We start from the raw sequence: 139,667 nt of genomic DNA on the forward strand, positions 1-139,667 counted from the left end.
TTGAGTCCTCTCTTGGAGAATTTTGAGCATTACTTTGCTAGCATGTGAGATGCGTATAATTGAGTGGTAGTTTGAACATTCTTTGGCATTGCCCTTCTTTGGGATTGGGATGAAAACTGACTTTTTCCAGTCCTATGGCCACTGCTAAGTTTTCCAAATTTGCTGGCATATTGAGTGCAGCACTTTCACAGCATCATTTTTTAGGATTTGAAATAGCTTAACTGGAATTCCATCACCTCCACTAGCTTTGTTTGTAATGATGCTTCCTAAGGCCCACTTGACTTCACATTCCAGGATGTCTGGCTCTAGGTGAGTGATCACACCATCGTGGTTTTCTGGGTTGTGAAGATCTTTTTTGTATAGTTCTTCTGTGTATTGTTGCCACCTCTTCTTTACATTGTCTGCTTCTGTTAGGTCCATACCAGTTCTGTCCTTTATTATGCCCATCTTTGCATGAAATGTTCCCTTGGTATCTCTAATTTTCTTGAAGAGATCTCTAGTCTTTCCCATTCCATTGTTTTCCTCTATTTCTTTGCACTGATCACTGAGGAAGGTTTTCTTATCTCTCCTTGCTATTCTTTGGAACTCTGCATTCAAATAGGTATATCTTTCCTTTTCTCCTTTGCCTTTAGCTTCTCTTCTTTTCTCAGCTATTTGTAAGGCCTCCTCAGACAACCATTTTGCCTTTTTGCATTTCTTTTTCTTGGGGATGGTCTTGATCACTGCTTCCTGTACAATGTTACGAACCTCCGTCCATAGTTCTTCAGGTACTCTATCAGATCTAATCCCTTGAATCTATTTGTCACTTCCACTATATAATCATGGGATAATTCTTCCATTATTAGGCCCATAATACCAAAAAAAAATTGCATTTGATTATTTTTATTATGAACTTTGTAGAAAATTTCGTGGAAATTTATTTTCTCTCTGATTATGTAAGCACTTACATGATATTTTCCACTCGCCTCTTGGCTAGCAACACTAAAACATTTAGCATTTGGTCATTTACAGAAAAAGTTAACTCACTTTTGCTTTTAAGCATCAAAATATACACATCTCCCTAGAAATTTTTCAAGTTTTTATCTTTTTGTAAAAATGATACATGCTCATTGTAAAAATATGTAGGAGGAATAGAACAAAGAAGCTACCCTCACACCCCCTGACCCAGAGATAAGTGTTAGAGATTTTGGGAGTACCTTCTAGAAGTGATTTGTGCCAATATTTCCAAAAACGTGCCCTTTGGAACACCAGTTGCTCAAGATAACCCTCAAAAAAGAATGTGTATGATCTTTCTGGATAATATTTTAACAACTTGTAAGTGCAAAGCATGATAATTTTGAAAAGGTTGGAAAATATAGAAAAGTTTTAAAAGATCAGTTTAAAAAAAAATCCTGACAAGATGGGCCTGATAATCTATGTGAGCCTACTTCTGCTGACTCCAAAAATCCTGAGTCTGCCGTTTGATCCTCAAGACAATGCCTTCCTGTCCTGGGCTCACTCCTATGCTGCATTCCACAATTGGTCTAACTGCTGGGTCTGCAGAGCACTCCCCTCTTCATCTGTGGAAGGCGTCCCGTGGTGGACATCTCCACTTCAAGGAAAGGACTTTCTCCAAGTCTGTAAATACCTTCAACAATCGCATGTGATGCCTCTTCTTAAACTGATGACATCTAACAACCTTAAGATGGACTGATGTAACTATGGACATAATGTGACTTTTCATTTTGATTTTAACTTGGTTTAATGACTATTTTGCCTTACACCTGTAACTGTATAATGGGGTTTTCTAACCGTCTAAAAGCTTTTAATTTACAAATAGTTGTCCGCGCTCCTATGAATGCCACAGCCTCCTTCAACTATTACTTGGAGCCCCTGGATCAGACATCCTCACTATGAGGATTAGGAGAATATGTTGCCTCACCAATTTAGGGACAACGCCCCTTGTCAGCTCGAAAGCAGTTTTGGAATGAGAACAACGCCCCTTTTCCCTAGGCAACATAATTCTCCTAAAAGAAAAGGGGGGAATGAGAGAGTCATTTCCTAGGCAGGTTGATAAGAAGTCTAGGGGTCCCCAAGGGGAGAGAGGTCTGGGATATTCAAGAAGGAAGAAAGGACAAACATTTTTACTTTTTTTCCTCTACATTCCTTAGGATTATATAACAATAATGTATCCTGCCTGAGGACAGTCTTTGGATTAAACCCTCTGGCTAATTCTGTTATCTTAAAATGTAAATTATGGGAGTAGGTCTGGTCTTTACAAGGATGTATCCTGCCTGAGGACAATCTTTGGATTAAACCTTCTAGCCAACTCTGTTATCTTAAAATGTAAATTATGGGAGTGGGTCTGGTGAGGTCTTTGCAACCTCCAGACATTCTTTGGATTCATTGGAGAGTATATAACTCCATTGCTAACACTAGCAAAGGGGTATTCTTTTGCCCCCTTCTGATGCCTATGTCAGAAGCTTTCTCTATCTCCTTTATACTTTAATAAAACTTTATTACACACACACACACACAAAGTCCTGAAACTGTGGTATCAGGGTTCCCAGCAGGATTTGATGGCATCCTCATGCTGGGTAATTGAGGAGAATTTAATAAAGGAACAAAAAGGGAGGGGATTTGGGGAAAGCTGCAAGGGATGATGGAGAAGGCAATGGCACCCCACTCCAGTATCCTTGCCTGGAAAATCCCATGGGCAGAGGAGCCTGGTGGGCTGCAGTCCATGGGGTCGCGAAGAGTCGGATACGACTGAGAGACTTCACTTTCACTTTTCACTTTCATGCATTGGAGAAGGAAATGGCAACCCACTCCAGTGTTATTGCCTGGAGAATTCCAGGGATGGGGGAGCCTGGTGGGCTGCCGTCTAAGGGGTTGCACAGAGCCAGACACGACTGAAGCGATTTAGCAGCAGCAGCAACAGCAAGAGATAACGGGCTTCCCAGGTGGCGCCTAGTGGTAAAGAACCTGCCTGCCAATACAGGAAACCTAAGAGACTTGGATTCGATGCCTGGGTCGGGAAGATCCCCTGGAGGAGGGCATGCCAACACACTCAGGTATTCTTGCCTGGAGAATCCCATGGACAGAAGAGCCTGGAAGGCTACAGTTCATAGGGTCGAACACAGTCATGCACAACTAAAGTGACTTAGCATGCATGCATGTAAGGGATGGCTATTGTTCCTGAAGCCAGCCCAGTTCTGGGTAAGGGTTAGGAGGGTGGAGTGATTTGTTCCTAGAACTTGAGAAGAGTAGTTACTTGGAGAAAATCTGATTTAAAAAAAAAAAATGTGACCTTCAGTTGAGAGGATGAAACTGCACCTCTTCGACCCCATAGGAAAAGAGCTGAGTTCTCTCAAGACTGATTTCTGACTGATGCTTCCTACTGGCCAAAACCAACTGGAAGCCGGTGGACAAAGGAGTCCCTGATTTAATCCTTCAGGGTCAGTTCCCCAGGGCACACAGCAGGGAGAGAAAGGTGAGAGAGGATAGGCAGGGGCAGAGAAGATGCATGTCACTGCCAAAGGTACCCAAGTTTGTCCCAAACAAGTGCCAGTCTGAATTCACACTGCAACCAGCTCAGCTACACACAGGCAAATGAAACCACACCCTACACCCTGTAGCTTAAGGTAGAAACAGGATAGAAACAAAATGATGCACCAAGAGCACCAAGCTTATTTTGCAGAGTATCAGCTTCCCAGGTGGTGCTAGTGATAAAGAACCCACCTGCCAAATTCAGGAAGATGTAAGAGACCTGGGTTCAATACCTGGGTTGGGAAGATCCCCTGGAGAAGGGCATGGCCGCCCATTTCAGTATCCTTGCCTAGAGAATCCCATGGACAGAGTTGCCTGGTGTGCTACGATCCATAGGGTCACAAAGAATTGGACACGACTGAAGTGACTTAGCACACAGAGAAAGCTAAGTGAACAACTTGCTGACAGCTCCTCCTGACTGAGCATTGTGCAGATGAGTTGAAGGACTAGAATGACTGATAGTGAACTTTGGCTGTCTCAGGCCAAAAATCCACCGTGTGTTACATAGGAACTGCTCCCCCCAAGCTACACATGCAATCCGTGAAGAGGCTTAAAGGACAATCACACCTGCATAGAGAACTTTTTTTTAAAGATTTTTAAAAATATGGACCATTTTAAAAGTCTGTCTTGAACTTATTACAATATTGTTTCTGTTTTTTATGTTTTGGCTTTTCAGCTATGAGACATGTGGGATCTGAGCTCCCCAACAAGGGATCCAACCGTACCCCCTGCATTGGAAGGTGAAGTCTTAACCACTGGACCACCAGGGATGTCCCCATAGAGAACTCTTGAAGTTTCCATAGAAACTTCCACCAATCATTTCCCAGCCCTCTCCCTTTATAAGTCACCACTTTTAGAATAAACATTCCAGTCACAGGCTGTGGGAGAGACAGATCTGAACTTGGCCTCCTGTCTTCCTTCTTCTTGTTGTTCAGTCACTGAGTGTGTTCAACACTTTGCGACCCAGTAGACTACAGAATGCCATGCTTCCCGTCCTTCACTGTCTCCCAGTTTGCTGAAACTCATGTCCATTGAGTTGACGATACCATCTAACCATCTCATCCTCTGCCGCCCTCTTCTTTTGCTTTCAATATTTCTCAGCATTAGGGGCTTTCCCAGTGAGTCCGTCTTCCCATCAGGTGGCCAAAGTATTGGAGCTTCAGCTTCAACATCAGTCCTTCCAATGAATATTCAAGATTGATTTCCTTTAGGATGGACTGATTTCACTCCCTGCTTGGCTGCTGTGCAATAAAGCCTTTTTCTTTCAGCAAAAAAATATTGCCAGAAATGGTATTTGGGCTTTCGTGTGCAGTGGGCAACAAGCCCACCTGCTCTGTTACACAAACACATTTGAATACATGATTTTTTTTTTGGCCATGCCATGAAGCATGTGGGATTTTAGTTCCCTGACCAGGAATTGAACCCACAGCCCCTAGATTGGAAACACAGGGACCTAACTACTGGACCACCAAGGAAGTCCCTGAATCCATATGCTTAAGACCAGATTTGGGTCCACCGTCCTGCTGCTGCTGCTTAGTCACTTCAGGACTGCCAGGGTCCTCTGTCTACAGGATTCTCTAGGCAAGAATACTAGAGTGGGTTGCCATGCCCTCCTCCAGGGGACCTTCCTGACCCAGGGAACAAACCTGGGTCTCGTACATTGCAGGCAAATTCTTTACCGCTGAGCCACCAGGGAAGCCCACTGTGCTGCTATTCTTCTCTAAAAAGAGTCAGAATTCCTTGGAGGCTGACAGCAAAATTTGTCAGGATATTCAAAAAGATCTTGCTGATCTTTAAAAGTGAGGGAGCCATTAGTAGGCTGTCTCAGATGACGTTAGAGAAAATGCCAAGAGGCAACAAAAAGACTCCCACAGCTGGAGTGAACGGCAGATTATGCATAAAAAGATAATTATGATCACTGGGATAAGTGCAGCCACAGACCTGTGAAGATTTTTTTAAAGTGATAATTTTTTTTAAAAGGGTCTTGTCGTGAACCCATGTACCTGCAATATGTTTACCAAAATTAATTCACTACATAAATCTTATGCTTTGATCATCACACAATACACCTATTAAAAACATAGAAATATACTGTATATGTAAAAAATAGAATGTAAAATATTCTATATACTGTATTGTATAAAATATTCTATAATTATAATATGTAATTACATATATCACTATTGTATATATAATACATTTAAAAAATATATTTATACATATATACATATTTATAAATATTATGTAAACATAATATAATGCAAATATTATATTATATTTTATATATAATATAATACATATTATATATTATTGATATATAATTATTTTATATAATTATATGATAATATAATTATATAAAATACTATAATATATAATATTATTATATAATATATATTATATAGTTATATATATAACTATAGTTATATATATAATATATATAATTATAATGTGTATTATATTATTATATTTATATATGTATAAATAATATATTATTATAATATATTATATATATTTATATTACATATAACTATATGTATAATATATATTATAATATGTATTATCATTATATATTATATATATTTTATTATATACAATATATAATTATAATTATACAATGTATAAATATAAATATAGATATAGATAACATATAACTATGTATTATATATATTATATATTAATATATATAATTATACATAATTACATATAATATTATATATGCTGCTGCTCCTGCTGCTGCTGCGTCTCTTCAGTCGTGTCCGGCTCTGTGCAACCCCATAGACGGCAGCCCACCAGGCTCCCCAATCCCTGGGATTCTCCAGGCAAGAACACTGGAGTGGGTTTCCATTTCCTTCTCCAATGCATGAAAGTGAAAAATGAAAGTGAAGTCGCTCAGTCACTCTTCGCGACCCCATGGACTACAGCCCACCAGGCTCCTCTGTCCATAGGATTTCCCAAGCAAGAGTACTGGAGTGCGGTGCCATGGCCTTCTCTGAATATTACATACAATTATAATATGATATATAATATATATTGTATTATTATGTATTATCATTATATATAATATATTATATAATTATATATAATATATTATATATATAATATTTATTTATATAATATATAATTATATAATAATTATATACCAATAATATATAATATAATATATTATATAAATATATCATAATATAGTAAATATTTTATATTTTATTTAATATTTACCATTTATATTTTATTAAATATATTTATATTTAAATATGTAATAATTATATGATACATATTATAATATATAATAATAATCAATATAATGTATAACATATATAATATACTATACAATATATAGAACATAAATATTATATAAAATTATATATAATAAATGTATAATATATAATATGTTATATAATATATATTATATATATAATAATTCCTTGGAGGGTGACAGCAAAATTTGTCAGATTATCCAAATATATCATTTGTCAGGATATCCAGAATATATATATTATATATACATTATATTATATTTTATATTATCTATTATATATAACATATAGAATTATGTATTAATATATATAACATATATTAATATATAATTAAATACATTATAATCTTTAATATATACTGTGTATTATATATTACATTATATATTATTATATGATAATATATAATATATTACATTATATATTATTATATGATAATATATAATATAATACATTATATATTAATATAGATATAATGACATAATATATAATATAATATATAATATAATATATATTATTATATTATGTTAGTATATTATATATTATATTTATATAAATATATTATATTTATATAATTTCTATTGTAATATTACAGTATAATATAAATATTATAATATATAACTATTATATAATATATAATAATATATAAAAGAGTCTATAAAATATTTTATAGACCATATATATAAAAATATAATAACATGGAAAATAATTAAACATTCAGTGGGGGTTTACAGAAGCATGCTATTATTGGATATCACTGTGTTACATGTTGTGTGTATCTAATATCAATACTTAGGAAATATACCTAAGAAAAATGTTTCAAAGGGTGTATTCACAAATATTTACAGTGATCTGAGAATGGAGGGATAGATTACAAGGGACCTTTTTCTATTCTTTTTTTTTTTAACTGCTTAACAATGAGCAGGTACAAATAACATTCAGACAACACCAAATAAAACAAGTACAAAATCCAAAAGGACAAAAAATAAATAAAAAATAAAAGAGAAAAAAAATGACAATGCCTAGATTATGAATGAATGGGGCTGAGTGCCCAGACTCTGGTCTGGGTTGGATGGTGCTCAAAACCTGATGCAAAGAACTGACTCATTTGTAAAGATGATGCTGGGAAAGATGAAGGCGGGAGGAGAAGGGGACGACAGAGGACGAGACGGCTGGATGGCATCACCGACAGGATGGAATTGGGTTTGAGTAAAGTCCGGGAGTTGGTGATGGACAGGGAGGCCTGGTGTGCTGCGGTCCTTGGGGTCGCGAAGAGTCGGACACGACTGAGGGACTGAACTGAACTGAACTGAAGGAAACAGGTGCGCCCACGCTGGTCTGTGCAACCCCGGGCTTGATTTGTCCGCTTAGTTCCGGAGACTCAGGAAGGGTCTTCCTCCTCCGGGTCAGTTTTGGGGGCTCCATGAGCACTCTCCCTTCAGCCCCTCACCGCTGACGGTGCCCCCGGCGGCTCCTGCACCCTCCCGGGAGCCATCCCCCCACCTCTGCGCTCTCTCAGCGGAGTCTGCTCATCAGGACATCGAGGTCACCTGGGGAGAGTATAGGGGCGCACAGTGACTGGGGCGCGTGGTTGAGAGAAGCTCGCAACCCCACCCCCCATCCTCCCCGCCCCAAGGTGTAGAGCCTGTGAATGAATATCTGAGACAGTACTTCCCAGAGTTGCACATACGAGCAAAGTACTGTTGCAAGGGGAACGTTGGCATTTTCCCGGAATTCCAGCCCATCCTAGCCCCAGCCCACCCATCACCCCCAGCCCAGTATTCTTGCCTGGAGAATTCAGCAGACAGAGGAGCCTGGCGGGCTACAGTCTAAAAGGTCTCAAAAAGTCAGACAGGAGTGAGTGCCTAACACTTTGCAGGATCCATTCTTCCCCCATGGACGCAGATTGGTGTGGCAGGAGAAAGAGAACAGGGTACCAAGACTCAGAGCTGTATCTTGCTGCCTGTTGTCTGAGGCCTGAAGAGTTCTGAACCTCCCAGAGCCCCAGCTTCCTCACCTGGTAAACACGATGGTAAAAGTCCTTTTCTCTTAGAGTTAGTGTGAGTGAAGAAGGAAACAGAACAGGCTCTGTCTTGAAAGCAGGACTCCATCGTGGGCAGAACTGTGGACTCTGAGCTCTATGCCCAGCATCTATGGAAACGACATACCAACTGGAAAACCAGGCCCCGGCAAGGAAGAGCCCCAGGGTTCTCCGTCGACTCAAAGAATACCCTAATTATCTCTGTAACCAAATAGAGTCATGCTTTCTGTTATGCTTATTGGGCTATGACCACAAACCTATTGATAATTGTCCACTGTTCACTACCTAGGCTTAAGGCGTAGGAATCACGGGTTATCTTTGATTGTATCTTTCTTTTTCCTTGGCTCAGACTAGTTTCAGGGAATTTGGGGAGGTGGGTTTGGGCGCTTAAGCTTAGGGTATATAAGGTTTTCACAAAAACTAGTTGGGGTCCTTGGCTAAGAGGAGACTCCGCCTTGGGCCCGCTGGTGTAATAAACTGCACTCCACTATCTGCATTGTCCTTCTGAGTGAGTTTGTTTCCTGGAACGCATGGCTACGACAGGAGGATTAAATAACCCCATATATTTAAAGCACCTTGCTCAGGGAGTAGCCACCCACCCCTCCTGGGTGTTGGTATCTGTCATTCGTATTCACGTTACAAAATATGGTACTTAGCACAGAAATCTGCACCTTGCTTAGTTGTGTGTGTGTGTGTATGTCCTCAGTCCTGTCAGACTCTGTGACTCCACGGACGGCAGCCCGCCAGGCTCCTCTGTCTGTGGAATTTTCCAGGCAATAATACTTGAGTGGGTTGCTGTTTCCTTCAGGGGATCTTCCTGACCCTAGGATCAGACCTGGGTCTCTTGCGTCTCCTGCATTGGCAGATGGATACCTAGAGAAGACGCACTAAGTTGTTGGTGTCACTAATGAAATTCTGGGAGTCTCAAGGGCAAAGACTAAAATTAAACTTAGTTCTATGCTATTTTTGCAACAGCTGTGTCTTGGAATGAATGAATGGAATAAATGAATGACACATTCATTCATTATCCCAAGTGTTCCAGCTATGAAGAATAGGAGACTGTTTGGCTAGGTACCTTTTTGTTTTTATAGGCTTTTTGGAAGTTGGGGATAATTTACAGGAAACATGCCTAAGATTCACACAGAATCCTGACCAGGATGATGTAGAAATTGAGTCTATGGCCAAGAATTAGGTAAGCAAATAAACATTTAAAAAAAAATTATTTACTTATTTATTTGGCTGCGCTGGATCTTAGGTATGGCTTGTGGGGCATAGTTCCCTGACCAGGGGTTGAACCCAGGCCTCCAACATTGGGAGCAAGGAGTCTTAATCACTGAATCACCATGGAGGTGTCTAAATAAACATTTGGATCTTAAATAAAATACTTGGTTTGGGCTATGGGTGGTACAGCAAGGAAGCTAAGGCAAAATAATCATGATACAGTAAAAAAACATTTTTCTCAACCAGAAATTTCAAAAAAATCATTTTTTTCAACAACTGCAAGGTTTTCATTGGACTAACTTCTTGTTATCACAAGCTGGAAGAGTTAGCTTGCTCTGTTGACAAACATTTTTTGAAGCTTGCTGTGCAAAGCATGTGTGGACAGACTTGTACAATGCTGATGCTGCTGAACATGGAGGGAAAGTAAAAATTTGCTGCCTTGTTTCCAATCAGCCAGGAATGCCCTGTAAAGGAGAAGAATCATTAACAGAAGAGCTGCTACTTTTTTTTTTTTTTTAGAAGAGCTGCGACTTGTGCATAGAATGCAACTCCTGCTTCATCAGTCTGAATGGCATCTCATCGCACATTGAAAAGCAGGCTCTCTCCTCTCAGATGAAGCACTTGTACTACTTGGAGGACAGCAAATAGATGCTGATGATTAAATGGAGATTTCAAAAATATAAGCAGACTCTACTGATTTAAAGATGCTGAGCACATCTATTGAAATTCTATGCTTAATTTCAAGAAAAGCAAACTCAGAAACCATGCTGAATGAGTCATTTCCTGCCTCTCGCCCACCCATGTTCACGTGTCAACTAATAGACGTAGTTCTTATGTGACACCGGATGTCTGTTTGTTTTTTGGTTGAAATGATCAAATAAGTGAACCTTGGGAAGACACACTGTTACGCACTTTAGCCTGTCAATATTCAAGGGTTTGGCTGTGAGTGTGAGGAGAGATCAGGTGAGGGGGTGTCATGACTTAGAGAAGAGTAGTGTTGGGCCATGTTGAGAATATTTTATTTTTTTAACACATCAAGGATAACTTTTATTTAAAAACAGAAATATTTATATGTATGTATATGTTGCAGCCCTTAAGGAAAAATAACATAGTCCCTTTATTTGAAATTCAGTGTAAACAGGTATACAATTTCAAACTATAAATTCATAGTTTTTTTCTTTCTTATTTAAATGATGTAAAAGCTTTTGTTCTGTTCAAGGGCATCTGTGTCTTTGAATTACAGTAACTTCTCAGTAATTTCTTCACTAGTCTGTTTGTTGTTTAGTTCCTAAGTTGTATCTGACTCTTTTTCAACTTCATGGACTGCAGCCTGCCCGGCTCCTCTATCTGTGGGTTTTCCCAAGCAAGAATACTGGAGTGGGTTGCCATTTCCTTCTCCAGGAAATATTTTAAAATACTTTTTAAAGTTTTAGGTATACAAGCAAGAGATGTAATATACATTCATTGAAGAAATCTTAGAAAATGTTGTTGTTCAGTTGCCCAGTTGTTTCTGATTCTTATTCAGTGACACTGATTCTGATGCAGTGACCCCGTGGACTGCAGCAAGCCAGACCTCCCTGTCCCTCACTCCGTCCTGGAGTTTGCCCAAGTTCATGTCCGTTGCATCAGTGATGCCATCCAGCCATCTCATCCTCTGATGCCCTCTTCTCCTGCCCTCAATCTTTTCCAGTATTAGGGTCTTTTCCAGTGAGTCAGCTGTTCGCATCAGGTGACCAAAATATTGGAGCTTCAGCTTCAGCATCAGTCCTTCCAATGATTACTCAGGGATTAGAAAATACAGATAAGCAAAAGGAATAAAACAAAAGTCACCCACAACCCTACTGCCCAAGAGAACTGCTGTCAGCATTTTGAAGTTGACATAGGTCTGAAAGATGTTCACACAGAGGCTGATGTGTGGTTAACAGTGGGGACTGTGGGGCCCAAGCCCTACTCCTCAGTAATGAGGCATTGATTAAGCTATTTAGCTACTTTACATCTCAGGTTCTTTATCTGTAAAATGGAGAAAATAATACTACCTTGCTCAAAGTGTTGATATGAGTAGGTGAGTTCATATTTCTAAAGCACTTAGAACAAGTGCTGGCACATGCCAGTCATATGGGAAAACAACATGCATATTACATAATGTTCTTTTTCTCTTCTTTTTTAAAAACTGAAATAACAGGCAAAACTAACCTAAGGTAGAAAAAAATCAAAGCAGTGACTCCCCTGGGGACAGACATTGATTAAGAAGGGTATGAGGGAACTTTCTGGTGTAATGAATAATGTTTACACCTCAGGAGGCATTTGAGTTTACACAGATATATGAGTTTGTCTAACCTCTGAGAATTTTACACTTTTAAGGTTTATGTGTTTCATTACATGTAAATTTTATTTTAGATGAATAGGCACTGGAAGCTAATATTGAAATATTGTTAATGATGTTCATGCTACGGTATTTAGGGGAGAGTATACTGGTGTGGGGAAGGGGGCGGCAGAGGATGAGATGGTTGGATGGCATCACTGACTCAATGGAGATGAATCTGAGCAAACCCCGGGAGATAGTGAAGGACAGGGGAGCCTGGCGTGCTGCAGTCCATGGGTTTGCAAAGAGCTGGACCCGATTTAGTGACTGAACAACAACAACAGCAATACTGGCGTGTGTAATTTACTTTGAAATGCGTCAAAAAATGAGGTAGATTGATGGATGGATAGAGAGTTGGATAGATGAGTAGAAACACAATAAAGCAAGGATACTAAAATGTTAATGTTAGAACTGAGGTAGTGTTCATAAAATTCTTTCAACTTTTTGGTATTTTTCACAATAAAAAATTTTATAATAATATATAAAATGTGGGGAAAAGAATATAATACTGTGGTACTGTTTAACTTGCTCTTTTTGCTGTAAGATGTATCATGATTCCCCTATGTTATTAGTCTTTTCTGTAAATATAATCATTATAATCTATACTGTAGATTAACAAAATTAACCACTATTACATATTTCAATTAAGTCTGAATTCATTACAAAGCAGTGAGAAGAATGTTTCATGAATGAAACTATCATTAATATCCTCAAAGACTTTTGAGAAAACATTTAATCCATAAAACTAGAATAAGACACTCTTAAAAAAATTAGAGTCCTGGGGAGGGAGGGATAAATTAGGAGTTTGGGATTAACAGAGCCACACTAGTATATATAAAACAAATAAAAAGAACCTACTGTATAGCATAGGGAACTATATTCAATATCTTGTAATAACCTATAAAGAATACATATATATGTATATATACGGGGCTTCTCTGGTGGCTCAGTGATCTCGAAATATATTGATTAGAGATCATACATAAGTAGTAAATTTATAAAGAAAAGCAAAAGAATAGCACAGAAAATTCAGGGAAGTGGTTACTTTTGGTGGGGGGATGGTGGGAGGAACCACTGGAGCCCCCCAGAGGGTTTCTGAGGTACTAGGGTGATGGGCACATAGGCGTATGATCTCTTTTCCTGTTTCCTTGGCACATTGGTTTCAGGCAGCAATTTGTATTCCAAACCTCCTCGAAGCCTGCCCTCAGCTGTGTGTGTCTGCCTCTGAGAAGAGCTTGGTGATCCTCGTCTCACCTGGCACAATCACGCAGCTGTTGTGTCCATGCTTGTTGGCTTACTAAACAGTTGGTTGGGGACTTTCCTGGTGGTCCAGTGGTTAGGACTCTGAGCTTCTATTACAGGGCGTGCAGGCTCCACCCCTGGTCAGGGAACTAAGATGCTGCACAGCGAGGTTGAAATAATAACAATAAAAGGCCGGTTGGATACACAGTTGGGAAAACTATGGTGCCTGGGGAAAAAAATGATTAGAACTTGGTACTGCTCCCAACCAGCAGTCTGGGTTGGAGGGGGGATTAATAGGCAAGAATTGGAGCTGCTGAGTTGAAACCAAAATCAGACGCTAGAGAGAAAGGTGGGCAGGAGTGCAGTGCAGGTTTCTTTTTTTTTTTTTGGCCATAGAAATTGGAGGGGATGGCATGGTCCGAAGTGGGAAGCCTAACGGAGGATCTGCCCCAGTATAAGGAGGAGATAAGCTGGTCAAGAGGAGTCTCTCCTCCATCTGTGGCAGGAGCCAGTCCTCAAAATGGCAAGTCACCCCCTACCTGGCTTGGGATGGATCTGTCACAGAATCAATATTGTTCCAAATGCCAAGCCGTGCCTTGACACATGACTGCCTTTGCAGGAGTCTACATTTACACATAGTTACGATATTATCTCATTTTAAAATGAGCATATGGAAACCTGCAGACCAAAATGAATTCCCAGTCCCTACAAATCAGCCACCTGGTGAGGGAGTCAGCCTCACAATGCAGTCCCGCACAGCCGCCCAACCTACAGCCACGCTGCTAGACACACCAATGCTGACAACCTGTTATCTTTGAGAGAGCTAGAATGTGGGGAAGAGCCAACAGTCATTCAGAGCCAGGCGCACTGAGGCATTCCCCAACAAACCGGTGATTAGGAGTCAGTGTTCTCACTGCAGTGACCCAACCCCCGGTCAGGGAGCCAGGATGCCACAAACGGCCCAGTATGGCAAAAAAGATAAAAAACTGAGTGTGCTGTGTCGAAGGGCCATCAGCTTTCATAGGGCCATTTGGGATAAGAAAAGAAGGATATGACAAAGAATGAGACAGTCTTCCTGTGTTTATGTTACAAACTGCCTCCAAATACAGCGTTTCATAGATGCTTTTGAGAAACGTTACTTCCTGCATAGTTCTAGGCGCCCAGCAGGCCTATGGAGGATGTAAAACTACCCTGTTACACAGACAATGCACCTGAGGCCCAGAGTCACTAAGAACTTACCCAAGATTGCACAGCTAGTAAGGGGTGAAGTTTGGATTTGAACCCAGGCAGTCTGACACAAGACTCCATGCTTTATTTTTGGCTGCGCTGGTCTTTGCTGCTGTGTGTGGGCTTTCTCTAGTTGCAGTGAGCAGGGGGCTTCTCTTGTGTTGAACACAGGCTCTAGGCACCTGGGTCTTCAGTAGTTGCAGCACGTAGGCTCAGTAATTGTGATACATGCTCTGAGTTGCCTTCACACAAGGATGTGCGATCTTCCTGGACCAGGTATTGAACCTGCGTCCCCTGCATTGCAAGGTGGATTCTTAACCTCTGGGCCACCAGGGAAGCCCAAGACTCCATGCTTTTAATCACTACAAGTTGCCTCTTGGTTAAAACAAGGGCATTGCCTCTTAAGGTGAACACTCGGAAGAGAACAAATCTTTCTTAGAAACATACACCAGATGAAAGGGTTAGAAAATCAATTTTGCCTCTACATATCTAAATCATATACCCATATATAATATATATTTACATATACATTATATATAAATGTTATATATAATGTATATACATTATATAAAATATATTTATATATATAAAATCTGTCTGATTTACTGGTACAGCCCTGGAACCTAGTACAGTGACTGGCACATGGGAGACAATAAATTTTGCTAAATGAAGATGACAGTGAATGAATAAAGTAGTTCAAAGTGTGCATTAATGCATGAATGGGTGTTCTAGGCAGAGAGAGAGGTATCATTTATTGAGTCTCTTCTCCTTGTAGAAGGGAATCAATACATAATAAATGTCCTTGGGAATCAATAAAAGTCCTTGTAGGACATTGTGTTTTCTGGAGTCACTTGATTTAAACTCACTCTAACTCTATAAGGTGTATGTTCAATTCCAGGTCAGGACCCATTTCACCATCCAACATGCAAGTTACCAAAGGGCTTTCAGGTAACCCAGAATTCCTCTTTACCAGCCCCAAGAGTTCAGAGTTCCCTGGACGCACCAATCACCTAGTCCCCTGGTGTTTCAATCTCATTTCTAGCATTCCACAATTGCTGCCCACGGTCCCTCCATCAGACACCCCTAGTCTCCCGGTCCACCTCCTGCAATGGCCTCCTAGCCATACTCCCCGTCTCTGGTCCCCCCACCCCGACCCTTCCACTGTCCATCTAAGTATCACCTTCCCTATAACTAGCTCTGCGAGGAAACCCCTCTACAGAGCATGGAATGAGATGGCCTGGCTTTGAGGCAAGGGAAGCCAGGCAAGTCAGTTATCTTTTCTGGGCCTCAGATTCTTCCTTAGCATAATGGGGAAAAAATCAATATAGTTCATAGGACTTTGTGGGAATTAAATGAGATAATGTATGCTAAAGTGGTACTTTGCAAATGCTTCCCAAACGCATGATCAATAGTATGGTTTCATTGTTGCTTAATCTAACTGTTGATCCTTCTAATCAAACACCTGCTATAAAGTTCCTCCCAAACCAGAAATCTGCTCTGGCTTCCTATTGTCTTCTGTGTGCGCTTATGGCTCAGTCGTGTCCGACTCTGTGACTCTGGACTGTAGCCCGCCAGGGTCCTCTGCTCATGGAATCTTCTGGGTAAGAATACTGGAATGGGATGCCATTTCCTACTCCAAGGGATCCTCCTAACCCAGAGATCAAACCTGCATCTCTGGCATTGGCAGGTGGGTGCTATGCCACTGAGCCACCTGGGAAGCTCCAAGCATGCTGGAGAGGATTGCCATTTCCTTCTCCAGTGGATCTTCCCAACCCAGGGATTGAATCTATGTCTCTTATGTCTCCTGCATTGGCAAGTGGATTCTTTACCACTATTGCCACCTGGGAAGCCCCATTGTCTCCTAGGAAAAAGCAAAATCTCTTTACAATGGCATTATTTTTTCAACAGATTCTAAGTTGTAACAACAGCATAAGTCGCTCAGTCATGTCCAACCCCATGGACTATAGCCCGCCAGGCTCCTCTGTCCATGGGGATTCTCCCGGGAAGAATACTGGAGTGGGTAGCCTATCCCTTCTCCAGGGGATCTTCCTGACCCAGGAATCGAATTGGGGTCTCCTGCATTGCAGGGGATTCTTTACTAGCTGAGCTACCAGGGAAGCCCACCCAAATTATGTCACATTGTTCCATTCTTTACATTTGCCCTGCACTCAGCTGAATTCCTCAGTGGCTTAGCAGGTAAAGAATCTGCCTGCAATGCTGGGGACACAGGAGATGCCAGTTCGATCCCTGGGTCAGGAAAATCCCCTGGAGGAGGAAATGGCAACCCACTCCAGGATTCTTGCCTGGGAAATCCCAAGGATAAAGCCTGGTGAGCTACAGTCCACAGGGTCACAAAGAATCAGACACAACTGAACAGGCGCCCACACAGCTGAATCGAGCTCTTAACACTTCCTGGGACTTGCCTCTGTCTTTCTGCCTTTGTGCTGTTGCTTTCTCTGTGTCTCTCTGAAATTTTTCCCACTCCCTGCCTCTACTGAAAGGTGGGCATTTTTACATCACAATTACAAAGCCTCACTCTGACTCCTAAATCAGAAGTGAGCTCTGATTGTCCAGTGCCCCCTTGTGGCACTGACTGCATTCTGCTTTTTATTTGCAGTTCCTCATGTTTTATTTTTCCTGTAAGACTGTAACTTCTCAAGGTTTCTAATTGTGTCTCATTTTTCTCTGTGTAGCCATAAATGCTCATGGGGTTTAGTGCACATATACATATTTCAGAGGCAACTAAATGAGGTGACAGGTCTTAAGGTGCAGAAATACAGGGCCTAGAAGCCTAAGTAACCCTATGTCTGGTTTCAGGCTTAAGGAGTAAGTGAATCCTGAAGGTCATCTTTGGAGAGAGGCCAAACAATGGGGCCCACACAAACTGAAATGAGGCTAGAGCTGAGCCCAACTTGCTAACTAATGTCCCCTCAACAGTCTGTGCCTTTCAGAGTGCTTCCAGGTCCTTCAGCTTCCTGGGAGTAACACTGTTTTTAAATTTTTTCAAAAAATCCTTATGTTTAAAGTTTTTTTCAAATAAATTTAAATTTTATTTTAAATTTTTTCAAAAAAACTTTCAATCCCTGGTCAGGGAACTAAGATTCCACATGGCACATGGTGTGGCCAAAAAAAAAAAAAAAAGTTACATTAATCACCACAGTTGCATTTTAGAATATTTTCATCACAACAACAAGAAAATGTGTTCCCATTAGCAGTTACCCACCATCCATCCTCTCCTACACTCCACTTATCTCCCTCACTCTATTCCCACCCCATCGACAGCCACACATCTATTCGAGTGGCCAAAAAGTTCGTTCAGGAGCCACTCCATGATCGAATATGCAAGTTACCAAATGGTTGTCTTAGTTGCAGCATGTGGGATCTTTTTTTTAGTTGTGGCATTTGAACTCTTACTGATCTAGTTCCCTGTCCAGGGATCGAACCTGGCCCCACTGCATCAGGAGGGCAGAGTCTTAGCCATTGGACCACCAGGGAAGGCCCTTGCCTGAATTTTAAGGATGACAAAATGACACTCACCTAAAGAGACAAGGTAGCTACAAGTCACACAGCTGCTGAGGAGCAGAGCTGTCACAGGACTTGACTGTCCCTTGGAAGGCCCAGTTAGATAGATCAAAACACAGTCAGGGCTGCAAATTCCTTGCCTACAGGGGCCAGGCAGCTAACACCAAGGAGTGAGGGATTCAAGAGAAAGAAAACAAGTTTTGTGAGAGAAGCATGTGCACCCTCTAAAGGTGCAGCTGCTGGTTAGCACTGGGCAAGCAACCACGTAGGGATGTGTGTCTCATGTGGCTGGTATTCTGACTCTTCCCTAGATCCCAGAAATCCACATGGTGTGAACTATCCCAATTTTTAAATAAGGCACCAATAGTGAGTCAAAATATCTCCATAGGTCCAATTTTGGCCCAGCAGGTGGCCATTGAGGATGAATTCATTAAGCTTCCTTTAATTCATTTTTCAAAAGCAAACCGGCAATTCCTGTCTGGGTACAAGCTCCCTGCTGCCCTGCACACAGTGGGTTGGCATCAGGCCGGGGCAAGCTGAGCAGGTCTATGAAACTAAATGTGATAGCAGCACACTTGAGGCGAGAATTGGAAGGAGCAGGAGACAGTGGGGATAGGCCCAGAAAAATAACCAAGAGGGGCAAAAATCTCATCATGGCAAATATCCACCGGGGAAACGAAGACATGGAGCAGCCAGTGCAGAACGGAGAAGAAGGCCACCCTTTGGGAGGGGGTGAAGGCCACCAGCCAGAAAGAAATCATAGATGGGGACAGGCTTGCAGACTTGCCCCTAATTCCCAGTGTGTGAGCATACTAAGTCGTGTCTGACTCTTTGAGACCCTATGGACCATAGCCTGCCAGGCTCCTCTGTCCATAGGATTCTCCAGGCAAGAATACTAGAGTGGGTTGCCATGCTCTCCTCCAGGGGATCTTCCTGACCCAAGGATCAAACCCATGTCCCTATGTCTCCTGAATTGGCAGGAGGGTTCTTTACCACTAGTGCCACCCGGGAAGCCTGATGGGCCATATCCAATAGGCAGGTCAACAATGGGATGGATGGAGATGGAGAAGATATGGAAGTGTTCATGGAAGAGATGAGAGAAATCAGGAGAAAACTTTGGGAGCTGCAATTCAGGAACTGTCTACATATCCTTATGGGGGCGCTCTCTAATCACCATGACCATCATGATGAATTTTGCCTTATGCCCTGGCTCCTGTCATTTCCATGAGATTATTACTGCGATTCCCACTGTTGTTCTCTTTTTCTTTGCATTTTCCTGATAATGCCTTTACTGATCTGTTTTCTGTGACCCGTATGTAATTTCCATGTGTCAGGTGAGTTCTGTGATACAAGCTTCTAATTGGAGTTTGCCTTGGCATACAACCTAAGTTTCTGTCAACAGTAAAGTTTCACCCATTTGCATGGAAAAATGTAAAGTTCAGTTCAGTTCAGTCGCTCAGTCATGTCCGACTCTTTGCGACCCCATGAACCGCAGCATGCCAGGCCTCCCTGTTCATCAGCAACTCCTGGAGTTTACCCAAACTCATGTCCATTGAGTCAGTGATGCCATCCAACCATTTCATCCTCTGTCGTCCCCTTCTCCTCCTGCCCTCAATTTTTCCCAGCATCAGGGTCTTTTCAAATGAGTCTGCTCTTCACATCAGGTGGCCAAAGTATTGGAGTTTCAGCTTTAACATCAGTCCTTCCAATGAACACCCAGGATTGATCTCCTTTAGGACGGACTGGTTGAATCTCTTTGCAGTCCAAGGAACTCTCAAGAGTCTTCTCCAACACCATAGTTCAAAAACATCAATTCTTCCGTGAATGTAAAGTTAATAAAAAAAATTAAAAAAAAAAAAGCAAGCAGGCTCTAAGTAACCATTCAGCTCTTCATCACCATTCCACAGAATTGTTCTTGTTCAGTCGTGTTCGTGTCTGACTCTTTGCAATCCCATGGACAGCAGCGTGTCAGGCTCCCTCATCCTTCACTATGTCCCGGAGTTTGTGCAAACTCATGTCCATTGAGTTGGTGATGCCGTCCAACCATCTCATCCTCTGTAGCTAACCCTTCTCCTCCTGCCCTCAATCTTTCCCAGCATCAGGGTCTTCTTTACAGAGTAGAACTTGTTGACTAGTGGTAGGAGGGCAGGGGTGCCTCTTGCCCCTCTCCGTGGCACGGGGTGGGGGTGGGGGGGCGCTTCATTGTTGGAGAAGAAATTAAGTCACTGTCTTCAACGAGTTGGCCCTGGCAGGAGGGCAGCTACTTCCTTCACTGATGTTCCTGGGGCCTTGGCAAGGGCCCTGCTGCAGAATGTGACAAGCATTTGGGGGCAAAGGGGAGTCGCCTGGGTGCCCAGAACGAGGGTCGCAGAAGCATGGGTTCTAGGTGGGGGTAGTGAGGAACAGAGCTTTGTATGAATTGTTTCATACAGAGGAAAAACCAAAAGGAAGATAATAAACACGCACACGCACACGCACGGTTCAGTCTCTTGCAAGGTGCTAGAGTTTCCTCAGCTAGAAATCCAGCTCATTAGCCCCTCCCTGCCTGCATAGCTCATAGGACTGTTACCAGAGGAAGAAGGGGTTAGAAAAGCACTTGGGACAGGATAGGGTGCTAAGCAGGCCTAAGTTTCGCCCTGGTGTGGGAAGTCTTTGGGAGCCGAAGGCCAGAGCCCAGGAGAGTACGGGCCGTGGTTCCGGAACCATCATTCGAGGGTACCAGGATTCGCCGGTCCCAAACCGGGCGCACACGCCCGGTCTCTTTCCCGCCTGCACTTCCGGCGCCCGACCTGGAAGCGGAAGGGAGCCTATCGCTCTCTTTCGGCTGCAGTGCGTCTCTCCTGCGTCGTTCCGGCACGGTGGTAGCGGAGATCGGCGACCGTTTGTAGCGTGTGGTCCGGGGAGCGGAGCTCTGAGACTCTTGAGCAGCCGCGGCCATGGCGGATGTAACCGCCCGTAGCCTGCAGTACGAGTACAAAGCGGTGCGTATGGGCTCGGCGGAGGGCTCTGGGCGGGGGAGTCCGATAGGGAGAAGGAGGCTGAGGAAGGGAGTTTTCAGTCTAAAGGTCTCCGAGAGAACCGCGAAAGCAGAGGGGAAATCAGAACCCGGCGAAGGTGGGGGTACACGGCGATATGAATAACCCCACTGGTGATTGGGGCTTACCGGGATGGGCTAAGATCTCTGCTAGGAGTGTTTATCCCGGTCCTGTCAGCGCTCTTCCCGCCCCCTTCCATGTGTCCTCCCCAACGTGCCCGACGCTTTTCCCAGGTGGGAGTTATGAGCAGTGTTAGAAGCAGTGATTGATATATTTATTTGTTTGCCCTTTGCTCATGCGCGATTATACGACGCGCTTCTCAAGGAAAACATCTTTTTATTCCGACTAGTGATTATCGATGCTTAGTCGTTCCGATTCTTCCTTTGTTATCAGCTGGTATCCCTGTGATATAGGAATTGAGTCCTGCTTACCTCAGAGCTTCAATAATATTGTGGTCTTTGCAGAACTCGAATCTTGTCCTCCAAGCTGACCGCTCTCTCATTGACCGTACCCGCCGGGATGAACCCACAGGAGAAGTGCTATCCCTGGTTGGGAAGCTGGAGGGCACCCGGATGGGAGATAAGGCTCAACGAACCAAACCACAGATGCAAGAGGAAAGAAGAGCTAAGTGAGTAACAAAGGGAAAAAATGATTTTTCTTCAGATGCAGAATCCATTTTCCCTTGGTGTTTGAGCAGTGGTTTGTTCAATTGCTTGATGCCAGCTGAGCCATCAGTGACATTAAGACAACTCACTGAAGGTAAAAACATAAGAATTGAGATTCTTTGGCCTTAACAAGTGTACCTGAAGTGGAAAACAACTTTTAGACCCTTTTCCAGCATGTGTTTCTCATCCATAGAGAGATCTTAATTTTCTTCATGGTATTTTCAAGACTCTTGGTAAACTCTTGTCACAGTAACTCTTTTCTTCTGTTATTAACTTTCCGCTACTACTTTTGTTTGCTCTTGCCTGCCTTTTCTTTTGTTGTTATAAACTACCATTCGAGCATGAAAGGCTGGTGTTTTGTTTTGCTTTTTTTGAGTTAGGGTTAGGGTTTGTTTGGTTTTTTACTTTGGGAAAGGGTGATATTTTTCCAAACTTTAAAGAATCATTGAACTGTATCTCACAGTTACCCTTCGAACCTGATCATCATTTGTCCCATGATGAAGTCTCAAAAATTCGTAGGTCCAGTTTTGATTAAAGCAGTTATATTTGAGTGGTCTTCCACTTTGCAGAGTATGACTTCTTTTCCAGGAATCAATGGCAGTAGATTCCTTTGGAGCTTCAGTTCCCTGGCTGGGAAAGGAAGATGTGTCTGAGCGATGAAAACTAGTCCAATCCAATCTTATAATATTGTCATACAAAGTAGAAAGGGTTGTCTCTTTAAATGAATGGGGAGGATGTCTCATGTAGCAGGTAGTGTATCTACTGAGAGGATGACAGGGGATTCCCTTGCTCTTACTGGGTTCCCATAAAGAAATACTCCTGCATGTGATCAAGGCCAAATGGGAATCATTTGCTGGGGCACATGTTTGTGGTTTTAAATACTACCTGTAAATCATGAAGCTGAGAAGAGGAGGGTGGGCTTGCCTTAGTCTCACCATTAACCGGGAATGTTCTACCTGTTCAATGTCATACTATGTGCTTGTTAGGCGAAGAAAGCGTGATGAGGACCGGCACGACATCAACAAGATGAAGGGTTATACTCTGCTCTCAGAGGGCATCGACGAGATGGTGGGCATCATCTATAAGCCCAAGACCAAGGAGACCCGGGAGACTTATGAAGTGCTGCTCAGTTTCATCCAGGCTGCCCTTGGGGACCAGGTGAGGCAGCCAGAGGGTGAAGCCACGTTTCTTTGGAGAGGGAGGAAGTCACAGCCAGAAGGCCCCCAGAGGAACCTTATTTGTGGATTTTCCTGTGTGGGCTGTACCAATATGCAGAAGTGGCTGATGTTTACTTTACATGAGTAGCACTTTATGTGTGTTCTCTCTTTCAGTCTTGTTAGTTCTGTGACTAGGTGCTATTAATATTCATTTTTTATTTTTCAGGAGAGATGTGAGGCAAAGAATACTTAAGTAACTTTCCCCAAGTCATGGAAGTAGTGTTTGGCAGAGCTAGGGTATGAGCCCAGGTAGTCTGTATGTGGAATTTGCGCTCTTTAAGATTGTCCGTGATTAGATTAAGGCCCTCTGTGAGTCTCTGAGAGACCCTGGTTGAGGTGGTTGCTAGAGGAGGTGAGGAGAAAGAATTACCAAAAGCTTGGCGGGCCAGGCCAGGACTGCTGAGTGTCTCTGTCATCTAGAGGAATGTGGCAGACAGCTGTGCAAGCTGTGTCTTTTTTTTTTTTTTTTAATTTATTTTTGGCTACATTGTATGGCTTGTGGGATCTTAATTCCCCAGCCAGGGGTTGAACCCTTTCTCCCTGCAGTGGAAGTGTGGCGTCCCAACCACTTGACCACCAGGGAAGTCCCCCTTCTTTTTTTGAATGTAGTCTTGATTTGAAACAGGGGCCTCCCTTAGCAACATTTTAAGTTCACGTTAGTGAAAGTGCTCAGAGCCTGGTGTGCAGGCGTTAAGAAACACGCGGCTCCGTGTCCTGTTGTCGTGTGAAGCTCATCACTGATGTTCTTTGTCCTGGTCTCTTCTTTCTAAATAATTTTGTTTTTTGCCTCCAGCCACGTGATATCCTTTGTGGGGCAGCAGATGAAGTTCTCGCTGTTCTAAAGAATGAAAAGCTTCGGGACAAGGAAAGGAGAAAGGAGATTGATCTGCTGCTGGGTCAGACAGATGATACCAGATACCATGTGCTAGTAAACTTGGGCAAAAAGATCACAGACTATGGTGGAGACAAGGAGATCCAGAATATGGGTAAGGAGCTCTTGGTGTCCAGACCGTGTCACCTGGCTGCTTGTTGACCCTTCAACATGATCTTCTAGCCTCAGTCATGAAAGCAGCTGAAAGATGCTTTGAAAGGGTCCCATATCCTATTTGGTGTTTTTGGAGGAGTTATGATTGGTGGGTAGCATAATCCCTAGATTCCAGTCACCATTTCTTACCTTTTATTGTATGGAACGTGGGAGAAAACCTGGACAGCGCCTGGATGGGGGTGGGGTGCAAGTGGTTGAGGAGGCAGAGCGGAGCTGTGTCCGAAGCTGGCAGGTTGGAGCAAGCCTCGTGGTGGCAGCGCGGAGGCCCTCTGTTGTTGATCATTTGCCCGTCAGTCTTTAGACCTTAGGTCTGACCTGAGGAGAGGCATGTCAGGCAGTTAGGGAGGAAATTAGCTCCCAAGTGCCTCATTTTAGTAACTGTTCCTTGTCCTCTTTTTCTAATCCCTCACTGTTTCAGACGACAACATTGATGAGACATATGGTGTGAATGTACAGTTTGAGTCTGATGAGGAGGTAAGTGATAAACAAACCCAGACCGTGTTTTTTAAATTGTTATGGTGAGGGGACCACTTCTAGTGTAAAGAAGCTACCTCACTTAAGTCAGGTAAGTTTTATGGTGTTGTATGGATGTCAAACTTCGGCACAAATGGTATTTTATTGAGAAATTGTTGTGGTTATCTTTTGATATTGTAAAGCAATTTGAACTTGTATTAATTGTATGGTAACTGAGGGTAAACCCAGTGGATCAGCAAAAAGAAGAAAGATAAGTACAGTGTATATTTCACTGCGGAATTAGTGCTTTTTCACCTTATTGTGTTAGTTCTCTTCTCAGCACTCCTGCCAGTTTCACAAGAATGCGCCTTTGCCCAAAAATGCACCTGTATTTTGTGTGTGGTTGTTTCAGTAATAGTTGCAGCAGCAGATGAGGTTTACCATCTAATTAGGATTTCTTGAATATAAGTAAAAATAGGAACCAGTGGAACACTTGAAAAAAATGTGCAGAGTTGCATTCGAGTTCTGGTGGGTGTGTTTGGCTCCTGATCATTGATGCTGACTTTGCAGTATCATAAACTAGGACAGGAAGAAGAGATTGCACAGGAGAGTCAGAGGAGAGAGCACTGACCTGGGAGCCAAGAGGGCTGAGTTTTGGTGGTGCATCTCAGGTCATTTTGCTTCAGTGTCTCCATCTATCAGATGAGATGATTGAAACAGAAGACTGCTAAGCCTCCTTCTGCAATAGAGTTAGTAGGATTTTATGATTGCAAGTAGCAACAAATTGAAAGAATGCTTTGCTGACAGCATTTGTTCTTTGAATAAATGCTTATTATCCGGGACTTGCTTTTACCACGACCCTGTGCTCAGCACACAGTACAGTGCGAGTAAAGACAGTAGTGAGCAAGCGAAGTGTGCTGGTCACTGTGTGCTTTCCCGTGCGTGCTTCTGTATTACCCCCATTAAGTGTGCTCTGAAGTGAGGCCGACCCTGCTTCCGGTAAGCTGTTGGTTTCACCACAGACGCCTTTTCTCTGACCCTGGAGCGCGCTTTTAAGTGAGATGCCAGGGAGAGGTTCTGTGGGGATGCCGGGATCAGCTTCAGATCATGCGCTGGGGTTGGGGCTCTTCACACAGGAAGGTGATGAAGATGTGTACGGGGAGGTTCGTGAAGAGGCATCTGACGATGACATGGAAGGGGATGAGGCCGTGGTGCGCTGCACCCTCTCAGCTAACGTGAGTATAGATTATTCCTGTCTGTTGCCGCAGTGCAGGTTGATTCTGGGTGTAGCACTTTTCCCCGTATTTTGGTCCTCTTATGTAGTGATTATTGAGCTACGCTTTTATAGGGTGAGCTGTAATAAATGTGTAGTGTCTTGATTTTCGCAAGATTTCAGTCACTTTCCTCCCCTGCCATGTAAGTGGTTTATTTATTTTAATTGGAAGATAATCGCTTTACAATGTTGTATTCGTTTCTGCTCTACAGCAGCGTGAATCAGGTACATGTGTACATATGCCCCCTCCCTCTTGAGCCTTGCTCCCACCCCGCATCCTATCCTCCCCCCCCAGGTCATCACAGAGCAGAGCTGAGCTCCTGTCCTCGACAGCAATGTCCCACTAGCTGTCTGTGTTACCCATGTATAGTACATATGTCAATGCACCCTGCTTCTTAAAGGCATGTGTTGATGAAATCTTGGGTTGGTGTGCTTCTGAATTCGATACAGCAGAGTTCCCCCCGCCCTGTGCTTCCCATCAGAAAGCCCTCAGAAGAGGGTAAGCTGTGAGTAGGCTGCAGAGCTTTGTTGCAGGACCATGAGAGAACACTTGGGGCAGAGGGCAACAGGGTGAGCCCAGTGCCTGGTTCCTTCATAGCTTGTGGCCTCAGGGGAACTGATGAGTTCCAAGAAGAAGGATCTGCACCCTCGGGACATTGATGCCTTTTGGCTTCAGCGGCAGCTCAGTCGCTTCTACGATGATGCCATTGTGTCACAGAAGAAGGCAGATGAGGTGTTGGAGATTTTGAAGGTACGGCCAGGATACTGTTTTTGTGTCCTGTGTAGCTTAGGAGATGGGGCAGTGTAGGAAGCAGGTGGCTGTGGCCTTAATCGTGGTGTTACCTTCTCTTTGCAGACAGCCAGCGACGACCGGGAGTGTGAGAACCAGCTGGTTCTGCTCCTTGGTTTCAATACTTTTGATTTTATCAAGGTGTTGCGGCAACACAGGATGATGAGTGAGTAGATTGTGGACCCTTCTGTGTGTGTCTGTGGGTGTGTGTGAGAGAGAGAGAGATGGAGGTTGTGTTGCTCTCACAGCCTCACTTGGTTATTTCTGTCTCTACCCCGAGGCTGAAGGCTGTTTTTGTATCTCACCTCCCCTTTTCCCTTTGGTTGCTGGCAGTTTTGTACTGTACCTTGCTGGCCAGTGCACAGAGTGAAGCCGAGAAGGAGAGGATCATGGGAAAGATGGAGGCTGACCCAGAGCTGTCCAAGTTCCTCTACCAGCTGCACGAAACAGAGAAGGAGGATCTGATCCGGGTAAGGGCTGGGTTGTCTGCCTCTCCGATTGCTGAGCTAGAGTGTTTGCTTTGGAAAAGAGACACCAGTTAGAAGATTACGGCATAAAGCCAAATTCCTATTAAAGGAGGAAGGTGAAGAAGTGAAGTATTTCTCCAGATGCTCTGAGTGTGGTCATCGGTACAGAATGGAGTCAAGGCCTTCACGCTGGTGTGGTTGAGAGATCGCTGACCTGTCGCTGTCATCACCAGCACCTGGGCCTTCTGCCGTCTGTCCACACAATAAGTCGTGCCTGCTGACAGCACAGCAGGTGTTTGCTGAACACAGAACCCACACTCTACCCCTCAGGGGCAGCCCTTGGTGCTGGGTGTTGAATGTTGACTTTTGAGACCTCTAGACCGTGTATAGTCCCTTGTAAGTGATTTGATACCGTCATTCTGGTGGTCCCCATGGCAGGTGTCTGAACATAAAGGGCCATCTGTCTGTTTCAGGACTTGCTAGTGACTTGACCTGTGAGTCAAGTTCAGCTAAGGGACTGAAATGAATAAGAAGCTGGGGTGGTGGTGAACCGTTGCCATTGTTTCTGTCTTCCCCACCCCAGGAGGAACGGTCCCGCAGAGAGCGAGTGCGTCAGTCCCGGATGGACACGGACCTGGAAACCATGGATCTGGACCAGGGCGGAGAGGTAGGACCAGGGTCATGTCCAAAGCCATGGAGGGTGGAGACCCGTTTGTGCAGCTCGCTTAACTCCTGTGTGTTCTTGTCCTTGACATGCTCCCAGGCACTGGCTCCGCGGCAGGTTCTGGACTTGGAGGACCTTGTATTTACCCAGGGGAGCCACTTTATGGCCAACAAGCGGTGCCAGCTTCCTGACGGGTCCTTCCGGCGCCAGCGCAAGGGCTACGAAGAGGTGCACGTGCCTGCCCTGAAGCCCAAGCCCTTCGGCTCTGAAGAAGTGAGGGCATTGCTGTTCTCAGTTTTCTGCTCACTTTGCCTCCCTTCCAGTTTGTGTTGCAACCGTTTCCATGTGTCCTTGTCTTGTAGATTTTATTTGTCTTGTGGGTTTATTCCAGAAGTGGAAGCTGCTGCAGGGTTTTCCCATTTTGATTTTGAGCCCAGGGGACAGTGTTGATCTCTCTGGTCTGGCCTTCAGAGGAGAGTTACACATGGAGCTTTCCAGGAAATGTAATCTTGCAAAGCCACGGTCTGCTCAGGGATGTTGTTAATACGATGTGCACGGCATTTCTTTTTTCTAGCAACTTCTTCCAGTGGAGAAGCTGCCCAAGTATGCCCAGGCTGGCTTTGAGGGCTTCAAAACGCTGAATCGGATCCAGAGTAAGCTCTACCGTGCCGCCCTGGAGACGGATGAAAATCTGCTGCTCTGCGCTCCTACAGTAAGCACTGCCCTGCCTCCCTTTTTCTTGTGGAGCGCGGTGTGTATTTTAGGTGCCAAGATTGTTTCTCCCCATCCTTACTCCTTAATTCTATATCCTTTGGTGGAAGAGGTATTAAATGGTAAGATAAAATTCCCCGGACACACTTTGTTTTGGCGATAAGCCCTTAGAAGTTGGGGCCGTGAGTATACTAGGTACACAGGCCTTCTTGTCCCTGTCTCTAGGGTGCCGGGAAGACCAACGTGGCCCTGATGTGTATGCTCCGGGAGATAGGGAAGCACATTAACATGGACGGCACCATCAACGTGGATGACTTCAAGATCATCTACATCGCCCCCATGCGGTCTCTGGTGCAGGAGATGGTGGGCAGTTTTGGAAAAGTAAGAGGGTAGAACTTCCCTCCAGAAGGTGTTGGGTGCAGCTCTCAAAGTCCTGGGGACAGCTCTGGTGCTTCTCTGCTTCTCGCCTTACATTCTTGTTGCATCTCCAGAACTCCTCATGTGGTATTTCTTTCTTCCTTCAAAGGTGGAGCTTGACCCAAATAGAGTGTTTATGAAGAAAGAAATCCTGGGTCTGTTTTGGGTTTTAACAAGGGTTTACTATTTTTTTAATCTCTTCTTAGCCATTTTCTGCAGTTGGTATCATTTGCATTATTGGAATATTTATGAAACACTCACATGAGTGCTTGGTAACAGACCTGAAGTTACTCCAGGTCTGTTTTCTATAAGCTTTCATTTCCCCCTCTTGTGTGTAGAGCCCCCAGAGAATCTTTTTATTATTTTACTAATTTTTATTTTTTGACCATGCTGTGTGGCATGTGGGATCTTAGTTCCCCGACCAGGATCGAACCCAGCCCCCCTGCAGTGGGAGCACAGAGTCTAAACCACTGGAGCACTAGGGAAGTTCCAGATTTGTTTTAGAAATAAGCGTTCATATCACTGATCTCATACACTTGATATTCTCTGAAGGGCTGATGCCTGCCTCTAACCCCCGCACTCAGACTTCACGGAGTGTGGAGTCCAGCCCCCCACCCCACCCCACCCCACCCCGCCCCAACGTTCTTGCCCGATGTGCCTTTCCTTCCCAGCGCCTGGCCACATACGGCATCACTGTTGCGGAGCTGACTGGCGACCACCAGCTGTGTAAGGAGGAGATCAGTGCCACCCAGATCATCGTCTGCACCCCCGAGAAGTGGGACATCATTACCCGCAAGGGCGGGGAGCGCACCTACACCCAGCTCGTGCGGCTCATCATCCTGGTGAGCGGGGCGTCCTTGTGGGCACGTGGAGACCAGCCAGCCGGGGAGGGCTTGCCGGGCCCTTGCGCTCAGTGTTCCTGCGGTGCCTGTCCTCCAGTCCCTGGCCTTGGTGATGGCAGCTGTTGCAGCATTGCTCTTACTGCTGAGTGAGGATTTGCACTAAGGGGAAGCACTTCCCAGGAGGGGCATGGTGTCTGCCGTATCGTTTGTGGGTTTTTATGCCTGAAATACTTTGAAACAAATATAAGCAGACAATTTAAAAAGCTGCTTAGTATTCCCAGAACTGTAAGGGCTTTATAAGTAATCCCTTCTCAGAGGGAATGAGTAGGAGTCAGGATACAGTGTTCTGAATACTCAGAAGCCCCCAGGGAGGAGCGACAGCCTGAGGGTAGTTCCTTGAGGTTTTCTGGGAAAGCAGGAAGGAGACCTTGTGTGTTGACTCTCTGGCCTTCAGAGAGAAAGTTGGTCACCCCCTGCTTAGAGCCTGCCACTCAAAGTCTTGTTAGAAATAGAGTCCCTGGCCCCGCTCCCACCTACTGAAATACAGTCTGCATTTTGGTAAGGTTTCCATATGCTTTGCATGCCTGCTGAGATTTGGGATGCACTGCCTTAGGCTGTGTGAATTCTTTATTTGATACTCATATTGTTTGCTCTTGGTAAAGATAACTGCCCAGAGGTGAAACTTTATTTGATACAAATTTGGTCTCATCAGAAGCTTCATTTTTAGTAAAGAAATTTATCTTTGAGGTGAGCTAGGAATTCCTTTACCCAAAGTGTCAGATTTTCCTAACCATAAAGCATTCTTCCACTGAACTGGAGCAAAGCAGCTCATGCTCAGAGCGTGTTTGCTGGGATGTTTCATGGTGACTACTGTCTCATCCTTTGAGGTTCCCTGGCCTGGGATTCCTTTTTTTGTCTTCTTCATTTGCAGTAGTAGTTATGTACTTAAAAAACGGGATTACTCTCAGGAAAGGGGGCCTCTTTTCTCTGGTCCCAAAGGTAATTTGCTGCCCTCCCATTCCTTAGGATGAGATCCATCTTCTCCACGATGACAGAGGTCCTGTCCTGGAAGCGTTGGTGGCCAGGGCCATCCGGAACATTGAAATGACCCAGGAGGACGTCCGCCTCATTGGCCTTAGCGCCACCCTCCCCAACTACGAAGATGTGGCTACCTTTCTACGTGTAGATCCTGCCAAGGGCCTCTTCTACTTTGACAACAGGTAAAAGAAGAGACGGGAAGAAGTTTAAGCAGGGTGACCTTCCTGGTGTCTTCCTTCTTTGCCAGCTAGCTCTATTAGATTCGAGTTTTAGAATGACCCTTGGTTTTGATGTGGTAGAAATCCTAAAAGAGGCATATTGCTCCCTGGCAGTGAAAAGGACTTTTTATTCAGTGTTTTGTGCCAAAGCCTCATTGATTTGACTGTTGGACTTCTAGCTTCCGCCCAGTGCCTCTAGAACAGACGTATGTGGGCATCACGGAGAAGAAAGCCATCAAGCGTTTCCAAATCATGAATGAAATTGTTTATGAAAAAATCATGGAACACGCTGGAAAAAATCAGGTCTGTCGTGGTTTCTTGTCACTCCTGACCTCTTTGAATTTTTGACTTACTGATAACTGGGTAGCACTGATAGAGACAAAGAAAGAGGCAAAGCAAATCACCAGTACCAGAAACGAAACGGGATATTACTGCAGAATCTGTTACCTTTGAATTTGAAAGGCTGTTAAAGGAATACTGTGAACAGCCTTAGACGTACGTTTGGCGACCTTAAAGAAGTGAGCTAGTCTCTTAGAATTTACCAACTAGTAGAACAGCCTTGAAGAAATAGATAAAACATAAATCGTCTTATAACCGTTAAAGAAATTGAACCTGTAATTATAAAATGCCCAGAAAAGGCATCCCCATGCACAGATAAGCAGTCTGCTATCTAGGTTATCAGGGGTTCTTCCATGAAAGATCTGAGTGGCTTACACTAAAAATATTCTAAAAATAAAGATAAAAATGGAAACTTAGTGAAAGAGCATTTTGCTGGATAGTGTGGTGTAATTTTTTAATTGAACACTGTATTTTGTCTCATAAAAAGAAGTATAAGGATTTAGAGGAAGAGACAAATCTTCTGTGGCAAGAAAGACTTGGACGACTTTATTTCCTGCAAAATGGTGCTGGTTTTCTACTGGGACTTATTTCCTAAGTTCACTTATATAGGCCAGTGCCTGTTATATGTCTTAACTGTTTAGAATCTCATCAGATACCTGAACACAAATTTTTAATTGAGACTCCTGAATTTTCATCTATACTATATTTAAACTTGTTATTAAAGACAAAGTGTTAGGAGTTAGTTGGGTTTCCTAGTAACAGGACCCTTGTCACCATCCTTGGTAGGTTTGTTTGCTTAGGGTCTAGAGGGCTCCATTAGGCTTCCAAGCCGGTATGCCTTCCTACCATCTCCCCTCTTCGAGACTTCAGTTTCTGGCCTGCTAATGGTGCAGCCTCCGCTTCCTGCTGCCGATTCCCCGGGGCCAGGGGGGTGGCTGTTGGAGCGGTGTCTCTTGACTGTGGCCGACTGTGGCTTCTCTTCAGGTACTGGTGTTTGTGCACTCCCGGAAGGAGACCGGGAAGACAGCCAGGGCCATCCGGGACATGTGCCTGGAGAAGGACACGCTGGGTCTGTTTCTGAGAGAGGGCTCAGCCTCCACAGAGGTCCTCCGGACAGAAGCTGAGCAGTGCAAGGTGAGGGGGGACGGGCCCGGGTCCCTCGCTCCTCCCTGCTCACCGGCTCAGCCCCAGTCGGCTGGGCCGTCCTCTGGGGCTGCCTGGTGGCTGTGTCTCTGTGGGCTGGGCGAGGGGCAGCATCTTGGCTGAGGAGATTTGCTTCCTCTCTGGGAGAGTCCCCTCCGGCAGGCTCACCGCCTCACCTGTTCTTTGCCTGCTCCCCAGAACCTGGAGCTGAAGGACCTGCTGCCCTATGGCTTTGCTATTCATCACGCGGGCATGACCAGAGTTGACCGGACGCTTGTAGAGGACCTTTTCGCTGATAAACACATTCAGGTGAGGGGGCCAGAGCTCGGACGGGGGAGACTGGAAATGCTGGGGATGGCGCCATGGGCTTCTACCGGGTGCTTTGCTGTTTCTGGCCCAGGTATTCCCGGTCAGAGGGTCATGGTAGGTACAGTCAGTGTAACTTCTTACCACCTGTCCCAACTTTTCTCGTCATGCATGAGGGAAGCTGAGTAAGTTTAGGAAAGCGTCTGAGACGCACAGCAAAGCCAGGATGTGGGTGGCTCCAGATAATGTCACGCAAAGCCTCGTAAGGTCAGGACCTTGTTCATTCCTTCTCTCAGGAGAGTCTGTATTTTTAATTGTCTAGTAACCTTGATTCGGGCTTCCCTGGTGGCTCAGACAGTAAAGAATCCGCCCACAATGTGGGAGACCTGGGTTCAGTCCCTGGGTTGGGAAGATCCCCTGGTGGAGGGCATGGCAACCCACTCCAGTATTCTTGCCTGGGGAATCCCATGGACAGAGCCTGGCGGGCTGCAGTCCGTGGGGTCACAAAGAGCTGGACGCGACTGAGTGAGCACAACCTTGATTCACACAGGTCTGCATTACTGCCTCTTAAGTGTCTCTAGAGCCTTAAAATGATTCTTGAAGAGATGAGGAACCCAAAGACTCCTTTCCTCTTTATTCTGATGTTTCATTGCCAAGTACGGGACCCACCTCAGTCCTACTAGAAGCCCTGAGTCCGGGTGCCTAGAGAAGTTGAGGATATGTTGCAGATATGTTCCCTTGGTGGCAGGGTCTGTTTTTCTTATTGCCTTGCCTTTCCTCTGTAGGTTTTAGTTTCCACAGCAACCCTGGCTTGGGGTGTGAATCTCCCTGCCCACACTGTCATCATCAAAGGCACCCAGGTGTACAGTCCGGAGAAGGGGCGCTGGACTGAACTAGGAGCGCTGGACATCCTGCAAGTATGGAGCTTCTGAGTTTATTCTTGGTGGGGAAAAGCATGCTGTATATAAGATGCCAGCATACCCCAAAGATGGCAGGTGGAGGGTGAGGTTCTGTGATGTAGGAGTCCAGAGTCAAAAGCCGGAAGCTCTGTGGTCATGGCCCTCTGGATTGCTGTCTCTGACCAGATGCTGGGACGAGCGGGAAGACCTCAGTACGACACCAAGGGCGAAGGCATCCTCATCACCTCTCACGGAGAGCTGCAGTACTACCTGTCACTCCTCAACCAGCAGCTTCCCATTGAGAGCCAGATGGTGTCCAAGCTGCCCGACATGCTCAACGCGGAGATCGTGCTGGGGAACGTTCAGAATGCAAAGGTGGGGCGGCCTGTGATCTCTGCGCCTCTTGCCTTTTCCAGAGGGGCTGGGGCACCAGGAGTGAGGTGGTGTGGGCCATCGGCACCGGGGTCCTCCAGCCCTGGGCTCCACTTCTAGTGTGCTTTCAAGCTTCTTGGGTCTGTGACTGACTGTTGCCTCTTGTTGCCAAAATCTCAGTAAGGACTGTGTTCTTAAATAATGAAATATTATGAACATTCATGAGACTAAGATATATTTTCATAGTTGGGAATTAATTCTGAAGTCCTCCATGAGAGCTTTTCATGTGGACATCAGTTCTGCATGCAGAGACCCACGTTCTGTCTCTGATAGGATGCAGTGAACTGGCTGGGTTACGCCTACCTGTACATCCGAATGCTCCGGTCCCCGACCCTCTATGGCATCTCTCACGATGACCTCAAGGGAGACCCACTGCTAGACCAGCGCCGATTGGATCTGGTTCATACCGCTGCTTTGATGCTGGATAAGAACAACCTGGTCAAGTACGACAAGAAGACGGGCAACTTCCAGGTGAGTGGGCCAAGGGAGGGAGGCACAGATCCCCACAAAAGTTGTAGCCCCTGGAGACAGTCTTTCCAACGGCTTTCTTGATTGGAGGCCTGCCTGTCTACTTAACCCATTGCTTGGAAGAGCGGAAAAACAGACAGTATTGGACTGAGCCCTTTGAACTTAGGAGCTTCTAAAGTGGTGTACAACCTGATGGTGCCTCCTTTCTACGTCTTGAGCTGTGGTGGCTGATTGTGCTCTCTTTTCTGGGTTGGCATCAGGTCACTGTAGGTCATCTAATTGGGCCATCTTTCTTTAAAAATAAATGTGCTTGGCTGTGCCAGGTCTTAGTTGTAGCACACAGGATCTTGGCTCTTCGTTGCAACATGTAGCATCTTTTGAGTTGTGCCATGGGGGATCTTTTAGCTGGGGTGTGCAGGATCTAGTTCCCTGACCAGGGATTGAGCCCGGGCCCCCTGCATTGGGAGCTCAGGGTCTTAGCCACTGGACCACCAGGGAGATCCCTGTGCCGTCTTTCTTCCCGCACGTGAGCCAGGCACTTGTATTGCTGTGAGTCCATTCTGTAGGCATCTCTTGTCCACAGTGAGAGGTTATTGCTTGTTAACAATCGGCCTTGAATTGAGTCTTCCTTCTTCATAGGTGACAGAACTGGGCCGTATAGCCAGCCACTACTACATCACCAATGATACGGTGCAGACCTACAACCAGCTGCTGAAGCCGACCCTCAGTGAGATTGAGCTCTTCAGAGTCTTCTCGTTGTCCTCAGAGTTCAAGAACATCACCGTGAGAGAGGTGAGTCCACCCAGTATGTGGAAACCGGAAGCTGGTACTCACCACCATGTTGCCGGATGGTTCTCTCCTTGATCTCTGGGCTTTTCATTGACCTGCTTCCTGCTTGTGGCAGGAGGAGAAGCTGGAGCTGCAGAAGCTGCTGGAGAGGGTGCCCATCCCCGTTAAGGAGAGCATTGAGGAGCCCAGTGCAAAGGTGAGCCCAGCTCCTCTCTGCCCGGGACAGAGTCGGGTGGTTTTCCTTGTCTCTAAAAGGTGAGCCTCGGACTTGGGCTTGGGCTGGGCAACCTGTCCCCTTCTCCCAGTCCCTGCGTCTTTCTCACATCTTCGTTTTGCATGGAGTATCAATTATGTAGTGTCTGTAGATGAAGATCTTTAGATCTTACCTGGCACGAAGGCCTGGAGCAGAACTGTTACTCACCGTGAATGGTGCAGTGATCGCCCTTCCCTCTTGCCTTTTTGCAGATCAACGTGCTCCTGCAGGCTTTCATCTCGCAGCTGAAGCTGGAGGGCTTTGCGCTGATGGCTGACATGGTCTATGTGACCCAGGTGAGGGTGGGCTGTGCTGCCCTGGTCTGTCGGTCCCCTGTGCTGTGTGCGTCTGGGAGAAAGTAGGCTGATCCTAGCGAGGGGGAAGGATGCTGAGCTTGGCCTCAGCTGGCTTGCTGGCTGCTGTGTGAATGGTGTGGATTCTCTGTTTTGCCCATCTTGAGTTCTTGGGAAGGTGAGGTCATTAGAGAGACCCTGGAGGTCCACGTGTCTGCTTTTCTGCAGAGAAGCACTTCCCACTATAGTTGCTGGGCTCCTAAATAAACCTAGAAATGGCCAAAGGCTTTATTAGCTACTCTGTCTTTTCTTCAGGGCAAGTCACTAGCACCTTTACTCTTGCTAGGATCCTAAATGCTAAATGGGCCAAAAGTGGTAAAGTCACGCAGTGAACGGTATGTTCATTCACTGGGCAGTGAGCTCGAGCCCCATTTTTGTCATGTCCCCAAGCATCTCTGGGGGACTTGGTTTTTGAGTTGATGTGGCTGATTATATCACAGCTCGAGGTGATTAAACTGTGTGTAGAGTGGCTTCATTAGGTCTGGGGACAGTGGGCACCTAACAGAGGAGATGCTTCCTTTTTCCCCAGTCGGCTGGCCGCTTGATGCGGGCCATCTTTGAAATTGTCCTGAACCGAGGCTGGGCGCAGCTTACAGACAAGACCCTGAACCTCTGCAAGATGATCGACAAACGCATGTCAGTCCCAGCGAGCTGGAATCTGGTCCTGGGTTGGGGGTGCTCGGGCTGAGGACCTGGTGGGAAAGCCTTAGAGCACACTCTGATGTGTGATGTGTGCACCTGGGGAGAAGCTGAGACCAGGAAGGTCCCGTTTCCCTCCTGGATAGGTGGCAGTCCATGTGTCCTCTGCGCCAGTTCCGGAAGCTCCCTGAGGAGGTTGTGAAGAAGATCGAGAAGAAAAACTTCCCCTTTGAGCGTCTGTACGACCTGAACCACAATGAGATAGGTGTGTGGGAAGCCATCTTTCCCTCCTCATCTGTACAGCTCAGGTGTCTCCCTGCACCCGCCTGCTTCCCCATTCCTGGCCCCAAGCCCTGCACGCACATGTCTTATCCCATTACTGCTGGGCTCCGTGCACTTGGTGTCAGAGCTTTGAATCCCCTGGGCCCCTGAGTTGGGGGGACAGCCCATGCCTGGAGTGGAACCCGCCAGTTTCTCTCAGGGCCGGGTCCGCCAGACTGGCCATCAGGCTGGGCTGCAGCCGCGCGCACCCTTGTGTCCTCACAGGCGAGCTCATCCGCATGCCCAAGATGGGGAAGACCATCCACAAGTACGTCCACCTCTTCCCTAAGCTGGAGCTGTCGGTGCACCTACAGCCAATCACGCGCTCCACCCTGAAGGTGGAGCTGACCATCACGCCCGACTTCCAGTGGGACGAGAAGGTCCGGCTGGGCGCCCCGGGGGGCAGGTCTCAGGGGCCTGGAGGCTAGTGGGGCAGGAGGGCTGAGCCCCCCTTGCCCACCCCTCGGCTCATGTCCCCATCCCTCGCGCTGGGGGGGCAGGTCTCGGGCCTGGCGGCGAGTGGGGTGGGAGGGCTGAGCCCCCTTGCCCACCCCTCGGTTCACGTCCCCATCCCTCGTGCTCGGGTGGGCAGGTCTCAGGCCTGGCGACGAGTGGGGCGGGAGAGCTGAGCCCCCCTTGCCCACCCCTCGGCTCACGTCCCCATCCCTCGCGCCGGGGGGCAGGTCCACGGCTCGTCGGAGGCCTTCTGGATTCTCGTGGAGGACGTGGACAGTGAGGTGATCCTGCACCACGAGTACTTCCTGCTCAAGGCCAAGTATGCCCAGGACGAGCACCTCATCACGTTCTTCGTGCCCGTCTTTGAGCCACTGCCCCCTCAGTACTTTATCCGTGTGGTGTCCGACCGCTGGCTTTGTGAGTGCACCTCCTCCACGGGGCCCCTGGGGCTCTTAGACGAGATCTGGCCCCTTGTGCTGGGCTGGCCTTAGCTGGGGAGACTGACACGCGACCTGCCTTGGGATTCCCAGTGCGCTCACAGCCCTTCCTGTTTCTCTCCTGGCAGCTTGTGAGACCCAGCTGCCCGTCTCTTTCCGGCACCTGATCCTGCCAGAGAAGTACCCGCCCCCAACCGAGCTGCTAGACCTTCAGCCCTTGCCTGTGTCTGCCCTGAGAAACAGTGCCTTTGAGAGCCTCTACCAGGATAAGTTTCCTTTCTTCAACCCCATCCAGACCCAGGGTAGGTGTTTGCGTTTCCAGGTGGGCAGTTCCTTTAGGGACATTTAAAGGTCCCCTGGAGACAGAGCTTGGAGGGGTAGAGAAGGGGAGCCGGTCCCGTTCAGTTTGGCCTCCTGATCACTGAGAAGAGCGGCGGAGAGGCGAGGAGGGAGCCCCGGCCTGTTTTGCCTCTGCGTCCTCCGGCAGACCTCCAGGGGACCTGGGCTCCTTACCTGGGTCTCTTTGCTCCTCGCGTTGGGAGGGGCAGGCGAGGGGGACGGAAGGCGCAGGCCCGCGTTTCCTCGCCCCTGCTGGTTGCCTCTCTGGACTGATGGGCGGGGTTTTCCCACATGGCCTCCGTTGAGCCTCCCTGGGGGTCACACTGCCTCTCTGTCGGTTCTCAGTGTTCAACACTGTGTACAACAGCGACGACAATGTGTTTGTGGGGGCCCCCACGGGCAGCGGGAAGACCATCTGTGCGGAGTTCGCCATCCTTCGGATGCTGCTGCAGAACTCAGAGGGCCGCTGTGTCTACATCACCCCCATGGAGGCCCTGGCCGAACAGGTGTGTCCTGTATGCACTCTCCCAGAAGCCGTTCTCATCGCGAGTCTGGATTGAGGTTTTTCTGAGCCCTAAAATGTGCAGAGCCAACTGGGGCAAGGCTTTACCTGCTGGGGGGCATTTTCCTCGGTTTGCACTCTAAAGAAAAGCTCTCTGGGCACTTGGTGTAGTAGGTTGAGATCTAAAGGGCAACAGGTCTCTGTGTTCAGACTCTCAGGTTTCTCTTTAGATGAATGAACTGACGCTGACACTCTGACATCTTTCTGCCAGGTATACATGGACTGGTATGAGAAGTTCCAGGATAGGCTCAGCAAGAAGGTGGTGCTCCTGACGGGGGAGACCAGCACGGACCTGAAGCTCTTGGGCAAAGGCAACATCATCATCAGCACGCCCGAGAAGTGGGACATCCTCTCCCGGCGGTGGAAGCAGCGCAAGAATGTGCAGAACATCAACCTCTTCGTGGTGGACGAGGTCCACCTCATCGGGGGCGAGAATGGGGTACGGCTGGCTGGCCTCGCTGCACAGAGGCAGTGCTGGGCCCGCAGTGTAGCCGTGGCCCTGGGCCTGACGTGTGGGCCCCAGATGAGGGGCAGCTTCTGCCTGTCGCCTTGTCTCCAGAGGAGGACCTGAGATTTGTTAGTAGGTTTTTTTGAGGCTAGCATAGCTTAGAGGAGATTGGCTGGGGAGAGGTGCACCCAGAGACAGGAGAGCCCCTGATCAGAAGGGAGCATTAGGAGATCCTCTCGAGGACATTGGGCTGCCTACGAGGTGCTCAGGGCCGAGGCCAGAGCACCCAGGCCTGCAGTGATCAGTCGCCCCTCTCCGCAGCCCGTCCTGGAGGTCATCTGTTCCCGGATGCGCTACATCTCCTCCCAGATCGAGCGGCCCATCCGCATCGTGGCTCTCAGCTCTTCGCTCTCCAACGCGAAGGACGTGGCCCACTGGCTGGGCTGCAGCGCCACCTCCACCTTCAACTTCCACCCAAACGTGCGCCCCGTGCCCTTGGAGCTGCACATCCAGGTGGGGCCCATGCTTCTGGCTCCCGCTCAGCCCCACCGCCCAGCTTCCCCGGGCTCCTAACCTCCTCTCCCTCCCCGGCCTCAGGGCTTCAACATCAGCCACACGCAGACTCGCCTGCTGTCCATGGCCAAGCCCGTGTACCACGCCATCACCAAGCACTCGCCGAAGAAGCCTGTCATCGTCTTCGTGCCCTCCCGCAAGCAGACGCGCCTCACCGCCATCGACATCCTCACCACGTGTGCGGCCGACATCCAGCGCCAGAGGTGGGCGGCCCACTGCTGGGTGCTGTGTGTGCGGTGGGGCTGAGCGAGCACCCCCGGGAGGGGCGCGGGGGGGGGTGGGGTGGCCCGCTCCGGGCTGAGTCAGTGCTCCTGCCTCCCAGGTTCCTGCACTGCACTGAGAAGGACCTGATCCCGTACCTGGAGAAGCTGAGTGATAGCACGCTCAAGGAGACACTGCTGAACGGGGTGGGCTACCTGCACGAGGGGCTCAGCCCCCTGGAGCGGCGCCTGGTGGAGCAGCTCTTCAGCTCAGGTAGAGAGCAGGCCTTGCGGTGCAGTGAGACCAGCTCCAGGTGTCCGCGGGGTGTGGAATACACTTTGGCGTGTGGGTGACGTTTCTCGGCAGGAGGCACGCCCGTCGTTTTCATAATACTTCTCGTCTTTTATTTGATCTTTTATCTCAGTGTCCTTGAGATGAAGGTGGAACAACCTACTTGGTAGAGGAGAAAGCAGGCAGGCACATAAAGTCGTGCTCTGTTAGAACCTGGGTTTTTAGACCTGGACTTTTGGCCTCTGGACCGAGTTTTCCACGGACAGGGACTTGGCAGGGTGTTTGGGCTTTAGAGATGGAGTCTGTGCTGCGCGTCTCCCTTGAGTGGCTGTGGGCTTTTCTCTCGTTGGCGTTGGGCGTTTCATGCAGAGCAGTGTTTTGACAGTGCTTGGGGAGCTGCGGCGGCAGCGCTCCTGCCAGAATCTGCCACTCTTTGACTCCCGAGTCTGCCTGGTTTGGGGCGCCCTCAGAGTCCGGTTTTGCTGCCATGCACTGGCCAGCCTGTGGGTGAGTTGGTGTTAGCGTGTTCCAGTCAGCACAGCCCGCCTGTCGGGCAGGGGTGTGAGCCTGACTTTGTCTGGCTTGGGGGTCTGTTCCAGCGTGACCTCGTTTCCTGCACGGTAGCCCCCAGCAGAGCAGCAGTGACAGCAGACCCCCCTGTAGCACCGGCAGCCTCAGTCATGAAACGCCGTCCCCGCCCGCTTTGCACTCAGCTCTGCGCTGTGGAGCGGGGAGGCCACGGCTCGCCCCAGAGGCAGCAGGCCCTGCCCCACGCGGGGGTCTGTGCTCAGTCTCCTCTCCCCTCTGCCGCTCAGGGGCCATCCAGGTGGTGGTCGCTTCTCGGAGTCTCTGCTGGGGCATGAGTGTGGCCGCCCACCTGGTGATCATCATGGACACCCAGTACTACAACGGCAAGATCCACGCGTGAGTGCAGTGTGCTGTGCGTGATCGGGCCCCTCTCCCCTAAGATGAGCACAACCTCTGCAGACCCACGTCACTATTGTGAAGAAAAGGTGTTAGGGAAATAAATAACTAGCCGAGATTCCACCCCAGCGAGGGTTTTATTTGTGCAGACTTATTTTTGATGCTTGAACCTGCTTCTATGTTTGGATTTGAGTGGGGTGGACTTGATCACTCATGAACTATATGGCTGTGAGGTTTGGGAGCCTGCCTTACATATCAAATGCTTTAATATGGAGTTATTTGGCTATTGGCATTAGATGGGTTGACTTCCCAGGTGGCGCAGTGGTGAAGAGTCCACCTGCCAGTGCAGGAGACACAGGTTGGATCCTGGGTCGGGACTATCCCCTGGAAGAGGAAATGTTAGCCCACTCCAGTATTCTTGCCTGGAAAATTTGATGGACAGAGGGGCCTGGCGGGCTGTAGTCCGTGGAGTCACAAGGAGATGGACATGAGGGAACACGCACACACACGTTAGATGGATTCATACCTTTGGTTCACAGAGCAACAAGTCGTGACTCTTACACTTGAAAACTAAACTGATGTATAGATTGCCTGTGACACTCGGGCCTGAGCACACTCACAGAGGTTTGCTGTGCTTTTCCACGTCTCCCTGTATCTGCCTCTTATTCTTCGACCTTTAAGGAGGCAGCGTCCTGAGTCCTCTTCTTCCTCTGTCTCCAGGTACGTGGATTACCCCATCTACGACGTTCTGCAGATGGTGGGCCATGCCAACCGCCCTCTGCAGGATGATGAGGGGCGCTGCGTCATCATGTGCCAGGGCTCCAAGAAGGTCAGCCCCGGCCTCTGGCGCGGTCTTCTGAGCCTGGGCCTCAGGACAGACTCTTTAATCTCTCTTCCCATAGGTGTCTTTGCTTGCTTTTTTATATTGCCTTCTTTTCTTTTCCACATTGCTTTTGTAACAAGCCTTTCCCCGCGTGGGATTCTGTAGCCTTTGAGTTTTGCTGCTGCTGCCGAGTGTGTGTTGAGATCCTGCCCTCTGGCTGGGGCTGTCTTCCTCATGCCCTGCTCACGGCGGGGCTCGGAGTGCCTTCCTGCACGGTGGGAATAACCGTGGTGCGGGGGGCGGGCACACACACCCAGCCCCCCTTGTCCGTGCAGCCGGCTGCTTCCGTTTTGTATGAGCCGTGCCTGTTGCCCAGGGGCCACGTTGGCCCTTGGCCTTCCTTTGTGACTGTACTGTCATTGACTGTGTACCGTAACGTCACTGACGTTCTTTCCCATAGGATTTCTTCAAGAAGTTCTTGTATGAGCCTTTGCCGGTGGAGTCTCACCTGGACCACTGTATGCATGACCACTTCAATGCCGAGATCGTCACCAAGACCATCGAGAACAAGCAGGACGCTGTGGACTACCTCACCTGGACCTTCCTGTACCGCCGCATGACCCAGAACCCCAATTACTACAACCTGCAGGGTCAGTGGCGGTGGCGCACGCATCATCCTCCGGTGGTTTGCACAGCCGGCGTTCGCCATCTCCCTGGGTCACCCCTGCTTACCTCTCACCTTCACAGGCATCTCCCATCGTCACCTGTCTGACCACTTGTCGGAGCTCGTGGAGCAGACCCTCAGTGACCTGGAGCAGTCCAAGTGCATCAGCGTCGAGGACGAGATGGACGTGGCGCCCCTGAACCTGGGCATGATCGCCGCCTACTATTATATCAACTACACCACCATCGGTGAGGGCCGGCGGCCTGCAGCCACGGGGATGACAGACGACGAGGCTGCCAGGGCCTCGTGTGCTTGTCAGAGGGACGCATTGCAGGGCGGAGCCAGGCTACCCAGCGGTTAACTCTACTCTCCTCTGCCTGCTTTGCTTCCTCCCACATGTCCTTCCCTTCCCCTCCCAGAGCTCTTCAGCATGTCCCTGAACGCCAAGACCAAGGTGCGAGGGCTCATCGAGATCATCTCCAACGCGGCCGAGTACGAGAACATCCCCATCCGGCACCACGAAGACAACCTCCTGCGGCAGGTGAGCGCGTCTTCCGAGCCGGGTGAAACTCGGCCCCCGTGCCCAGAGCACAGGATCCCGCTGTCAGGTCAGGAAAACACCCACTCCCCCGCCCCCGAGCTCCCTCACACACTGCACACACATCTCAACCCACACCACCCACAGCCACCGTCTACCCCGAGTGTGGAATGGCTGTGGGCCTGGGACTAGTGGTGCTTTGGGCCTGAGCACGGGTCTCAGGCAGGGTCACCTGTTCACCAACCGCTCTCTGTTCCACTTTCCAGCTGGCCCAGAAGGTCCCCCACAAGCTGAATAACCCTAAGTTCAACGACCCGCACGTCAAGACCAACCTGCTTCTGCAGGCTCACCTGTCCCGCATGCAACTGAGCGCTGAGCTGCAGTCGGACACAGAGGAGATCCTCAGCAAGGTATGGAGGCTAGGCGTCCGGGGTGTGCAGGCCTGAGTGTGGCCTGCGAGGCAGCAGTGCCCACCCCGCCCGCTCGTGCTCGTCTGTCCCTCTGCAGGCCATCCGGCTCATCCAGGCCTGTGTGGACGTCCTCTCCAGCAACGGCTGGCTCAGCCCGGCCCTGGCGGCCATGGAGCTGGCCCAGATGGTCACCCAGGCCATGTGGTCCAAGGACTCCTACCTGAAACAGCTGCCGCACTTCACCTCCGAGCACATCAAGCGTTGCACAGACAAGGTGAGCTGGGCCTTCATCAGAGTGTTGGGTGGCCAAGTCTGGAGGCCAGGCGTCTTGCACTGGGGTTGGTTGTGGCAGGGGAGACATCTTATTTCGGCTTCTGTGAAGGTGTTACCCAAGAAGGCACCAGGGAGCCTGACTGCTGTGAGCTGTGTTCTTTGGATGATCTGATAGCATAGGAATAAAATTGGCCACCCTGTGGAGCCAGTGGACTCTCTCCATTGGCTGGAGTCTGGGCTGGAGTCACTGGGGAGGGGAGTTTAGAGTACTAACGGAGTCACTTGGCTGAGGATGCATCGCCGGGGCCAGTTTCCTCTGCTGGTCGTCTGCCTCCTTCTGACCTCTCTGTTGCCCGCCCAGGGGGTGGAGAGTGTTTTCGACATCATGGAAATGGAGGACGAAGAGCGCAACGCCTTGCTCCAGCTGTCAGACAGCCAGATCGCGGACGTGGCCCGCTTCTGTAACCGCTACCCCAACATTGAACTGTCCTACGAGGTGGTGGACAAGGATGCCATCCGCAGGTGAGCCACGCGGGCCGGGTGGGCCGCCCCAGGTTGGCCCCCAGTGGGCACAGCTGTGACGGCGCCCCGGGTGTCTCCCCACAGTGGCGGGCCAGTCGTGGTGCTGGTGCAGCTGGAGCGGGAGGAGGAAGTCACGGGCCCTGTGATCGCGCCTCTCTTCCCGCAGGTACGTGCTGGGACTGGCTTCCTGGGGTCTTCTTGAGGCCCTGCCCATTGGCTAGGGTCTGTGCTGCAAGGGCGTATAGTCATCAGGGGAGAGAAGTCTAGAGCAGTGATGATTAATTTGGGGGCTGTGAGTGCTTTTTGTGGAAGTCTGGGTTTTTTTTTTTGCTTTAAGGCAATTTAGGTGACTGGTTGCTGAGGGAAGTCCTGGCACAAGGCCTACTTTGGATCTGCTCTGCTGGCAGGCTCACCTCCATGTTAACATGTTTGGTCCTCTGGCATGTCTGCCTTTTACCTAAAACGGTCTCTGAGGAACTCAAAGTTGCCAGCCACAAAGACTAGATGTCTGATAGTGGAGTCTTGGATCTAGTGTCAGGCGCTAAACGGGAGAAGGTACTCTGGGACAAGAAGTGAGCCAGAACCAATAGAGTTCATCTGTCTACTTAAAATTGAGTTCACGTGAGAAACCTTAGTTTAAAATCCTGTATCCAGTTATCTTTTGGTACAAAAATTTTGAAAGCTTTGTTTCTGGTTTCCTGTTTCTGTAACTTTTCGCCTGGTGTCACAGCCATCAGGTTTTACACACTGACTGTTGGGTTTTGGTCACTACAGAAACGTGAAGAGGGCTGGTGGGTGGTGATCGGAGACGCCAAGTCCAACAGTCTCATCTCCATCAAGAGGCTGACCCTGCAGCAGAAGGCCAAGGTGAGTGTGTCCGCTGGCTCCAGCGGGTTGCGAGAGGGGGCAGGTATCTGAGCGGGCCCTGAGTTCTGCTTGCTCTCTCCAGGTGAAACTCGACTTTGTGGCCCCAGCCACTGGCGCCCACAACTACACCCTGTACTTCATGAGTGACGCTTACATGGGATGTGACCAGGAGTACAAATTCAGCGTGGATGTGAAAGAAGCCGAGACAGACAGTGACTCAGACTGAGCCCAGAGGCCTTCACTCTTGCAGAGAGAAGAGAGCTGAGCCTGAGTTAGGGACGTGTACAGCCTATGGGACCTCAGTGGTGGAAACCTGCTCCCGCCCCAGCTCCTGCTTTCCCCGGCTCCCTTGCCATCCACACTCTAGCTCTAGTGTCTGTAGGTGTCGAGCACAAACCGTGTACAGCATTTTGAGGCATGTTCTTTGTAGTTCCTTTTGACTCACATGTTCTAATAAAATGACTTGGAGAAACCATGTGTCTTTGCAGTGATTCCAAATTAAAAGTTTGCTTTGCCCAGTCGAAGGGTCGTTTTTCAGCCGTGAGCTTGCATACAGTGAGTGCTAGCTCTAGCGGCCGAGGCTGTTCTTCAGTCAGGCTGCACCCGCTGAGCCAGCAGAGGGCAGTGTTGGTGCCCTGTCCTCGGTTGGGACTGTGCCCATGGGCCCTCTGTGTCGGCGTCGCCGCAGAGCGAGCACTGAACTTTGGTGGAAACCAGCAGGCTAGCGCTTTCTCGAGATCTGCAGTGTCCCCTCCCATAAGGAGGCCACGCCAGCTGGGTACTTACAGCAGTTGTAAGATTCACATCTATAAATTTTCTTCTCAGATTCTCGCCTACTGTTGTTTTCTGGGAATATTGTGTGTGTGTTAAGTTGTGTCTGACTCCTTGCAATCCCATGGACTACATGTAGCTCTTCAGGCTCCTCTGCCCATGAAATTCTCCAGGCAAGAACACTGGAGTGGGTAGCCATTTCCTCCCCCAACCCAGGGATCAAACCCACATTTCCTGCATTGGCAGGTGTATTCTTTACCACTGAGCCACCTGAGAAGCCCCTTTTTAGGAATAAATGTGCATAAAACTGGAAGATGATTCTAATGGGTAATTTCCCTAGGTTGGCAATTTTTTAGTCTTAGGACCCCCCTACGCTACAAAAAAATTAAGAACTCCACAAACAGCTTTTATTATTTGGGTTATAGCCACTAATGTTTATTTACTAGAGTAAATGCATTCTAAAATAACAGTAACTTAATTAACATTTTATGAAGAACAACTTCCAAAACAAATTCAGGGAGAAGAACAGCATTTTACATTTTTGTAAATCTCTTTCATGTCCAGCTTAATAAGACAGTTGGATTCTCACAGCTGTTTCCAAAACCTGTTGTGTGAGTTGATGTAAAGCTGACTTCACACAGATAGGAAGTTAGAAGTTTCTAAATAGGCTTCTCAGGTAATAGAGGCTATACTATGTCACTACACAGGTGGTAGTTTCTTAAAGGCAATGTGGATATGAAACCTTATCAATGAGCATACTTATCAAGAGCAACACTCTTGCATTAAAACCCACTTGTCTCACTTATACTCTTAATGAGTCTTGCCCATGAGTGTCTTTGTAACATGCCTTAGTTATTTGGAAAACGATCATTCACTAAATTATGCAAATCTTTCAAATGTTAATACACTTCATCATAAATCACATGTGTGATTTATCACCACCAATCCCCTCAGAAAAGCCTAAAGCATTGAGATGATGTCAAGCTCATGATGTCAATACGAGTTTTCACAAATTTGAATTTTTGCTGGAAAGCTTGTTTTATCATCGGCAACACGATCAGTTTCCCTTGAAGTGACAGGCTCATTCCATTCATTTCCCAGAAAATGTCTCCCAAATAGCCAAGTCTAAACACTATGGTTTGCTACTTCTTCCAAGTAGAACCGGTTATGCCATGGGCACAGCTGATGGAGCATGCATGCACAACTCCTTTCCCTCAGGACAGCCTCGTCTCCGGGTGCAGCAGGACTGCTGCATGCCTGCTTCCGACAGAATTCAGTATGCCCAAGGGTGGAGCTCTAATACAACTTATTTGTATTGATTCTATTGAGGATATTTCTCAGTGGAGTTGGCAGGCAGTATTTCCACTGAGGGCAAAGCATGGAGACCCAATTGCAGTATCCGGTGCCACTCCCTTGTTTCGGAGGTGCTGACCTCTACCGGCCCTGAAGCACTCTAGGGATTTCCAATGACTGGCAGGCACATCTTGAGAATCACGGCTCTAGGTACTGCCCCAGCTGTCTTCAAAATCTAAGGTCATGATTTCTGCGGTACAGAACTGAACTGAAGGCCATGGCCTTGAGGAGGGTCCTCAAGTCAAAACCCCCTTGGCTGTGCCTGTCCGAGGACAACCTGAGACCCAGCGCTTCCTGCCTTTGCCAGTGTTTCTCCACCTCTTTGCAAGGGGCTTCTTTCCACCACTCACCTCCACTGTGGAAATCTAAGAGATCACAGTATATTTATGTACTGTGGTCCTTTAGAGGGCACATGTTGTCCCTTTAGGATTTTTTTGCCCCTCACCCAATACGCAGTTTCCACCCCGACTAAGAATGTATGACCTGTGGCCAACAGTAACTCCCTGCTAGGGTTCACATTCTCCCCACGTACTTCTCAGCACTCCCCGCTGTCATCACAGCCCCTAGCACAGGAGGTTGTAAGCTTTTCTAAGAAAAAGCAAAGGGGTCTCTTATTCTAACAAACCTACATTAAGGAATTAATTTCAGTACTGACTGCCTGTCTTAAATGCAAGGATTTACCCAGAAAATGGGAAGACAGGACCTACTTCAAAGAAGGACTCACCAAGAAATTCTTTTAAATTTGTGAATGCCCCTATAACATAAAATAGGACTTGAGACTCGGATTATTTGTATAAAGCTTATAGTCTCAGAGAGGGCTGAGCTACATCCCTCCTACATAAAAATATGATTATTATAAATAGTATACTTAAACCTCTGCTCTCAAATTGAACACTGCCCTAAAGCAAAATCTGGCTTAAGTACAATGCACAGATGTTCTGCAGCTCTTTACCAGGGGCTCCGTGTCAAAGGAGGGGGAAGGGTGAGTGGTCCTGTGGCCCTGCACCTCTCCCCAAGTCTGACTGCAGGAGGGCCAAATAAAGGAAGGTCAAGAATGCTCCTCTTGGTCCTCTCAGGGGCTGGGGAAGTCTGAGGACATTTTCTGGGGAAGCACGATTCTGTCCAAAGCCAAAGTGGCTCAGATGCCTTCAGACGGCTGATACTTCCAGAAGGCCAACTCTCCGTCGTCACTGCAGGAGGCCAGAAGCCCCCGCTCCTTGGGGTTCCAGGCCACGCAGTTGACATCCTGGGAGTGGGCCTGAGGCACGTGGGCTGTCAGGGAGAAGGTGGGCTGCTGCGGGTCTGAGCCGGGATCCTCCTCAAATACTCGGATGGCATCATCCCCACAGGCAGTAGCCAGGGCCCCTATCAGCTGACACCTGGGGGGTGGGGGGGAACAGGTGTGTCAGTGAGCATGCAAGTGGCTCCTCCCTCCCAACCTTGCAAGCCAGGTGTGAGGAGCTGGTTCTAGTTCCAAACTTGAGGACTCAGCTACAAGTCTCTTATCCTGGAGGCTCTCTAACAAACATGTAGCTGCAAACATCACCCCAAGCTTCAAGTGCTGCCATCTAGGTTTATTTCAATATAATTAACCTAAAAAACTACATATAACTCTCAATTGTACTTTTCTCACTTGGCACAAGCAGTTGCCCTGACATGAAGTGTTCCTGATTGTTTTTTTTAAACTGATAAAACAGGTCACTTAATTTTACCATACTTTTACTTGAGTCCATTTTTGCTATTTCCAAATGTATGCTAATATAAATAAAACTTAGATGCCCATCAAGTTTTTCAGTTATTTAGGGTTATTTCCTGAGGACAGATTCTCAGGGCCAGAACTGCCCTCTGACCAACTCTATGTGAATGGTATGGCTTTCCTAGACTCCCTAAGGGTAGAAGCTGTGTTACCAAACCATAAAACCCCAGCCATGATGCCACAGTTTCAAGAATACATATCTCTGGGTGGTTTGATGCTGTGGATGGTATGGAGCTACCCTCAGCCTGGGTCTAAGTCTGTCCCCTGCTCCTGTCAACCCGGGGCCAGCCAGTGCTAAACCAGCATGGAGACAGTCTAGCCTGATCTGAGGACACAAGGGTGGCTGCTCTATATCCCCACGTATTCCCAAAGGTGAAAGAGCGCCCTGACTTCTCGAGGATCTCTAGAATGGTTGGGCAGGGTGGAGGGGAGGAGTGGAGCTCTTACCAAGCGACGTCATAAATGGTCCTGGAGTGGAAGCCTGACAAGGTGCAGACACACTTCCAGCTGGCCTCAGAGCCGCTGCATGCCACCCCTGTGTGACAGATTTCTCTTGAGCCTTGGGCGTATCCATGCCCTGGGCACTTCAGGGGAGAACCTGCCCCACCGCAGGAGACCCTAGCTTGCCCTCCCCCATCCACACCATCTGAGGCCTCATGCTCACTCCTCTGTCCCCATCTGCCCTGATCTGCCTTAGACACCACAGCCGGACTGGCATTTTCCCAGCAGGATTCTGAGAAGGAGATGTCCTGCTCCTCAAAATCCCTTTTGCTACAGACTATGTCTGACAAGTTATCCTGCTTTTTTGGATAAGACTCTTGAGAGTCCTTTGGACAGCAAGGAGATCTAATCAGTCCATCCTAAAGGAAATCAACCCTGAATGCTCATTGGAAAGACTGATGCTGAAGGTGAAGCTCCAATACTTTGGCCACCTGATGTGAAGAACTGACTCGCTGGAAAAGACCCTGATGCTGGGAAAGACTGAGGGCAGAAGGAGAAGTGAGCAACAGAAGATGAGACGGTTGGATGGCATCACCAACTCAATGGACGTGAGTTTCAGCAAGCTCTGGGAGATGGTGAAGGACAGGGAAGTCTCGCATGCTACAGTTCATGGGGTTGCAAAGAGTCGGACACGACTTAGTGACTAAACAACATCAGCTACCCAGCCCAACCTACCTTATTTCTCTCCAAACTCCTTATGCCCTATGCTCCATCTACCCCATGCAGATCCCTGTTCCTGGTGTAAATCTAGGCCGTCTTTACTTTCAATGCCTTTGCTCATGTGGTCCTCTTTGCATCTAGAATTTCCTTGTTTTCTTTTGTGGCTATGTCTGGCAACATGTGGGAGCTTAGTTCCCTGACCAGGGATCAAACCAGTGCCCCCTGCCTTGGAAGCATGGAGTCTTAACCACCGGACATCACAGCAGTCTCTTCTTATGTTAAAATGCTACACATTCGGTCTGGATGAAATGGCCCCCCTTCCCCAGAGCCTCCCAGGACTCTTCCAGCACCCTCCCTGGAGCCCTCCCATGGCACATCTATTGAAGGGCCCAGTTTTCTGTGACTCATCCATGTGTCTCAGCCCCTCCCAGGTGGGCCCTCACCTTGCTCATTGCCTGGGAGATACTGGCGCCAGACGCGCACGGTGCGGTCATCACTGCAAGACGCCAGGCGCTGGCCACTGGGGTCAAAGGCCAAGCTCCACACGGTGGACTCGTGGCCTTCGAGGGTGGCGCAGCACACCCAGTCATCCTCTTCCTCTCGGTAGAGCTTCACTGTGTCGTCGTAGCTGGCGGAGGCCAGCAGCTGTAGGAAGGCCAAGGACAACACAGTATGTGTGTGTAGGGCCCGGGAGTGTCTGCGGCTCCAAGACTTCTCCCTCCCAGGACAGGACAGTCCCAGGGATGTGCTTTTATAAAGGCACTCACTGATGTCTTCTGGTCACAGAGAGAGATTCCTGGGAAAGCCAGGTTGAGGCTGAAGAGCAGAAGGCAGCTGGGTACAAGCCTCCACATCACAATTCCTTCCCACCAAGATACCTGGCTCTTACCTCCTGGCTCGGGTGCCAAACCACATGCTTGACATCCTGTGTGTGGGAGTTGAGGACGCTGACACATTCATACTCGTCCTCTTCATCAACTGTGGGAGAGAAGAGAAGGGGGCACACAAGCTGACTGTCAGGGACACAAGGGTGGGGGGTGGGGGGAGAGATTCGGTGGCAGGCTCTCAAGTGTACCTGGAGGGACCTGGACTCACCTTCCCAGACCCACACACTCTTGTCTCGGCTGCAGGTGGCAAGGAGGTTGCCAGATGGAGCCCAGGCCACTGACTTGACCTCGTTTTCATGGCCCTCCAGAGTAGTGACACACTGCACAGTGAAGGGGGACAAGACTCAGTGCCAGCCGAGACCCCCGTGGTCCTCGCAAGCGCAGTCCCCCTAACCCGGGCCGGCTCAGGTTCCTAGACCAGGAGCCTCCCTGGTGGGCCAGCGGCTGAGAATCAGCCGGCCAACGCAACGCACTCAGGTTCCAACACTGGTCCCCCGGAAGACTCCACATGCCCTGGAGCAACTAAGTCCGTCTACCATAACTAGTGAAGCCCAAGAGCTCTACAGCCCCTACTCCAAAACAAGAGAAGCCACCACACGGAGAAGTCCATGCACCGCAACAAAGAGGAGCCCCCACTTCCACAACTGGAGAAAGCCCACGCAAAGCAGCAGAGACTCAGCACAGCCAAAAATAAAATACTAGAGGAAAAAAAAAAGTTCCTAAACCAGCCCTGGGGATCAAACAGGCAACAATCCTGGTCCCATGTACTTGCCTCAAAGTCATCCTCGTTCTTCTTCCAAATGCAAGTGGTGGCATCAAAGCTGGCTGAGGCCAGGTAATTTCCGCACGGAGACCAGGCCACCTTCCTCACGGTGCGCTGGTGGCCTTCACAAAGGACAGATTTGCAGTTCCAGCTGTCACCTAAAAGCAGAGGACAGGACAGGCTCTGGAGCTGGGTGCACAAGAAGGTGCGGAAGCACTAGCCATGCCATTGGGTAACCGGGTCCAGCGTCAGAGCCAAGCTGGGGGTCGAAGCTCAGTGAGTGTATTAACAACAGGCTTTAACTGACTCCAGCTAAAGTTACAGAAAGCTGGAGGCATCCTTCTGAAACAAATCTGAGGAATCACCTACGTGTGTGTGTGTGCCCGCCCTAAGTCACTTCAGTCACCTCTGACTCTTTGCGACCCCATGGACCATATGGCCTGCCAGGCTCCTCTGTCCATGGAATTTTCCAGGCAAGACTACTGGAGTGGGTAGCCATTCCGGCCTCCAGGGGATCTTCCTGACCCAGGGATCCAACTGGCCTCTCTTGCATTGGCAGTCGCCACCTGATAAATGCCCTTGGGATAAAATCTAAATTTCTTCAACTGCTGAGAATTACTTTGAAGCCTTTCTTCCTTCTCTTCTCATTTTCCTGCCTCAGCAACTATCACAATTTCCCTAACAGTTTCATTCTCTCTATTGACATTTTAGCTTCTGGTGGCTGCTGATTCCTTCACCGGAAAACCCGTTCTCAAAGTGGCTAAGGTTCAACTCGAAGGTAACCCCTCCATCCTCTCCCTCGGCCCCGCGACCCTCGTCCAGGGTCTGCCTGACCCGCAGGCTGCGTACTCCCCGAGATTGGCACCCACAGCAAGCGCAAGGAGACCGCTTGGCGGCACGAGTCGTGCAGCCGGATCGGGGCTTACCCTCCCTGCCCCAGATGCGGACGCTGCGGTCGCCGCCGCACGAGGCCAGCAAGGTTCCCGCGGGGTTCCAGGCCAGGAACCAGCAGCGGGAGTCCGGGTGCGCCAGGATACGGCTAAGCAGCACCAGCGAGTCCTTCATGGCTGCCCGGCGCAGGAGACAAAAATGAGCAGAGCCAGCCGCGCCAACTGCGGTTCCCACAGAGGAAACCCCCTCGCGCCCGAATCCAGGGTCTACTCTGGAAATGAAGCGCCCGCAGCTTCGGCCGCGCTGCCTTCTGGGAGTTGTAGTCGTCCTTTCCCCACCCCACTCCCCCAACCCCGGTCCCACCTCCAACGAAAAGCATCGCGGCACGGCCTGGAACTACCAGTCCCGTCAGGCCTTGCGCAGGGAGCCGGCGGCGCGCCCGGCCTGTGTCGCGCGCCGAGAACGGGGCGGGGAGCCGGAGGAGGCGGGGTCAGAGGTGGAGGAAGCCGGAAGTGGATCGGGCCGGGGTCTGTCCGGGCGTTGCGGGTTTGGGCCCTGAAATCGTTCGGGTCGGGGTAACTGAGGAGCTTGTGACCGGGACGGAGCGACGCCATCCCGCCACTGAAGCCTGCTGACTGGTGAGGATCAGGAGTCGCTGAGGGGTGGGTCCTATCTGGGCATAGATCGCACCGCAGAGCGCAGTTCCCAGATCCTGGGTCCCTGATCCCTGCGGCCCAGCTTGGCCCTCCGCCCCTGGACACCCTCTGGCCAGGACCCCGAGTCCAGCTCTTTCTTCCACCAGCAACGGATACCTCCGCCCCAGCCCCTCTCCCTACTGTATTCTGCCAAGGTCCAGCGGGCCCCCAGCCCTCTCCGGGTCATCGTCCCTCACCTCCGCATCTCCACTCCGGGGACCCCGTCCCCGCCCCCCGAAGCTCTGCTGCTCTCCTGTCTCTGCTCGGCCCTCGGTCCCACCCCCACCCCCTTGGGTCGGCCCTGACCGCCTTCCTCCAGCCTCACCTGCTACGAACCCCGTATGTTGCTCTCCTCCCCCCGGACAGGCAGGCTCTGTGCGCCCCGCGGAGGTCGGCGGCGACCAGCAGCGATAGCAGAGCGACGGCGGGCGGCCCCGGACATGTACGCCCCCGGAGGCGCAGGGCTGCCCGGCGGGCGCCGGCGGAGAAACCCGGGAGGCAGCGCTCTGCCCAAGCAGCCGGAGCGTAGTCTGGCCTCGGCCCTGCCGGGTGCCCTGTCCATCACCGCGCTCTGCACCGCGCTCGCCGAGCCTGCCTGGCTGCACATCCACGGTGGCACCTGTTCCCGCCAAGAGCTGGGGGTCTCCGACGTCCTAGGCTACGTGCACCCGGACCTGCTGAAAGGTGAGGGCGCTGCGCGCCAGCCCTCTTCTTTCTGGGCGCCCGGGCCTCCTCTGCAGGGTGCGGACTGGAGCTGAGATAGCCTGGGGTAGGCACCTGGTTGAAGGAAACAGCCCATTGCTGCCTGATGTTCTTACCCACCAGGTGGCTCTGTTTGGGGTCCGGCCCCTCATTAATTCTGATGTTATTCAGCCAAGCACCCACTCCTCAACGCCATGGTAATCTGGACTGCTATTTTTGGCTTCTGCTGGGGGAAGGGCGCTGTATATCAGCGAAAAGATAAGGGTGCTAGGCATCACAATTACTTGTCTCCTTCTAAGGGGTCGGAGATACAGGAAGACTTTTTTGGGGGCCGGGGGGGGGGGGTTCAGCTTGAGAAAAAGGAACTTTAAAATATGGCTAGATTTTAAAAGATGTTTGTGAGTTCTGCAGTCTTTGGATTGTTAAGAGAAAAAGGGAGTCTATGGTATTTTCAATAATCAAAAGTCAGTTCCATCGCCACCCTCAGTAAAACAATAGGAATTTGGCTCCTGGAACCCTCACAGGTGTGACGGAATGAGGTAAGGTTGCTTTATTCAGTATGGTGCTTCCTGGCCAGGGAAGCAGAAGAAAGAGGAACCAGACCATCATCTTTACTGGATGCAGAGGGGGCCTGTAGCCCATCCTTCCCAGCCTTCGTCTCTGGCAATGAAGGTACAGGCTATGTGGTGTGGGGGCAGTATTGCACTGCCTGGATTTTACAGGGAAAATGGTCGGTGGATTGCAAACAGCCCTTATTAACAGCAGAGTTCATTACCCCCAAGGCCTTTTGAACCATTCCTGAAGGTTTTCTCCATGTGCCACTCCTGGCTGTAATTCATTCCAGATGTGTGTTGCCCCATGTCTCAGATTCCCCTTCCTGTTAGGTATCTTCAGCATTGTCTGAGGATTCAAACTACCTGGGGTTTGGTGAAAAGGTCAAGTTCTCTTTGAGTGCCTGGGATCATATACTACTTGTGCAGGTCGAGGCTGAAAAGCCCTGTCCTTGTGGCCTCATGTTGTCCTTCTCTGAGTGTTCTCTTGCTGGTTTGCATTTCTCTTTGAGTTTTCAAAGCTTTCAGACGATTTTGTAGAGAACAGGATGGGGGCTTCTGGTTTGTTTCCAGATATCACCGTGATGATTGCTTTCACTGTGTTGGCTCACTAATACCTATGGGCCTCGCTGGTGGCTCAGATGGTAAAGAATCCACCTGCAATACAGGAGACCCAGGTTTGATTCCTGGGTCGGGAAGATCCCCTGGAGAAGGAAATGGCAGCCCACTCCAGTATTCCTGTCTGGGAAATCCCATGGACAGAGGAGCCTCACAGGCTTCTGCGGTTACAGAGAGTCAGACACAGCATAGCCACTAACGCTAACACTTACCCACAGGATGGAGACCACGTGCTATGTAGCTTTCTCTGTGGCCAAAAGCCCATCAAGCTTGAGTTGAGTCAGGGTGACTTTTCTGTTAGCACGTTCCCCAGAACTTGCCTTCTTTGAGGCACAGCTGCCACTTTCCATTGCTTCGTCCAGACCTTGGCAGTTGAGCCCCTTGGTGGTCAATATTTCAAGTGTTTGGTGTCATATCAAAACCGGGAGTGTATGTGCATGCTCCGTTGTGTCCTACTCTTTACAACCCCATGGACTGTAGCCTGCCAGGCTTCTCTGTTCATGGGGATTCTCCAGGCAAGAATACCGGAGTGGGTTGCCATTTCCTTCTCTAGAGAATCTTCCCAACCCAGGGATAGAACCCGAATCTCCTGCATCTTCTCCATTGGCAGGCGGATTCTTTACCTCTAGCTTCCTGGAAAGCCCCCAATCTGAAAGGGAATTCACGATGCCTGTCTATTTCAGATTGTTCCTAGGAAGGCTTGTAAAATTCCTGCTATGGAGGGAGGGGCCCATCTGATTCCATGTCTTCATTCCAAAGGTCCAGGAAACTGTGTCTCAGAGAAGTGAAATGATCCCTGCAGGGGCACACAGCTGGGAACAGCAGAGTTGAGTGCACCTCACTTTTGACACCAGTATAAAGTGATGCTGTCTCGTTTATGTTTGCTTTACTTCAGCTGTCATAAGGAACGACCTCACAATGGTTTATCTCACGCTGGCATACATCCTTGTCAAAGGCACATCAAAAATAAATTCTTGGTTCTGTTCTCCTTTGTTCACACACATATCTACCTTTTCTGAGAAATTATCCAAGCTGGATTTTGTCTTTTATAAAGCAGGGCGCCTTCACCTTTACATGATGCCTGCCTGTTCATGTGTTTAGGGATCTTAACCCATGAATGGTTTCAGCTTGGTTTTCCTTGGTCTCCTTGGCCATTGCAAGCTGGGAACGCTTGGTGTCCTTTAATAAAGGCGTTGACAGTGCTACCTCGTGAGCTATCACAGAAGGTGGTAAAGAATCTGAAGGTCCCTGATTGCTTCTCTTCTTTGTGCGTGCTTAGTTGCTCACTCATGTCCGACTCTCTGTGACCCCATGGACTGTAACCCGCCAGGCTTCTCTGTCCATGGGACTCTCTGGGCAAGAATACTGGAGTGGGTTGCCATTTCCTTCTCCAGGAGATCGTCCCAACCCAGGGATCGAACCCGGGTCTCCTGCATTGCAGGTGGATTCTTTACCTTCTGGTCCACCAGGGAAGCCCCCTTCTTCTCTGTACCAGTTGGCTTTTGGGTGCCCGCTGGGCCTTCAGTCATTTGCTGCTGTGTAGGGTTGTGCCGAGCCTCTGGGTCTAGCAGATATCCTAGTGTGGAGGCCTGGCTATTCCCCATCTCAGGAGAGGGCAGAGCTGTGGGGTACAGGCCTGGTGCTTGTAGGTGCTTCCAGAGGGAGAGCAGACCCTGCCAGCTCTCTGCAGGTGATGGGGAGTGGAGCGGGTCACCAGGCTTTGGCATGATGCCTTCCCGTGTCTTGGCCCCCTGCCTGAGTAGCGGGCATTGCACTAAGCACCCTTCATGCCTGGCTGTAGTGTCCCCTAAACAACGTCTTTATTTGGTAGGTAACTGTCATCACCCCCATCAGACACACACAAACACTCGCAGGCCTTAGGCCCAGGCTGCTCTCTTACACCCTTACCACTGAGCCTTAGGGCACACTAGACTTTTTCCTCCATCAGAGCTGTCCTGGACCTCTTACTTCCCCATTCTGGTTGAGTTTTTCTCACAAGCCAAGGCAAAACTGTTTTTTATTCCTCTTGCCCTCTCGTTGCTGGGCTGAGTCAAAGCCCATCATCCTCTCATTCCCAGAGCCCTGAAGGCTTTTACAAATGCCATGGCTCAAAAGATCCTGTTGGGAATTCCTTTACTCCCCCAGGCTGCCCGTTTCTCACACAGCTCTTCAACCTGGGCCAGGGGGCCAGAGATGTGTCCAGACCTCTGGTGGCCCCCAGCAGGGGAGCCCAGATAACCATTCCTTCTGAGCCTCAAGCCCTCTCTGCCCCTCAAGTGCGCCCAGCAAGGGGGCAGCGGGGCCCACAGGCTCAGGAAGCATCTCTGGAGAATGAGGGAGTTTAGGATGTGAAGTTGGGGGAATCACAATTGACAGCAAGTCATGGGAAGGTCAAGGGCCTTCTGGGAAGGGCTGGCATGTCTGAGGGGTAGTGACCAATGCACCTGGCATTTCTGGATCCTGTAGGAGGATGTCCTTGGAGGCAGCTGGGCCAGGACCCTTGGGATTTGTGGGACGACCCAGCCGGGCACTGGAGGGTCCTCTTGGAGTCTTGTGTCAGAAGCCTTGTCTGGAAGCTAAAAAGTCAAGAGAGGGGTGCAGCTGTATAAAATGGGTGAATGAATGCTGGAAGGACTGACTCAAGGACTCCAGTGAGGGGGCAATAGGAGAAGGAACAGAAGGGAACTGGCGAGAAGCCACTAGAAGCTTCCTGCCTGCTGCCTCTCTGGGCCAGGAGGGGATGAGAGCCATGGGCAGGTAGACAGGAAGAGCGGGGGCCTTCCAAACAAATCCAGCCCAGTGACTCACCAATGACCTTGGGCAGAGTCAGGTCTGTGGGATCCTATTACACAGCAGCTGCCGCCTTCCCGGTGACTGGAGGGGACAGGCAAGCAGTGGTCACCAAAGTAAACAGGCCACCGTGCAACTGGAGCACAGGGTCTGACCAGAGCGTGATGGATGCGGCGCTGGTGGAATTTAAACTCAGGGTTCTGCTCCGCGTGCCATTTCTCTTCACAAGTAAAATGACACACACATAGCATTTGAGGATGGGCTTCTCTTAGGCAGCCCTCTCAACAGAGCAGATATTCATTGCCCTCCCTGCCACACCGATGTCTGGCAGGGGAGGAGAGAGAGGGACATTGAGATCCCGACCCCAGGAGAGCCTGAGCAGGGTTCTAAGCAGGGCTGGGTAGTGCTGCCTGTCTCTGCTGTGTGCTCTCAGACCCTCTGATGAGAGCCCACCGGGGATGTGGGGCAGGGTTCTGGGATATCTGTCAGCATCACTCCAAGGGAAGTTCCCATTTGGCTCCCCCTCCCCGGACCCAGAAGGTTTGCTTAGAGCTTTGGAGTGGAGAAAGGCATAAGGCAGTCAGGTGAAAACAAAACCTGTTTGAACTGTGGGTGCAAAGCCCCTTCTCTGGACCACATCATCACCCCCGGGGTGCTGATCCTCTAGCCCCCACTGGCTGATGTGCATGGACAGGGCAGTTCTCAGTGTTGGGAGGAAAGGCATGCCAAGGAAGACACTGTTGGGGCCACCCAGCACAGAGGGAGTGAGGCTACTCCTTCCTGGCACTTTGGGGTCTGGCTGCCCCCAAGAGCCCTTGTGCAGATGGGGCAGGTGTCATTGCTTCCACTGACAGGTGAGCGGGCAGATGTCAAGGACAGCTTGCCCGAGGTGATGCATAACCTGTGGTGGGGCTGAGACTGGGGGCCAGTTCACATGCCTTCTGCTTTTTTTTTTTTTTTTTTCCTAATATTTCTTTATTTGGCAGCACCAGGTCTTAGTTGCAGCAGGCGAATCTTTAAATCACGGCATGTGGGATCTAGTTCCCTGACCAGGAATTGAACCCAGGCCCCCTGTGTTGGGAGCTCGAAGTGTTAGCCACTGGGCTGCCAAGAAAGTCCCCTGCCTTCTGCTTTTAAGAGTCAAGACTCTGGCCTTCCCTGATGGCCCAGTGGTAAAGAATCCACCTGCCAATGCAGGAGACACGGGTTCGATCCCTGATCCGGGAAGATCCCATCTGCCATGCGCCACAACTACTGAGCCTGTGCTCTAGAGCCCAGGAGCCGCAACTGCTGAAGGCCAAGGCCTTAGGCCCGTGCTCTGCAACCCTAGAAGCCACTGCAATGAAAAAAGCCCATGCACCACAACTAGAGTCGCCCCTGCTCACTGCAAGCAGAGAAAAGCCCGCACCCGGCAAGGAAGACCCAGAGCAACCAAAAATAAACAAATAAAATCACACTGTATATGTATTTTTTTAATTAAAAAAGATAAGAGCCAAGCTCTGACGGTTGCTGAAGCTTAGATCACACCCAGCAGGTTCGGCTCAATGATTCCCTGGAGGACCTCCATTCATCATTCAACGACCCAAACCTTTTGGCCTAGAAGAGAATCCATGCTTCCAGCTGTTTCCGTAGTGAGCTCAGCGGCCACTGGTGCTGACGGCTCTGCCAGCATCCGCGGTCCTTTTTGACTTCTCCCTCAGATCCAGCTCTTCAGGATCTGATCGATTAGCTCCATCGGGGAAATATGAAACGGCTGACTCTGGTGCTCAGTGATGGTGAGCATCACGGTGCCAGGGAGCCTGACACTGGTTCGGAGCCCAGCTCTGTGCTGTGTGTGACCTGCAGGAAGTCACTTAACCTCCTGGAGCCTCTGATTCCTCATCTGAACCATATGATGAATCCCCTGGAGTGGAGTGAGGCTTAACTAAGATAACATTTGCCCCACTTGTGTGCACAGGCAGGCATACCTGGAGGGAAACACAAGAAACTGCCAACAAGGTTGTCTCAGAGCTTCCCTGGGGGTCCAGAGGTTAAGATGCTGCACTTCCACTGGAGGAGGCTCAGATTCAATCCCTGGTTGGGGAACTAAGATCCCACATGCCATGTGGTGTGGCCAAAATAAAATTAAAATTAAAAAAAAGATGTTTATCTCTTGGGAGGGGCAGCTGAACATCTATGGAAGTCTTCCTTGTGGCTGAAATAAGGATATTCTGAAACATAAGACCCCTGGATGTGTGTCCAGTGGATGTATGTTGTAAAGGATGCTAATACAATGAACATCCTGTAGTCACCATGCCACCTAAGAAGGGATCTCTGAAGCCCTGGGTGTTCCATTTTTCATTTAAAACTAGTTGTTAAATTAAAACTGAGTAGTACAATTAAAGCATCGCTCAGAGGGCCTGGCCATGTTGAGTAATGTGGGAGGAATCTGAACCCAGCCTGCTGCAGAGCAGACTGTGATGCAAACCTTTCCACCCTGCCGCTCACAAATTATTCTTGGAGGCACTAGAAGAAAACTTGCGTCTTGGCAGGTCCCTGCCATGTGCCACGTGGACCCCCAGAACTGTCACAGAGAGCTTTTAGCAGCATTCACAGTGCAGCCAGGAAACAGCCCATCTCTGGGAACTTTTGTTTTAGAGAGGCCCTGTGGGCTTCTAGACTCCTTCAGGCCCGCAGGGCCAGATTAAATGAAGGCTGGACCTCGTTGCTGGCAGAGTTTAGGCACAGGCAGTCCTCCTGGCAGCAGGCGATCACTCAGGTTGGATGAGTGGGCTCCAAACAGATGGTCAGCTGACAGGAGAATGACAGATAGCTCTGAGGGCAGCTTGGCAGGTGACCTGAAGCCAGATCAAGGCATATGAGTCATGTGGGCTCAGCCAACATCTGCCTGGCGAATTTTGCACCCAAGGCAGAAGTGTGTGCTGTCACAAAGGCCCAGGGCCTCTGGGTATCTGGTCTGGTTTTTCCGTGTGGGAGGCCAGGCCTCAGTCCAGGTGACCCCATAAGGCTAGTCAATATCTGGTGATTTGAGTCAGCTTGATTGAGCTCAGGTGCCCTCCGCAGCTTTTGGACTCTTCCTCGTCAGTTCACCTTCCTCTGGGTCCAGTGTTTCCTGGAGTGGAAGGCTCAAGCCGCCTGCGCTGCTTGTGGCGATTCAGACCCCCAGGCCCTGCTCCAAACCAAGAGCTCGGAACCTCTGCAGCTTGGGCACATGCGCTCAGCCAGCACCCTGCTGTTTCTCTGCACCTGGGAGGGATAACCACCATCCCGCGGCCTCTCAGCCTGAGATCCAAACTCAGGGAAGGAGTGGACAGTGTAAATCTCGTCAGCCCTTTTCACAATTTTCCAAATCCATTTTGGTGATCTAAATAAAAGAAGAACTTGCTGGTGGCTGAATAGGGGAAGTTAAGGCCCATTTTCTACTTTTTATCAAAGCTTAAAATGGTTTCTTTTTGGATCAGCCTTTATCCTGTCTGTGTTTCTGGAACTATGACAGGTTGCGTACATATCAAAGGGAACTGACAGTGCAGTCTGGATGGAATAAAAATTTTTTTTAAAAGAAAGCAAGAACAATATTAAAGCCCCAGAAGGACATGCAGGTTGCTCGGTGTCCGGTGTGCAGTTGTCAACCTGGGGTCTCTCACCAGGACCCTGGGGACGCCTTACCCTTTGAATGTTGGGCCTCCTGTTTTAGCATCTTCCTTTTTCTTGGTCCCTTCCCTCGTTTTTGCTAGAGCGAGCAGCCCCCAAAGGCTTTGCCCTCATTTCAGAAGGTATTTGGTGCTGTCAGCTTCTGAACCTTCCATGCTTTTGTGGTATAAATCTGATTGCTTCTTAGCTTTTCCCATTTCTGGCTTATACTTCAGCTTATCTCTTGTGTCAAGTCCCTTCTAGCTCTGAGGCCCTTTACGTCCCAGTTTTCAGAATTCTGTTTGGCCCTTCCTCTCTTTGTGCAGGTCTAGGTCTTAAAAATTTTTTTGTTTTGTTTTGTTTTGTTTTAGTAGGATTTGGGGAGGAGCAAAAATAAATAAGGAGGTCCAGTCTACCAGCTCTCCTCATGTATTTAGTTCTCTCTTGTAATTATATGGTTCTCTAAACTGCTTCAGCTTCTTTTTTATTTATTTACTTATTTTGGCCGCACTGTTTGGCATGTGGGATCTTAGTTCCCTAACTAGGGATCAAACCCATGCCCCCTGCAGTGAAAGCACAGAGCCTTAACTGCTAGACCGACAGGGAAGCCCCTTCAGTGTCTTTTTGAATGAAAAAGGGGACAAATGAGTGACTGGTAGAGAATGGACTCAAATGGGACTCTGGCCCTTGTCCCTTTGTCTGTCTCAGCTTAGAAGTCAAGGGGCTTTTCCTGCCAGCTGGAAGCACGCTTTAGCAGAATGGGTTAATGTGTCACATTAATTCTTAGGGTCTTTAAAGATGATTAGAAGAGCGTGGCAAACACAGTTAACTCTTTGAACAACAATGGGATGCTGACTCTCCCAGCAGTTGAAAATCGTGTTTGATTTGTGTAATTTATAGTTGGTCTCTGGATCTGTGATTCCACATCTCAGATTTAACCAACCCTGATCATATAGTACTCTTGAAAAACAATCCACCTGTAAGTGCACCCTCGTATTGTTCAAGGGTCCACTGTACACTGAAGTGGAGTGCTGCATTTGGACTAGTCCTGATGGGAAGGGAGGAAGGACTCGAGGCTCATGGGAGCAGTGACCCAGGGGTCCTGTCTGCTAATAGAGGCTCCTCCCCCTTCTCTGCAGAACCCCAGGGAGCAGGAGCCAAGACCCTTTAGTCCTCTCCTAGCTCCCCTGGACTGTGGTGTGGGGAGAACTCCGAGGTGGGGACATCCTGCCCCAGGGTGTTCCTGGGAGCCCTGAGGATTTGGTTCTTCCCCTGCAGACTTCTGCATGAATCCCCAGACAGTCCTGCTCCTGCGGGTCATTGCCGCCTTCTGCTTCCTGGGCATCCTGTGCAGCCTCTCTGCGTTCCTTCTGGATGTCTTCGGGCCCAAGCATCCTGCCCTGAAGATCACCCGTCGCTATGCCTTCGCCCACATCCTTACGGGTAAGCCCAGGCCGCTCCCAGTGCGTGAGCGACTGCCACGGGGCTGGGGCATCCTGTCTGGAGTTGCAGGCGGGGGCCAAGGGCTTTCCACGCGCAGACACAGTTCCCGCTGCTTGTTCCAGCTCTGGCCTTTCACAGAGCACTGGGGCGGTGGGGCAGACCCACTCGGCCGAGCTGGACGGAGCAAATGTTAGAATTTCTAAGAACTGTTGTCGCTCTCCAAGAACGGGATCTGAATCTCAGTTGGGCTCATGGGGCCCAGAAGGAGCCAGAGAGGAAACAGTGTCTCCCTCGAGTGCATGGTTTCAGACTCCCTCTCCTCCCCATTCCTGTAGACCAGGCTTCTCTTCCCTCGTGATGGGGCCGCTGTGTTGATTTGACTTGGGTTAGGACTGACTCCAGATACCTATTCCTCTCAGGCATCCATTGACCTCCGGCAGGCTTAGTAGCCCAATTCCAAATTCTTCAGACAGAGAGAAACTCACCGGCCTGGGCAGGGTCAGGCCTCTGTCCCCAGCCCTGGCCACAAAAGCTCCCTGTCACAGGGTGTGGGGCCAGGCAGGTTCTCTGAGAATGGGGTTTGGGTGGAAAGGCTGCAGCTGGTGCCTCAAGTATCCAGGCTGCGGGGTGCCTGCTAACCCCTTTTCCCTCTGTCCCCCCAGTCCTGCAGTGTGCCACAGTCATCGGCTTCTCTTACTGGGCTTCCGAACTCATCCTGGCCCAGCAGCAGCAACATAAGAAGTACCACGGGTCCCAGGTGTACGTCACCTTTGCTGTTAGCTTCTACCTGGTGGCTGGTGCTGGCGGGGCCTCCATCCTGGCCACAGCGGCCAACCTCCTGCGCCACTACCCCACGGAGGAGGAGGAGCAAGCGCTGGAGCTGCTCTCGGAGATGGAGGAGAATGAGCCCTACCCGGCAGAGTACGAAGTCATCAACCAGTTCCAGCCGCCCCCGGCCTACACACCCTAGTGCCCCGTGGGCTTCGGTCCTGGGCGCCCTCCCCACTCTACAGCGCCGCCCCGCCCAGAGGTGCTCCTCTCCCCAGCGGGTCTCACTGGCAGGATCCTGACCACCGCCACCAACCTTCCCCAGGAGACACTCTACCTTTAGGGCTGCTCCTGGATCCCCGCCCTCGAAACCTGGGGTTCACTGATTTTAGATAACACACTCTTTTCCCTCTTGAACCTGCCTCTCCTTCCACGGTCACTAGTCATTACCAACCAGGGACAGTCATACACGTTTCCCCCTTTGTGGGCCTGATCTCTGAGGCTGAGATTTTCCCTGGGGTGCTGTTGACAGTGGACAGTCCCTGATGGAAGAAGCATCCTTGGAACCCAAGGGAAAGGGGACCATGCCCCGCAGGCTCGCCTCATAGCTGTCCCCATGTGTCCCCTCAGCGGTAACTCTGGACCGAGCCCCTCTCCCGCCCCTTCTGGGAAAACCCAGCACAGGGCCGCCTGCCCTGTGGATTTCTCTGCACTTTAGTCTTTGGACTGCCCGTCACGTGGGTCCTGTTTTTGCGGGAAGAAGGGGTGGCCTCCAGGAAGCAGAGCAAGTACCCGCCCTGCCCCATCCCTGGCTGGTAGCCCGAGGCCCGGTGGGGAAAGTGGGTCTCCTGAGGCCCAGAAAGGACCATTGTGAAGAGGGCCGCATCTCCCCAGCCCCATCACCTCTTAAAATGTGAGTGGTTTTTAAAAGGGAAAAACAGCCAAGCAACACCACCAATACTCTCTTTTTAAACTAGTGACAAGAACGTTGTCTATTGATCCCATCCCATTTGGCCCTGCAGCATTTGGGGCCCTGTCCCTTCCAGTCCCTGGCCGTTGCTCCCCGAATCTCTCCCGGCAGAATGCAGCCCTCCTGCGTCCCCCCCTCCCTCCCTCCCAGTGACCGTGGCTCCTGGGGCCTCCCTATGGGACCCAGAGCTGCATCATTGCCCGGCGGCGGGCTGAGGACTGTGGCCTGGCTGGCTGGCCAGCGTGGTGCTCCTCAGGACTGCAGCGCTGAGACATAACCTGGCCTCCGTGTAGAAGCAGGGGCAGCAGGGCAGGAAGCCCGCCGCCCTCCACATAGGAACCACGCCCAGGGGACCCCCGCCGCGTGAGGCGTCGGAGCTGCCTGGTCAAGTTGGGCAGACCTCCTGTGTCCTCCAGGCTCGACGGGCCCCCTGGACTGTGACTCGGGGCGGCGGCTTGCTGCACACCCCTCTCCCCTTCTTGAATGTACTCTGGTCTCACAGTGCGCTACCAGCTCTTTCTTGCCCGGCCATCTCTGGCTGTCCTGTTTGCCACATGTGGCCCTGGATCAGCTGAGTTTTCTGCCCTGAGACCTGGGGCATCAAGTGGGAGAAATCTGAGAGCTTCGGTGCAGATCCAAATGGCCATGCTTCTTGGGAATCTGTCCAGGGTTGAGCAGAAAAGCAGACAGATCTTCGTGTCCTTCGCAGGCCATGGACAGAGTAAGACTGGAGAACGGACACCATCATCGACCTGTGACTCGAAGGGACTGTCATGTCCCCTGTCCTTCCGTGGGCAGACTGCCCAAGGGTGTCTGGACAGATGTCCGTGGGGCTGGTGAAAGCCGTGCCTGCGCCTGAGTGAGCGGCCGCCTGGGGCTCAGTGTGATGCCAAAGCGTCCCGTGGTGACTCACACTCTTCCGGACTCTTCTCTCAGGCAAGAACGTGTGATACCTGAGCACAGTCATGGAGCTCAAATCAGTCTCGTCTTGCTGTAACTTGTGCGAGTTTGTCTTGGAAGATTTCCAGGGCATGGACAGCTCTCTTGACCCTGAGGGTCTGAGCTGGCAGACCAGGAGACCGGGCACCGAACACGCATGCCAAAGTGACCGGTCATCTCACGAGGACCCACACCCAGGACCCTGTGAGCCGTTCCATGTGGTTCAGAATCCAGTTTTTATTAGCTCCCCAAGCCTCTAGCCTTTCTTTCTCTTTTCCCCTGCCCTCCTGACACTGATAGTTGTCATATAAACTCCCCTGGTTGTGTTCTTTTTTTTTTTTTTCCTAGAAAAAAAAAATTAAAAAGCAAAACAAAACAAAAAAACCAGAAACCACAAATAAGAATGTAATTGCCAATGGCTCCCTGTCATTTTTCTGTCCCAGTTTCTCCAATTTGGTTTGTTCCCTGCCTGTTGGAGAAGCAGGAGAAATTGAAGAAGGGATTACCTGATGGTCCAGTGATTGGGACTCCACACTTACACTGCAGGTGGCACAAGTTCAATCCCTAGTCAGGAAACTAAGATCCTCTGTGGCATGGCCACATGCACACACATGCACACACACACAACAGAAATTGAGGAAGTGTGCCATAATTTTTAAAAGGTTAGGAGGAACTTGGACCTGCTTGCTCCTTGTGAGGCATCTGCACCTAAACAGTCCTCTAATCCTAACAACTTCCACCCCGAGGTTCCAAGGCTGGGAACCAAGGATGCCTCCCCCCAGGTCTTGACTTCAGACCCTGAGCTCTTCCCTCTATATCCCGTGAGCTGCAGAAGAGCCTGGCTTCAGAAGTCCAGCCCGTGTGTGGGGATGCACAGACTTCAGGGCCAGGACTTGCAGAAGAAGATGCACTTTCTTTAGAAGCCATGGGGAATGATCCCTGACGGTTCCCCTTGTTCCCTTTATCCATTCACAGTGTCAGCTGGCACCTGGGCCCCAGTGTGCATCATGGTGACAGAGCTCAGGGCTCCCTGGAAGGAGCAGCCAACTTGGCATTATTATTATTACTGGGAAGAGTACACATGTCTTTCTCAGGAGCTGGGAATGTGTTCTTTTCTTCTCATTTCATTTCAGACACTTAATGAAAGGTGCTTTGCATAAAAAGCACTGTTTTAGTCTCCATGAGTGAAATGTGATGAGCTTCAGAGGCCGTTCATCAAAGATTTTACATTCTTAGTCTAGGAGGTGGACTCGTCCGTGGAAAGAGAGAAGTGACGAACAGACAGCTGGGAACGTGCCATGCCCAGAGGGGTTCCTACCTCAGGCGTCCTGGACATCCTGGACGAGGCAGGGCTTCGCCTGAGAGGGTGTCGGCAGTGGGGTGGGGGGAGTTCCTGCTGATGGAAAGCAGGAGGAGAGACAGTTTGCGGCCAGGGTGTGTGTGGTGAGAGAAGAGGTCAGGAAGGCGGGGGGGCCCACTGCAGGGACTAGCAGCGGTGGAAAGCCCTGGAAGGATTTTGTGAAGAGAAAAGAGGGTTTATCTGAATGACTGGTGATTGAAGGAGGGTCAGCCTGGCAAGTGGAAGACTCTGAGGGCATGTGGAGCCCGGGACCCTGGAAGGCAGGAGCCCCAGTCCCTGCTGACCCGTCAACAGCTAGAAGGCGGTGTGTGTGAGGGGAAGGGCGCCAGGGAGAGAGCCCTGGGGACAAGAGGAAGAGGCTGTTGTGTCTTGTGGGAGAGCAGTTTGCTTAACTAGAGAGTCTCTTCGGCCGGCATCTTGCCCACAGGTGTCTCAGCCCCTAAATGGGTCACAAGCTTCTGTCCCCACCAAGGCGCTCCGGAAGGCAGAAACCTGACAAGGGGCACAGGATGCCCCTTGAGACTGTAGGCTCAGCCTTGAAACAGGAGAGCTTCACAGAGACAGAGACACTGCGCACGGTCCTTGAAGAACGGGCAGGCTTTCCTGAGAGAATGAGGAGGTCAGTGGAGAGGGACAGGGCTTTTAGGGAACAGCGAGCTGGTGTTCTGAGACACCCATGGACCCAGCCCGTGTGGGTCTGGAATGTCAACCTTATTGTCAGAACATGGTTGCGAGATATGGAACTCTTAACACAGAACCATCGTAATTAAATGGAATGTGTTGGTTCCATAACGGAAAGGTGACTTGGCTGGGTGACTAGGTGGCTGGTGACTGTGTGTGTTAGTCACTCAGTCATGTCCGACTCTCTGCAACCCCATAGACTGTAGTCTTCCAGGGATCCTCCAGACAAGAATACTGGAGTGGGTTGCCATTTCCTTCTCCAGGGGATCTTCCTGACCCAGGGATTGAAACTGGGTCCCCTGCACTGCAGGCGGATTCTTAACCATCTGCACCAGCAGGGCTGGTGACGAGGGGACTCAGACAATGACGTGAAGGCGTGATTTCTCTCCAGGCCTCTGCTCTATGAGTGGGCTCAGGCAGTGAAGACGCAGCCCCAGCTGCACACTAACCTCTTGTTTAAAGACCGGGATGGGTCTCTTTTGCCCAACCGAGATCATGGCCCTTCCCCTCCACTGTGGCTGAGGGTTTGGAGCTCTATCCTATGGTCTGGATGAGGATGGTGACATTTGGGATCTTGGGTTCAGCAATGGCACCACGGTGTTGGTTGGGATGTATGAGGTCAACACCAGTGAAGAGACCCTTGCTGGCACTGGCCTACACGATGGAGATGAAATGCCCGGAATCCCCCCACTCGCTGGCCCCCAGCCCTCCTGACTGGGACTCAGTGACACGTGGCCACTGGCCAGCTCTGCTCTCTTGCAGAAATTCTGTGTGTCCCATCTCAGAGCTGAGCCTTGAAATCAGGCTGGCCCACACTCAAACAGGCAAACGGCCTGGATCACCCTGGTCCTGTTCTCAGGAATTGTTATTTTTCCTTCTCTCTGATGCTCAGCCCTTTTCTTCCAGCTCCATTCCTGGGTCCACCTGGCTTCTGACTTTCCCAACTTAGTTCTTGTCTACTGTGAGCTCAGTGCTCTGCTTGAGTGGTGCTTGGCACCCCTGAAGACACACACAGCCTGTGTGCATCTTGGCTGTTTGGCAGAACTGCTTACCTCACCCCAGTCCCATCCTGAAGTCAGTCCAATGGGGTGGGGAGGGAGCAGGCTCCAGGGCGCAGGCAGGGGGCTGACACCGCGCACCACCAGGTGCGTGCACTTTTGCATGAGTAACTCAGAACTCCTGAAATGCCATTCTGAAGGAATGATGCCTTCTTTTACACATGTTCCACAGCTAATACACATGTCTGTATGCTGGGTCTCCATCCCCTAACCTGGGACCTACGTACTTCAGAAAGATGATGAGAAATTGGAGAGAGTCAAGGTAAGCATTCTACATGGATGAAAGACTGGGAGAAAAATAAACAGCTCTAGAGAAAAGGATGCAATAACAATCTGAAACGTGTGAAGAGATAGTTACCAAGGAGACATGTGACCTTTGGGACTTCCTCGGCAGTCCAGTGGTTAAGTCTTTGCCTTCTACCGCAGGGGGCGCAGGTTCCATCCCTGGTCAGGAAACTAAGACCCACATGCCACATCTTGTAGCCAATTGAAAAAAAAAAAAAAACAAGATGTGGGACCTTAAAAGGGTTTCCCTGCTGGTTCAGACAGTTTAAGAATCTGTTTGCAATGCAGGAGACCTGGGGTTTGATCCCTAGGTCAGGAAGATCCCCTGGAGGAGGGAATGGCAACCCACACCAGTATTCTTGCCTGGAGAAGTCCATGGACAGAGCCTGGTGGGCTACAGTCCATGGGGTGGCACAGAGTCAGCACTGCCCTCAGGGACTCAGTTTCCTCATCTGTAAATGAGGAGCAGAACTGAACTTTAATGTTCTTGTCATCCTAATCTCCAGCATCCTCAGAAAGAGGTGCCACCTTCCATATCCACTCTGGGGGAATCAAGACAGAATGACTTTGAATGTACTTTAAGCATTAAAAAAAAAAAACTTTGTTTTGAAAAAAAAAAATGTGTACTTGCTGAAAAGTTGCAAGGATGGGACAAGGAATTCCCATATACCTTTCAGCTAGATGTACCAAATGGCAACATTCTTGTCATGTTTAATTTTTATTTAGATAAAATTCGCACACCTGACTTCCCAGGTGGCTCAGTGGTGAAGAATCCACCTGCCAATGCAGGAGATGCAAGAGACATGGGTTTGATCACTGGGTCGGAAAGATCTCCTGGAGAAGGGGATGGCAACCCATTCCAGTATTCTTGCCTGGAGAATCCCATGGACAGAGGAGCCTGGCGGGCTACAGTCTGTGTAGTTGCAAAGAGTCAGACACGACTGAAGTGACTAAAGGGCAACATAATTCACGTACCATGAAATGCACCCTTTTGAAGTATAAGTCAGTACTTTTTAATTTATTCACAAGGTTATGTAATCATCACCACTAATTCCAGAACATTTTTATCATCCCCCAAAGAAACCTGTGGCCATCAGCAGTCACATCCTATTCCTGTCCCTGCCCCAGCCCTTTACAACCACTAATCTATTTTCTGTCTCAATGGATTTGCCTGTTCTGAACATTTAGTATAAATGGACCATGTGTCCTTTAGTATCTGGTCAGGAAGATCTCCTGGAGAAGGAATGGAAACTCACTCCAGTATGCTTGCCTGGAAAATCCCATGGATGGAGGGACCTGGCAGGCTACAGTCCATGGGGTTGCAAAGAGTTGGACACGACTGAGCAACTTCACTCACTCACTGTATCACTTAGCATAATGTTTTCAAGGCTCATCCATGTTGTAACATATGTCAATCCTTCATTGATTTGTGTGGCGAATATTCCGCCATAGTTACATACCATACTTTGTTTATCCATCAGTCAGGCAAGTGACACGTTTCTGCTTTTTGGCTATTGTCAATAATGCTTCCATGAACATCTCTGTACAAGCCTTGCTGTGAACATGTTTTCAGTCCTCTTGCATATATGCCTAAGAGAGGAACTGCTGGGTCATGGTGACTCTTATGCTTAAGACTTTGAGGAACTGCTGGGCTGTTTTCTAAAGTAGCCACACCATTTCATGTTCCTATCAGCAACATACGAGGTTTCATTCTCGCCTACACTTGTTTTTCCTTCTTCATGTTGAAACCTCTTTTCTGATGTTACCTAAGTTGAAAAATGGCTCAAAATTCAAATTGGTCATGCAAGAAAGGATTTACTGGCTGAGAACCAGGAAAGTCAAGTAATGCAGTGAATTTGTGGCTCCACAGGTGCTCTCTGGACCACTTCTCTCTCTCTCTCTCTGCTCCACTCCTGGAAGCTGGCTCCATTTCCTAGCCAGGCTTTTCCCTAGTGGTGATACAGAGACCAGCTAGCTTCAGGCTTTCCTTCGAGCACCAAGTTCAGCTGAAAACACAGCAAGCTTTTCTTCTCCGCCATTTACAAACGTCTCAGGGTTCACTCTTCAGGACCCAGGGTTCACACTCCTGGCCAGGAGCATTGGATGCCCTGACTGGCTTGGTCGAGGGTCACTCGTCAAGCCCTGATGCTAGGAGTAGGATCATATGGATGAAAGGAAGGCGGGGTAGGGAGGGGTGTTTCCATGAAAAGGAAACCAAAGTATTTCACTAAGAGAAGGTGGGATGGAGGCTGAGCAGCTGAAGCCCAGTGGTTCCCAGAAATGGGGAGGATGCTGAGCTGGTGAATCTACATGCTGAACTTTCCCCTCCCCCGCAGGGTCAGGCTCCGTTCCTTAGCACCCCTGATGGAGCCTTGTCCAAAATCCTCTTGAGCACCCTCATGACGTGGCCTCGTCATTGTTTGTTTCCACGTCTGCCTCAAGTTTTTCACTTTATTCGTCTTTGTTTCCCCAGCTGATCTCCAGTGTCTCCTCTGAGATCTTCTCCGCTGGGAAGGGAAAGGAAACAGGTGATGGAAGGTCATTCTAGAGATACAACAAAAAAGTGCAGTGGGAATTCAGAGAAGGGCAAGATGATGGGGTCAGGAAAGCTGTACTAAGGTGTCTCTGCGGGTCTAAGAAATAAAGGAGTGGCTAACAGAGGCCAAAATATCTCCTTTATTATTGGTAGAGAGGCTGAGCTGGAGGATATGGTTTTAGGTTTGTTTGTTAAGTGGGCTGTTAATACAGATCCTGTAAAGAGGCCGACTAACCGACTCAGTCACAGCAGCAGGAGACCCAGAGAAAGCTTCCCCTGACCTTGAGCTCTAGAGGGGTAGAGCCTACATCAGCAAGAGCAGCGGGGCTCTGTACCATGCAGGCGGCTCACTTCCAAGAGGAAGGAGGGGTGGAGCTGCCCGATGCATGAGCAGTGCCCCTCTTTACCCCACACCTTCACCAGAATGGGCAGCTTTATGCATGGACTTTGACTGTTTGTCGTTATTTTTTGGCTGTGCTGTGCAGCATGTGGGATCTTAGTTCCCTGACCAGGGATCAAACTCGCCCCCCTGCACTGGAAGCTGGAGTCTTAACCACTGGACTGCTAGGGAAGTCCGCAGAGTGGTCATCTTTTACTCTCCTTGAAAGTACACAAAGGGGCAGAGACAGGACAGGAGTGTCACCCCTAGTGGAGCTCCTTGCACACGGAAGGAAACAGGGAAGGTTTCCTCAGGGGGAAATGGCCTTATGGAAGCGGGCATTCAAGATGGTCTACTGGGTTCCAAGCAGGAGGCATTGAAGAGGCTTCAGGCCAACACTCTTAGATACAGTTTCTTTCTTTCTTTCATATTTATTTATTTGGTTGCCCCAGGTCCTAGTTGCAGCATGCAGGATCTTTAATTGTGGGCTCTAGTTCCCTGACCAGGGATCAAACCCTGGGCCCCCTGCACTGGGAGGGGGAAATCTTAGCCAGTGGACCACCAGGGAAGTTAAGATGCAGTTTCTAGTTACCTCTCTGTCTCATGGTCCTAAATGACTGCTCTCCTGCTTGCCTTCCAGCTGGGTCACTTGGGTCCTGACTTGCTTGCACACGGTTGTGCACCTCTGTACCAAAGGTCCTACCCCAGCCCTACACTGCAATGAGCAGTCCGTTCCCAGGGGCAGCGGCCCGTGGAGTTGGGTTTCTTCCCACTGTGAACTAGGCCAGGCTGAAGATGAGGGTAACCTGAGCTGAGCCAGAAAAGCACTGGTTGCTGGGAGGGAAGGAAGCAGTAGGAGTCATGTGCCACTTCACTCCCTGGGCTCCAGGCCCTCCACTGTCCAGCTGGGAAAAGGGGAGCAATTCTTGCCTCCACGAGGCAAGGAGGGCTTGCTCCAAAGGCAGGCTTCCTGGAGGTTGCCTGAATGTGATGCTCATCAGGGATTTTGATGTGCTTCTGGGAAGAGCTGATTTGAGGTGTCTTTGGTCTTACAGTTCCATGTGCAGCCCCATCTTGATAACACAAACGGATGCTTTCATGCACTGCTTTTAGGTTATGAATTAGGGGGAAATTGCCTGCTCTGAAAAGACTTCACATACTGATGAATAAGTGGGTGAATACTGTAAACACTTTCCATTCTGAATAATAGATGAATAGAGCTTTGGGTTACGTATCATTTTGAAGGGAAAGAAGGTAATTGCTGTCTTTTGGCCTGTCAGTTGGAGCCCAGGGGTTGCATCAGATTCAAGCAAATTACTTTCCAAGTTCTTGGAGGAAAGGGACTAAAGCATAGGCATCAAAGCTAACCCTCGGAACTCCCCTGGTGGTCAAGTGGCTAAGACTCCAAGTTCCCAATGCAGGGGGCCCAGGCTCCGTGCCTAGTCGGGGAACTAGATCCTATATGATAGAATTAAGAGATCCTGCATGCTGCCATGAAGATTGATGATCCTGCATGCTGCAACTGAGACCTGGCACAGCCGGGAAAAAAAGCTAACTCGATTTCAACAACCTCAGATGTGCAGACGACAACACTCTAATGGCAGAAAGCGAAGAGGAACTAAGAGCCTCTTGATGAGGGTGAAAGAGGAGAGTGAGAAAGCTGGTTTAAAACTCAACATTCAAAAAACGAAGATCATGGCATCTGGTCCCATCACTGCACAGCAAACAGATGGGGGAAAAGTGACAGATTTTATTTTCTTGGGCTCCAAAATCACTGCAGATGGTGACTGCAGCCATGAAATTAAAAGACGCTTCCTCCTTGGAAGAAAAGCTATGACAAACCTGGACAGCGTAGTAAAAAGTAGAGACATCACTTTGGGACAAAAGTCCTTCTAGTCAAAGCTATTGTTTTTCCAGTATCAGTATCAGTTCAGTCGCTCAGTCGCGTCCGACTCGTTGTGACACCATGAACCATAGCACACCAGGCCTCTCTGTCCATCACCAACTCCCCGAGTCCACCCAAACCCATGTCCATTGAGTCGGTGATGCCATCCAACCATCTCATCCTCTGTCGTCCCCTTCTCCTTCTGCCCTCAATCTTTCCCAGCAACAGGGTCTTTTCAAATGGACCATAAAGAAGGCTGAGTGCCGAAGAAGTGATGCTTTCCAAATGTGGTGCTGGAGAAGACTCTTGAGAGTCCCTTGGACAGCAAGGAGATCAAATCAGTCAATCCTAAAGGAAATAAACTCTGAATATTCATTGAAAGGATTGATGCTGAAGCTGAAGCTACAATCCTTTGACTACCTGATGCGAAGAGCTGACTCACTGGAAAAGACCCTGATGCTGGGAAAGATTGAGGGCAGGAGGAGAAGGGGATGACAGTGGACGAGATGGTTGGATGGCATCACTGACTCAATGGACATGAGTTTGAGCAAGCTCTAGGAGATGGTGAAGGACAGGGAAGCCTGGCATGCTACAGTCCACGGGGTCGCAAAGAGTCAGACACGACTTACTGACTGAACAACAACCCTAATTCACTTACAGTGGGTCCATTTAACCTTCAGGAATGCCTATCCTCAGATGTAATGCCTAAAAACTAAATTCTACACACACCATCACTAAGCCAATAAATAGGTGCTTTCTGTCTCTCTGCCACATCCTGAAATTAGGAGAGATGATGCCCAGTTTAGGACTTGAAACCTGCAGGCCCTAAGGAAGCGCAGAAAAGGGGAAAGGGCGTGTGCTAAGGGACACCCCGGAAGGACGGCTGGATGGGCGTTTCAGTGCCCCAGCCAGGCAGAAAGAGGGCCCACGACCTAACCCCCCATCCCAGCCCTCAGGACGTGTCCGTGCGTGTGTGTGCTGTCATCTGACTCTTTGTGACCCCACGGACTGCAGCCCACCAGGCTCCTCTGCCCATGGGATTTCCCACCGAGAATACTGGAGTGGGTTGCCATCACCTTCTCCAGGGTATCTTCCCAACCTAGGGATTGAGCCCGCATCTCCTGCGTCTCCTGCATTGGCAGGCAGATTCTTTTACCACTTAGCCACCTAGGAAGCCCGCTCTCTGGACAGGTGTACCCTGTTGAGCTCCATGACAGAGCCTGTTTCAGGCAGGGTTCCCTGGGCAGCAGGCTTCGAGACAGAGACTAGCGTGTGGATTGGGAGTTTCACATCTACAGAGGAAGGGGAGGAAGCAGCTTAGGTCAGGTGGAGAAGGTGGGCTCTAACAAAGGCCTTAGCTGACGACAGGGTTCTGAGGCTGGGATCACCTTTTCTTTCTTTTTTGGGCCATACCCTACAGCTTTTAGGATCTCAGTTCCTTGACCCAGGGATCAAACCTGTGACCCCTGCAATAGAAGTGCGGATTCTTAACCACTGGACCACCAGGGAAGTCCCTGGGATGGCTTTTTGAGTTGCCCTGAGCTGGGGTGAGGAGCCCAGGCCTTTATATTCCAGCTTCAGCCAGTCATTGGATGCATGCTATCCTCAGGGTGGAGGTGTGACTTTGGGTGAAGTTCTCCTTTCACTTGAGGGGAATTCCTGGAGAGGGCTGATAACAGGGGGCTAGAAGCCAGCCCTGTTTTCAGTAGCAAGCGGCAAAAGACCTTCCGTCATGGAGGGCAACCCGGGTTGCACATCCTAGTGTCTGCTACTCCTCATGCCTCTCAGACCCACTTTGTGTAAGTTCTGGGGGCAGCTCTGCTATTTCTGGGGACAACAGATGGTTAATGGGACGAACCACAGCCCCCACCCTGCAGCTGGTCCTGAGGCCCCGAATACTACTCACCATCTCCCTCCTCTACTACCCATTTTCTATTCTTCTCACTGACAGGAAGCACCTCTGCTGAGTTCCTGGTCACCATGACCTTTCTAGGTCACGGCTGCTGCACTTGCCTATTTAGCATTGCTGTCAGGATGGCGACTAGTGCTTCTTGCCTGCTGGTCCTCTGGCTCAAAGCGCCTGGTGCCAACTGTGAGTGAGTTCCATGGGACTTTTGCTGTAGCTCCTGATGGAAATATTTCCTCTTTGGAAAACAGGACCTCAAAATCCTCAAAGTTCACAGTTCTGGTGACATAAATACCCTAATGGGATTAATGGTAAATGGAGCCACTCCTACTTCCACCCCTTGGTTCCTGAACCTATCCTTCCTATTGGGACACAGCCCCATATTGACTGTCTGATAGAGTGCAGACTGTGTCCTGGAAGATGCTGCTCCATCCTTAGTTTGCAGTATCTCTGTGCTGGTGCCCAGCTGTGCCCTCACAGACTATGCCTTCTCTCTGTTCAGGCTGGTGTCTTTTGGGTGGTACAGAATGTGGTAGGGCCAGTGGATTCCATGGTCATGCGTCACTGTCACATACCTTCTTTGCTGTGCAGTGGGTCCTTTGGTGTTGATTCGATGATACATCCTGTGACAATGTGTCAGACACTCCAAAAACACTCAAGACAGCAGTGCTGGCTGAGACCTGGCAGGCAAAAGAGGCCAACCATACGGAACACAGCAACTCCAATCAAAATGAATCGCTGCCCGTTCCCAGGATGGAAGTTATCTATTGTAGTCAACTTGGCATCAAGCAGCTGATTGTGGTCTATGAGGAATACTGATTCTAGGGGCTTGGCATTGATTTCATTGGGGGTAGACTGAACATTCAGCAATGGCAGGAACTTTATCAGCCTTTGTGAATGGGAGCCCATGTTCTTGGGTCCACGTGTTGCTCCCATCCCTGCCACTGTGGCTACTCCATTCATTGCCAGTACAAGGTGGTCACAGCATCTGGCTGGTATCGACTGGTGAGTCATTCTTTCTATTTGGTTGTTTACTGCCTCTTGCACAGTTGGTGCTCTCTGGTGGGCATCTGCTCAATTCTTGCCCAAACACATAATCCATCACATGCCTGTATCCTTGTCCTTGGTCTTCTTTCTCCTTCCGGGCTCCTGTGCAACCAGCCAAGTCATGCTAGTACCATCAGTTCAGTTCAGTCGCTCAGTCCTGTCCAACTCTTTGCAACCCCATGGACTACACAGCACGCCAGGCTTCCCTGTCCTTCACCAACTCCCAGAGTCTACTCAAACTCATGTCCATCGAGTTGGTGATGCCATCCAACCATCTCATCCTCTGTTGTCCCGTTCTCCTCCTGCCTTCAATCTTTTCCAGCATCAGGATCTTTTCCAACGAGTCAGTTTTTCGCACTAGGTGGCCAAAGTACTGGAGCTTCAGCTTCAACATCAGTCCTTCCAATAAACATTCAGAACTGATTTCCCTTAGGGTTGACTGGTTGGATCTCCTTACAGTCCAAGGGACTCTCAAGGGTCTTCTCCAACACCATAGCTCAAAAGCATCAATTCTTCTGTTCTCAGCTTTCTTTATGGTCCGGCTCTCACATCCATACAAGACTACTGGAAAAACCATAGCTTTGACTAGACGGATCTCCATTGGCAAAGCAATGTCTCTGCTTTTTAATATGCTGTCTAGGTTGGTCATAGCTTTTCTTCCAAGGAGGAAGCGTCTTTTAATTTCATGGCTGCAGTCACCATCTGCAGTGATTTTGGAGCCCAGGAAAATAAAGTCTGTCACTGTTTCCATTGTTTCCCCATCTATTTGCCATGATCTTCATTTTTTGAAAGTTCAGTTTTAAGCCAGCTTTTCCACTCTCCTCTTTCACTTTCATCAAGAGGTTTTTTTAGTTCCTCTTCGCTTTCTGACAAAAGGGTGGTGTCACCTGCATAGCTGAGGTTATTGCTAGTGCCTTAAGTCCACATATAGTCCAACCTTGCCTACATTTCTGTTTACAACAAGTGTGAGAGAAATTATTCACTGGGACAATTTCCCTTGGCACCGTCTTTCAAGATCACCCTAGGGTGGGGCTGTAGTGCAGCCACGGTTCTTTTTCAGCTTGCACCCACACACCACTTTGACCTATAAGCAAATCAAGCTTTTTTTTGCCACATCAAGTGGCATGTGGAACTTCCTGGACCAGGGATCAAACCTGCGCACCCTGCAGTGGAAGCATAGACTCTTAACCCCTGTACTACCAGAGAAGTTCAAGCTTTGCTTCTTTTCCTCCTTGGTCAGATGGTCATAAAGAGACTCCACCTTCTATGCAGCCAGAGGCAGGGCTGAGGGAGAGGCATCAATGTGTATCAGGAAAGAGAATGGGTGGGGAGGATGCTCGTCCCAGATATCAGGCGAGTCCCTGGGATGTCTGCCAAGGGTGGGTTTTTGGCTTCATGCAGGCAAGAATTCAAGATCAAGTCATAGTAAAGTGAAAGCAGGTTTATTCAGGGAGATACTCCATAGACAAGAGGGTGGGCCATCTCAGGTGAGAGGCCCTGAAACATGGGGTGGTTAGTTTTTATGGGCTGGGCAATTTCATAGGCTAATGAGGTGGGAGGATCATTCCAACTATTTCTGGAGAGGGGCCCCAGAATTGGGTCACCACCCACTGTTTGGTCTTTTGTGCTGGGCCTTGGAACTGTCATTGGCGCTTACAGGTGTGTCATTGAGCTGATGTATTACAGTGAGCGTACACTGAGGCTCAGGTGGAAGTCGACTTGTCTGCTGTGTTGGATCTGGTTGGTTCTAACCAGCGTACGTGTGTCCTCAACGGCTATGTCACTCTTTGGAAGGCTGTTCCCTGTCCCTTCCTGTTTTCAGTGCATAAATGTGAGGTGACATGATGTCTAGGTCATCTGTTTGTGTGCCTTACTGTGCCCCTGGCCTCTCACCCCAATTCTGGATGCACCACTTACTATGGATTATTATGCCTACTCAGCTCTATGTTTTGGTGAGTCTAATAGGCAGAACCTAACTTATATAAGACAAGCTCATGATTAAGAATTTTGGATCAAGTAAAAAATATAGAAAGGGAATACATTTTTTCAACGTTGTTCTGGGAATACACAAGCAAAACAAAGTTTGTTGATGGCCTGGAAGAGAGGTTTGGCTAGAGAGTACTCTTAGGGTCTGAACAACAAAGTGGTAGAGAAAATGGTATTGAAGAAATGGATTTTGAAACTTCTAAAGCTGAATGGATAGGTAGGTACAGCAATGAAGACAGCAGGCATGTTCATGTTGTCCTTTTGATGCCAAAATCTTGGCTCTCTGTGCACCAAGACCAAACAGAAATACGGAGAAAGAGTTATGGGGAGGAGAGAGAAAAAGTGGCTTTATTACTTTGCCAGGCAAAGGGGGAACACAGTAGGCTAGCACTTCAAGAACTGCGCTCCCCTCCCTGGTGAACAGGGAGAGGTTATACAAGTCAGGTAGGGTGTGTGATAGGGATCAAGGAAGTAACAGTCTCCCATTCTTTTGGGAAGTTTCAAAAAGGGCGAGGTTGCTGACAAAATTAGGGTCTGTGATAGGAAAGATTGAAGGCAAAAGTAGAAGAGGGTGGCAGAGGATGAGATGGTTAGATAGCATCCCTGACTCAAATAGGCATGAATCTGAGCAAACTCCGGGAGATAGCGCAGGACAGGGAAGCCTGGCATGGAGCAGTCCACATGGGGTTATAAAGAGTCAGACAGGACTTAGCAACTGAACACAACACAAGGTGTTAGGTGGTGCAGTCTGCTAATCTCGGTGAACCTCTCTGGTCCCTTTAATTTTGCCCCAGGTGGTTTCGTGACTGCTCCTCCCTTGATTAGCAAGTCTTTTGCCCTTTGAAACTCAGAGAAGGTCCTGGAGGCTGGAGGCCAAAAAAGCCTACTCACCTGGGAGGCCCACAGGGTCCAGCTTGGCATCACTTTCAAAAACAAACCACAGCTGTAAAAGGAAGGAGAAGGGGTGGTGTCTGGAAAAAGGAAGAGTTCAGGTCTCCTTCTCCAAAGTGAACTCGACAGTGTTTATGTACTGAGGAGAAAGAGGCAACAAAGACAGGGGGAAAAAATGGCTGGATTGGAGCAGCTCAGCTGGTGTTCCTGAGAACTCATTTTGGTAAACAGAAAACAAAAACAGGAAAACAAACAAACAAACCCCAAAAGGAACAAAAGCAGAAGTCCTAAGCTCCTTTAAATCAAAGGAAGCGGGAGAGTAGGAAAATTCAACCTTTCCCAATTTGTTGGGTTGCACCTCGCAGGCCTACAAGGCTTCTGTGCTTGCCCAGCTTCCAAATGGAAGACCATGGAGTTATCAACAGAGACATCAGTGGTTTGATGGGGGAGCTTACATGTCTGAAGCAAGGTTCTGAAGCCACACCCCACCCTGTGAAGCGCAGGGCAGGCAGGACACAGTGGCAGTCCTGGCTGTGAAGGGAAGGGGAGATGGCCAGTGGTAGGGGAACTGATTTCAGGTGGGCTCATTAGTTACCAGGGAAAAGAGCAGAGGGACATGCCCTTCACCACCCCTTTGATAAGCTATCACTAGCTGGGGTCTGGGGCAAGTACCTAGAAGGGTGTAGGAAGGTCAATCGTGAGTAGGGTGTAAGTGAGGCAGGTACAGGTCTGGCAGGGCAAGCACAGAGCAAAGGCGAATCACCATCCTGAGTGGCCTGACCATACACCCTCACATCCGCTTCCAGCCATCCTACCACCAGTGAGAAAAGCTTGGCTCCACAAAGCATCAAATACCATTTTCTGTTATATACCCATTTCTCCTTATTTCAACGGAAAATAAACATCAATAACAATCCCCAGAGTAAAAGCAGACAGTCTGGATAGATCTAAATTTCAGCTCCCAGTAAAGCAATTTTTCTTTTCTTTTTGGAGAAATATCTTTTACTAAGACCACATAAAACTGCTCATGTAGGTACATTAAGTGCGAAATTTCTAAACGCACTCACTGCCTTGGAATGAGCAGTCTGTCACATGAAGACTTCCTTTTACGGTACTGTAACATATAAGTTTAATATAAGTTTAAAAAATAAAAGAATTTCGTGTAAGGTTTTCCTGCTGGACATCCAGCCCTTTCGTTTTACCGAGGTTGTGCACAGAACAGTCATTTAATACTCTTTAAGATCATTTAGCCAGGCTGTTCTGGGGTAGTGCCAAGTAGGTTTTAGGAAACCTGTTTACCTTCTCACGCTGTCACCTTCGGGTCAAAGACAGAAGGACAGCGACTATGCGACCGGGGCCATCTGCCCCAAGTAACTCCATTCTGCTGCTCTTTTATGAAAGGGCTACCGCATTTCCACACTGAGGTGGGTCACCTGCCCAAGCAGCTCTCTTGACAGCGTCCTAGGCTCTAAGGATGTCCCACTGGCCCGCTCTCGGTCGAGGTGTCGCAGAGAGAGGAGCGGTGCTCAGTGGTCTTGGCTCGTACAGCGCTTCCGGGAAAGCCAGCGGGGAGGCCGAGGAAGGCCCGGCAGGGTCTCCATCCACCAAAGGCGTCTACACTGTCCCGCCCCCAGTCCCCAATCTGGATATCCCCAGCGCCTCGTGGACGCAAAGCCAAGACTTTGCGTTCACCCTAGACTCAAATTAGAGGCGACGATCTCAAGCCTCTCAAAACAATCGACAGGGTACTGAGCCGGGTTCTAACAGGCACCTGGCCACGGACCCTAGCGGGGCTGGATCCGGCGGCCGGAAGATGGCGGCGGCGGCGGGGTCCGCCGGTCACTCTACGAGCCGCCCTTGACTAGTTCTCGCCGCCGCGCCACCTACCTTGCTAGCGAGGGGTCCAGGCTCGCCGCGCGAGGGGGCAGTGACGAGCACCTGGCGCCACCAATCAGAACCCGGAGTCCGGACCGCGCCCAATCAGAGCCGGGAGGCGGAGACTGGTGGTAGGGTGCAAGTTGGCTCCGCATGTGGTGGACGCGGAACGCTTGGGATCCCTTCGCCAGCTTCGCCGCTTTCCGCGCGCTCTGTACCCCGGCCCCTGGCGCCGGCCTGGGGGGGCCGAGGAGGCAGGGGGCCGAAAGGGCTGTTCCGCTGTCGGCCCTCCGGCGTTGCGGCCGGAACCGCGGAGAGCCTGCTGCAGTGGTCGCGGGCCCACCGCCGCGGCCGGTGCCTGGACCGACTCTCTTTCTCAAAGGAGACTTCTCCTCAGCGGTTGCTGCAGAGGGAGATGAAGGACCTGTTAGACCGTGAGACGACTTCGGGGCCGGCCAACTAGGAGGACTCGGCGAGAGGGCGCCCGTCCCCTCCCGGCCTTGCTCCTTTGGCGCCGTGAGCGAGGTGCCGCTCTCCGGGCGCGCGGCGTGTGCACGGGGCCCCGGCGGGGCGAGCGGGCGGCATGTTCCCGCGTAGGCCGCTGGCCGGCCTGGCCGCCTGGCTGGTGGGCGCGGCGGCGGCCGGGCGCGCGGGCGCGCGGGGCGGGGGCCTGCTCGCCCTGCTGGCCAATCAGTGCCGCTTCGTGACGGGCCTGCGCGTGCGGCGCGCGCAGCAGATCGCGCAGCTCTACGGCCGCCTGTACTCGGAGAGCTCGCGCCGCGTCCTCCTCGGTCGCCTCTGGCGCCGGCTGCGCGGACGCCCGGGCCATGCCTCTGCCTTGATGGCGGCGCTCGCCGGCGTGTTCGTGTGGGACGAGGAGAGGATCCGGGAGGAGGAGTTGCAGAGGTGGGGTCGGTGGCGAGGTCGTGCTTCCTCTCGGGGTTGGGGGCGGTGGGGCTGGGAGGTGGAAACCTTGAAACCTGGGGCCGGCCTTGGCGATCACTGTCTCCCGTTGACCGGGTGGTACTGGAAGTGACGATGCAAGTAGTTTGATCTGGTTGTAGCAAACCAACGTTTCTACATTGCCTCTGCGGGTTAACTTGATTTGTTGAATTAGAAATAACTGCAGGTGTAGGCTAGTGGAGAGGGGGACTTTGGGGGAGCGTGCCACTATAGAAATAACGTTTTGGGAACTTCCCTGGTGGTCCAGTGATTAAGAAGACTGCGTTTCTAATGCAGGAGGCGCAGGTTCCATCCCTGGTCAGGGAACTAAAATCCCATATGGCGCAGGGTGCGGCCAGTTTTTTTTCTTTTTTTGACTAATTAAAAAAAAATAACGTGGGAAGTTAGTATTGAAGACATGTAAGTTATTGCTCATGTAATCTTTCCTTCTTTCAGGAAGATGCCAAGGCTGCCCAGGTGGCACAGTGGTAAAGGAGACATGGGTTCGATCCTTGGTTGGGGAAGATCCCCTGGAGGAGGAAATGGCAACCCACTCCAGTATTCTTGCCTGGAAAATTACATGGACAGAGGGGCCTAGGGTCGCAGAGATTCGGACAACTGAGCAAGCACGCTCGCATACAAGGTGCAAAAACCAAACAGGTTTTAAAATGGATGTAGATAGGCAATTTACAAAGTTACTTTGTTCCAAATGGGATTTGTGAGAAATACCAGGAGAGCTCTTTTGTCATTGTGACTCATGGCAGGATTATGAGACTGGAAATTTTGCCCTCCGGGGACAAACCATTAGCCTACACATTTTAACTTGGAAGAATTAGGTCAGTTTTTCTTGCTGCTGCTGCTGCTAAGTCGCTTCAGTTGTGTCCAACTCAGTGCGGACCCCATAGACGGCAGCCCACCAGGCTCCCCCCTGGGATTCTCCAGGCAAGAACACTGGAGTGGGTTGCCATTTCCTTCTCCAATGCATGAAAGTGAAAAGTGAAAGGGAAGTCGCTCAATCATGTCCGACTCGCTGCAACCCCGTGGACTGCAGCCTACCAGGCTCCTCCATCCATGGGATTTTCACTTCCACTAGAACTCCGAGGGTTTCATTAGGCTCTGTAATCACGTTGTCATCATCAAAAACCTCTGTGAGAAGTATAGTACCATTAGTTGATTTTGTTGATCTGTGGCTCTAAACTGAGCCCTTAAAGTTTTCATGTAGTGTCATGAGGAAACCTTGCTTTGGGTCGTGCTTTACATTGTTGTTGTATTTTTTTTTTTTTTTTTTTAACGAAAAATGTGTGTCTCTCCACATATTCTGCCCCCTGAACTCTGAAACTGATTTCAGGAACCTCGGATAGTCCCCCTACCTCGGATAAATTCCAATACAAGTCTATTCTAGCCATTTCTTCTGTTATTTCACACTTTTGGCTAGGTTAAAGTGGAAATATTTCAGTAAAGTTAACACTGTGATCTGTCTGGAAGTGCAGCACCCAGATGCCAGGCAACATTGTGAGTTGTCGGTAAATGCAAAGTGTATCTTTAGAGCTGGTAATAATTTTCCTAGCAGTAAAAAGGACTGTTTTACAAGTGCAGTTTAAACTCATAACCATGAACAACCTTACTCAAAAACGTTAAGGTGTCAAAGCATGAGAGGTGGTCTGCCTAGTTTTTGTTAGTGTTTTGGGGATCTTGTCCATTTCTCAGGTGTTCTCAGGTATGAGAAATATGGGAAGATAACTTTTTAGTTGCAAAATTACCAATCAACTGTTTGAATTTGCATTCTGTTTTTGGTGATGATGGAATGCCCATGTTCCACAGTCGTGAAGTTTGAGGGAAAAAGTCCTAGTTGGATTTGGTTTGGGAAAGAGAAAGACCAGGAAAGGGCCTCTGGGTGCCCTATTGGGAATAGGAGTTTAGTAGTGTTGGGGCCCGGGTGATAGAGTTCATACTATTTCTTCGTGTATTTTTATTGATGATATGTTCTAGAACCCCTGTTCAGTAGGTCTCCCATTTCCAGGAGCTGGAGGGGAAAACAGGAAAAAGATGTGGTAAACATTTGAGTTCATGGTCACTACCCACTGTGGGAGAAAGAAATCAGACAGTTGAAGCACTTGGTTCTAATCCAGCTCCTAAAGAGGTATTGTTCTGTATTAACCCGCTTGGGGTTAATACAGAAGCTTAGACAAAGGCCATAAGAGCACTTAAGGTGCCCTTTTTGACCCTCCCCAGCCTTGTTGTTCCAGTAAAGGCCCTCATTTAACTCTCCATGTCCAGTTCATTCTTGAGTTCAGTCATATACTTAAAATTTGATCAAGTCCATAGAAATGTTATCTTGATGGGGGGGTTGGCAAATGATATGCTGTCAACTGTATTTTGGTTGTATGGTGATTTGAAAGATCTTTGTTCTCCTAGCTTGTCATGTTTGTATTTTATTATTAATTAATTTATTTTGGTCGCACTGTGTGCAGCTTGCTGGGTCTTAAGTTTCCTGGCTGGGGATCCAAACCACGCCCTTGGCAATGAAAGCAAGGGATCCTGAATATTGGACTGCCAGGGAATTCCCATATTTTATTGAATAAGATATTCTGAGTACAGGTTAACCTTTTTAGGTTTGGTGGGTTTTTTATGTATATTTAAACTTTTATATTGGTGTATAGCCAATTAACAATGTTGTGGTAGTTTTAGGTGAACAGCAAAGGAACTCAGACATACATATACACGTATCCATTCAACCCCCAGACTCCCTTCCCATCCAGGCTTAGGCTTGGTGCTTTAAGTATTTTGTTTGCTTTACAGGATGCACTGCTGAAGTTAGAAGATCTTAGATTTTGTTGGCACTGGTTAGATGATTTTGGGTAGCTTCCAGAATGAGCATAGTCCACTGTGCCCCGGGACACGTGCATTTCTTTCATTGTTCGTGGAAGAAGAGCTGATTGTCCCATGGCCCCTAAATCACAGCCTTTGGCTCTTCTGTGCCATTTCTGTACCAGCTTGTCCTGGTGCACTGTCATTCTGACATTGCTGTTGTCACACAGTGATGGGCTGGAAGGCTCCCTTTTTAGTGCGAACATCGTAAATAGGAACTCATTAATAGAGAATCAGCATGAAAACTTGGAGAAGGCAATGGCACCCAACTCCATTACTCTTGCCTGGAAAATCCCATGGACGGAGGAGCCTGGTAGGCTGCAGTCCATGGGGTCTCGAAGAGTTGGACACGACTGAGCGACTTCACTCTCACTTTTCACTTTCCTGCATTGGAGAAGGAAATGGCAACCCACTCCAGTGTTCTTGCCTGGAGAATCCCAGGGATGGGGGAGCCTGGTGGGCTGCTGTCTATGGGGTCGCACAGAGTCGGACACGACTGAAGTGACTTAGCAGCAGCAGCAGCAGCATGAAAACTTGAGGAGAGAAGTAAATTGTTCTCGTTGATAGGCCAGGTGTAGAAATCAGGTCTTTTAATGCTTAGTCTAGCTTTCTTACCTGATTGACGTCAATTAAATGACCAGACAAAATAACCACTGCTTTTGGTGCTGGCTGGCATTCTGTGAGTGCAGGGCAAATCTTAGGGAAAAATACTACTAGTAATTTTTTTTTTTTTTTTGGAACATTAAAAAAAAATTACAGGAACAAAAAGAAGGAAGTTAAGAAATATGAAAGATTAGGAGAAAATGTTCCATTAATTTCACTCCTTTTTAAAAAAAATTTACAATTCATTGCTATTGAAATTTGAATAAATTTGTACCAATAAAGTTTCATGAAGAAAATTAGCCGTTTTCCTATTTCAGCCTTTAAACTTTTCACTGTGCTATTAATTAGATACATGATCACGAAAAAGTCCTTTTGGCTTAAAGGGACCCCCCCCACACACACACTGTCACTTAAGGATGTTTTTATTCCCATACATTCTTAGATAATCAGAATTATGTAAAAGCTGAGGTTTTTTTTTTTTTTTTTGAGGTTGTCTTCATTATTTGATGGTTAACCAGTTGGCTGAGAATTGCAAGGAGCTTTTGATGTCTCATTTCTGTGTATGTCCCATGACAGTTGTTCTTCAAGGTCTTTAACTTTGACAATAATTGGGAATTTGAGGAGGGGATCATTGAAACAAAGCAGTGTTACTTTGGTAAATTACTCATTACAGGAATGGCTTCATTTGAGTCATTTTGGAGCCTTATATTAAGCTCTACACTTAGGGTAGGACTCCCCTAGATGAGCCTAATATGATTATATTCATTTTTTTTTGTTTTCATGATTTTATGCCCTCAATTTCCATAGCTTTCCATACAGCCTGCCTTAAATGTTGAAATAACTTTAGTTTTGAAGAAAGGAAAGCATTGACTATCTTTCTTTGATCCTCTTACTAATCTGGTTCTATTGCTATTTCGGGTTTAATCTCTTTTGTCCTGTTTCTTCCCTTGTTACTTAAGTCTCTTAGATAACAAGGTTGTAGGCAACCATCCCCTCCAAATAAGATTTGACACAGCAGGCTAATGGGATACATGGTGAGAGGTTTTTTTTTTTTTTTATTCTTCACACAAATGATAGTGACAGTGCTGATGTCTGTCATGTCAGCATTTAGAAATTGAGACCCTTCTGAGATTCTTAAACCTGGGACAATAATTATTGACATTTTCATGATGCAGTCTTCCAGCATTCATATTGTGCTGTACAAAGAGTGAGTGTCATACCTTCACAAGACATTGCTATCCCCCCTAGGGACTCAGTCTCAAGATTTTTCAAGGTCACATAGTGACCTTTAATCTTAAGCTGATTAAGCAGTGGGTCAGAAACTCTGTACCACTTTGAGTCTTAGAAGGCCATTAAAAATATTGCCTATAGTCATATAGTTTAATTTTCTTAAAACCATATTACTATATAATTTTATGAGCCTCTGATGTATTTTACTCAAGACGTTCCTGCCCCTCTTCATTATGTGGTAAGGACATTCAAGAGTCCAGCTTAATTTTTTTTGAAGGGTGCTTTACTAGTCCTCAGCAGATCATGATTGGTCCTACGTGATACCTGCATTGTTGTTCTCACAGCCAAAGCTAGCTGTGTCTTTACTTTTGCTTTCTCCTCTGCAAGACCTTATTGCCTACTCTAAATTTCCTTCCCTATTTCTCTATGGTTTTTGCAATGATAGCAGACAATCCTGTTTTGCAATGTTTAATTCACACTGAAACTTTTAAAAAATGGTTAAACATTTTTCATCAGAACATCAATATAAATTGACTGGCTAGTGTTATCAGTTGCAAACAAAGAAACTGATACAGGTTAACTCTCTCCAAAAAGAGTCTAATCAGAAAGGTGTTAAGACGCAGAGCATTGCCCAAGGCCAAGGAGAACACAGGGTGGCTGGGAGGATAGCCAAGACCTGCTACAGGAGCACTCTTTGGACAGTGGTGCTGGTTTTGTTTCCCGCAGATCTGTTGCATTTCTCCTTCCAGAAAAGTGAGGAAATCTGAAAGGTCCTGTGCCCTGAGTTATTTCCTCAAGACTTGAAGCCTCTACCAAAAGTCTCTGATTAACCTCATTTGATGAGGAGTTAGTATGATAACTGCTAGGGCATGAGAAGGGGACTGGGCTGTATCTCACCTAGTTGGGGGTTCTCCTTAATAGGAGAAGATTTCAGGTGGTCAAAACACAAATGTCCTCGTACATAAATACTTTCATTGAAGTTCAAAGTTCAGAGAATTGGAATAAACCTTCAAGGAATAATTTGCTCATGTTACAGGTGGAACTGGGGAGCCTTTGCAGGTGAAATGACTTGTAAATCACAGTTCGAGTTGGCAGAGCTGGGACTAGAACTCAGATCTCTGCGCTATCGTTTGGATGGCTCTAAACTTTTAATCGTGGGTTACTGGTATGGTTTTGAATTTTCGACTTCTAAAGCAGTGTATTAATGTAATCTTTTAATAAGAATTTGAATTATTGAGGCCTACCTCCATATTTATTTTACTCACTCTATTTTGCAAACACTTATTGGGCATGTAATGTTTACCAGGTACTTGCTAGGAGCCATTTTAGTAAGGAGGATAGGCATAAAGATAGATTAATTATAATATAGTGCAGTATGTTTCTGTAGAGGAATAAAAGTAAATGTGTATGGTTAACCCTTTCTTGGAGTTAGCCTTGAACTTTATGGGTTTTTTTAATTTATATTTTTATTTGTTGACTGCACTGAGTCTCGGTTACGGCACATGGGACCTTTAGTTGTGCCATCAGACTCTTGTATGTGGGACCGATTTCCCTGACCAGGAGTGAACCGTGTCCCCTGGCATTGAGAGCACCGCCAGGCAAGACCCTTCGTGTGGTTTTTGAAGGTTAAAGAGGAGTAAGAAAGGGCGTTTCAGACAGAACACATCAGTAGGTGGTATCTTCAGTCTTGAATTGTAAAAGTGACATAGTCAGCCAGCAGTCTTGCTTTCCTAACTGTTGTTTAAAGATTAAAGGGAAAACCTTGTTTTTTTAAAAAATGGTGCTGGGACAACTGGAGATGCATGTGCAAAATAGTGAATTTACACCCCATACCTCACACTGTACACAAAAATTAAAATGGGCCAAAGACCTAAATGTAAACTACAATTTATAGAAGAAAATATAGGCATAAGTTCTTACGATACTGGATTAGGCAGTGGTTTCTTAGATATAACACCAAAAACATGAACAGTCAAAAAAAAAATAGATTAATTTGACTTCATCAAAATTGAAAACTTCTGTACAGCAAAAGTTACTATCAAGAAAGTGGAAAGATGGCCCACAGAGTCAGAGAAAATATTTGTAAATATTTAACAGGAGACTTTCGTTCAGAATATATGAAGAACTTTTAAAACTTGACAGTAAAGACAACCCAATTTAAAACAAAGATTTCAATAGCTCTTTTCTCCAAAGAAGATACACAAATAGCCTATAAGCTCATAAAAATATGCTCAACGTCATTAGTCATTATACCCACTAGGATTGCTGGAATAAAAAAGATGGACATTAACAAATGTTGGCAATGATGTGAAGCAGGTGGAACCTTCATATATTGCTCGTGTGAATTTAGAAATGGAAAAACTGCTTTGGAAAATAATTTGGCACTTGCTCAAAAAGTTAGAGTTTCCCGGATCCAGTAAATCTACTCCTAGGACTTTACCAAAGACAGCTGAAAGCTTTTGTCTGTACACAAGTTGTATGCAGATAACCATAGCAATATTATGCATAATAGCCAAAAAGTAGAAAACACATGTCCATCACCTGATTAATGGGTAAACAAAATGTGATATATCCATACAATGGAATGTTATTCAGCCATAAAAGCAATAAACTAGAGCATGAGTGAAACTTGTATATATTACTAAGTGAAAAGAGCCAGACCCAAGAGGCCGTATTTTGTAAGATTTCATTTATGTGAATTGTCCAGAGAGGCAAACTCATGGAGACAGAAGTAAGTTAGTAGTTGTCAGGGGCTATAGAAAGTAACTGCTATGGGTAAAGATTTCTTTGGGGGTTGGTGGCAGTGTTCTGGAATTGGTGATGGTTGTACAACCTTGGGACTATACTAAAAAGCACTGACTTGTATATAGTAAAAGTATAATTTTTTATAGCAAGTGAATTATCTCTCTTTAAAATAAAGGAGGAAAAATATGTAAGTACTCTTAAAATGTGATAGGAAGACAAGCAAATAAAAAATGGGCAAAGGATATCAAATGACATTTCATAGGCATAAAATGTGAGGGCTAATTATATGGCTAGTATTAAGCACTTTACATGTAAATTTAATTTTTATAATCAACCTTTGAAGTAGGTACTATTATCATCCCCAATTTACAGGTTAAGAAATAGGGATTGTTAAGTAATTTAATATTCTCATTGATGAATGTTAGACTGGGATCAGACTCAGGAACTCATATTTTTATTCCCTACACTTTATACTGTTTTAAACCCACACCGCTCTGTGTAAGTCTTTGTGTGGCCAGTTCATTTTTCAGGGCTGACTCCAACCACCCCACCACACCTGTCGGTTTTCTCCTCTCCAGATCCATTGATGAGATGAAACGGTTGGAGGAAATGTCAGGTATGTTTCAGAGCTCTGGAATTGAGCGCCACCCCCCAGAACCAAAATCCCAGACAGAAGGGATTGAAGATTCAGGAGGCAAAGAGCAGCCATGGGAGATGGTGATGGATAAGAAACACTTCAAGCTGTGGCGGCGTCCCATTTCAGGCACCCACCTTTACCAGTACCGAGGTGAGCCCGGCCCGGCTGGGGGTGTGTGTCGCCCCGCTGGGTGCATGGCACTCTGTTCTCTTACTCTCCGTTCCGGTTCTGTCCCGGGAGAGCTGCCCTGTGTGCTGTTGGCGTCTCCCCCCTGACGACGAGAGTCTCCTTGTCTGTGTTACACTCTGCTATAGGTTGTCTCTGTCATACATTGTTGCCCCAGTGTGACTTCTGGTTTCTGAATCTGCCTTTAAGATCTGTATGTCAGTACTCTGCAGTTGAAATGCAGTTAAGTGATAGGAATAGAGTGAGTGATGAGTGTGGCAAACATTGCTTATTCTTTGTTCTAGTGTTTGGAACCTACACGGACGTGACACCGCGGCAGTTCTTCAATGTTCAGGTGAGTACATTTCTCCTCCCAGATCTGGAGCTGCTAAGACTAGACGTCCTCTTGCCATTGTCCACATGAGTGATTTCTCTGACTGACAAGAGGTTGGCTTTAGTCCACCCATCTCTCTGCCCCACATTTAACGTCAGATAGCCTCTGGGTGAGCCTTTGACTTACAGTTTGCCTGCTGGGGATGAGGCCAGTTCTGCTCTTTATAAGGCTGTTGGGAAGATCAAATAGAGGAAGGATTTGAGTGCTTTAATATATTTTATAAGACTTTATAGTTTTTTCCCCCTAAACAATTTGAGGGCAAGTTACATACCCTTTATTCCAAAAGCCTTCAGTGTGTATTTCCTAAAAAACTGGACATATCTCCTAACTAGCCATGGTACCATTATCAGAGTCAGTAAATTTAACTGATGCAACTCTGATAGAATCTTTGTATTCCAGTTTTACCTGTTGGCTTAGCGATGTCCTTCCCCTTCAGTACAGATGCAGTCAGGACTTAGCAATGTGGAACTTGTCCACAGTAAAGGTGTTTGTTTAATAAAGATAAGAGTATGTGTTCAAAGACTCTGTTCCTCCTTGTGGGGAAATAGAGAAAAGGGGAGCTGGGATCACCTAAAGTTCTACAAAATTTGTTTTTTCCTTGCTGGAGTTCTCATGTTTTACTGGACTTTGAGTAACTAGTGTGGTGATTATAACACCCACTGCTAACACACAAGTGCACGCTTTCCCCTAAGCACTGAATTCTGTCGATCTGTATTGAAATTTTGTTGATTTGAATGTGTATGATATGTGTCTTACTTTGAGATTCCTTAGTTCTTAGTGATGTTAGAAATTTTTTTTTTTAGAAATTTTAAAAATAATGCAACTTGTATTTGTGTGAGGTGTCTGCCCGTACTTTTGGACTTTTTGTCTGTTTAAAACTTTTTGGAATTATTTCACCCTTACAGATTTCTATCACTGTCTGCTACTGTATTTTCTCTAGACATGTCTATGACAATATTTTTTTCTTACACTTGGGTTTTTTTTTTTTAAGGTTCACTTTAAAATAATGGGATTGGCCTACAGGAAGGGATTTTATTAAAAGACTCATCAGTAGTAAACACAGCTGTGTCTTGACACTTGGGCACTGCTTTTTAGGTCAGATCACAGTTTCAGAAGAAGGTTCTTGGGTAAGAGGCCCACTCATCTGGAGAAGTCTTCTGTAGCTTTGTTTTGGATCTCTTGGGTCTTCATGGTCTTTGCTCTTTCTATAGCTGGATACAGAATATAGGAAAAAGTGGGACGCCCTGGTGATCAAGCTGGAAGTGATCGAGAGGGATGTGGTCAGTGGCTCTGAGGTTCTTCACTGGGTGACCCATTTTCCTGTGAGTATTGTCACCTCTGGTTTTGCTTTGATCACGTCCACATGAGACAGAGCCCTGATCCTCCCACCCCTCCTCTTCTATAGTACCCGATGTACTCAAGGGATTATGTGTACGTTCGGCGGTACAGCGTGGATGAGGAAAACAACGTGATGGTGTTGGTGTCACGGTACGTGTGCTGAGCAGTGGTTCCCACCGAGTCCCTTCAGCTTGGCCTTCATTCACATGTGTCTGCTGGGAGTCTGCTTGTCTTGTGAGTGAAGCCAGGGTGCCGTGCGTCCCAGCAAGAATGTGAGAGGGCTGGGACTGGTGACTGTCTCAGAGGGTTGAAGGGTTGCAAACCTTTCATCAAACTAATTCTTCAGTTCCTTAATGCTGATAATTAAAAGAGACACTGTCTTCTTAATACAATGCCTACTGAGGCTGGAAACACCGAGGTAACTCACTATGTTTGTAGAAGGTAGTGTATATTTATTTCATGACTTTTCTGATGGAGTCATTTAAAAGTTAAGAGGCTGCCTTTACTTCGTAACTTCAGCTCCGGTGGGCCTGTGTGTAGACAGTTCTCAGTTTCTCTTGCTTCTCTCCCTGCCAGTGCTGTGGAGCACCCGAGTGTGCCAGAGTCTCCGGAATTCGTCAGGGTCAGATCATACGAGTCCCAAATGGTTATCCGTCCACACAAGTCATTTGATGAGGTGAGTTGTACATCATCCGAGATGTGATGGGTTAGCGGTTTATGAATTTTCTCAAGGAATGCCTTTTGTCTGAACTGGGGAGGGCATGCTGATTCTCCAGCTTGACTTGCATCGGATCCACTGGAGCTGTGGCCTGAAGATTTGCATGTCTTAAGCTCCCAGGTGAGGCTGGTGCTACTGGCCTGGGAACCACACTTGAGGACCCCTCCTGTAGAGTGGTATACCTGGAAGACCCTTGAGACAAAGTAGTGATGACCCCTTGGCTCCTGTTACCTGAGGGGCAGTTATGAGAAGACGATGGCCCTGACTCATACAGGCTTGTTGGTGGCGTTCAGCCAGAGCGAGCTGCCGTTTCCATCAGAATTCCCACCGTGGGCAGAACACTAAACACATTTCTGGACTCCTGTTTCCTTATCAATGCTGTCTGCTTTCTTGAGCATTTTATGACCTTTCTTTGCAAAGAATATTTTCTTCAACTTAGTGTGGTGTTTTATTTTTGATGTTTTAGCCAAATCTCTGTTGAGCGTACATACTGATGGTGGTTCCTGTTTTTAGTCCTGTTAACTTTGAAATCACTTGGTTTTTCCCCATCGCTTTTGTTTTAGAGCTGTATGTTCTCTTAGCCGTGCTTTTGTTTTCAGCAAGTTGTTTTACTTACACCACCGTATAATGGGACTCTTACGCGTGACAGAAACCTTGGTTTGCCTCTGTCAGTGTGGTGTTTTACGGGGAGGTGTATGTTGATGTTTGTACCGTTTTAGAGCAATATTTTTTTTTTTTTTTTTTTTTGCACATGGGATCTTTACCACCAGGGATCGAACCCCTGCATTGGAAGCTCAGAGTCTTAACCAGTGGACTGCTAGTAAAGTCCCATAGAGCAGTGTTTTTCAAACCATGCATTGCTACCCACTAGTGGAAGACAGACTTAATTACTGCTTGAAAAGGAATAAATAGAAACAATCTAAGCATATTTTATGAAACTTTTGTTTGATTACATATGTACAAGTATATGTGAGAGAGAGGCTGAGAAAGAAAGAACTTGGTTGGCAGTGTAGAAAGTATTGTTTCCAGTGTGTTGTAAGTAAGTATAGTTAAACATGTTTCAAAGTCCTTGCATTAGAAGCAAGAATGTTGCTATTGCCTGGGCAGGCTGGGGACTGTGGGTGTTAGAAGTATGCCTCATGCTTTTCTTTGATGTTGCTTCTGAAATTTGAACCATGTCCGTGTATTTCCTGTTTGGGAGGGAAAAGTGTCTTGAGTACCAGCATTACCGCCTTTGAAAACCCTGACCATGAAATAGCTAAGGCAGAGTCGGGCCACCAGCGGAGTCTGTTGTCAGTAAATAGCTTCTTTCAGCTGAGGTGGGGGAACAGTATGCATTGTCTGTGTAAGTATTATAGCATATTGTGGCAAGCTCTTAGGAGAAAGGTAAGACTTGAGTTGGTTCTTGTAAAAAAGCAGCCTCTAGGTAGAGGAAAACAGGAAGGACCCTGGAGGTAGAAGACATGATTCCATGATTCAGCCGCAGACAAAGGAAGGAGGGAACCTTGTATGTTGAGAGACTCAGTGCTTAGAGAGGAAGGCAGAGTTTAGGGAGGAGTGGTGATTACCTTGACCGTGTATAGAAGGTACTTGAAAACCAGGAGCTGAGTTTGGATTTGCCAGATGGAACGAAGATCCTGAGCCAAGGTGTGCTATGCTTGTGGCTGTGCCGCCAGGTTACAAGACCTCAGTTCCCTGACCGGGATTGAACCCAGGCGATAACAGTGAAAGCCTGGAGTGCTCACGCCCAGGCCATCATGGAACTCCCTATTTTCACTTTTTATTAAGGAAAATTTGAGGTGTAGACAAAAGATAGAGAAGTAGAGAGAATAACATAATGCATGGACTCTGTATCTTCCCTCGACTCCGGCAGTGACCACACACTTGGCCAGACTTGTTTTATCTGTACTCTTTCTGGTCACTTTCCCACAACCCTGATTTTTTTTGAAGCAGATTCTAGTGAAGAACTGAAGAATTCCTCTATACATATTTTAGTTTTTATCTCAAAAAGAAAGATTTTTTGAAAACATAATATCGTATTCCCTAATATCTAACATCTATAGTGTTCAAGCTTTTCTGATCATCCATGAATTTTTTTGTATTTATTTGAATCAGGATTTCAGATAAGATCCAGATATTGCAATGTGTTCACACCATAGCTTTGCATCTATATCTTGAGTTCTCCCTCCATTTTCCCCCCTTGGAATTGTATTTATTGGAGAAGCAGTTTCTTTGTCCTGGATTTTGCTGGTTATGTTCCCATAGTGTCATCTGACGTTTTTCTGTCCCCTGTGTTCCCTGTATGTGGGTACTTAGAGCTAGAGGCTTGAACAGATTCAGGTTATTTGCTTGGAGCAAGACTGCTTTATTGAAAGGTATATAATGTCTGGTTTTGCCTTTTAATACAGTTCATGGGGTTCTCACAGCAAGTATACTGGAGTGTTCTGCCATTTCCTCCTCCAATGGATCACATTTTGTCAGAACTCTCCACTGTGAACCAACGGTCTTGCGTGGCCCTGCATGGCATGGCTCATAGCTTCATTGAGTTAGCAAGCCCCTTCACCGTGACAAGGCTCTGGTCCCTTTCTTTGTGAATTCGGAGGTGATTGATGAATATTACTCAGCTCAACTATCAGAAGTTACAAAATACTATTTGTATGAACTCTTCATTCTTTCTTTGCTTATTTCTATTTATTAGATGACATACTTGAAAGTCGCTCAGTCATGTCCAGCTCTTTGCAACCCCATGGACTATACAGTCCATGGAATTCTCCAGGCCAGAATACTGGAATGGATAGCCGTTCGCTTTTCCAGGGGATCTTCCCAACCCAGAGATCAAACGCAGGTTTTCTGCATTGCAGGTGGATTCTTGACCAGCTGAGCCACCAGGGAAGCCAGTACTTGAAAGTTTATACATTGACTATTTGATTTCCTATAGTTCACAGAGGAAAGGGAAATAAGAAAGATGCTGATTTATTTCCTTCATTTACTAGCTTTTAAAATATTGAATTGGTTCTTTCAACAAGCAGTCCTCCAAAGGTTAAAGGTTTTATTTTTTAAAGAAATGATGGGACTTACCTGGTGGTCCAGTGGTTAAGACTAATACTTCCTATACAGGGGGCCTGGGTTCAGTCCTGCATGCTGTGCAGTACAGCCACAAGGAAAGGGAGGTACTGTTAGAAACTCAAAGATTTAAGCATATCTGGTTTGTTTTACAGTCACTTTTATCTAGGATCCTCTTATTGACCAGAGTCGTTTTGACTTGACCTCAGAAACGCTCCTGTCTTCTGGTGCTGTGTTTCAGGTTCACTTTCAATAGTTTAGGTGTGAATCTGAAAATGAGCATTTCTTCTTCAAGAGCCTTAATACCACACTTTGGCATCTAGAAGTTCTCATATTTCTAGGCCTGTTCACTCTTAAGAGTAATTTAGCTTACATCCCTGTTCTTTCTACCCATTTAATTCCTTCTTCTTGATGGCAGCTGTTTTCAGTTTTGACTTTTTTCAGTATAGGCAGTAGTGGATGAGAACCCAGGACTTTGGACTTCTCAGTCCAAGTGTTTTATGGGAAGGATCATTTCAAGTTTTTTTTATATATATTAGCTCGTGTTGTCTCCTGGCCAGCCTTTGTGGTGTCACTTGTTCCCACTGTGCAGGCCTCACCTCTCCTTCCTCTTTACTTCTGTGGCATTCGGGTCTGTGTCTCTGTTACAGCACCTATTTGTCCTATTAATTGGAAACTCCTGAGGGCAAGGACTAGCATGTTCTTATCTCCCGTTTAGTGCCTCGCACAGTGCCCAGACACATAGCAGACATTCAGAGAGCTGCTGAGTAGATGAATAAAGGACTAAGTGTTTCACCCAGGGAATAAAGGTGAGCTTCAGTATAAAGGCCTGAGAGTCACAGTGCTGCTGTCTACAGTTCTGGCCAGTCTGCTTTTTAAAGTGCAGGCTCGGGGCCTCCGTGGCAGTCCGTTGGTTAAGATTTTGCCTTCCAGTGTAAGGGGTTTGAGTTTGACCCCTGATTGGAGAGCTAAGATCCCGTAGCCAAAAACCCAGAACATAAAACAGAAACAATAACAAATTCAATAAGGAGTTTTTAAAGTGGTTCTCTCTTACCCTGCGGGTGGAGCATATTTGCTTCAGACCTCTCCGGGGATCGGGACCCCTGTAAATCTCTTTAATCTTTGTCTTCATTGTACCAGTGAGAGGGCTGAGTCAGCGAGAGTGGGTGCCTGGCCCTGTGGTCAGGATTCTGGGTTCATCTTGGCTCTGGTTGAATATGTGGGTGAGCTTGAGCAAAGTCCCTTCACCTTTTGTGCTCAGTTTCCTCATCTATAAAATGGGGATTAGCAGCGTCTACATTATAGGATTGTTGTGAGGAGCCGAAGCAGTTCCTAACACATAGTTGTAAGCGCTGTGTAAATGTTTGATGCTAGTGTTAATAGTGATAATAGTAAGAGTTAACATCGTTTCAATAAAGATTAAGATATTTAAACATGGTGGGGTATGTGTTGAGGTCCACCCCCACATTCTAAGATTGACTAGAAAGATGCATAGGACCCAGCTGACAGTGTACTCATAGCTAAGATTTATCACAGTGATGGGAGGATGCATAGCTGGATCAAAAGGGGGAGATGCAGGCGGGGTCTGGAGGAATCCCTGTGGGTTCTCTCGGAACATATCCTCTCCCACCAGAGAAAAGCAGCAGCACGTGTGATGAATCTGCCTGGAGAAGCCCAGTGGAGACTCGGTGCCCAGAGTCTGTACTAGGGGCTGGTCACACAGGCACCCTCTGCCTAGCACGCCCTGCAGTCCCAGACCCCAGGGGGAGAGCAGGGGCTCAGCAAGAAGCACGTTGTTTGCACAGAGGGGGCACAGGTAGCCCTGGAGTACTTAACTGTTGACCGGGGTCAGGCCGGCACCAACTTACCAGACACCACTGGGCCAGCCTCACGAGATAGTAACCTCTCAGGTCTTTAGTGTTAACTCTTTTCTGCTCAGGGTGAAAAAAAAAATGCAGCTCTCTGCCCCAGAGTCCCATCTTGGTTATTCTTTGGCACTGGGGACGGAGGCTGTGAGGGGTGATTTGGGTACCTTCATCTTTGCTGTTTTTCTTTTCTAGAACGGCTTTGACTACTTGCTGACATACAGTGACAACCCCCAGACCGTGTTTCCGCGCTACTGCGTTAGTTGGATGGTTTCCAGTGGTGAGTGGGTGCTTGTGCACGGGCCCGGGTACTTGGGCTGAACGTTTTGTTTTTCTCTAGCTTCTCAGTGGCTTCAAGGAGGTTAAGACTTGTTTCACGGGAGGCCTTCCGAGTTCTTTGTTGAATACTGTCTTGAAGGTAGTGAAGCCTCCAGCTGCAGTTTGGAGGGATGAGCATTCTGGAGTCCCAAAAAGAAGCCTGTGCCCAGAGGTGAATCGAAGAACGTTTGCTTAATACACACTGTGTACATTAATGCATTTACAAATTTTCTTCTTAGATCGTGTCGGAAGCCTTAAAACATGTGGTTATAGAACAGTCCACTGGAAAAAGGGGCCACCACCCTTCTTAACAAAGGCAACAGCACATCACTGCTGTGATTGACTGCATTTTTCCTGGCCGGTCTCTTCCCTTAGAAACAGCTTCATGAGATTTTCTCTCTTGTTCTCTGTAAGCGGTGTCTTACCCTTCAGGGGGGAATGGAGAGGAGATTAGGTGTTTCTGTTTGACATTTTTCAGCAAAATTGGCTGTGCCACTGATAAGTGATATTTGAATCACATAAAAGAGCGCCTGTGGGGACTCAGGTGGCTTGATCAATGCCCCTTTTCAAAGGGTCCCGGAGGTCCCGGGTGGCTTTCACTGCCTGTAAGTTTGTTGTTTGTCAGCGAGGCTGTGGTCTCTATAAGGAAGCATTGACTTCCTGCCTGGAGAGAAACAGGCCCTGCTAATTTTGAGCCTGGTGGCTCAGCAGTAGAGAATCCACCTGCCAATGCAGGTTTGATCCCTGGGTCTGGAAGATCCCCCTGGAGAAGGAAGTGGGGAAATAGTAACTCACCTCCAGTGTTCTTGCCTGGAAATCCCATGGATAGATTTACAGTCCATGGGGTCACAAAGAGTCGGACACGACTGAGTGACTAAAACAGTGAAAACATAGTGAGCCTACTGGTTTGTGTGTCTGCCTGCCCAGATTGCCCTCTCTCCCAACAGGCATGCCAGATTTCCTGGAGAAGCTGCACATGGCCACTCTGAAAGCCAAGAACATGGAGATCAAAGTGAAGGACTATATCTCATCTAAGCCTTTGGAAGTGGGGACTGAGGCCAAAGCCGCCACCCCATCTTCTGAGCGCAAGAGCGAGGGCAGCTGTGGGCCTGCCCGCATCGAGTACGCTTGACAGGCCCTGGGGGAAGTGGGGCCAGGCGGGTTCCAGCCCTGTCTCGGCGTCATCACTCCCTCCACTGCGGAACAGGGTGGGTTCGCAGGGCTCTGCTATAGCCACCACGCAGGCTGATTCAGTACTGGTGTCCGCTCTCAGAGCCCTGCTGCTCTGTATCGGAACAGGAGGAGGCGGCATCTGAAGGGCCTTGTCATGTTCTAGGGCCAAGTGTTTTGAAACTGGTGTTCCTGGAGCTCCTCTGGAACCAGCCTTGCCTCAGGCCGGAGGGGACGACATCATTTACTTTCTCTGCCCACATTCCGTTCTCAGCCTCGGTTCTGCGGCACTTTGGATTGGTTTCCTTCGGTTCTGAAGGTCCAACTGGACCACTTGGACAGTTGAGTTTTCAATGACAGGTCATGGCGGGAGGCACTCTAGGTCACAGTCCTGGTTTTGAGGGGGCGTGAACTATTGCTTGGCAGCGTAAGTGCCTTGTCCTCACCTTCCGCTGTCTCTAGGGACATAAAGTTTGTACTAAGAGATGTCAATCTCTGCCTCCCATTGCCGTTCCCCACGCAAAACAGTTTCCCTTGAGTCAGCCAGTTCTTCGGTATTCATGTGCTGTGTTCATCTGGGTCACCGCCTCCCTGTGTAGCCCATTTACCAAGAACGCTGGGAAACTAAACACTGTCAGACAGTAACTCTATCATCAGTGTTTTTGATAGGATCAGTGGAGATGCTCAAAACATCCAGTTTAGCTTTGTGTTTTTTTTTTAAACTTTTGTGTTAGAAAGCGGGGGTGGAATTAGGGAATGGAATAGGATTTTTTTCCCATAGTCTGGGCTGTATAGACAGCACTGTTTTGATTCGGGAATTATTTTTCACACTTGGGGTTTGACTTAATGCCGGCACCTTGGCCATCTTGGAAGGCTGAAGGCAGAGGGGTGGGGGTTGGGCACCTCCCTGGAAGCTCTCAGAGCTGCAGACAAGCTGTGTGAGCAGACAGATGCAGTCGGTCCCAAATGCTCATCAAGGGGGATGTGATTCATGTGACCCTGTGAAAAGCTTTTTGTCCTCTTCCAAGCTAAAATTAAGGCAAACCACGCTGTTCAGATAAAATCACAATCAGATGGGATTGGTCTGGCCTGGCTAACTGTCATGCTGCACTCTGACCAGGAGCATCTGAAAGGGCTTCAGATCCTCCTCCTTTCCCTTATTAGAATATGAATGACCAGATTTCTCCCACCCCCACTCGCTACCCTTTTGTGTTGCTGAAAGGGGAGCGAAAGCTGAGATTAAGCCCGTTAAACTTTTTGTGGCCTAAGTTTGTGCCAAGGAAATGCCTGCTCCACTCTTTGACTTCTTGCAATCTCCGCGTCGTTGGCAGACCAGATGGGTGCCTCAGACAGCCCCAGCTTCTCTTCATCGGTTGTGTCTCCCTCCTCATCCCCAGGCGCGAGTCCCTGGGTTGCATTGGAACTTAGCGCCAGTGACTGTTGGGACAGGGGTGGTATGGGTGAGTGCCATGAGTACACTTGAGTAAAGGAGCTGTGTGTTGCTCACGTGCTTTTTGGCAATTTGACTCTTCACTTGGTCTTGGTCTGTACAGTTACTTACGTCATTGTAATGATTTCACTCCTGACTGTGATGTTTTTACCAAATGCGTGAATAAAAGATTGGTATGAAGGAATGTGTCTTTGGACATACGTTGTCAAGGAAGTCTTGCATACTGGCCTTATTATTTCTTCCTGGTCAAAAAGCGTATTCCTGCCGGCAGAGCTGGCACATGAAAGCAGCAAGGTTTGATCTTCCCTGGTGGTAACTGCCACACCACCCACCACCTTGTCTATGGACTATAAGGCCTTTCTAGGTGACCAGATTGGCAATTGAAAACAAACCACCCATTTCCACTTCCTTGTCTGGATCCACTGGTAACCCACACCCTTTGCTTTAAAAGGATGGACTTGGCAGGAACAGTGTTAGGAGTGGCAGGGCCTCCGGCCTGGGTCTGGAGCCCTGGAGCTGGAGAGGGGGGAGTGAGCCCCAAAACCCAGGGCGTGGTGGGAAGTGAGGTCACACAGGCGGTCCTGGGATGCAGGTTGTTGCCGGATGATGGATCCATTGAAGACGTTGAGCACACGGTGAGTTTTGAGTGTATGCATGATGGTGCCTGTGGGAGACACGAGGTGAACACAAATGCACACGCAAGACTCTGGCCGCTCCTCCACTTTGCTGGAAAGTCCTCTCAGCTAGCAGACCTCCTGTTAGAGGTCGTGGGCTGCGGGTACACGTGGGTCTGTGTAACCCCTCACTGGAGAGCTGGGTGCTGGCCTTCGCCCTGCCGTGGAGGCCCCTGCTTGGCACCCTGGCCGCTGTCCAGGCTACACGTGAACAGTTGCACAGAGAAGCAGTTGGGTTCTTAACTGAGAGTGGCATTTGTGCTGCCAGACAGCTCCAGCTTTCAGGAAGTTCTTTACATTGACACCAAGTGGGCTTCATACTGTCTACTGAAGGGTCAAGCTCTGAGCTGGAAGCAACACTGGAAAACTCCCGTGGAAGAACCTTCATTTTCTTGAAGGTGGTGCTCATGTGACAGCATTTTCCAGGCTTTATATCAGCAGCAACTTTAAAAATCCTCCAGCTCTTTCAGTGGTCAAGACTCTGCCTTCCAATGCAGGGTGTGTGGACTTGATGCCTGGTGGGGAGCTAGGATCCCCCATGCCTTGTAACCAAAAAACATGAAATGGAGGCAGAAGCACTTCTGTAAAAATTCAATAGAGACCTTAAAAATGGTCCGCATCAAAAAAATGTTTTAAAAAATTCAACTTTTATTTTGAATATACATACAGAAAAGTTGAAAGAGTACTACTAATAAAACCTGGTGTACCCTTCCCCTGCCTTTGCTGGTGGTTAACCTGTTGCAGTGTGTGTGCTTTATCTTCCCTATATACACTTTGCTATGACTGGACTGTGTCCTAAAGTGGGTATGCATGCTGGGCCCCTAACCCCCAAGTGATGGAGATGAGTCTTTGGGAAGTGGTTAGTTTAGATGAGGTCATGAGGGTGGGTCCCCATGATGGGATTAGTGCCCTTCACACTAATTGCTGCCAAAGTTGGTCTTTCCCTCCACCACATGAGGAACGTGAAAAGCCAGAGAGCCCTCGCCAGGGCCAGAACAGACCAGCATCTCAGCCTTGCATGTTGAGCCTCCAGAGTTGTGAGAAATCTTGTCTGTGGCGTGTCATTACACTGGCCCAATTAGACTAATATGCTTTTCCATGACCATCTGAAAGCACGTTGCAAACACACGTCATTAAGTGCTTGGGCATGGGTTTTATTTTTCTTTTGGCCTTGCTGTGCAGCCTGCTGGATCTTAGTTTCCTGAGCAGGGGTTGAACCTGTGCCTCCTGGAGGGGAAGCACGGCGTCCTGACTACTGGGCCGCCTGGGAAGTGCCTGAGCGTGCTTTTTTTTTTTTTTTTTTTAATAATAAAGATACTCTGTGTAAGCTACACTGCAAATAGCATACAGATAACCTGTTGTACATAACGTCTAATAGCTCATATTAAAATTTCCTCGTTTGTTCCCTAAATGAATCTAGCAACCCACCCCCCAAATTAATATTAAGTATATGTTGCGTTTGTGTCCTTTGTCAAAAGCAGCTAAGTGGCTAAGTTAGCAGCCTGCCATTTGTAATGCAGCTCCATGGGTGCCTAAGATAATTTAGTGCCTGCCTGTCCCATGCTCAGTCATGTCCAACTTTTTGTGACCCCAGGCTCCTCTGTCCTTGAAAATTTTCCAGTCAAGAATACTGAAGAGGGTTGCCATTTCCTCCTCTAGGGGACCTTCCCGACTCAGGGACTGAACCCATGTCTCTTGTGTCTTCTGCACTGGCAGGCAGATTCTTTACCTCTGTGCCACCTGGGAAACCCTGAGTGAGATGTAGTTTTCAGACTGTTGGGGAACTCCCATACCTGGCCCCTGCCCCGGGCTACTTAGCCCAGAACTGCAGGTGGTGAAGCAGGTCATGCAACCTAAAGGGTACAGCATAGGCGCAGCTCCCTTGATCTGCATCCTACTAACATAAGCTGAGATGTCATTCGTCACCCGTCTTCGTCACACTGTTGACTTCTGTTGTGCGTGGGATAGCATGGTCACTGAGCATCTGCTGTGCCTGGCACCGTGCTACATGCTTTCGAGCAAGGTCTCGTATAATCCGACCCACGACAGCTCTGCGAGAATGCAGCGATCCCTGTTGTATGAGCAGGAAATAATGGCAAAGTCACACAGGAAGTGCAGAGCCAGGGTGTGGACCTAGCTTTGACCTCTGCAGAGACACCTCTGGCAAATGGCTTCAAGCTGGGCTAGTTTCTCATAGACATCGTCATGTTCGATTCCTTCCCAGGGCTGTTAACTTACCTGGGAACCTGGACTGTGGGCTTTCTTTTCATCCCCCTGTGTTCAATTTTATGTGGTTTTAGTCTTGCCCTACTGCCTAGCTCCATTATCCAGTTACCAGTTTGATGGTGCTCTTTCTATGAGTATTAGAAGCAATAAATATAATTTCTCTCCTGAAAATTTCAGGATGTACACCACTAGCGTGACACATGGATTAATATAAAAAGTTGGGATGGTTTTCTTGGGGACCTTGTGAGGTAGCATTTTCTAAAAATGTTTACTTACAAAGAAACTAGTCTCTGAACCCAGCATAGTAGGACAGGAATTTGGAAATTCTTTTCAAAATGAAAACATCCTTCAGAAAATCTGAGAACTCTGATTTCTAACAGATAACCTTGAGAAGTATCTTAAAAATTAAACTATAGGGACTTCCTGGTGGTCCAGTGGTTGAGAATCGACTGGCCAGTGGGGGGGACACAGGTTTGATCCCTGGTTGGGGAAGATCCCACATGCCTGGAGCAACTGAGTCTGTGGGCCACAACTACTGAAGCCCTCACACTTAGAGCCCGTGGTCCACGACAAGAGAAGCCACTGCATTGAGAAGCCTGTGTGCAGCAAAGAAAACCCAGTGTGGCCATAAATAAATTTTAAAACTTAAACTATAAGCTCTGGATGGAAGTGATTTTGATGTAAAATATGCTTATTTTTATAAAACTCAGTAGTACTTGATGGTGTCATTTCAAAGGAACTCCCAGGCTACACACACTCCCAGTTGCTTTAATGACCTCATTCTAGTTGATTCTGGTCCACAGATGAACTTAAAAATTTTTCAGACAGATAACTTACAAATAATATAACTTTATCATCTATTTTTAAAGAGCCTGAAAGTGAAAAGTGTTAGCCGCTCAGTCGTGTTCAAGTCTTTGTGGCCCCATGGACTGTAGCCCCCCAGGCTCCTCTGTCCACGGAATTCTCCAGGCAGGAATACTGGAGTGGGTTGCTGTTCCCTTCTTCAGGGGATCTTCCCGACCCAGGGATTGATCCTGGATCTCCTTCATTGCAGACAGATTCTTTATCATCTGAGCCACCAGGGAAGCCTAATTTTTAAAAAATCTAACCACACCTAAAAAGGTAGCGTGGTTGTTTGGAAACAGTAGTGTTTGGGTGTTTTTATGGTTAATGCATTTTATCGTATCTTAAAACTCTGCTGAGCACATGAGTTAGGATCATGTTCAGCTTTGAGGGACAAGACTAACACTGATAATCTTTTCTGAATGTCGCTGATCCAGACACGGTGGCTCCCTATGAGTCCCGTGGGTCCTCCCAGACCCAGGCTACTGCCTCACATGGGGTTGAAATCAGTTACATCAGAATCTGGAGGGTGAGACCTGAGTGTTATGTTTACTTCTGAATGTATTATAGTTTGTCAATGCTCATCCTAAAAGATGGAGTCCAGAATTGCACTAGTCTCTGTTCCCTAGCAGAGGAGCGTCATGAGAGCGGGGGCAGTGTCCACTCAGCGACCATAGGCCCGATCCTCCTCCACCCATCATGTCTGCGCTCTGCCAGCAGGAAGCAGCAGGGGGAAAAGAGACCATCTTTTTCCTGAGGACACTTTCCAGGATGGCATGCCATTTCTACTTATAGGCCAGGGACCAGAACTTAGGCCAAAGACCACGCCCCGCTGCTGACAAGTAGGCTATTCTTTGAGCAGCCATGTGCCCAGTAAAAATTCAGAGGTCATTTTGCTGAGGAAGAAGGAGTAAGCGGACGTGGAGGCATTTGGCAGGCTTTGCTGGTTTATAGCTCAAATAGAGGTACAACTGTAAGTGCATCACTTCCAAGACTCAGGACTTGGTTAAAAAGGCAGTAATGGTAGGAGATATTCCAGTTTGCTAAGGCTGCTAGAACAAAGTACCAGGGAAATCCCCCGGCAGTCCAGTGGTTAGAACTCCGTGCTTCCACTTCAGGGGAGCCTGGCTTGATCCCGGGCTGGGGCACTGAGATCCTTTTGCCACGCAGGAGAATTAGAGCCATCCTTGTTTATCCTCACAGGATCCAGGGCACTAAGATCCTGCATGCCTCGCGGCGTGGCCAAAAAACAAAGCAAACAAGCAAAGTATCAGGGCTTCCCTGGGTCCAGTGGTTAAGAATCTGCCTTACAATGCAGGGGCACCGGTTCGATCCCTGTTCCAGGAAGATCCCACACGCCGCGGGGCAGTTAAGCCCCTGTGCCACAACTGTTGAAGCCCGAGGGCCCAGAGACTATTCCGCAGCAGGAGAACCACCACAGTGAAGCCTGAGCGCCCAGCTAGAGTAGTCCTCACTCAGCACAACTAGAGAAGGCCCATGTACAGCAAGAAGACCCACTGCAGCCAAAAGTAAATAAATAACCCTAAAAAACAAGATCCTACCCCACCCGCCCCCCAAAGAAAAACAAAGTATCATGAACTGGTGGCTTAAACAACAAAAGTGCATGGTCTCCCAGTTCAGGAGGCTGGAAGTCTGGGAGCAAGGTGTCAGGAGGGTGGGCCTCTCCCAGGTACTGGGGGTCAGTGGCCCTCTCTGGCCACCCGCCCCCGCCACCTTTGGCCTTCATGCTCATGTGGCCTCCCTGTGCGTGTGTCTCGGTCCAGGTTTCTTCCCCTTTTTGTAAGGACGCCGGTCGTATTGGTGACAGGCCCATTCTATTCCAGTATAATCTCATCTTAACCTAACTAAGGACATCTCAATGGCACTATTTCCACATGAGATCACCTTCCCTGGTGTTGGGGGTTAGGACTTCAACATTGGAACCTTGAGGGGCCACAGTTCAACCCAAAACAAGGGAAGATTGCAGAGAACTCAACTTCAGAATGACTTTTCAAAAGCAACTGCCCTCTCGGGACTTCCCTGGCGGTACAGTGCTTAAGACTTTGCCTTCCAATGCAGGGGGTGTGGGTTTGATTCCTGGTTGGGAAACTAAGGTCCCACATGCCTCTGGGCTACACAAAACAGAAAGCAGAAGCAATATTGTAACAAATTCAATAAGTCTTCTAAAATGGTCCACATCAAGAAAAGAAGATCCTGAACAAACAACCCATGCAAAAGCAATGGCCCCTTAGGGCGCACTTCACTGTGGCGGCAGCAGGGGGCAGGGCTGCACCGCTGCTGGAGCTCGTTTCCAGGCCACCCGGGCTGCTGGAAGCGAAGGTTCACTGCGGTCTCCTTGGGCATCCCCACCCCTCCCTCAAAGCCTTCACTGGCATCAAGACCTATGAATCAAGGAGAAAGGAAGTGGGTCAGACGGTGTGGCCTCTGTGGGTGTGCAGAGTGGGTTGGTGAGAAGAGGAGGCCGGGGGGGAAGGAGGGCTTCTCAGGCCCCCAGTTCTGGGGCGAGGAGAGTGCCTAGGAGAGCTGGGGGGGGGGGGGGGTGTGGAGGGGGGCAGGCTTTGCTGCCCGCTCCCTCCAGCCTTTCTGCTTTGAGCGGCCAATCCTCTTCCCAGTCTAGGAGGAGGGTCGGCTCCCCCAGGCGGTGGGCAGGCTGGTGGAGGGCCCAACTTCTGGATGTCCCATCTTCTGGTTATCATTCCTTCATTTCTTGTAATTCTTGTCCGATTGCTGTATTTCTGCACCTAGGAAGAGGCAGGATGTGGAAATAATTAGGAAGGTATTACTGGAGAATGAAATGGCAACCCATTCCTGTACTCTTGCCTGGAAAATCCCATGGATGGAGGAGCCTGGTGGGCTAAAAGTCCAAGGGGTCACAAAGAGTTGGACACAACTGAGCAACCTCGCTTTCACTTTACTGAAGGCCCGTGTGTGCTGTGACTTTCAGAAGACCCGTGAAGCGGCTGGGCAGGCGCCACTGGTTGCTGTTCAATTGCTAAGTCGTGTCCAACTCTTTCCAACCCAGTGACTGCAGCACGCCAGCCTTCCCTGTTCTTCACCATCTTCCAGAGTCTGCTCCAACTCATGTCTGTTGAGTCAGTGATGCCATCTAACCATCTCATCCTCTGTCACCTCCTTCTCCCCTTGCCCTCATTTTTACCCAGCATCAGGGTCTTTTCCAGTGAGTCGGCTCAGGTGGCATCAAGTAGCCAAAGTATTGGAGCTTCAGCTTCAGCATCAGTCCTCCTAATGAATATTCAGGACTGATTTCCTTTAGGATTGACTCGTTTGAGCTCCTTGAAGTCCAAGGAACTCTTAAGAGTCTTCTCCAGCACCACAATTTGAAAGCATCAATTCTTTGGTGCTCAGCCTTCTTTATGGTCCAGTTCTCATATTTGTACATAACCACTGCACTGGAGTGGACAGAATTAAACAGCTCAGCACCAAGGACCAAGGGTGTGCCCATTCTGTGTGGCCTGTTCTTTTTAAAAAGTTTTTATTGGAGTACAGTTGATTTACAATATTGTGTTAGTTTCCACTTTACAGCAAGCTGATTCAGTCATATATATACATATATATGTACATATATCCACTCTTTTTTTTAGGTTTTCCTATAGATGTCATTGCAAAGTATTGAATAGAGTTCCCTTGCTATACAGTAGGCTCTTATCAGTTATCTGGTTTATGTATAGCAGTGTGCATATGGCAATTCCACCCTCCCAATTATCCCCTCCCCCCCACAGAATATTCTTGACACTCTTTGGATTTTGCCTTCATACTCTTTTATTTTCCAAAGTAATAACTATGTGACTAAAAAGGTGATGAATTTATTTTATACATGAAAGTATGAAGAAGAATTATCTAGAATCCTTACAAGTCAAAGATTCAGTGTCTTTTCCCTACTTGTATCTGTACATAATTTTTTGTAGTTTTATCTAAAGCTTTCATGCATATAGTTTAGAAAGTCAAATACTTCTTCTCACTTTTTGCTTTTAAAACTCTTACTGTATACGTTTCAGGTGTACGGTATTGTAGTTCACCATCTGTATATACTCCAGAATGATCTCTCACCATCCAGTTGACCCGTTTATGCATGTCACCACCTCCCAGGCCTTCTCCTCTCAACAGTGAGCTGTTCTCTGTACCAGATTGTTATTGCTTTTTTTTTTTAGTTTCTATCTATGAGTGAAATCATACAGTATTTGTCTTTCTCCATCTGACATTTCACCTAGCATAATACCTTCAAAGTCCATTCATGTTAATGCAAATGGCAGGATTTCATTGTTCTTTATGTGTGAATGATATCAATAATGGCTGAAAAATTGTAATCCATTGTATAAATATACCACATCTTCTTTATCCATCAATCCATCAATAGACACGTAGGTTGTTTGCATATATAAAGAGTCAAAAATAGTTCTTACCAAGTTTGTTGCGAAAACCTCTCTCCTACCATTTCCCCTATCTGGGAACAGCCAGGCTCATCTCTCACAGCAGATTATGTTGTATTTTCCTCCAGGTCTCTGAATAATGGGCTTATATTACCACACACTGATTTTTCATTTAGGCATCACACTTGGTCCCCCACATCGCCAGGGTTTGGCAACCATGGATCCAACCAATGGTGGACTGAAAATGTTAAAAAAAAAAAAAATTCTAGGGACTTCCTTGGGTTAAGACTCTACACTTCCACTGCAGGGGATGTGGGTTCGATTCCTGATCAGGGAGCTAGGATCCCACATGCCGTGGGGCAACCAAGCCTGTGTGCTGCAACTGCTGAGCCCGTGCACCACGACGGAAGACCCCCATGATGCAAGGAAGACCCTGCTTGCTGCGGCTCAGGCCTGACACAGCCAAAGAGTCGTTTTTAAAAATCTGCGTATAAAAAATCAGATAGACGTGAGATCCTTAAAAAAAAAAAAAGTAAACGTGTGTTTCAGTCTGACATCTTTACCTGGCCTGTTTTTGTTTCTTTATATATTTCCTCCTGCTGGCACTTTACTGAAATGTAATCAAAGTACAGTGAACTGCATGTATTCCAAATGAACAATCTGATCAATTTGATGTGTGTATACACCGGTGACATCATTGTCACAATTAAGATAATGAATATTTCATCACCCACAAAAGTGTCCTTGTGTCTCTTGTTATTTCCCCCATCCCCGGGCAGCCACTGACCTGCTGTGTCCATAAAGTAGACTACGTTGTCTAGGATTTTTCATAAATGAAATCATACAGTAAGCACTGCTTTTTCCTTTTATTCACCATAATGATTCTGAAATTTGTCTGTGTTGCATTTATTAATGGTTCATTTCTTTATGTTACAGAGAATTAGTTCATTGAATGGATGGATCACAGTTTGTCAGTTCGTTCACCTGCTGAGGAACATTTGGATTGCTCCCAGTTTTTGGCTGTTACAAATAGAGCTGCTATAAACATTTATGTGCAAGTCTTCAAAAATTAAAAAAAAAATGTTGGCGGTGTTGAGTCTTTGACGAGGCACAGAGGCTCTTTTTTCTGTGCTTGGGCTTTCTCTAGTTGCAGGAAGCGAGGGCTGCTCTCTAGCTGCGGTGTTGAGGCTTCTCGTTGCGGTGGCTTCTCTTGTTGTGGAGCATGGGCTTCAGTGGTTGCTGCATGCAGACTCTGGAAGTGCGTGGGCTTGGTAGTTGAGGCACACTGGCCTAGTTGCCCCAAGGCATGTGGGATCTCAATTCCTGAACCCAGGTGGATCCCGTGTCCCCTACATTGGCAGGCAGATTCTTAACCACTGGACCACCAGGGAAGTCCCTAGGTACAAGTCTTGGTGTGAATATGTTTTCAAGGTTTGTTTTCATTTTGTTTTCTTAGATAAGTGCCTGGGAGAGGAATGGCTGAGTCAAATGATAGTTGCATGTTTAAATATGCTTAGGTAACCACCAAACCATTGTCCAAAGTGGTTGTAACGTTTTATACTCCCAACAGCGGTGTGTAAGCATTCCAGTTGCTCCATCTTCTTGCTAATGCTTGTGGCCAGTCTTCTTATTAGGCTTTTAGTTTGCGTTTCCCTAATGAGAAATGATATTTAGCATCTTTATGTGTTTACTGGCATCCATGAGTCTTCTCTAAAGTGCTATTTGAGATCTTTTGCTCATTTTTTATTTGGGTTTTTTTGTCTTCTTGTTACACTATAGGCGTTTTTACAATGTAAGAATTTTATTTTTTCTCTTTAATAATTGAGTTATTATACTTATATCATCAAATTGACCCTTTTAATGAGTACAGTTCAGTGGTTTTTAGCTATTCACAAAGTTGTGGAAACTGTCACCACTATTTAACTCTAAATGTTTTCATTACCCTGCCAAAAAAATTCCCAGACTCATTAGCAAGCACTCCCCCATCCTCTTCCTCCCAACCCCAGACAACCAGTCACTAATCTGCTTTCTGTCTCTACTATATCAAATGGACCATTGATATGAATGGAGTCATACCATATGTGGCATTTGTGACTGGCTTCTTTCATTTAGCACCATGTTTTCAAGTTTCAGCTATGCTATCATACGAATCAGCACTTCATTCCCTTTTTAAAAAAATATTTATTTTCATTTGTTTATTTGGCTGTGCCTGGTGTTAGTTGTGGCATGGGGGATCTAGTTCCCTGACCAGGAATCAAACCTGGGCCCTTTGTATCGTGAGTATGGAGTCTTAGCCACTGGACCACCAGGCAAGTCCCTTCATTGCTTCTTATGACTGAATAGTATTCCACTTCATGAATATACCACATTTTATTTATCTGCTCATCAGTTGCTGGACATTTGAAATTTCCCCCCTCTCACTTTTTGGCTATTCTAAACAATGCAGTTGTGAACATTCATGTACAAGTTTTTGTACGAACATATGTTTACAGTTCTCCAGAGTATATACCTTGTAGTGGAATTGATGGGTCATGTGGTAATTCTATGTTTAAGTTTTTGAGAAACCACCAAATTGTTTTCCAAAGCAGCTGTACCATTTTGTTTTCCCACTAGCAGCTTCTGAGAGTTCCAATGTCTTCACATTCTGAACAACACTTGTTACTGTTCTGTAATTCTAGCCATCCCAGTGGGTGTGATGTGGTATCTCATTGTGGTTCTGGTGTGCATCACCTCAGTGACTAAGGATGTTGGACATCTTTTCTTGTGCTTATTGGCCATTTATATATTTTCTTTGGAGGAATGTCTATTCACAACCTATGCTCACTTTTAATTGGATTATTTGTCATTTTACTGTTGAGTTGTGTATTTGTATATTTTAGATGCAAGTCCTTTGTCTGATATATTTGTTGGGAATATTTTGTCCTTGTCTGTGACTGGCCTTTTATTTTTTTGTAATGGTGTCTTGTAAAGGAGACACATGTAATAATGTTGATGTAACCCAGTTCATCAGTTTTCTCTTGCATTTTGTACTCTTATGTTCTAAGAAACCTTTGCCTAACTTAAGGATGCAAAGGTGTTTTCCCACGCATTCTTCTAGACATTTTATAGTTTCAGATTTTTACATTTAGAATTGTGATCTGCTCAAGTTAATTTTTATATAAGTTATATGGTACAAGTCATGTTTGACATTGAGTATATTTCCAGTTATTTTTTTGTTCTGTATTATTGCATATAGATCCATGCTTCATGTTTATTTCATGTTTCCCTATAAGGAAGAATGGGAATGTCATTCCCCTTCTTTTCCTGCTTTTTTTCCTCCTCTTCACTCTATTCCACACTATCCTATACCCATTATAGCGATGGTTTTATGGTTTTTGTTTTCTGTTCTTTTCTTTTTTTTGAGAGAAAAGATACATAGAGATTTTGTTAATACAGAATATACTTTTGACTCAATCCTGCCACATTACTTTCCCTATATCCTTGCCAACAATTGGTATTATCTAACTTTGATTTTAATTTTCATTTATTTTTTGCCAGCCTGTAAAAGAATGTGTCATAGTTTTATTTTTGATTTCTCTAATTGCTAGAGAGTTTAAGTATTTCTTCACAGACTTGTTAACCATTCAGATTTCCCTTGTATGAGTTGCCACTCATGGCTGTATACATTTCTCTATTGACATTTTTCTATAATTCCTCCATTTTTCTCCTTGCTTTGCAAAAATTCCTTGTATATGCTACATTAGAATTCCTTAATTGTTTATTTTATTCATGAAATTAAATATTATGTTCAATTTCAGTTTGTCAGTTTTACTTAAGTTTTTATCTTTGTGCTACACAGCATGTGGGCTCTTTTTTTTAAAAATTAATTTGTTTATTTGGTTGCACTGAGTCTTAGCTGAGGCATGTGGGATCTAGTTCCCCGACCAGGGATCGAACCTGGGCCCCGTGCATCGGGAGCCCAGAGTTTTAGCCACTGGAGTACCAGGGATGTCCCCAGCATGTGGGCTCTTAATTCCCTGGTCATGGCCCCTGCATTGGATGTGATCTGAACCACTGGCTGCCGGGGGGAGTCCCAGTTCTTGTCGTTTAGACACTGCAAATATTTTCTGCCAACGTCCCCCTCATCTATTAGCTCTATGGTGTTGTTTATTAAACAGATGTCTTTCTCTTTTTTCGCTGTGCCATGCAGCTTGCTGGATCTTAGTTCCCTGATCAGGGTTTGAACTTGGGGCCATGGCAATGGGAGTGCTGAGTCCTCACCACTGAATCATCAGGGAAGTCCTGAGAGCTTTCATTCTTATGTGGTTGAATCCATAATTTTTTCACCTATGATCTATACTTTTAAAACCTTTACTCCCTCAAAGTAAAAAAGGTGTCTCCTACGTATTCATCTCTTAGCTTTTGAGTTTTATTTTACACATGTAGATCGCCTGGAGAAGGAAATGGCAACCCACTCCAGTATTCTTACCTGGGAAATCCCTTGGGCAGAGGAGGCTGGAAGCCTTCAGTCCATGGGGTTGCAGAGAGTCGGACACGACTGAGCGACAAAGCAGCAACAGCAACATTTACTGTTAGGTAAGGGCTGCGGGATAGGGATCCATCCTGAAATTCCTACGCTGGTTTCCCAGCTCGAGGCGCTCAACGCCGCTAGCATGGCCGCAAGGAAGCCGGGGATCCGCAGAGGGGCGAGGGGTGGGGGCCCCCGAGTCTGGCCTGACGCTGGCTTTCTCCAGCAGCCCTTAGCTGCCAGGGCTGGGATCTGGATGAAGAGGACATGAGGACTTTTCAGGTGTCAGAGCTGCAAGGGCCAGGAGGGAAGGGTGCTCAGGGCCCTGCAGGGGCGGACGTGCGCCGGATGGGCCTGAAGTGCTGGGGGCAGAAGCACGGGCCTTTGGCCCCCGCGGGTGTGGGCAGGTGCTGGAGACACAGGAACAGACTGCGGTGATGATAAGTGGCGCTGCGAGCGGGCAGCTGCGTGTGTGGGCCCTCACCCAGTGTGACTGTGACGGGGAAGCCTTCACAGACCAGGGCAGCCTGATGGCAGAGGAGGCGCTGGGGGTGAGGCCTGTCGGAGTGAGGTCCAGCGGCAGCCGCCCTCCCGCAGGGGAAGGTTGGGTCGTCCCGACGGGCCGCTCAGGTCAGGCGGGTGGCGCCGCTTCACCCCAGGCTGCAGTGGTGGGGGGCGGGGAGCAGAGGGGCTGGATAGATCCCGCTGTGGGATGGAGATCAGGGCTGGGGCAGGGGAGCCCCCCAGAGTGGGTTTGTCCCGGTGGAGGCAGATGGCGAGCTCGCCAGCTGCGGCCAACTGCCAAGCTGCTCGGGAGCTGCCAGCCTCCTGGCATGGTGACAGGCTGGGCTCCTCGAAGACTCCCTTGTGTGGTGACACTCCCCGACACTCCATCAGGGAGAGGGGGAGAGAGAGTCTGGGAAGTCCCGCCTTCGCCCAGAAGTGGCATTTCTTCTGCACGGAGTCACGGGCTCCTCCTCCAGGGAGGGGCGGCTCGGGCACCTGGGGGCAGGGCTTGTCCACACAGGTGTGAGGGGCTGTGTCCCCATTCAGGACTGGCTGCCCCCCGGGCCTGCCCCGAGGAGGGGCGACTGCAGGCGTGCTGAGGGGCTGGCAGGACCGGCAGGGGAGGTGGGGGGGAGGAGGGGTTAGGGCCCCCCACGCTGCCTGCAGAGGGGCCACACACCACCCTGGGCCCCTGCATGCTTTGTTTTCTGCACTGAATTTCCCTTCCTGCCCCTTCTCACTAAGAGCCTTGCAGAAGACCCACACAGAGAGAGGAAGGGACCCCAAGAACGAACCAAGATGGGTTAGGGGCAGTGTTTCACCGTCTTCTCCCTTCTCTTCTGTTCCTCCCACGTTCTCTACAGTGTGGATAGATGTCTGGGGCCACCAGGAAAGTAACAGATGGTGTGTGGCAAGTGTGTGCAGGGTGGGTGTGGTGGACGAGCCCCTGTCCCTGGGGACAGAGGACTTGGCGTTGCCAGGACCCCCCTGGCCCCTGCTGTGGGTGCCCTTGTCACTGGCTTTTCCCTGTGAGGTCACCCCCTTGGGTTCCCACGAGGAAAGTGGGGCTTGGGTCACTGAAGGGCCTGGCCCAAGGTCACCGGCTCCGCCCCCTCCACCTTGGCGTGTCCTCAGCTGAGCCTGCCCCGCGTCACCAAAGAGGACACTGTCAGGAGAGCAATATCAAGTGTAAAGTCCCTCAAGCCCCCAGAAGGGGAGAACGAGAGGCCCTGTGCCCCTAGAGAGACCCAGGAAAAGCGATGTGAAAACCCAGGCGGCGGGGGTGGGGGCCCAGGGCTGGGGGCCCCGGGTGTCAGCGGGTGGAAACAGGATGTGAGCAGAGAGGGGGCCGTGAGAAGCAAGGTGGCTCCCAGCAAAGGCAGCCACCTGGCACAGTGTGTTCTGATCACGGAAAAAGAGCCTGGGCTGTGTGGGAGTCGTCACATCCTGCTCTCTGCCAGGCCTCCCCCGCCCACCTGGCTCCTCGGCTGGGGGTGGGGGGCTGGCGGGCAAGGGATGGGGATTCAGTCTTAACAAGGGCTCCTAGGTCCGCAGGGAGGCCTAATATCCAATGGTGAAAGCAAAAATGAAGGAAGAACAGGGCGGACAGCTCACTGGGCCACCCAGCCCACACTGATGAAGGGCCCGCCGGGGCCAGGCCTGAGCAGGAAGCAAGGACAGTGAAACTGCAGGGCCCACGCTGACTTCAGGGAGGCCCAAGTGTTGGGAGGGCAGAAGTGAGCCTGGGCTCTGTGAGACCCTGGGTTTAGCCTGAGGGTCTGGGAAGGCTCCCTGGAAGAGGTGAGTCTGGAAGGCGGGTTAAAGGCGTCCCAGGCAGGGTCAGCCAGCACAGGGTGCTGAGCCGTGTGGTTCAGTGTCACTGGGGGCCTCTTTTGCCCATCTGGCCAGAGTCCACCTGCTTGGCCTGCTCAGGGCCTTCGGTCTCCTCTCTGGCCTGGTCACTCACTAGCGTTAACACCAGCATTCTCTTCCCCATCAGAGCTGCCCCACTCCCGCATACCCCAGCAAACCTTGGGCCTCCCCCCAGCACATACTGCCCCACCCACCACTCCATGGTGACAGCCGACAGCCATGGGAGTGTCACCCCTGAGGCTCCTGCCAGGTCATATCAGCCTCCTGGTGGCTCAGCTCCTTTCCTTGGTTTATAACCAGACTTTTGCTCCGAGAGTGTTTCATACATATTTATGTTCATATAGCATACAGAACTTTCTCTTTTTTTATAGAAATGGTATCATGTTGCATGACCCTTCATTTGCAATTCACTTTTTTCTCATTGTCTTGGAGCTTGTTCCTTTTTACTTATTTATTTAATTCTTGGCTGCGACGGGATCTTCATTGTGGGGTGCGAGAGTTTTCTGTGCAGCCAGTGGGCACTCTAGTTGTGGCATGATGGCTTAGTTACCCCATGGCATGTGGGATCCTAGTTCCCTCGCCAGGGATCAAACCCATGTCCCATATATTAGAAGGCAGACTCAGTCATTAGACCACCAGGGAAGTCCCTTGAAGCTTCTGTATTACTGTGGTAGATTAGCCTCACTGGTCTTTTAATGCTTAGGAATCACACAAACTGATTGTCCCACTTCACCCAATAAAGATACTTGCTGCACTGGAAATCTTTGTGCAGTTTTCTCTTTTCAGAGTGACATCCAGAAGAGGGGTTGGAGTCAAAGGGCATGTGCTTCCCACATTTGGATGGGTTCTGCCTAATCACCCTCTAAAATACCAAGCTGCGCTCCCACCAGGAAGGCCCAAGGTCACTCATCTACCCGCCCCGCTCCCAGCACTGAATGTTTGCCAGCCTGGTGGGAGAATAATGCCTTCACATCCTTTCCATGGGGACAGCATGCTTCTCATGCGTCCTGGGCATTTGCATTTCTTCGCCCCTGAATTATTTTATTTTTTTTTAATTTTTGAAAATTTTATTAAAAAAGTTTAAAAAATTATTTTAGCTGTGCAGGGTCTTAGTTTCGGCATACGGAATCTTTGATCTCTGTTAGTTTTGGCATGCGGGCTCTAGTTCCCTGACCCAGGATCTGACCTGGGCCCCCTGCGTGGGGAGTGCATTAGCCACTGGGCCACTAGCAAAGTCCCTTTAATCTGTGAATCCTATGTTGTGGTTCTTTGGCTTTTCTGACTCATTTGTGGAGAGTCTCACATGAAGATGTGTGCCTCGCCTTCCCCACACTCCCTTTTCTCCTTCCCTGTTTTATTTTTTTCCATGACTGCCATCTGACATACTATATGTCTATTTCTTCATGCCTGTCCCTCCCCACCCCATTAGAATGTCAGAACCAGGAGAGCAGGGATTTTGTCATTTTTCATGCCAATGTTTCCAGTATCCAGAACCGTGCCTGGCACATAGTATGCGTGCCTAATTAGTCTATGAATGAATAAATGATAATCTTTTGTCTGTAATTTGTTTTTCAAATACTTTCTCCATGTCTGTCACTTGCTCTTTACCTTCACTTATGGTAAGTTTAATTGTAGAGAAAATTTTAGTTAATATGAGGTCAGATCTTTCGGTTTTTTCACACGTGGCTTTTGTGTTCTGAATTTTGCTTCAGGCTGTTTTACCCCAAGTTATAAAAACATTCTGGTATATATTTTCCCTAAGGCTTGTATTTTTGGGTCTTATTTAAATGGTTTATTTCCCATGAAGTATATTTTTGTGACTGATAGGAGATATAGGTCAAAATTTTTTTAATGAACAATATGTTCTTGCTGAATGTTAAAAAGGCCAATCTTCCCTCTGTTGGTTTGAAATGTCTTTATCATTACTGGGTCTTTGAATTTCTAATTGATTCCTTTTGTATATTACCATGCCAGAACAACTCTTTAAAAATCATTAGACTTTTTTAGTTTATTTTTCTATTAAGTGAGACAGGTCTCCCGCTGCTGTTCTTTTTTTTTTTTTTTCCTTTTTTGGTCATACCATGTGACATGTGGGACCCTAGTTCCCCTTCCAGGGATTGAACCCAGGCCCCGTGCACTGGGAGCTTGGAGTCTTAACCATGGGACCATCAGAGAAGTCCTCCCCTCTCTGTTTTTAATTTTCAAAACTTTCTTCACTATTTTTGTACATTTTCTCTTTCAGATGAATGTGAAAACCAGCTTGTCAGGTCCCATAAAAACATCTTCTGATTTTGATTGTGTTGTGATCATTCACAGATCAAGTCAGGTAGGATCCAATATTTTTATGTCAGATATTCCTATTATAGGGCATGATATGATTATCTGTATAATTAGCTTTATCACTTCCTTCATCCAAATTTTATAGCTGTCTTCATATAGGTCTTACACATTCCTGTTAGACTCAGTTCCAGGTAGCCTACAGTTTTTTCTTAATATTTTGAACGGCCAAATTCTATTACAATTTCTCGTTGGTTTGTCTGGTGTGTAGAAAAGCAATTGTATGCTGATCGTGTATCTGGTTACCTTGTCGATTTCCCTTTTTGGTTACCCAGTGTTTGTGAGATGATTCTCTTAGGTTTTTCTGACAAGCTGTCGTATTTTCTGCAAATAATGATGATTTATTCTCTTCTCTGGGCCTCCTAGGTGGCTCAGTGGTAAGTAATCTACCTACCAATGCAGGAGACACAGGAGATGCAGGTTGGATCTCTGGGTTGGGAAGATCCCCTGGAGGAGGAGGAAATGGCAACCCATTCCAGTATTCTTGTCTGAAAAATCCCAGAGACAGAGGAGCCTGGCTGGCCACAGCCCGTGGGGTCACAAAGAGTCGGACACGACTGAGAGAGTGAGCAAGCACACATGCATTCTTTTCTATATCTCTTTCTTTTTTGCTTTTTTTTTTTGCTGCATAGCATGCACGAGCTTAGTTCCCTGACCAGGGATCAAACCCATGCCCCTTGCTCTGGAAGCAGAGTCTTAACCACTGGACCGCCAGGGAAGTCCCCTACATCTCCTTCTTGCTCCACTGAAACATGGGTACCCCCAAAATGTGGCACCCTGTCCATCCCTGTGGTCTTCCTTATCCTGCTCCTCCTTCACGGAGATGATCCCCAGTTTCACTGATCCCTGTGAGGTTTGCTGGAGCTAAGAAGACTTCTGTTTTTCTGTTTGCATTGTTCTAAGAATTTCCTGTTCTTTAGGAGGGATGTTAGATGGTACCAGTCTTAAACATGTTATCTACTTACTTGGTTTTGTCTGTGCTGGGTCCCCGTTGCTGCATGGGCTTTCCTCGCGCGTGGCGGCCTCTCCCCCCGATGGAGCACGGCTCCAGGGCGCAGGGCTTCAGTGGCTGCTGCCCCTGGGCCCTGGAGCACAGGCTCCGCAGCGGCCGCGCGCAGGCCGGCCTCTCTGTGTCACGTAAGGTCCTCCCAGACCGGGGGTCAAACCCGTATCTCTTGCCTTCACAGGCAGACTCTTTATCACCGAGCCACCAGGGAAGCCCGGGATCAGGTGTTTGACAAGTCTGCTGGGTGTGGTGTAGACTGGGGTGTTAGCTGAGCCCATGTCTGCTCAGGATGAATAAAGCCTTCCTGGCAGTTAGGTGTGTCCAGGTGGCCACCTCCGGCCATTGGGGTATAGGCAGAAGTGACTGCAACTTTCCTAAAGAGAAGGGAGCCTGAGCAGAGGGAGCCCACTCTCCCACACTCAGGAGCCTGCTGTTCCTTCATTATTTACATCATTACACAGCGACAGCCCTTCATAGTTTCCAAAGCACTTTCTCGGACGGTGGCTCATTCAATTCCCACAACAGCCAGACGAGAGCCCTTCCCCAGGAGGCGCTGAGACTGGGGTGACGTGACTCACTGCGTCTGCCCATCAGCACGCCCGCAAGGGGCTGCCCCGCAGCGCTCTCTGGGAAGGGGAAGACACCCGTCCCATTGTTGCTGTAATAGCAGTTTCTGTTTCATTTGTTGGCTGGGGCTGTGGGGCCTCTTCCCTAACCCTTACCCTAACCCTAACCCTAACCAACCCTGGCTTTCCAGGGGGCTCAGTGGTAAAGAAACTGCCTGTCAATGCAGGAGGTGTGAGTTCAGTCTCTGAGTTGGGAACATCCCCTGGAGAAGGAAATGGCAACCACTCCAGTATTCTTTCCTGGCGAATCCCAGGGACAGAGGAGCCTGGTAGGCTATAGTCCATGGCGTTGCAAAGAGTTGGACAGGACTTAGTGACTAAACAACAACCCTAACCCTAACGGGATCTGTCACTCCTGTTGGACGCAGTGTGGGGAAGCAGGCCTGGCCCCGTGAAAGGTGAGGGTGTGGGGTGAGCCCTGGCTGGCCTTGCCTCAGGGCTTTAGGGCAGCTGAACCCCACCTTGCCCTGTACCCCTAGACCCACAAGGCCACTGCTCTGGGTGCTCCAGGGCCCACTGCCTCCAGGGCTGCTTCTCCGCCCCCTGGAGCTCTGGAGGATGGGGCGGTGGGAGGTGGGATTTCGCTGAAGATGAGCCTGGCAGCTTGCCCCAGGACCCCAGCCTGGTCGGGGGTGGGGGGCCCGTGTGGGAGGCCCATGGGGCTCTGGGGTTGGCCCAGGGGCAAGGTGGGAGCGAGTGCTGCTCTGGACGGCCTGAACAAAGCCATCCCCTCTGCCAGCCCCTGGCTGTGCACTTGGCCTTGTATGACTTACTTCCCCTCTCTGGGCCTCTGTTTCCTCATGTGGTGAAAATCCCTGGGCTGAGGCCTGGACGAGGGAACGCAGGGAGAGGCAGGCATGACTGTACACTTGGTGAGTTCCCGCCAACTCAGCCGGGCGCGTGTCTTTCCCTTCCCAGTGACCGCTACTGGGCAGCCCCTCTGGGAGGGCAGGCCGGTGAGTCAGGTCACCCGCCTCCCTGACCCCGGTCGCATGCCCGGCAGGGGCAGAGCAAGCAGGCGGGCAGCAGCAGTTGAGTGGGTGGAGACTCCCCTGGGCGGCACCTGGGGGCTCCATGGAGCTTGGTACTCCCGACGGGAGTCAGCGCTCCGCTAGGGCTCCCGGGGAGGCTTCCTGGAGGCAGAGGTGAGGTGGGCTCCTCTCTGAGCCAAGGTGGAGGGGGCTCCCCTGGAAGAGGGAATCTGGCACCCTATTTGTAACCACACGTAAGGGGAGTGGCTGCTGACTTCAACCAAGATCAGAAGCCAGGGGCCATGGAGGCAGACAGCCCAGCAGGCCTGCCGCGCATCCCCGGGGAGCCTCTCCTGCAGGTGGTGCGTGGGGGGGTCGGGGCCCAGACACACCTTGGCTGTTGGACAGCCGGGACCAGTGCAGAGAGCGTAGGGACCTCATGGGGAAAGAAAGGGCTGTCTTTCCAGCTCCACCTTGAGCAGGCTAGGGAAAATCTCTGAGCTTCAGTTGTTTTATCTGCAAAACAGGAAGAATGAGTAATTCCTATCTCTTAAAGTGATGTAAAACTGATGAAGATGTGATGGGATATATCTAGCCCACGGGAGGTCCCAAAAAGTGTGAGTTTGGAAATTCTGCCAAGTGTTTTTTCATTTGGTTTTTGTTTTGGCTGTACTGTGTAGCATGCGGGATCTTAGTTCCTCGACCAGGAATCTAACCCAGGCTTCCTGCTGTGGAAGCGCGAATCCTAACACAGGGAATTTTCCACCAAGTGGTTCTTGCTTTCAGCAAGAATGAGGCAACACCCACATGCCTGGGGCTGCTGAAGCAGAGCCTAGGAAGCCCTTAGGGTCTCAAGTGGGGCCACAGGAGGAAGGCCCTGGCCTTATCCAGCGCTGCTCAAGCTTCCAGGACCTGGGGAGTGTGGGACAGCTTCTGGGTGGTTCCTGCTAGGCCCATCGGCAAAGTGGCCTTTCTGGTCTGGAGTCCGAGGCCTGGGCAGAGGTGCCCGATGAGTGAAGAAGTCTGAGGCCTGGGCAGAGGTGCCCGATGAGTGAAGAAGGTGCTGTGTGTGTTCAGTTGCTCAGTCGTGTTGACTCTTTGCGATCCCCTGGCCTGTAGCCCTCCAGGCTCCTCTGTCCATGGGATTTCCCAGGCAAGAATCCTGGAGTGGGTTGCCATGCCCTCTCCTCCAGGGGATCTTCCCAACCCAGGGATGGAGTCTGGTCTCCTGTGTCTCGTGGCGTCGCCTCTGCCCTGCTGTGGTTCCCCCCATGGGGCCCAGGCAAAGGCAGCACACCCTCCCCGCCCTCCCGTGTCCCCAGGGCCCCTCCCTTGCCCTCAGCAACCAGACTAGCCGTGATGAGGCTCCAGCTCCCTGGGATCCTGGCCTAATGACTGTTGTCTTTGGAGCTGCACCCTGGGGCCCGTGGCCTTGTCCTGGCCTCCTGCCTGCCTTTCCCACTGCTGGGGATCTTGTAGCTTCGCCAGCCAGCCCTGCGTGTGCCTGGCCCTTGTCTGCTCAGGGAGACTGGGCCAGGGTCGCTGCTGCCGCCACCTGGCCCAGCCTCCAGGGGCCTTTCCTGTCTCAGACTAAACCAGCATCACTGATTGAATGGACATGAGTTTGAACAAACTCCGGGAGATAGTGAAGGACAGAGAAGCCTGACATGCTGCAGTCCATGGGTTCACAAAGAGTCGGACACTGCTGAGTGACTGAACAACAACAAAACTGGAGGCCTGCCCCTGTCCCTGGGGAAACTGAGGCCAACACTCCTCGCCCTAGCCTGGCTGTGTGAGTCAGGCTGGCAACAGCTACAATCCAGAAAGGAGCAGGGGCAGCAGGGAGAACCTTTCCTGGTTGGGATGCTCGAGAAGGGCCTGGTGAGGATGTGGCCTGGCCCTTGGGACAGTTCTGGCCCAGCCGCCCTCACCCTGGAGTAGGGGTTCCTAACTTGGGGCAGTGGGTGGGCTCCAAGGGATTGGTTGGTAGGAATGACGGCCGAGCCCAGCTCCCAGCGAAGCGTCCCGGGGGCACCTCGCTCAGTGCCTGACAGGCAGGAGGGCCCTTACCTCCATATTTGCAAAATCATCGTGTTGGGCCCTCTTGTTTAACCTCAGCGTGTGTGTGCGTACTCAGTTGCTCGGTCATGTCTGACTCTTGGCCACCCCGTGGATTGTAGCCTGCCAGGCTCCTCTGTCCACGGAATTTTTCAGGTAAGAATGGGTTGCCATTTCCTATTCCTGGGGATCTTCCTAACCCAGGGCTCCAGCCTGTGTCTCCTGCATTGGCAGGTGGGTTCTTCACCACTGAGCCACCTGGGAGGCCCAACCTCAAGGTGCTGCTGCTGCTGCTGCTGCTAAGTCACTTCAGTCGTGTCCGACTCTGTGCGACCCCATAGACGGCAGCCCACCAGGCTCCGCCGTCCCTGGGATTCTCCAGGCAAGAACACTGGAGTGGGTTGCCATTTCCTTCTCCAAACCTCAAGGTGACCTCCCTCTAAAGAGCAGCACTGATGATGGGGGCCACCTTGCACCTCGTGTGCATGTGTGTGTGGCACGTGTGCATATATGTGTGACATGTGTATGCATGTGGCACATGTGCGTGCATGTCTGGCATGTGTGCACGTATGTGTGACGTCTATGCATGTGTGGCATGTGTGTGTGGCATGTGTGTATGTGGCACATGTGCATGTATGTGGCATGTGTGCGTGCATGTGTGGCGTGTGTGTGTATGTATGTGGTGTGTGTGTGTGTGTGTGTGTGTGTGTGGCCCCAGAGGGCAGAGGTCACACCCTGAGGAATGGCTCCTCTCCAACACCTCACCAGTTGGACAGCCAACATTTTTCTGTGGCAGCGCAGACAGGGTGGGGTGGCAGTTCCGGGAGAGGACTGTCAGATCTGAGCTGCTCCAGTGAGAACTGACCCTGAGGACTTGTGTTCAGACTGGACAGCATTCCGTGTTATACAGAGTGGGGTGCTGGTTGTGCAGAGGTGAGGCTGGGGGTGCAGTCAGGTGAGACAGTACAGGGGGCCCTGGAGCCAGGGCAGGGCTGCAGGTCTGTGGACTGGCCCCAGGGGCCACTGGAGTGGGGTGGCTCATGGAGGGTTTTCTGGGGGCTGTCCTGGGGCTGGGGAGGCCACATCCCCAGGGCATGTGTAAGTGTCCATGGTGATGGGCAGGGGCTTGGCTTTGAACATGTGTGATGGTGTGTGACACCATGTGTGTGAAGACAGGGTGTGAGTGTGTGTCTCTGTGCATGGGTGTGCACCTGTGGATGTCCAGGGCAACTCTCTGAGTCTGAATGGCTTCAGCTTTTTCAGGAGCTGTCATCTTCAAGGGCAGCATAATCTGATCACGGACCTTAAATCTCCCTATCCCATCCCAGTCCTTCTCTCTGGTCTCCATCTCCAGCCATTTGTGCTGCTCCGACCCCAGCCTCCACCCTAGGCTACTCCCCAGCCCCAGCTCCTGTCCGGTTGGGGTGCTGCGGGCAGCTTTGCTCCTGTCTCTAGCTCTCAGAATGTCCCTCTTCCAGTTGTCACGCCGAGTCCTGGGGTGGGCGGGGACAGGGGGCATGCACACAGCAGCCGGCCTCCCTCGCTGGCTCCTGAGTCCCATCTGAGGAGCAGGGGTCCAGATAGGGTGGGGCCAGGAAGAAGGGACAGAAAGCTTTGGCCTCCTCCTCATTCTCTTAGTCAGCCGTCACCTCCTGCTCAGCCTGAACCTGAGAAGCCTCCCCCTCTGCTGGGTGCACAGTTCCTGTCCACTCTCCCCACACCTGACCCTGCATCCCGCCTCCACTTTCCCTGCCACCCTGGGTCCAGGGTCCAATCCCCGTCCCCTGACCTCCCTGTAGCTACAAGCCATTCTCCACCCACAGCTGGAGGCGCTTTGTTCTGGTGCTGATCAGATGGGTTCGTCCCCTTAATGAAGACCCTCCAAGAATTCTAACTGTCCTTTTAATCGAATCAGACCCACACAGGCTGAGACCCAAAGGGCTGCCGGACTCTGTCTTTCCTGCCTTCTGCCCACCACCAGGGAAAGTATGAAAGTGTTGGTCACTCAGCATGTCCAACTCTTTGCAACCCCATGGACTGTAGCCCGCCAGGCTCCTCTGTCTATGGGATTTCCCAGGCAAGAACACTAGAGTGGGTTGCCATATCCTTCTCCAGGGAATCTTCCCAGAGATTAAACTCATGTCTCCCTCATTGTAGGCAGATTCTCCCCCACTAAGGAAGACCCCTCACTTTTTTCTTTTTCTTTAACTTTGTGTTAGCATGAGATGATGGATAGTACCAACCTTATTGTGGTCATCATTTCATGATATACGTTAAGTCATAATGCTGAACATCGAAAACAACAGCAACTCTGGAGGCTGCTAGCTTGTTCCACCCTAGGGCCCTGTCCCTTCCCTCTCTCCCTACTCCCGTTCGCTGACCTGGACTGATCTTCCTTGACCCCTGCCCTGGCCAGCCCCTTCTCATCCCTGAAGTTACAGCTGCAAGGCCACTCTTCCCAGAGGCCTGCCCCAGCTCTATCTCTTTCCCCTCTGGGGTGTCATCCATAGCGCCTACCCTTGTATGACATCATCTCATTTTTTTTCTTCCAGTTTTACAATGACATGCAGCACTGTATCCATTTACTGTATACAGCATCATGATTTAACTTACGTTCTTCATGAAATGATGATCACAACAAATTCAGGGGCCATCCATCATCTCATATAGATACCAAATTAAAGAAATAGAAAAAAATTTTTTTCTTTGTGATAAGAACTTGGGATTTACTCTCTTAACAACTTTTCATATATAACATGCAGCAGTGTTAATTATATTTATCACGCTGGACCTTATAACCTTAGTACTTATTTATCTGTCTTATAACTGCAAGTTTGTACTTAAAAAAAACCTTTTTTTTAAAGTCACACAGCATGTGGGATCTCAGTTCCCTACCAGGAATGGAACCATGCCCCCTGCAGTGGAAGCACAGAGTTTTAACCACTGGACCACCAGGGAAGTCCCAGGAAGTTTATACTTTTTGACTGCCTTCATTCAATCCCCCTCCAACTCCCCACTTTTGGTTAACCCCAAATCTGCTGTTTTCTGTGAGTTTGTTTATGTGTTTGTTTTGGAAATATAATTGACCTACAAGACCATGTTGGTTCCTGTTACACAACGTAGTGCTTCCGTATTTCTAGGCGTTTCAAAATGATCACCGCAGAAAGTCTGGTTACACTATATCACCCGGCAAAGATATTACATAAATATTGACCATGTTCCCCACACTGCACATTTCACCCCATGACTCATTTATTTTGCAACTGAAAATCTGTGCCTCTTCATCTCCCTCACCTGTATTTCTCGTCCCCATCCCCATCCCTGTTATCTCATTTTAAAATTTACTCATCTGGGTTTTGTTTCCCCGCTGGAAGTTCAGCCCTATGAGGGCAGGAGACTTACCTGTCCTGTTTGTGGTCTGGCCCCAGCATCCAGAACACAGCCTGCCTCTCGCTCCCCAGTGAGTGTTTGGATGCTAGCACCTGAGGGAAGCTGTGGGGCCTGCGGTGAGCCCAGGCTCTCCCAGGGCAGAGCTCGCTGATTTTTTTCTAAGTGAAGAATGTTTTATTTATTTATTTTTTATTGAAGTTTAGTAGATTTTTTTTTTTTTGGCTGTGTTTTTTGGTATGTGGAATCTTAGTTCCCCAACCAGGGATCGAACCCATGCCCCTACAGTGGAAGTGTGGAGTCTTAGCCACTGGCCCCCCCAGGGAAATCGCGGAAGTAGAATGTCGTTTTAATGACTGCTATGCTGCAAAGTGACTCAGTCATACATACGTATGTACATTGTTGTTTATATTCCTTCCCAGAATGGTTTGTCTTGGATGTTGAATCTAGCCCCTGCGCTATACACCAGGACCGTGCTGTTTATCCATCCTGTATACCAGGATGCATCCGCGAGTCCCCAGCTCCCAAGGCAGTCCTCTCTCAACCCCGCTTCCTTCTCACAGGACAGGCTCGCCCTTGAACCCAGGACATCTAGCTCCCCTCACGGTTACAGGGGTCCCCCCACCCCACGCTGGCATGTTTCCATCTAGACCCATCCTCTGCTCTGGGGACCTCAGGTCATCTCCTCTGCCCTGGAGCAGGGCAAGGGGGCGGGTGAGGGTTGCATCAGGGCTCCATGCTGACGCTGACCTTTGTCCAATGATGAGGGCTTTCACCTTCCTCTGCAGTCAGCTTCCTGTTTGAGGGCTGACGGGGGGTCACAGGGACAAGTCACCGCATCTATGGAGATGCATCATGGGGCTCCCAGTGTGAGCTGTGCCCCTTGCTTCCCCGGCCTGTGCATCATGCGTCCCCAAGGAGCCGAGCTGAGGAGACAGCACCCATGGTCCTAAAAATAGCCAGGTCTCGCCAGAGGGCACAGAGATAGGAGGACTTTGGGTGAGGGTGGGAGGTGGATGGGAAGAGTCTGGGCAGGTTGGGGAGGACATGGAACCCAGAGGAAGGAGGGACACATAACTGCGAGTTCAGACCCTGGCGCCGCCATCTACTGACTGTGACAGTCTGCGTCAGTCAGTTAGCCTCTGCCTGCCTTGGTGTCCCCATTTGTTTTGGGAGTATCAGTCATTCCCATCCCTTGGGGTATTTGCAGTTTAAATGCAATAACTCGTCAAGGTCTTAGCATAAGGCCAGGCACAGGGCAAGCGCTGGTGAGAGTTAGCTGTGTGGTTGTCATGATACAGGGAGATGAGAAGGGCAGGAGGTGTGCCCTGCTGGGAGGGTGGAGGCAGACACAGGCGGATCGGAAGCAGGGGGCAGACAGAGCCTGGAGGCAGCGCAGTCTAGTGGCTGAAGCCCAGGTTCCTATCCCAGTGCTCCTGTTGACAGTTTGTGTGGCCAAGGTTCAAGCCACATAACCCCTTTAGGCCTCAGTTTTCCTGTCTGCAAAGTGAGGGAAATGATGCTGCACCCAAGCCCTAAGCTTGAAGAGTGGAAGGGTCAGTGGCTCAGTCGTGTCTGACTCTTTGAGATCCCGTGGACTGTAGCCCACCAGGCCGCTCTGTCCATGGAATTCTCCAGGCAAGAAGACCGGAGTGGATTACCATTTCCTTCTCCAGGGGATCTTCCCGAGCCACGGATCGAACCTGGGTCTCCCTCATGGCAGGCAGATTCGTTACCATCTGTGTCACCAGAGAAGCACAAGCTCGAAGCACCGACGCAGTAACGCCTGGCAGACGCCTAGCAGGGTGCCGGGCGTCACTGCTGTTCAGTGTGCACAGAGAGGTTAAGTCGCTTGCCCGAGGCCACGCGGCAAGCAAGCAGCCCAGCTGTGCTTGAGCCAAGGCAGGTGGCATCAGAGGCCCCGGGCTCCCGTTCCTGGTACTGCTGGTCTTCAAGGGAGAGGTCCGGCCTGGTGTTCGACGGTGCTCGAGGTGTCGGGGGAAAGGAGAAAGGAGTAGTCTCTGGATCCTTTGCCACCCCTCAGCCCGCACCCACCCCTGGCTTCGGGGGAGCCCCGGAGTTCTCTTGTCACAGACCCTGTGACCGCAGTGTGGTCACATTTCTGAGAATTCCTCACCACTTGCCCGAGAGTTACTACTAGTGACAGAGCTCTTCCTTAGCAACCTCCCTTCCCCTCCTTGGCGACCTGGGCCCAAGCCAAGGGCATCTCTGGCCAATAGGTGGGAACAGGACCCATTTAATCACTGGTGGCTATGGGTTGGGGGCCAAGGGTGTGTTGGGAGTGGATGAGTGCCAGGGGAAGAGACAGGGGAGGAGGGTCTCCTTTGACTCCAAGCCCAGGCACATTCCAGGGTGCAGCTAAACCCAGGTCCCCTTGATGAACATGCCCAAGGAGCAAGAAGGGACCCCAAGCGGCGGGGCCAGCTCTGATCTGGGCAATGGTTTTGGCTTTTCCAGATTCTCTTCTTTAGGGCCGTGGCCACCTCTTCCCTTAGTGCCTCAGGCTCCTCTCTGGGTGGGAGACCCTGGCAGCGGGGAGAAGCAGCTCTCACGGAAATGCACCATGCCTGAGCTGGAAGTGGCTACACAGATGCTTTCCTTGGCAAAGACTCTGGCATCTCTTCCCTGCATCACACTTTCTAACATCCTTGGGTACCACCTGTGTGCTTCCCAGGTGGTGCTAGTGGTAAAGAAGCTGCCTGCCAATGCGGGAGACATAAGAGATGCAGTTTTGATCCCTGGATCAGGACGATCCCGGGAGAAGGGCATGGCAACCCACTCTAGTATTCTTGCCTTGAGAATTCTATGGACAGAAGAGCCTGGCGGGCTACAGTTCATGGGGTCAAAAATGAGTTGGGCATAACTGAAGCAACCTAGCACTCATGGGTACCATTTGTACCATTCAACTCAGTTTTTACAAACCTAAAATTTATTTTTAAAGGAAACCATATCATTACTCTACCATCATTATTCATGGTGTATAACCCTGAATACAATGTAGTCACAAAAGCTAATGTTATTCAGACAATGAGGTCAGCTCCCCGAGGGCAGTGGTTTGTGATTTATTGCTATATCCCCAGCACCCAAAACAGTACCTGACACATAACAGGTACACAACATATATTTTCTGTGTGAGGAACTGGTAAATGAATAAATATGGAAAAGAATGCGTGACCTGGATGTGGATGCTTAGAGAAGGTCCGGAGGCTTTGTTAAAATGAGGAAAAGCAAATTTTTGAGAGGCATGAAAGTCACACCAGCCCCAAATGGCAACTTTCTTCTTTTCTAAAAAAATTTATTTTATTGAAGTATAGTGGCTTCCCAGATGACTCAGTGGTAAAGAATCCACTTGCTAATGCAGGAGACTCGGGTTTAGTCCCTGGGTCGGGAAGATCCCCTGGAATAGGAAATGGCAACCCACTCCAGTACTCTTGCCTGGAGAATCCCATGGACAGAGGAGCCTGGTGGACTACAGTCCTTGGGGTCGCAAAGAGTCGGACACGATTGAATAGACTTAGCACGGGTCTTAGTTTCAGCATGCAGGCTCTTTGGGAGGCGTGTGGGACCTAGTTCCCTGACCAGGGATTGAACATGGGTCCCCTGCACTGGGAGTGCAGCATCTTATCCACTGGACCAGCAAGGAAGTCCCTCCATTACTTATATATTACACACAGTTATTACATATATATGACATGTATAATATAAATATATATATTATATAATATATATATTACATATAGTTCCTTGTGCTGTACAGTCGATGCGTTCAAACTGTGGTGCTGGAGAAGACGCGAGAGTTCCTGGGCTGCAAGGAGATCCAGCCAGTCCATCCTAAAGGAGATCAGTCCTGAATATTCATTGGAAGGACTGATGCTGAAGCTGAAGCTCCAATACTTTGGCCACCTGATGTGAAAAACTGACCCATTGGAAAAGACCCTGATGCTGGGAAAGATCGAAGGCGGGAGGAGAAGGGACGACAGAGGATGAGATGGTTGGATGGCATCACCAACTTGATGGACATGAGTTTGAGCAAGCTCCAGGAGTTGGTGATGGACAGGGAGGCCTGGCGTGCTGCAGTCCATGGGGTCGCAAAGAGTCAGACACGACTGAGTGACTGAACTGACTGACTCTGCTGTACATAGGACCTTGTGGTTTATCTATCCTATGTATACCAGTTTGCATCTGCTAACCCCAAACTCCCAATCCATCCTTCTTCCTTTCCCCTCCCCCTTGGCAACCACAAGCCTGTTCTCTAGGAGACTTTCTTCTTGATGCCTCCATAGTGTCCAGTGACAGGACACAGGCGTGGGGACAGACGCCAGCCCCCTCCGCCACCTGCGGGCCACTTCTGAGCCTGCCTTGCTGAGGGCTGGCTGCCCACGGGGACCTTTTCCTCACTGGCCCCTCCCTGCCCTCCCCACTGCGCTAGGCAGGGCCATCTTCGCAGAGCGTGGAGCCCCTGTCTTCGCCTGGCAGGAGCCTGTGGGGGCGGCCCCCACGCCGCTCAGGTAGGGGCCTGGCCCCGGAAGCCTGATGTCACCGTGACTCACAGGCTCGCTCTGGCGTGCTGGGGGTGGCTGTCACTTGTCACTCTCACCTTCGTACCTGCCCTGGCCTAAGGGCTGCAGTCACACCATTCATTTCTTCCTCTCTCGCAGGGGCATCTACTGGGGGTGTGGGTTTGGAAGGAGAAGGAAAACAACACCACCATGAGACGCAACAACACGATGCAATAGCAGGGCTTCGTGCGCCCGTGGAAGGGAAACCTCTCTGCATAGGAGGGGTGGGGGCGGCGGGAGCTAGCTAGGTCGATGTGCTGGCCTGGGCAGGGGAAGACGGGAACCCCAAAGGAAGGAGGCTAATGACACATAAAGAGCCGGCAAAACAGATGGTTACAAACAAGAATGACACAGGATCATCACTTGTTCCAGTTGGGGATTTTAATCAAAGAAAAGCTGAGTCCCAAACCTCCTTGATAGTGTCTGCTCTGTAACAGCCAGGCCAGGAAAACAAAACCCCCCAAAACCTCTGAGTATGGCACTCACCGTACCCCCCATCCTGGCTCCTGCTGTCCCCTTATCACCTAGTGGAGAGGGCCAGGGCCTTCCCTCCAGGACCTGTAGTCTGCGGGGGGCCAGTGTGACCGAGACCCCCCTTCACACTGTTCTCCACCCACGCGTCCAGAGCCCCGCCTCCTCTCTGCCAGGCACGGGTGGTCCTTGAGGGGGTGGCAGATGGGGGAGAGCCATCCCGGGGTCATGACTCACCCAGGGTGGGGGGATCTTTAGTCAGAGCAGAAGTGGGGGTGGGACGTGGGCTCCATCCTCTTCCCAATCTCTGCTCACCCTGAGCTCGGGCTGTCACCCGCTATGGGGGTGGGGGTTTCCCTAGTTTGGGAATAGAATAAAGGGGCCAAGGCGAGCCCTTCCTTCATGGCTAAGTCAGGCCTACTTGAATCTGTGTTCCAGAGCTGAAAAGGGGACAGCCCCAAAGACAGAGGCATGGAGGTGGGGGACATGCATGTAGTCACCTCAGGCAGAAGTCACTGGTTCTGACCAGAGGGCTGGGCAGGGCCCCGCAAAACGTCACCAACAGGCTCCCACTCCCGAGCCCACGTGGGGCCTCCCAGCATGGCTCATGCCCTTCACCCCAGGAGGGGAGGATGCTCAGCCCAGCACAGGAGTCCCGGAGCCCCTATGTGGCTGGGCTGAATTTCACTTCTGAGCCAGAACCCCAGCTGGCCAGTCCTGTCTGCTTCTTCCCCTGGAGCTGGAAGTCTGTGGCTCCCAGCAGAGCAGGTGACGCCAGCCCACGGGTCAGCAAGATGGGACCTGACTATCCTATGTGCTCTGTAATTTGCCCCCGGAGTCAGCCATTAAGTCATTCACCAGGCTGATGCCAAGGATAAGCGCCCATATCAGCCGCTGGGATCTGTGGCCCAGACTCCTTGGCTCTGTTGTGGGTTTTGCCGCCTCAGCCTCCGGACTGGCCTGGGAGGGAGGGACAGAGCACTGAGGGTGTCCGGGCAGTGGCACAGCCTCGGAGCCTTCGGACCAGTGTGGGTGAGCAGTTGGTCTATTATAAGCTCCCATCTTACAGGTGGGAACACTGAGGCCTGAGAAGGTGACCTGCCCCAGGAATCTTTGGAGTCCTTGAGGCTCCTCTCCCCCGCATCCCCCTGCCTCGCAGCACACAAGCTACCAGTTCTGTCTCCAGCATCGCAGAACAGATGTGATGAACGCACAGACACATCAACACATCACTGGGAAGAGTTCAGAGTTAACCAGCCAAGTGGAGGGCTTGGGGGGCCACAACGGGGCCTGGCGGTAGTCCTTCGAGACAGTTTAGACCTAGGGGTCTCCAGCAGGACTGGAAGGCTCTTACAAAGGGCATAGAGTGGTGACACAGGCCCTGAGTGGGAGCCTGGTGAGTGGGTTCTGAAATCCCATGCAGCTGGGGCGGGGGTGGGGGCAGCTCCCACTCCAGAGCACTGTCCCCACACACTTGGATATCTCTGCTTCTGCGGAGTTCAGCTGCCAACACTGCTGGCCCTAGTCCAGGGGCCCAGACCCCCACGCACACCTGGGACTCACCACATCCGCCCGAGGGCTGGCAGATGAGGTGGGGGTGGGCAGGATGTGGACTAAGGGCTCCCCAGTCTTCCTGCTCCTGGCCCTGCTCAAGTCCAGTGCAGGGGTCCTGCTGCCCAGGGGACTCTGCTGCCTGCCTCTGGAGGGCTTTGAGGGGGAGCAATGGGGTGGGGGAGGCAGATTCAGGTAGCTCTTCTCCCTCTTCCCCTTGGAGAGGCTCCTGAAATTCCCACAAGGCCCAGGGACAGCCCAGCCGCGTCAGCTGAGTTCCCCTTCAGGGCCCGCCTGCGACTTGGGGAAGTGCTTCACCCTGGGCCCTGGGGTTTCCCTGAGTTCCATGGGAGAAAGCCTCACTCCACTAATAACGGGAAGGTCATCACAGGTCCCCTGCCCGCCCCATGCCACAGCCCAGGGGTCCTCCTCAGGCCAGTGCTCTGGTTCTTGGGCTCAGGGGACCATCTTCCGGCCGCGCTTGGCCTCTGAGCAGCAGCAGTGCTGGTCTCAGCCATGAAACGGGTGGTGTGGGGGTGGGGGTATAAAAGCTCCTCCCGCCCAGGGTCTCTATGAAGAAGAGAAAAGGTACAGCAAAGCATGGGTCCCCAACCACCAATGTGGACATCATCCTCCGTAACAGCGTGCTTAATGGCTCAGCAATGTCTGACTCTTGGTGACCCCATGGATTGTAGCCAGCTCCTCTGTCCATACCCGTTTTCCAGGCAAGAATACTAGAGTGGGTTGCCATTTCCTTCTCCAGGGGATCTTCCCGACCCAGGGACTGAACCTGTGTCTCTTGTGTCTCCTGCATTGCACCTGGCTTCTGTACCCGCTGAGCGGGTCAATTTTTGTAGTAACAGATTCCTAGGAGAGGGGAGACTCTGGGAAGGAAAGGGAACAGGGAAATGGGAGAGGAAGCCTAATAAGGGGCATCAAGGCCCTGAGTGAGGTCCAGGGTGGGAGCGCTCAGAAAAAGCCCTGGGGCGGCAAGGTGGGAGGGGGATATTTGGGCAAACACCTTCCCTGCAGAGCCGTCCCCGGCTTCCTCGACCAGCGCATCCCTCCCCCGAGCCAGCCCCAGTCCCGGGCCCGCCCCGCCTGCGCACCGCGTGAGACCGCGGGGGCGGCACCGGCGCCTTCCTGCTTTGCCCTTGTTTGGCGACCCGGGAGGCCGGCCCAAGGCTACTTAAACCCGGGCGCTGGAGAGGGTGTCAGGAACAGACGACTGGGGCAGTGCGGCCGCCGCGAGAGCCTGGGGAGCGCGCAGGGAGAGGGGAAGGAGAGGAAGAGGAGCGGGAAGAGGGGGAAGGAAGCTTCCAGGGGCCAACATGGGGCTGGAGGCGGCGAGAGAGCTGGACTGCGCGGCGCTGGGCGCGCTGCTGCGGGAGCCTCGGGAGGCTGAGCGCACGCTGGTGCTCGACTGCCGCCCCTTCCTGGCCTTCTGCCGCCGCCACGTGCGCGCCGCGCGCCCTGTCCCCTGGAACGCGCTGCTGCGCCGCCGCGCGCGGGGCCCGCCAGCCGCCGCCCTCGCCTGCCTGCTGCCTGACCGCGCGCTGCGGGCGCGCCTGGCCCGCGGGGAGCTGGCGCGGGCCGTGGTGCTGGACGAGGGCAGCGCCTCGGTGGCCGACCTCCCGCCCGACGGCCCGGCCCACGCACTGCTCGCCGCGCTCCTGCACGAGACCCGCGCGGGACCCGCCGCCGTGTGCTTCCTGCCAGGTGAGCGCCGGCCGGCCGGCCTGCGTCCCCAGCTCGCGTCCCCTGCCCGCGGACGTCCGGTGTCCGACCCCAGGCGGGCCTTCCCGGCTAACCGTGTCTTGGTCCTTTCTGCAGGAGGCTTCGATCGCTTTCAAGCCTGCTGCCCCGATCTGTGCTCTGAGTCCCCGGTCCCCGCGATGACGCCTGACAACAACGACAACAACCGCTCCGACTCCAGGGCTCCCTCTTATGACCAGGTGAGTTAAGGGCTCCTTGTCAGTGTCCCGCCTGCCAGTTGTGGGCTCAGGAGTGTGCCCATGACCACAGTCACCTGTGTGTGTGTCTTTGGCCGCAGATGTCCACGTCCACAGCCCCGTAGGATGTGTGTGTGTGTGTGTGTGTGTGTGTATGTATGCCTGTGTCTTTGGCGGCAGATGCCCATGTCCGCAGCCCCATGGGGTGTGTGTGTGTGTGTGTGTGTGTGTGTGTGTGTGTCTTTGGCCGCAGATGCCCATGTCCACAGCCCCGTAGGGTGTGTGTGTGTGTGTGTGTGTGTGTGTATGTGTGTGTGTCTTTGGCTGCAGACGCCCATGTCCACAGCCCCGTAGGGTGTGTGTGTGTGTGCGTATGTATGTGTGTGTATATCGTTGGCCGCAGACGCCCGTGTCCGCAGCCCTGTGGGGTGTGTGTGTGTGTGTGTGTGTGTGTGTGTGTGTGTGTGTGTGCGTCTTTGGCCGCAGATGCGCACGTCCGCAGCCCCGTGGGGGGTGTGTGTGTATCTTTGGCCTCAGATGCCCACATCCACAGCCCCGTGGGGGGTGTGTGTGTGTATGTGTGTGTGTCTTTGGCCGCAGACGCCCGCGTCCGCAGCCCTGTGGGGTGAGTGTGTGTCTCGGCTCTCCAGTGGTGCTGACCTTTGGTGTGCCTGGGCGGGGGTTGCTGGTGTGTGCCACTGTGAGCCTGTGTTTGTCCTGTGAGCAGCATAGTTAGGGGGGTTTGGGGGGAAAGAGTGTATCGGTGGGTGTGTATCTCCATGTGTCCTCCCCCGTGTTCCGAGTCTGATCCCTGACCAGCGACTCCTAGCTAAGAGCTCCTCAGGCCCGGGCCAGTCGGCCCTGCCTCTGTCCCCCTGGAAGGCTTGAAGCCCCGTGGGCCAGGGCGGAGACCTCACCACCATCCCTCTTTCCTGTCCAGGGCGGCCCCGTGGAGATCTTGCCCTACCTCTACCTGGGCAGCTGCAGCCACTCGTCAGACCTGCAGGGGCTGCGGGCTTGCGGCATCACCGCCGTGCTCAACGTCTCGGCCAGCTGCCCCAACCACTTTGAGGGCCTTCTTCGCTACAAGAGCATCCCTGTGGAGGACAATCAGATGGTGGAGATCAGCGCCTGGTTCCCAGAGGCCATTGGCTTCATTGGTAAGGGGTGGGCCACAGGGTGGGGCCTGTCGGGATTCCGGGGGAGGAGGCGGGGCGCCTGTCTCGTCTCTGCCCACCTTCCGGTCGTCTGACCTCGCTTCCCCCCTCCCCATTGCCCTTGCAGACTCAGTGAAGAACAGTGGGGGCCGCGTGCTGGTGCACTGCCAGGCGGGCATCTCGCGCTCCGCCACCATCTGCCTGGCGTACCTGATACAGAGTCGCCGTGTGCGGCTGGATGAGGCCTTTGACTTTGTGAAGCAACGCCGGGGAGTCATATCCCCCAACTTCAGTTTCATGGGGCAGCTGCTGCAGTTTGAGACTCAAGTGCTCTGTCACTGAGGCTGGGCCCCACTGTGCTGACCCCACCAGGGTGGGGGCTTACAAAGCTCTGATTCCTGGGGACAGCGGGGGCCCCAGGTCCCCACGGCCCCTTCCACCTCAGGGACAGTGGCCCCTTTGGGGCTTGAGAAGCCTCCGAGGGGGGCACTGGAAACGCGGGGCTGCTGGACTTTCTCACCTGCTGCTCTTCTGCTGGGGGTTGAGGGCCAGCCCTCATCCTCATCCCGGAAGGAGGTTGGAGGGCGTGCCTGCTTCCCTCCTCCCCTGCCCTCTGGCAGAAACTAACTGGACTCTACACCCTCGACTCCCACTGGTCCCACCACCCCGTTGGAGCTCTTGGCAGCCTGAGGGCTTCAAGGAACAAGCTGTGACAACCAGGGCCCCTTTCTAGGGGGTGGTCCACCCCGGGGCCTGGAGCCTGAACCCTGTGCCGGGGCTCCGGGAAGTGACGCCGATGCTGGGTCTGAACTTCTTGCTTGCGTGTGTGCGCAGGAGCGTTTCACGCCTGTGTTGGCGCTGGAAAGTTATTTGTGTTCAACTGACATTTAACACTCCCTCCTCCACTTCCTCCCAGCCCTGTGGGCAGCGGGGAGGGTGGGAGGTTTGGAAACTTAGCACTTTATATTTATACGGAACATTGAGGATGTGTCAATAAAATATTGTTTTGTTTAAGAAACAACTTAAGCGTCTGGTCTCAGGTCAACGCCTGGGGAAGTGCTCAAAGCTGTTTATTAGTCAGACCTCACCTTCCGTTGTGTGGCTGAGTCTGGGAAATGAAAGGAGGAAGGTGCAGGGGTGACCTCACCTCCCAGCCTGGTCCTCCCCATGTTGGTGCTCTTTTCCAGGCAGAGCCAAAAGCGGGGATTTCTGGGAGGCTGGCTCCAGCCTTATTCCAGTTATCAGTGTTGATCTTGGGAGAAGACTGTGTACTATTGAGAGCTGGACCCAGCTCTGCCCTAGTCAGACCCCACTTCCTTTGTGAAGTGTGTGTGTGTGTGTGTGTGTGTCTTCCTATGGGCATGGCTGTCTGTTGGTGACCTGTACACCTACCGGCGTGTGTCTGTGTGTGCCAGTCTTGGGGTTCCCCTGGGCTGTGTATATCATGTGCCCGTACTGGGGCAATGCTGCCCTCACCTCTTTCTTTTTTTTAGTTCATCAAATTGCATACTTCCAAAGATTATAAATTTATTTGTGCTGGGTCCCAGCTGTGGCACTTGGGACCATGGATCCTCACTGCAGTATGTGGGATCCCCAGCTGTGGCATGCGTATGTGCATGCGTGGTAAGTCACTTCAGTTGTGTCTGACCCCATGGACCGTAGCCCACCAGGCTCCTCTGTCCATGGGATTCTTCAGGCAAGAATACTGGCGTGGGTTGCCGTTTCCTCTTCCAGGGGATCTTCCTGACCCGGGGATGGAACCCAGGTTTCTTGCCTCTCCTGCACTGGGAGGTGGCCCCTTTTACTGCTAGTGCCACCTGGGGAGCCCCGGTTGTGACATGTGAGATCTTTAGTTGTAGCGTGTGAACTCACAGTTGTGGCATGATGGAACCCGGGCCCCCTGCACTGGGATCGCGGAGTCTTAGCCTCTGGGCCACCAGGGAAGTCCCTCAGCTCTTGTTCTGCATCCCTGGGCTGGGTCCCCTGGCCTCAGAATGCCTGTAGCGACCAGGGCTCATTCCTGTCCCCGGAAAGCATGTGGCCTGCTGTCTGGGGGAGAGGGCAGGTGGCCCGGGGTGGGCTTCGCTGCTCTTCACACCGGCCAACTAGCCTGTCTTCACTGAGCATGAGTTATGTGCCCAGAGTGGACGGCGTATCTGGGGAGACGTGAGACCTGGGCCCAGCCAGCAGCAGCGGGTGCTGGAAAGGGGGTGCTGTGGTTTTCCAGAGAGCAGGGGTACTGGGGCCCTGGGGACAGCGCAGTGAGCAGCAGTCCTGCGTCAGCCTCCACGCCGATCCTTCTGGGCCTGAGTGTCATCTGGCTAGCTCTATTTTGTCCTTCCAACTCAGCACAGGGTCACCTCTGCAGCACGCTGGGTCTTCCTCCGGGCGTCCTGACTGTCCGGCAGGATACACCTGAGGAGGGCAGTGTAGTCTGACAGTTAGGGGCCTGATTGGGCTTACCTCTCTGTAGTTTAGTTTCCTGGTCTGTAAAATGGGGTTTTGTCATCGGCCCCCACCGAGTAGTGTGGCGCTGAGAATTAGTGAGTCAATTCAAGTAAAGGCTTAGCTCAGCACCCGCACACAGTAGGTGCTCAGGAAATGTTAGCTTCTGAAGACCCGAGAAGGGAAGGTGTTCAGGTGTGTAGTTGTGCACCTCAGCCAGCCTGGCTGAGGGCAGAGCCTGTGGTCTGCTCAGCCCTGTGCTCAGACCAAATGAACACTGCCCCCCACCCCCGGACCCCCCCACCCGCCGTGCCCCCCCCCCACCCCGTCCCCGGGCACTGTGCCCTCTGCTCTAGGGGTGGGGGAGGTGCTCCCCAGTGAGGACTCAGCAGAGCTAGGGGTTGTTCTCAGGGATTTTGCAGGCCCCGAGTGGGTCGTTTGGGTCTGTCTACACGACCCGCATACCCAGCTCAGGGTGGAAGGGGTGGCATCTGGGGCCCTGAGTC

At 49.5% G+C, this 139,667-nt stretch overlaps 5 protein-coding genes, 1 long non-coding RNA gene and 1 pseudogene across 7 annotated transcripts; 5 read left to right on the plus strand and 2 right to left on the minus strand.

Moving 5' to 3' along the window:
- Positions 1 to 19,047: 19,047 nt before the first annotated feature.
- LOC133065353 (protein BEX3-like) lies at positions 19,048 to 19,622 on the plus strand (annotated as a pseudogene).
- Positions 19,623 to 21,191: 1,569 nt separating this feature from the next.
- SNRNP200 (small nuclear ribonucleoprotein U5 subunit 200) lies at positions 21,192 to 45,971 on the plus strand. The gene is made up of 45 exons (XM_061156020.1): positions 21,192 to 21,375; positions 21,894 to 22,057; positions 23,081 to 23,252; positions 24,105 to 24,297; positions 24,775 to 24,830; positions 25,946 to 26,044; positions 26,681 to 26,833; positions 26,939 to 27,038; positions 27,206 to 27,342; positions 27,923 to 28,006; positions 28,103 to 28,276; positions 28,578 to 28,715; positions 28,940 to 29,095; positions 29,803 to 29,973; positions 31,000 to 31,193; positions 31,409 to 31,532; positions 32,553 to 32,702; positions 32,910 to 33,020; positions 33,803 to 33,934; positions 34,103 to 34,291; positions 34,622 to 34,819; positions 35,456 to 35,608; positions 35,721 to 35,801; positions 36,071 to 36,154; positions 36,741 to 36,847; positions 36,997 to 37,115; positions 37,397 to 37,551; positions 37,855 to 38,044; positions 38,193 to 38,366; positions 38,749 to 38,909; positions 39,177 to 39,404; positions 39,735 to 39,926; positions 40,011 to 40,189; positions 40,309 to 40,460; positions 41,294 to 41,402; positions 42,123 to 42,231; positions 42,686 to 42,875; positions 42,973 to 43,137; positions 43,309 to 43,430; positions 43,694 to 43,837; positions 43,935 to 44,111; positions 44,472 to 44,632; positions 44,717 to 44,798; positions 45,407 to 45,499; positions 45,582 to 45,971. Exons 1-45 carry the CDS (start codon positions 21,331 to 21,333, stop codon positions 45,723 to 45,725), a joined length of 6,411 nt encoding a protein of 2,136 aa, XP_061012003.1. The 5' UTR covers positions 21,192 to 21,330; the 3' UTR covers positions 45,726 to 45,971.
- A 1,312-nt stretch (positions 45,972 to 47,283) lies between these two features.
- On the minus strand, positions 47,284 to 53,398 carry CIAO1 (cytosolic iron-sulfur assembly component 1). The gene is made up of 7 exons (XM_061156021.1): positions 53,117 to 53,398; positions 52,200 to 52,348; positions 51,636 to 51,747; positions 51,430 to 51,518; positions 50,984 to 51,185; positions 49,827 to 49,914; positions 47,284 to 49,002 (listed from the first exon to the last, which is right to left on the minus strand). The coding sequence occupies exons 1-7, from the start codon at positions 53,253 to 53,255 to the stop codon at positions 48,762 to 48,764; spliced, it is 1,020 nt and encodes a 339-aa protein (XP_061012004.1). The 5' UTR covers positions 53,256 to 53,398; the 3' UTR covers positions 47,284 to 48,761.
- Positions 53,399 to 53,567: 169 nt separating this feature from the next.
- On the plus strand, positions 53,568 to 66,596 carry TMEM127 (transmembrane protein 127). The gene is made up of 4 exons (XM_061156022.1): positions 53,568 to 53,719; positions 54,143 to 54,460; positions 63,346 to 63,510; positions 64,173 to 66,596. The coding sequence occupies exons 2-4, from the start codon at positions 54,217 to 54,219 to the stop codon at positions 64,478 to 64,480; spliced, it is 717 nt and encodes a 238-aa protein (XP_061012005.1). The 5' UTR covers positions 53,568 to 53,719; positions 54,143 to 54,216; the 3' UTR covers positions 64,481 to 66,596.
- A 3,942-nt stretch (positions 66,597 to 70,538) lies between these two features.
- LOC133065211 (uncharacterized) lies at positions 70,539 to 82,077 on the minus strand. The gene is made up of 3 exons (XR_009694868.1): positions 81,501 to 82,077; positions 80,202 to 80,253; positions 70,539 to 72,078 (listed from the first exon to the last, which is right to left on the minus strand). It is a non-coding gene; the product is annotated as an uncharacterized LOC133065211 (long non-coding RNA).
- Positions 82,078 to 82,223: 146 nt separating this feature from the next.
- Positions 82,224 to 101,762, plus strand: STARD7 (StAR related lipid transfer domain containing 7). Of its 2 annotated transcripts, none has more exons than XM_061156024.1 (8): positions 82,224 to 82,601; positions 91,043 to 91,251; positions 91,572 to 91,621; positions 92,872 to 92,982; positions 93,066 to 93,148; positions 93,575 to 93,674; positions 98,840 to 98,924; positions 99,910 to 101,762. In XM_061156024.1, exons 2-8 carry the CDS (start codon positions 91,056 to 91,058, stop codon positions 100,092 to 100,094), a joined length of 810 nt encoding a protein of 269 aa, XP_061012007.1. In that variant the 5' UTR covers positions 82,224 to 82,601; positions 91,043 to 91,055; the 3' UTR covers positions 100,095 to 101,762. The 2 variants fall into 2 exon arrangements, with proteins under 2 accessions (XP_061012007.1, XP_061012006.1); XM_061156023.1 differs by lacking the exon at positions 82,224 to 82,601 and adding an exon at positions 82,631 to 82,982.
- A 33,069-nt stretch (positions 101,763 to 134,831) lies between these two features.
- On the plus strand, positions 134,832 to 137,737 carry DUSP2 (dual specificity phosphatase 2). Its single transcript, XM_061156025.1, has 4 exons — positions 134,832 to 135,326; positions 135,441 to 135,562; positions 136,500 to 136,719; positions 136,844 to 137,737. The coding sequence occupies exons 1-4, from the start codon at positions 134,939 to 134,941 to the stop codon at positions 137,056 to 137,058; spliced, it is 945 nt and encodes a 314-aa protein (XP_061012008.1). The 5' UTR covers positions 134,832 to 134,938; the 3' UTR covers positions 137,059 to 137,737.
- Positions 137,738 to 139,667: the final 1,930 nt, after the last annotated feature.

Source organism: Dama dama, chromosome 11 (assembly GCF_033118175.1).
Source record: "Dama dama isolate Ldn47 chromosome 11, ASM3311817v1, whole genome shotgun sequence".
Classification (NCBI taxonomy): domain Eukaryota; kingdom Metazoa; phylum Chordata; class Mammalia; order Artiodactyla; family Cervidae; genus Dama; species Dama dama.

Excerpts from the sequence above, each read along its gene's own strand:
- SNRNP200 (XM_061156020.1), top strand. The coding sequence starts at position 21,331 with ATGGCGGATGTAACCGCCCGTAGCCTGCAGTACGAGTACAAAGCG. Across the intron at positions 23,253-24,104 it reads AGGCTGCCCTTGGGGACCAG|CCACGTGATATCCTTTGTGG; the intron begins GTGAGGCAGCCA and ends TTTTGCCTCCAG. Across the intron at positions 40,190-40,308 it reads GCCGACATCCAGCGCCAGAG|GTTCCTGCACTGCACTGAGA; the intron begins GTGGGCGGCCCA and ends CCTGCCTCCCAG.
- CIAO1 (XM_061156021.1), bottom strand. The coding sequence starts at position 53,255 with ATGAAGGACTCGCTGGTGCTGCTTAGCCGTATCCTGGCGCACCCGGAC. Across the intron at positions 51,519-51,635 it reads GAGTGTGTGGGTCTGGGAAG|TTGATGAAGAGGACGAGTAT; the intron begins GTGAGTCCAGGT and ends TCTCTCCCACAG. Across the intron at positions 49,003-49,826 it reads ACCATTTATGACGTCGCTTG|GTGTCAGCTGATAGGGGCCC; the intron begins GTAAGAGCTCCA and ends CCCACCCCCCAG.
- TMEM127 (XM_061156022.1), top strand. The coding sequence starts at position 54,217 with ATGTACGCCCCCGGAGGCGCAGGGCTGCCCGGCGGGCGCCGGCGGAGA. Across the intron at positions 54,461-63,345 it reads GCACCCGGACCTGCTGAAAG|ACTTCTGCATGAATCCCCAG; the intron begins GTGAGGGCGCTG and ends CTTCCCCTGCAG. Across the intron at positions 63,511-64,172 it reads CTTCGCCCACATCCTTACGG|TCCTGCAGTGTGCCACAGTC; the intron begins GTAAGCCCAGGC and ends CTGTCCCCCCAG.
- STARD7 (XM_061156023.1), top strand. The coding sequence starts at position 82,660 with ATGTTCCCGCGTAGGCCGCTGGCCGGCCTGGCCGCCTGGCTGGTGGGC. Across the intron at positions 91,622-92,871 it reads GGCAGTTCTTCAATGTTCAG|CTGGATACAGAATATAGGAA; the intron begins GTGAGTACATTT and ends CTCTTTCTATAG. Across the intron at positions 93,675-98,839 it reads CACACAAGTCATTTGATGAG|AACGGCTTTGACTACTTGCT; the intron begins GTGAGTTGTACA and ends TTTCTTTTCTAG.
- DUSP2 (XM_061156025.1), top strand. The coding sequence starts at position 134,939 with ATGGGGCTGGAGGCGGCGAGAGAGCTGGACTGCGCGGCGCTGGGCGCG. Across the intron at positions 135,327-135,440 it reads CGCCGTGTGCTTCCTGCCAG|GAGGCTTCGATCGCTTTCAA; the intron begins GTGAGCGCCGGC and ends TCCTTTCTGCAG. Across the intron at positions 136,720-136,843 it reads AGAGGCCATTGGCTTCATTG|ACTCAGTGAAGAACAGTGGG; the intron begins GTAAGGGGTGGG and ends TTGCCCTTGCAG.